General features: G+C 49.2%; 2 protein-coding genes and 1 long non-coding RNA gene across 8 annotated transcripts; 1 reads left to right on the top strand and 2 right to left on the bottom strand.

The window, feature by feature from the left end:
* Positions 1 to 15,894: 15,894 nt before the first annotated feature.
* MAPK9 (mitogen-activated protein kinase 9) lies at positions 15,895 to 60,307 on the bottom strand. Of its 6 annotated transcripts, none has more exons than XM_058668861.1 (12): positions 60,082 to 60,304; positions 49,569 to 49,739; positions 43,084 to 43,213; positions 40,590 to 40,648; positions 38,729 to 38,867; positions 29,132 to 29,297; positions 28,205 to 28,276; positions 24,293 to 24,475; positions 23,106 to 23,230; positions 22,007 to 22,070; positions 21,006 to 21,077; positions 15,895 to 18,802 (listed from the first exon to the last, which is right to left on the bottom strand). In XM_058668861.1, the coding sequence occupies exons 2-12, from the start codon at positions 49,688 to 49,690 to the stop codon at positions 18,786 to 18,788; spliced, it is 1,149 nt and encodes a 382-aa protein (XP_058524844.1). In that variant the 5' UTR covers positions 49,691 to 49,739; positions 60,082 to 60,304; the 3' UTR covers positions 15,895 to 18,785. The 6 variants fall into 6 exon arrangements, with proteins under 6 accessions (XP_058524844.1, XP_058524842.1, XP_058524843.1 ...); XM_058668859.1 differs by having other exon boundaries at positions 15,895 to 18,797; positions 60,082 to 60,303; XM_058668860.1 differs by lacking the exon at positions 28,205 to 28,276 and adding an exon at positions 27,811 to 27,882 and having other exon boundaries at positions 60,082 to 60,302.
* LOC131481171 (uncharacterized) lies at positions 59,466 to 73,845 on the top strand. Its single transcript, XR_009246112.1, has 3 exons — positions 59,466 to 59,554; positions 71,068 to 71,241; positions 73,709 to 73,845. It is a non-coding gene; the product is annotated as an uncharacterized LOC131481171 (long non-coding RNA).
* On the bottom strand, positions 70,721 to 104,782 carry GFPT2 (glutamine-fructose-6-phosphate transaminase 2). Its single transcript, XM_004599023.4, has 19 exons — positions 104,576 to 104,782; positions 94,208 to 94,315; positions 92,381 to 92,479; positions 91,817 to 91,942; positions 88,668 to 88,726; positions 87,899 to 88,033; positions 85,459 to 85,520; positions 83,914 to 83,993; positions 83,344 to 83,461; positions 82,781 to 82,944; positions 81,353 to 81,448; positions 80,641 to 80,738; positions 79,790 to 79,910; positions 78,827 to 78,984; positions 78,527 to 78,641; positions 75,874 to 76,001; positions 73,802 to 73,969; positions 72,325 to 72,486; positions 70,721 to 71,095 (listed from the first exon to the last, which is right to left on the bottom strand). Exons 1-19 carry the CDS (start codon positions 104,580 to 104,582, stop codon positions 71,051 to 71,053), a joined length of 2,049 nt encoding a protein of 682 aa, XP_004599080.1. The 5' UTR covers positions 104,583 to 104,782; the 3' UTR covers positions 70,721 to 71,050.
* Positions 104,783 to 143,081: the final 38,299 nt, after the last annotated feature.

A 143,081-nucleotide genomic window follows, 5' to 3' on the forward strand; every position in this document is an offset into this window, starting at 1 on the left:
ATATAAGTCTCCATAACACAGTTACTATACTTCACCTTAATTGAAAAGCAACAATACAAAATCAACAACAGGAAGAAAAATACAAATCGACAATGCCATGAAGTTAAATAACATGCTACTAGATATGACAGTCTCCATTACACAGTTACTATGCATCCCCTTAAAAGAAAAGCCACAAAACAGAATCAATAAGAAGAAAAAAGAAATTAACAACAGCATGAAGTTAAATAACATGCTACTGAATGACTAATGTGTTGCCGAAGAAATGTAAAAGAAAATCAAGAACCTTCTTGAAGAAAATGATGCTACTGTGTGATCTATGAGTCAGTGACGAATTTAATCGGAAGAAAGTGTTTTGAAGAGATGAAACTAATAAAAAAAATATCAAAATCCATGAGATACAGTTTCTGCTGATCTTTGTTGGTAACATGTGTCTCCTGTAGGCAACAAATAGAGGGTTTTTTTTTTAAATCCAGTCTACACATCAATGATATTTGATTGATGAATTTAAGCCATTTACATTCAGGGTTAATATGAACAGGGTGGTAATTTGGTGGTAATTTGGTGGTAATTTGGTCCTGTCATTTCAGCAATGGGCTATTCATTGGTTTAGTCTTCTGTTGTCATTTTACTGGGATGTTCTTCACATTTGCCTTTGATTTTGTTGGGTGCTATTCCTCTTCTCTGTCAAGGGAACATCTTGAAGTATCATTTGTAGTGCAGGTTTGGAAGAGGCATATTCCTTTAACTTTTCTTTACTGTGGAAGAATCTTATTTCATTTTCAAAGACAAAGGAAAGTTTTTCTGGGCACATTATCCTGGGCCGACAATTGTTTTTCTTTTAGGACCTGGAATGTCATTCTATTCTTTTCTTGCCTGTAGAGTTTCCTGTGAGAGGTCTCCTGTGAGTTTAATTGGCATTCCTTTATATGTCAGTTGATTTTTTTTTCACGTGTACATTTAAGGATTTTTTTCCTTATGTTTGATTGAAGAGAGCTTGATGATCTTGTGTCTTGGTGAAGATCGCTTTTGGTCAAGCCTGTTGGGAGCTCTGTGCCCCTCCTGGTTGCTGTTTTCCAAGTCTTTCTCCAGATTAGGGAAATTTTCCCTTATTATTTCATTAAATACATTTGTAAACCCAGCTTCTCTTTCTGCACCTTCTGAGACTCAGTGCATTACACTGCTCCCACAAGAAAATAATACTGACTATGGCATTGTACCAATCAAAATAGGTCTATGTGGCCCTCATACCTAATGGTCAACAGGTTCTGGCAAGATTACCACCACCAACAACCTGGCTATATAGGACTCCTGGTGTCTCCCTAGTCCTGGAATCTGGTCCAACTGGAAGTGGGAGAAAGGTTGTGCAGACAACGGTGCAGCCTCAGCCCAGGGTATCACAGGAGGTGGAGAGTGGTCAGCCAGGAACTGGGGCTGTGGAGACCATGGTGGAACAATCCCAATAATGCCAAGCAGACCTGCCCCCAGCTCCAGTTTTTGCACATGCCAGTGTGTGCAGCAGACTGATCTGGTCCATCCCACATCCCATTTGATTCTTGTACATACCAATGGGTGCTGCAGCCTAGCTCAGGTGGGTGATCTCACTATCCAGCCCATACTTATGCCAGTGGGTGCTACTGCCTGGACCAGCGAGGCCTGCTTCCAGGCCTCAGTTCTCATACTCACTGGTAGAAGCTGCAGCCCAACAGAGGGGTGTCCACAATTTCCCTGCTAGCCCCACTCCCAGCCCCAGATCTTGCAGTTTCTAGGGATACTACAGTTAAGCTTGAGAGGCTGTCCCACAATCCCGAGACTTGCCAACTGATACTGTGGCAAAGCTGGAGCAGCCTGTACTTACCCTAGCTCATGGATGCACCAGTGGATATGGTTGCTCAGCCCAGCCTTACTCTCCCCCAAACCTAGCTCACATGCAGGCCAATGGTCTGCCCCCAAGTCCCAATTCTCATGCTTATCAGTGGGAGCAGTGACCCAGCAGGGGAGCCCCTGTAACCGCCCTCCTGGGCTTGTCCCATTCCCCAGGGTTCTTGTGTGTGCTGGTGGGTGCTGCTGCCCAGTCTGACATGGCCCACCTCACCCCAGCATTTGCCACCAGGTGCTTCAGCCTGGCTTGGCCTGGGTTGCTCCAAGTTCCAGCTCATGCTGGCAGGTGCTTCTGCCTAACTCAAGCCAGCCAGCCCCCAATTCTGGATCTAATGTGAACTGGCTGGTGTTGTGGTCCAACCCAGCCTATCTTGCACTCCATCATGGTTCTCACATCTGCCAGTGGGTGCTATGAACTGGTGCAGCCTGGTTGGACCCCAGTCCTGACCCACACATATGCCAGTGGATACTGTAACCTGGCCTGGTCTGGGCTGCTTCTAGCCTTGATTCTTGTGCTCTCCAGCAGGGACTACATCGTGACCAAGTTGTTCCCCAAGTTCCTCTATCAGGTTTTCTTCCAGTGGCAGCTCTCATGCATACCTGTGGGTTCTTAGCCCCACCTGGCTTGGCCTATCTCCTGTCATGCACTGGCAGGTGCTGTGGCCTTGCCCAACTGGCTCATATCCATTCAGGCTCTTATCAGTGGGTACTACAACCCAGTCCTACTTGGCCCACCCCAGACCTGGCTCTCATGTGGCTCACTGGGTGCCAATACCTAGCTTAGCCCTTCCTACACCCACCCTGGCTCTCAGGAGCACCATTGGGTGCTGCAGTGTAACCCAATCTGGCATACCCCAGATCCTGTCCACACTCAGGCTGAGGGAAGCTGCAACCTGTCCTGCCCAGTTTGCCATCCCCATTCTGGCTCTTGCACTCACCAGTGGGAACCACAGCCTTTAGCTCCCCAACCAGGCCCAATCCCAGATCCAGATCTCATACATGCAAGTGGGCACTAGACCCTTACCCAGCATAGTCTGTCCCCCGGTCTCAGCCTTTGTGTATGATGGTAGACATTGTGAGCTGGCCCACCCCACACCCAATTCTTGGATGGGCCTGTGAGTGCTCCAGCCTGGAGCAGCCTGAACAGTCCCCAGTCCCAGTGTCCGAGAGTGTCAGTGAGTTCCATGGTCATGTCTAGTTTGATCTGTCACCACATCCCAGCTCTTGAACAAACCGGTGAGTATTGCAGTCCTGCAGGGGTGAGCACACATATCCCTCACAAAATCTGCCCCTAGACTTGCATGCTGGTTAGTGTCATGGCTCATCCTCAGTTCTGACACTTACTGGTGGATACTGTGGTCTAGTGTTGGGAGCACTGCACGAGTGCCCTGCCCTAAAATAATGACTGGTTCAAGGCCAGGAGGCAGCAGGAAGACAGGAGGTCACAGGTGAGGCGGATCTGCCTCCTTTCCAGGGCCTGGCCAGTCAGGTAGCACCCAGTGGACCCACGGGAATGCAAGTGATGGGAGTGAGAGCTGAAATTGCTATGGCAATAAGTATAGTTATTGTTATTTTATAGGCTAGCCTTTTGCAATTTTTTGGAGCATAGAAAATGTAGCTGTTTTAGCTGCTTTTATAATTTTTAACTAGAAGAGGACTCGCAAGATGGCCGACATAGGAGGAAGACTGTGAGAGAGCTCACAGACAGAGAGGGCTAGAACGCGACAAAAGCGTAAGTGGAGCAGCATAGAACTACAGGGAGAAGAACGTGAAGTTCCCTGGACAGTATGGAGCCAAAAAAATCCACACAACTCAGAAGAGCAACCAGGGAAAAACAAAGCAAAGGACAGGGAAGACGACTTTCCGCTCCTGACCTGCTGAGTCACCTCTGAGTGCAGACGCTGAAAGCCGCCGACCCACCCAAAGACCGACCCGCAGACGCTGTGGCCGTGAGGACCGGCGGTGATTGGGACCCGCTGGCATCTGCTCACCCTGGTCACCAGGACTCGCCAGGACCTGCCCCGCTGCGGACACCAGGACCCTGAATCACCGGGACCCGCCGGCATCTGCCCACCCTGGTCGCCAACCCCCGGGACCTGCACCAGCCGCAGCCTCCAGGCTCCATCGCCACCCGCGGAGACCAGCCAAGGACGCAGCAGTCGGGAGACGCACTGGCGGCCAGGATTCCCACCAGAGGAAGAGGCAGACTGCAAGAACCTGAGGTTTGAGTGAGTTGGGTGGGGACAGTGGTGGGTTGGAGGCTTCGGGAGTTGACCCCCCAGGGGCACGGACAGAGCCTGAACACAATTGGTGCTCGTCTCCCCACCCCTCCCCCCCCCCAGACTCCAGCCTCTAGAGACACAGGGCGAGTGCCTTGAAACTGCCAAAACTGTGTCTGGGAGAAAGGCAAAAGGCACACTGGATACTCCCCTGTGCCTTTGCGGTCTGGCACTCAGCTGGGCTGTGCTATCCCACAGGAACCCAAGCACGCCTCTGGGCTGGGCAGTTCCCTGCTAGCGCCGGGGCGGTCGGTCCCCTGCAAGTGCTGGGGTGGGCGGGCCTGCGCAGGAGGCGTTTCCAGAGAGCACCTGGAACACCCCACGCCCTATAGTCCCTTGCTCCGAGCCCTGTGATCCAGTGCACAGGGGGCGCGCACAGAGAGTGCCTTCACTCCCCCACGCCCTGTGGTAGCATACCTGTAGGGGACGAGCTGAGAGTGTGCTTTGAATCCTCTGGGCCCTGGAAGTGGCGCCCTGAGGTCCAGTGTTCTGGAGACGCACCAAAAGTGCCTTGAAAATTCCCACACCCTGCTACTCCACGCCTGCAGACTCCGATCTCTACAGGATAGTGCTTGGAGACCCCTCAGCACACTGGTGCCTAGGTCTCTCAAAAAAGAAACACTAACACAATGGGAAGAAATACCAGAAAAGGTAATGATCCAGATGAGAGTGCCAACACCCTACCAATAAAGGATCGAAAGCCAATGTCTATTTCGGAGATGCGAGATGAAGACATAGAAGATCTACCAGATAAGGAATTCAAAAAAATAATGTTAAAATATGTCAGAGACAATGAGAAGAATTGGGAGGACTTCAAGGAATTCAAGAACCACATAGCCTCAGAAATACAACAAATGAAAAGTAAAATCCTTGACTTAGAGCACAAAATTGAGAGCCTAACCAACAGAACAAATACAGCAGAAGAGAGGATCTCTGAAACGGAAGACACACAAAACGAACACACCCAGTTCATGAAACAGCTGGAGACAAGTCTGAACAAAGCCAGTAAGACCATACAAGAAATGAAAGACAACCTCAGAAAATCAAATATTAGGATTATTGGCCTTCCTGAAGGAGCGGAAAAAGAATCAGGAATGCAAATGGTGCTCGACGAAATTATACAGGAAAACTTTCAAAACACTTGGAACATGAATCCAGCTCAAATCCAGGACGGTCAGAGGACTCCCAGCAGATATGACCCAAAGCGATCTTCACCCAAACATATGGTGCTCAAGTTCCACTCCAACGAAGACAAAGAAAGAATCCTGAGACAAGTACGAAGCAGAGAAAAGATCACATACCGGGGAAAACCAATCAGGATCACGGCTGACTTTTCTGAAGAGACCTTACAAGCAAGAAGAGAATGGACAAAGATCTTCCAAATCCTGAATCAGGACAACTGTCAACCAAGACTATTGTACCCAGCAAAGATCTCATTCGTATTTGAGAACGAAATCAAATACTTCCACAGCAAAGAGAAATTAGAAGAATATGCCAGCACAAAACCAGCTCTACAAAATCTCCTTAGAAATGCACTAATTCCAGAAAAAAAGGAGGTGAATCATAAGCAAAGATGGCAAACAGGAAGGTCTCCCCACTAAAGTCCACACAAGGAAGGGCAATAACACAGATATCAACACCCACAAAAACAAGTATGGCAAGGCAAAATCACAACCTCTCAATTTTAACTCTCAACACAAATGGCCTGAACTCACCAGTCAAAAGGCATAGATTAACAGAATGGATTATCAAACAGCACCCAACTATCTGTTGCCTACAAGAGACACATCTAACCAGAAGAGATTCGAAGAAGCTGAAAGTGAAAGGTTGGAAACAGATTTCATGCCAATGGACGAGAAAAAAAGGCTGGGGTAGCTGTCTTAATTTCAGATGATGTGGACTTCAATCTGACACACATCAAAAAGGACAGGGAAGGACATTATATATTGGTGAAGGGACTGATCCATCAGGAAGTAATTACCATTGTGAACATATATGCACCAAATTCAAACGCACCTAGCTACGTGAAGCAATTACTCACGGACTTAAGGGGAGACATAGATATGCACACAATAATAGTGGGTGATCTTAACACCCCACTAACAACTATAGACAGATCAACAAAACAAAAACTCAACAAAGAAACAACAGAACTCATACAAACAATAGAACAACTGGACTGGGTTGACATTTATAGAATTTTTTACCCTAAGGCCACATATTATACATTTTTTTCAGCAGTGCATGGCACCTTCTCCAGGATCGACCACATGATAGGACACAAAGCAAACCTAAATAACTTCAAAAAGATAGGAATCATACCATGTACCCTCTCAGACCACCACGGAATGAAGCTGGAAATCAGCAATTCAAAATGCCCCAGGAAATACAGAAACTCTTGGAGGCTGAACAATATGCTACTAAACGAACAATGGATCAGAGAAGAAATTAAAGATGAGATCAAAAAATTTATGGAAACCAATGAAAACTCTGACACAACATTCCAAAATTTGTGGGACACTGCCAAAGCAGTGCTACGGGGTAAATTCATCGCAATTGGAGCTCATGTCAAGGCCCAAGAGAGGCGCCAAATACAGGAACTAAACACACACCTCCAGGAACTGGAAAAACAACAGCAGAAGAGCCCCACACACAATAGGAAACAAGAAATCATCAAAACAAGGGAGGAAATCAACCAGATAGAAATAAAAAAAACCATACACAAAATCAATGAATCAAAAAGCTGGTTTTTTGAGAAGATAAACAAGATAGACACTCCACTGGCCCGACTGACAAAGAAAAAACAAGAGAAGGCAAGAATTACCAGCATCAAAGATGAAAAAGGCAACATAACAACAGACACCACATCCATTAAGGCCATAATTAGAAATTACTACAAAGCACTGTACTCCAACAAATCAGAAGATCACCAAGAAATGGAAAAGTTCTTAGACTTCTACCACTTGCCAAAACTTAGCCCAGAGGCAACAAACGACCTGAACAAACCCATAACTGAAGTAGAGATTGAATCAGTGATTAAAGACCTCCCAACAAGGAAAAGCCCAGGCCCAGATGGCTTCACTCCAGAATTCTACAAAACATTCCGAACAGAGCTGACCCCAATCCTCTACAAACTCTTCAAAACAATAGAAAAAGAGGCAACCCTTCCAAACTCATTCTATGAAGCCAACATTACCTTAATCCCAAAACCAGACAGAGAACTAACAGAGAAGGAAAACTACAGACCTATCTCTTTGATGAACATTGATGCTAAGATTCTCAACAAAATCCTAGCCAACAGAATTCAAAAACACATCAGACAGATCATTCATCCAGATCAAGTAGGATTCATCCCTGGAATGCAGGGATGGTTCAACATTCGAAAATCTATAAATGTGATACACCACATCCAAAAACTGAAAAACAAGAATCACATGATAGTATCAATAGATGCAGAAAAAGCTTTCGACAAAATCCAACACCACTTCCTACTTAAAACCCTAACCAAGGTAGGCATAGATGGAAAAATCCACAACATAATTAAAGCCATATATGAAAAACCCAACGCCAGCATCATACTGAATGGAGAAAAGCTGGAACCCTTCCCACTGAGATCTGGAACAAGACAGGGATGTCCACTTTCTCCACTACTATTCAACATAGTCCTAGAGGTACTCGCTGAGGCCATAAGACAAGAAAAAGAAATCAGAGGAATCCAAATGGGAAACGAAGAAGTCAAGCTCTCACTATACGCAGATGATATGATTCTTTATGTAGAAGAGCCAAGAGACTCAATACAGAGACTGCTAGAACTTGTGCGAGAGTTTGGTAGAGTGGCAGGGTACAAAATTAATGAACAAAAATCAACAGCCATAGTGTATGCGAACAGCCCCAAGATGGAAAAAGACTTAACCAGCAAGATACCATTCAAAATAACAGAGAAAAGTATGAAATATCTGGGAATAAATCTAACCAAAAATGTAGAAGACTTATTTGAAGAAAACTACAAACTGCTTAAAAAAGAAATTGAACAAGACCTCAAAAGATGGAGTAACATCCCATGCTCCTGGATAGGTAAAATCAATATCATTAAAATGTCTATACTGCCAAAAGCAATATATACATTCAACGCAATCCCAATCAAATTGCCCAAAACATTCTTCATGGAACTGGAAACAATGATCCAAAGGTTCATCTGGAAGCACAAAAAACCACGGATAGCTAGAACTATCCTGAAGAACAGGAAGTTAGCAGGGGGAATCACAGTTCCGGACCTCTGGACATACTATAGGGCAGTGGTTATCAAAACAGCGTGGTACTGGCACAAAGATAGAGAGGAAGATCAATGGAGCAGAATAGAAACGCCAGAAGGAAACCCACACAGATACAGCCAAATAATCTTTGACAAAAAGACAAACGACAACCCAGGCAAATGGGAAGGTCTGTTCAATAAATGCTGTTGGGACAACTGGTTGATAGCCTGCAGAAACAAAAAAATAGATCCACATCTCTCACCATACACTAAGATCAGATCTAAATGGATAACAGATCTAAACCTACATCCAGAAACCTTCAAACTTTTGGAAGAAAATGTTGGAAACACACTGGAACACTTAGGGGTAGGCCCTCACTTCCTAAAAAAGACTCCAGATGCAGTAGAAATCAAGACCAAAATAAACAATTGGGACCTCATCAAACTAAGAAGCTTCTGTACAGCTAGAGAAACAATCAACAAAGTAAAAAGGCAACCCACAGAATGGGAGAAGATCTTCGCACACGACATAGGTGATAGAGGGCTAATATCCAGAATATACAAAGAGCTACAAAACAACCAAAATGTCAAAACAAGCAACCCACTCAAGAAATGGGCACGGGAAATGGGCAGACACTTCACAAAGGAACAAACCCAAATGGCAAATAAACATATGAAAAAATGCTCAAGTTCCCTGGCAATAAGGGAAATCCAAATTAAAACATCAATGAGGTACCACCTAACGCCAGTAAGACTGGCCCACATGAATAAAAGCACCAACGACACTTGTTGGCGAGGTTGCGGGGAAAAGGGAACCCTACTCCACTGCTGGTGGGGCTGCAGGCTGGTACAGCCTCTATGGAAATCAGTATGGAGAATATTCAAACAACTCAAATTCAACATACCGTATGATCCAGCAATAGCACTCCTAGGAATATATCCAGAACACTTGTTCTATGAGAAACCAACATGCACTCCTATGTTCATAGCAGCACAATCAGTAATTGCAAAAACATGGAAACAACCAAAATGCCCATCAACAGAGGATTGGATAAGAAAGCTATGGTTCATCTACTCCATGGAATACTACTCAGCTATTAAAAAAAACAAACTGCAGTTCTTTGTGGCCAAATGGGCCAAACTGGAAACCATAATGCTAAGGGAAATGAGCCAATCCCAAAAGGTTAAATACCACATGTTTGCCTTAATTTAAGATGATATGATGTTATGTATAACATGTTATGTTTTGAATGTTATATGTTGTGTATAAACTAAAATTGAAGTATAGGTGAGGTGGTCACAGAAGGTGGCTGGGAACCCACATTTACTTTTAACATATTGGTTACTCATTACTATGTCAATTAATTCCATAATGATGTAAATTTTTGCTGATGGTATGTTGGAGCTTTCAATTGACTGGGATGATACTCTGCTGGCTCTGTCTTCAGACCAGAGAGGGTATACCTAAGAAGCCGTTGAACTTGACTGGACAATAAGATGCTGGACTCTATGTTTGGTATACGCTTGCAATGGGGGAATCTCAACTGAACTTGAGCTGTGGTTATGCAACAAGGTGGAGGAATCCACCATGGTGGGAGGGTTTGGGGAGGGGTGGGGAGAACCCAAGTATCTATGTAACTGTGTCACATAATACAATGTAATTACTGAAGTTAAATAATAAATAATTAAAAAAAAAAGAAAATCACTTCAAATCCAGTTGATTAGAAGAATAATATTTAGTAAATGTATTGCCTATTAAGCATCAAGAATAAGCCTCAACATTTAAAAACCATTTTTAATGTAAACTTATAGATTGTGTATCATTACTGTGTCAGAGTTGATTTTCTGTCGTAATATATTCAAATTCACATCAAATTAAGAAATGCTTCAAATTTTTAAATCAGCTAATTTGCACCCACGTGAAGAATCTTTGTTTTTGATGCTATTCTATAACCATGGTGCCCTATGTAATTGTAATAGTTTTCTAAGTTGTCACAGTAGCATGTGAACTCCAATTCACATACACATGCTTTGTGTATGTTTCCCTGTCTGCATCCACATGGTCAGATCCTTCTATCTTTTTGTGCCGACTCTGGTCTTTCTGAATCTGTGATGTGTACTTATTGTGGATTGATCACATCTTCAATGAATGTGAATTCTATCTAATAATAGCCTTTCCCTGAGAGAAGCCTAATGACTTGAATAATGATGTTTAGATTTCTTTCTTGACATTTCAAAGTTACAAAAAAGTAGATGTATTTTTTATTCAAAATCAATGCAGTAAAACTGGAAGTTTAATTAGCCAAAATTGTATTCAATACCTTATTTTGTAATTATAACCCAACTTATGTGCATGTAAATCAAGTTATGCTTTTGCCCCTCAATAAATGTTAAATGATAATGACAAGAAAAAAAATTTTTAACTAGAGGAATTAAGGATGCTTTTATTAAAGAAAAATGTTTTTGATTATTGTTTTATTTATGGGGTTGCAGGGTCTATAGTTGTAGAGGGACTTAATATTTGTAATTTTTGTTTTTAGATTTATATTTTTTCCCTTGTAAACTATTTCCCCATTGAATAATGGGCAAGTTGTAGAAATAGAAATGTGGTAGGAATGTACTACTGATTAGCAGGTAATCGCATGTGCCTTGGCCTTGGAGTCCTGGCTGCCGCTCCATGGCTACTGTTGAAGAATGAATAATGGCTTGCTTTGAAGAATATGAATACAGTGTTTTAAAGAATTATCTCTGGGGACACCTGCTTAGCCTTGAAGTGCGGACAGAGTGACCAAATGTCTGTACATGCCCCCTTAGTCTTGAAGTAAAAATAGAATAATTAGTTGCTTGTGCAAAAGCTTGTGAGGTTTTGAGTAAATAAAAAGGACAGCTTTTTCTTGGGCTGTTGTGAGAACGCACCAAGTGTCAGTGTCTGTGTCTTTCTTTATCGCTGACTCCACGCACCCTTCCCGAGCTCCGAACTCTCGGCTGGAGCTGGACTCCCGCAGTCTAGCACTGCCAGGTAGGCTCCCCAGCCCTAGCTTTCTTGCATGGCAGTGGGCAGTGGTTAGTTATGGTTGTGCTAACTAGCCCAGCTCAAGTTTACTGCAGGGTTGTGGGGTGCATTGGTCTGACGCAGAAAGATCCTGTAGTTCCTCTTTTCAAAACCTCTTGGCTGCAGCCCTCCCGCTTACCTGCAGGTACAGTGGTCTGGTTGGGGGAAGTCCCCTAGACATCATTCCTCACCTATGATGTACTCCCTCAGCAGACCTCCATCCCACATATTCCAAACCACCTTCCTTGAAAATCCACAGCCCCCATGCCTATGAGCACATGGTTTCCTTATCCCAGTCTGCCAGCAGGGTGGCATGCTGGCCTGGAGCCCTGCCTGCCCACCCAGGTCTTGAGCACATGCATGGGTCACAGATTCAGTTCAATGGTACACCGATCATGCCAGCCTGCCCTGCCCCTCCAACCTCCTGGGACCCAAGCGTGTGCTACTATCCAGCCCACACACATACTGGTGAGTGCCTTTCTGTCTAGTCACCCCGTCCCTGTCCTGGCTTTCATGCTCTCCAGTGGGAATTGGTATCCCAAGAGGAAGGTGCCCACTCCCACTCCCGGATTATGCACTCTCCAGGTGGTTCTGGAGTTTAATTTGACAGATTTAGCCTCCAGTGCCAGCCTCTTCAGCTGATGCCTTGACAAAGCCCAACCAACCCTCACTCATTCTGATTTTTGCTTGCACCAATTGGGACAATCAGCCCAACTTGGCTCTTCCCTGATCTAGCTCACATGAGGCCCACAGGTGTTGTAGCCCTGCCTGGTCCAATCTGCCCCCATCCCAACTCACGCTCTCCCGTGGGAGTGGTTGTCCAACAGGGAAGCCCACATTCCCCATGCTGGCTTTGTCCCCTCCCTCCCTGGTTCTCACGTGTGCTGTTTGGGCACTGCAACCACATCTGGTATGGCTCACCCCACCTTGGCATTTCATAATGTGCACTGGTTTGTGTCACAATTGAACCTGGTCCAACCCACACTCTAATCTGGTGCTCGGATTCGCCAGTGGGTGATGTGAACTGGTTCAGCCTGGTCTGCCCCAGACCTATGCCAAATGTATGCCAGTGGGTATCTTTCTCTGGCCTGGTCTGGCTTGCTCCCTATCATGGCTCTTGCACTCACCTGTAGGGACTTTTGGGGGCAAACTGCAGCCACAGCACGGCCTCCTGCCTGGTATCACCGGCTGGTTTTATGGAAGGGAAGGGGACAGTGAGGATGAGACAACAGCAGACCCACAGACACAGCTGGGCTTCGGCTGCATTCTGGCAGGAAGGCTCATGAGGCCGAGAACAGGAAGCAGCAGGAAGCCGGAACCAATGAGAGGGCTGCCTGGAGTCACAGCTTGCCAACTTCCATGCACATAGCTTCTTACCAAACAGGCCGACACAGTTTCGCTCAGTCTTGCGTCCCTGTTTGCCCACAAAGGCTATGGTGAGAATGAAGATGGGAAGCAAGGCTGCCAGACACCTCCTGCTCCTCTCAAGTGAAATAAAGGAGCTTGTGGAACCAGGGCTATGTGCAAGACTTCTTCCTTTCTCAACACCGACCAGAGGGTAGAGCAGAGAATGCTGCTGAAGGGCTCTTGTGGTCTCCAACTGATCCTCTCCAGGTCCTCACAGCAGACTAACACACCGCTGACTGGGTGGGCTACACTGGTTGAACAGATGCCAGCACGTGGCTGCTGGGCTTGTCCTGGGGCTGAGTGTGGCCATCCAGGCTTGACTGACTCATCAGTGTTTCAGAGTCCCCAGTGGGCACCGAGTGTTGGTGAAGGAGGACAAGGTGGGCACAAGTCACTGCATCTGCACCAGAGGTGTGGGTGGGCTTCAGGGTCAGTGTGACAGACAGGGTTGAAGAGCCCAGGCACCCCGGCAGGGGGTCAGCTAATGGAAGGCACACTGCTCATGCTGTATCTGGAACTCTCTGCTTCTGGGCCTGCTCACAATTGGTGTCCGAAGTGGTGTGGCTCTGGGACTTGTTGGAAGAGCTTGGGAGATGGAGGTAGAGAAAGGAGGATGTGGGGCTGACCTCCGTAATGTAATAAAAAGACCTCTAAAGATTTGTTTTTACTTTATCCACAAGACAGGCCTGGGTCCTGTGAGTATAGGTAGTGGGAGCCAGGTATCAGCTCAACTTGTAGAGTCAGAACAATAGTTCAGTGGGAAGGGAATCCTTTCAGGAAAACCAACTGAGCGGATGGGTGAGGGGCAGGTGATGTCTCCAGGTCAGGGGGCAGGAACTAGAGAGCTTCTCTGTCTACTCCCACTTCCTGTAGGTATAAACAAACTGGGCTTTACAGAGCACTGACGGACACTAAGGCAGGCTGGGCATTTGGGAAGGAGGGAGAACACATTTCTGGAGAATCAGCTATTTACTTTGGATCCAGCTGAAAGAGAATCCATTGCAAGGCTCGGCACAGCACTGCTTTGCACCAGAGATGCGTGCAGTTCTGTGTTTGCCGAAGTCCCCGCTGTCACCTGCAATCTGCCACACTTTGCATTCATGAAACAGGAGTGAGCGAGGGATGTGTTTCCTTGATACTAAGTCCTGTATTTTCTTCTTGACATTAAACAAGAGCTCCAACTGGCCTCATGTGTGTAGAATGAACAGCAAGGCATGGGACCTCCTGCAGGCTGCTGTCCCACCTCAGCACATGAAGCATCAAGATACTGCAGCTCACATCTGCTGGGGCCCAGAGTCCTCTCACGGGCTCTTCCTAGGGGAAGAGCATGCTGTCACCTAGCTTCTCAAAAGACGAAGAATGAGGTAGGCGAGAACTGTGTGGCAGACGGCCACTCAAATCTGACACTGGGCCAGAAAGTCTTCTCCCTGGGGCTGCAGCCTTCTCGCTATTGCACAGTGGGATTAGACAATGTGATTCCAAATTTCCCTTCCAACTCTGAGATGCCAAGGCCAGGAAACAAGTCACTCTCAATCACCATGCCTGTCAGCCTCCAGGCCTTGACAGCAGTGCAAGACTGGTTCTGAGGCACGTGCTACCAGATGCCAGCTGCAGGGACACATGGCTAACCACTGTTAGGTTGCTACTGATTTTGTTGCCAACAGGGGGCAGGTGTTGTGACAAACAGGGTAAGGCCATTGCCTGCATTGCTGGCCTCCCTATGGATGCTGGTCTGAGTTCTGGCTGCCCCATTTCTGATCCTGTCCCTTGCTACAGGCCTGGGAAAAGCAATCAAGCATGATCCAAGTACTTGGGAGTCCTGCATTCATGTGGGAGATCTAGAAGCAGCTGTTGGCTCCTGCCTTCAGTCAGGCCCACTTGTAGCTAATGCGGTCATTTGGGAGTGAATCAGTGCACAGAAACTCATTCTGTCTTTCCCTTTATCTCTCTTCAATTCTCCCTTTCAAACAAATAATCTTAAAAATAAGATCTTACTGTCAAAGGTAACCCTACACCTCATTCCCGTTAGCAGCCAGATTCTTTGAGACGATTTGACTACACAGTCCTTTTGAAATATGTGGATCTCACCCCACTTCGGCTGTACTTTACCATTTCAGTGAACCAATAAACTATATGTTACTGCTGTCCATCGTGCAATGAGAGGTGCTGCAGTGGCCAACATATGGCCTGGATGCTGAATGTCCACCAATGGTCTGAGGAGATGCGGCCTGGGAGGGGGCCCCAGGTCACTGAAGCGTGCCCTGGAAAGTGGTTCTCTAAGCTTGGGTTGGGCCCAGTTCTCATGCTGCTTCCTGGGTGGCCTGGGATCCTTTCTCTGTGCACATGTTGCCACTGCCATTTGCCACCCTCAGCAGACCATGGCGCTCCTCATTTTGGAACTGAGCCTCCAAGACCGTGATGAAGTTAACTGCCTCAGGTGCTTTGTCGTCCAAACTGAAATCTGACTAATATATGCACAGGGCTGATCAAAGAAATGGGGTCCAAATCAATAGCACTAACACTTCCCGTCTCTGAGGACCTGTTAAAACAGAACTGACACTCATCCCTCTGGAGTGAGGAGGCAGAGCCTTTGGGGGCCTGTCTGCAGCTGTGGTTTGAAGCACTGGACTTGCCCAAGTGCCCTGGGAGCAGAGGTCCAGCACACAGAGACACAGCACCCGCGACCGCTGCCAGGCTACCTGGCAGACGGCCCAAGGGGCTTCTCCTGGCTGACCCACAGGGAAAAACAACTACACGGGCACTCTGGGAATTCAGTTTTGTAATTCCTGGTTTTGGAGTCAAAATTTACTGCCACTACTGTTGGAAACTTAAAATTCAGGAATCTGCAGACTATTTTCATTGTGAGAACAGACATTTTTTTCCCTTTCAGTTTGAAAACATTGACTGATACTGGCTGAAATCCTAACCCTCTGAGACCTGCCCGTGGTCATGTGAAACATGTAATCAAACATGGTGAAACAGGAATAGAAACCATCACAGAAAAACACTAGACATCTTACGCATTTCTCTTTAAAATGTAGTCTGTATTATTTTCACCAATCAAAACACACAATATATTATAAAACATTAGGCAACGTTACTTCTGAGATATGCAGTCTGAAAGGTCACACCTGTATTTACTACCATGTGAAATACCAGAGGAGTTACATTAGAAGACACACTCATACATCATTATCATGACTGAACACAGCATGAAATCCGGACTTTAACAGGACTCCACTCTGCTTCACACGTGGATGTGGGCGTCAGCCGGTCCATGGAGAGCGCTTGCCTCTCAGCGCTGGGGCCCTGCGTGTCGTGTTCCCAGCAGGAGCGGAGCTTGGTCTCCACGGGCAGACCCAGAGCCCGGTCCACGTGGCACAGCCAGTACCTCCAGCCGTTCCACTCCGGCAGAGCTCCGTCCACTCTCCGGAACCAGGCATGGGGAGGCACTCCTTTCCTTCTGGACTGAAAATGAAGCCAACAAAAGAAAAAAAAAAAAAAAAACCTAGTCCAAATGCCAGGATAATAATAATAGATCACCTGGTTTATAAAAATACATGTCCAAAATAGTTACTTCCAGGGTTGTGTACAATATAAATTACAAAAATAAAATAGAAAAGATGAAAAAGTTGAGTCCATTTTCAGCTTTTTCTCCCACTTCAGCACTCGTAATGCACCAGGACCTTGGCAGGTCTCGGCTCAGAAGGGAGGACCCTGAAACTGGGTGAGGTATTTCTACGGAGCTCTGTGGCCTATCCCGGTGCGCTCTCTCTCACCTGACGGGAACCCCGCCTTGACCATCATGGTTCCACCCAGAGCAGCAGGGCCTGTGGGCGGGGGCGACCATACTCTGCTTCCCGGGGCCTTCCTGGTAGTGGGACCTGGAGGAGCTCACTGGCAGCCTATGGCAGCTGGCACGTCTTTAACACTCTCCCTTTTCTTTGTATCTCCTTTAAAAGACAGATTTAGTAAAGTTTTTTTTTTTTAAAAAAAGAATGCGAATTGGAGTGAAAGCCATTGTAAAGTGCTGACATACGGACAGTGGCACTTTTCTTACCTAGACCCTAGAAGGCTAAATAATCCTAAGCCATTGAACAGGTGTTTCTCCCTCAGTTCAATTCAGTATTTTGTCTTTGTACTTGCGAGTGTCTCAAAGACACCATAAAAACTAGTTATCACCATGCCATTTTTGTTCATCATGGGTTCCAGTTTCCAGTGACAAGACCAACCAAGAAGAGAACTGGTGTTGATACAATTATGTGTTTTAGACCCAGCATAAAGTTTCTTCCTCCTTAAGAATACATTCTCTAAGACACTGACCATATAGCTTCAAATAAGTGAATACAACATAATGAATCAGTAGCGGAGTAAGCTCGGGGGAGACACACCATGAGCACTGGCAGCGGACGGGATCACCCTGACTCCACTTCCGCAGTGACACTTTCTACTCGGGATTGCAGTGCATCTGGAAAACTCGACAAGTTGTCACGTCTGAAAGCATCAATTTCAGGTGAGCAGTTTTGAAATCAGAAAACATTCCACGCTAACCACTCCCCTGAGAGTTCCTCCTCACAGCCCTCTGAGGAACATTCTGGGACATTCACAGGTTTCCCTGCCAAAAGGCAGCAGCAGCAGCAGCAGCATGCAAAACTCCCAACTCGGCCCTGCCCCGCAACAGACCAAAGGGCTGTTCATCTAGCTTTTTCCAGCAAAGATGAAAACGCCCAGTAAGAATGCAGGGTTGGCAAAGGCAAAAGCCACCTGGTAAGCTCACCGACTCCACCCTGAGTGACGGAAGTGAACCACTCAGGCCAATCTCTGGCAAGTCAATGACCATAACAAATGTCAGCAATTGTTTTGCAACATTTTACTCTAACATCAGGCCATGGATTCAGGAATTTGCCCCGTATTGAGATAGGCGTCATATGCTTCATAAAGAAGATGAAGTTATAGGTAGCATTTTAAATTAATAGCAAGTCCAGAAAGACCAAGAAAAAAGAAGTAAGGCAGGCAGGACGTCAAAGGTAAATATGCGGTAAGCAGCACCAAAGGAGACAGAACTTGATCATGCATGAAAGCTGGCCATACAGTCACCCTAGGCTGGACAACATGAAGACCGTGTGGCCAGCAAGTATCCTGGCTCTAGCAGCAAGACATCTCAGCCCAAAGCATCACAATCTAAGAAATGCTGTGTGTTTTGTTTATTAAATAGATTCCATTATAATATTTCTGAAATACAAAAGATAGAATAAATCATACCATAAAGTAGGGTAAAATAAGGTAATATGGTACCCAATTAATATGCACAAACTTATGTTTCTTCTCTGGATAGACACCCAACTATTTAAGATCAAGAGATAATTCTAGAAATAGTACTACCTGGCAGATTATTTGGCAATTAGATACTGATTTCCAAAGTGCTAGACGGGCAGGTCACGCAGGCATTTGTCATCACATGCACAGAAGACCCAACAGTTATGGAGGAATGCCACCACTGTTACTTACACCTTTAAAAAAAGAGTCAGCTAGTCTAATTGCTCACCTGAAATGATTCTGAACAAAATTTCTAAAACTGTGGCTTGTACTTTCTTCTTCAGACATGATCTGCTTCATTTTATAATCTAAGCAGGCAATCCTAGGAGAACTGAGTAGGGGCAAGACATTGTGTTTCTTACATGCAGAACATGGAGTTTTCCTATTTGGTTCCATCAACCCCCAAGCATCTGGGGCCCCGGAAGCGAGAGTCCCTTCACTGATGACAAGTATAACATTCCAGCTTATCATCGACAACCTTCCAGGGGTCCTGTCGAGGCATCGAGACTGCTGTCTGTGTCTGAGGCCAGTGTCTGTTCGGTGGACATGGATGAGATGTCATTGATAGATGATGACTGGGAAGGAGTGGCGTTGCTACTTACTGCTGCATCTGTGCTAAGAAAACCAAACAGAATAAAATCTGAGGCACGACATTGCTGCAGGTCCAGGTGAACAGGCTTACAGCCTTCCCTGGCTCTGTCCTTCAGCAGTTCCCAACCAAACTATTATCACAAACAACAAGTTAGCCAATCATACATTCTGAACTTTGCCCGGAGTCTTTCTTGAGGCCCAGGATCCCAAATACTCCCGATTCTTTTCCTTTTCTTGCCAGTGGTTAAACACATACACACACGAGGTTTTCAAAGAGTTCACTGAAAATATTTATCTGGGTCTCAAGGCTTTTTGGGTCATCCTCTACTATTTTCCCAGGCCAAAAGCAGAGAGCTGCATAAAAAGTAGAGCATCCAGGTCGGTGCCTCTATGGGATCCCTGCGCATGCAAGGTGAGAACTTGAGCTATTAGGCTACCATGCCTGGCCCTAAATAAATCTTTTTTAAAAATCCATGTATAAATTTAAAAAAATTTAAAAAAAGACTTATTTACTTATTTGAAAGAGAATTATAGAGAGGGCGAGATAGAAATGGCCACTGGTTTACACCCTAAACGGTTGTAATGGCCACGGCTGGGTCAGGCCAAAGCCAGGAGACAGGAACTTCTTTTGTGTCTTCCATGTGGGTAGGAGGGGTCCAAACACTTGGGCCATCTTTTGCTGTTTTTCCCAGGTCATTAGCAGGAAGCTGGACAGAAAGTGGAACAGCCGGAACTCAAACTAGTACCCATGGGGCATTCTAGCACTGCAGCCAGCAGCTTTACTCACTATACCACAATGTTGACCCCTGGATTTAAAAAAAGTGCACCAAAATAGACTTCTCTTGATTAGATTTTCTGTGAACTCTTTAACTTACCCTTGCAGGTACTCATGTATTATCAACCTTTAAACAAATCTGCTGGTTTCAAATTGACATTAAAAGGAAGCTGCTGTGTTTATCTTAAAAATTGCAAAAGCTTAGGCCTGGAACAGGAATCAAGTGTTGTCACAAATTTCAATTAGACCATTAGTTTTGTTCTAAGGAAAAAAATGCACCAACAATCAAAGGAAACATAAAAATATTTTATAGGTGCCATTATTGTGGTGTAGTGGGCGAACTCGCCACCTGTGGAACTGGCATCCCACATGGGAGCCCGTTCCAGTCCTGGCTGCTCTGCCTCTGAGCCAGCTCCCTGCTACGGCATCCGGGCAAGCTGCGGAGGATGCCTCAAGCACATGGGCCTCTGTAGCCTCGTGGGATACCTGGATGAGGCTTCTGGCTCCTGGCTTTGACCTGGTTCAGGCTTGGCAGTTGCAACCTTCTGGGGAGTGAACCAGGGAATATAAGATCTCTGTCTCTCTCCCTCTCTCAAATAAATGAATCTTTCAAAACACCTTCTGCCATAAAAACTGCATACAAGAAAAAAAAAATCAGTGATGTTTTACACAAATATTTCATGAATCCAGAAAACACATACTTTAACTTTTTAAAGCCAACAAAGCCATCTTATTTCCTACTATCCATATTTCAGTTTGGTCTCAGCAACAACAAAGCATCTAGGCTCCCAGAGCTGTGATAAGGTAACAACAAACACATAAATTTGTGCTGTAGTTTTATAATCTCTAGATACATGTCATGTTGAATATAATATTTAAGAAAAAGAAGAGAATTCTACAGTTGGTACCGTGTGTGGAATGTGTACTGTGAGGTGTATGTGGGGTGTGTGTGTGGGGGATGTATGTGTTGTATGTGTGTGGTGTGTATGGGTGTAATTTTAAGAGGGAGTGATAAAATACATAGAATTGAAGAGTTTCACTTCAGAAACAGGTAAGAAAATACAGATACTGGTAATGTCACTAACAGCGGTCTCAGACACCACAGAAATCATTAGGCTTCTACCACATAAAGAATTATATGTACTCTTTTCTAAAAAGAGAGCCAACCTCCATTTTACTTAGACTTGCATTTTTTTTTTAACTGGATGGGACCAGGACAAGGGGTTGTTCATGTTGCAATGCAGTTGGCATCAGTGGTGGCAACGGCTCAGTGCCTGGCACGTCAGCAACACTGTCAACACCACCACTGGGACAAGCCACAGGGGAGACTTTCACACAAAGGGCCCCCAAGGCGAAGTCGGCCATGTCAGCACGTGACCCAGGACTGCCATGTGGATACGCTGAGGGGCAAAGCAGGCACTACATCATCCAGTGATCAGAGCAATCACCAACCTGAAGGCTGATCTTTCACAACACCATTCTTGCTTCTCTCTTCCCAATCCATGACTTCTTTGTAAATGAGCTCTTCAAACAGAAATGCAGGTAGAAACGTGCCGTTAGAGCCTCTGCTCTGCAAACAGCTTCAAATGGACCGGCCCCACCCCAAGGGCTCAGAGTGACTGCTTTCAGTGGTGAGAGACAGCAGACTCAGTGGTAGGGTCTACTCAGTCTGAAACATCCACTCACAGCCAGCCAAAGATGCGGAGGGTGGGTGCACAGGTGGGCAGGTGGTTGGGTCAGGGCAGGGAAGGAGACAAGAGTGGTTCCAACAGACATGACTCTGTATATCAGTCGTTGCTTGGCTTTCACTTTCATTTTTTTCAATGTTCTTTGGTAAGAACTGTAAGCTACCAAGGAAGCTATCAGGAGTTTCTAAAATACTAGGATTTGTGAACTGACATTAGCATACTGCAAGCATGTCCTCAGGCCTAGGTGTGTGGCTGTAGGCACTGCCTAGCCATGAGTGCACACGCAGGAAGCTGGCTTTATTTGCAGGGCACCATTAGTGCTTTCAAGAGCTGGTCTGAATGGAAACCTGTCAGCTGGCCTCCTCACTGATGGTTCGGCTGCTTGTAGTGTATTAATCTTGCCTGATAACAATACCTATTTGCATTTTTTTTTATTCTGAAACTTTCCCCAAACTAGAATGGTAACATTCTGTGCAGAGTTCACATGAGCCACAGTCACACTCGCCATGTCAGCTTACAAACTGGAGTTCTCTTCACAACTCTAACACACTATCAGGTAAGTGTGACACCATTAACTGAGTTTAGTTTACAAAGTAAAGGTAGATGAGGCAGCCTGCACCTTTCACAGATGGAATAAGCAGTAACGAGGTCATGTGCACTCCTCTCTCACCCTCACTCACTTCCGTGTGGTAACGAGTAGACCGGCGGGATCCTGCCCTTCCCAAAGGGAAATGCCCCAGGGGGCAGAACATGTTGGGGTTTTACCTTTCCACTCCTCAATGGCATGTTCTCTTTCCTCCAGCTGGGCATCATAGATCTGAGGTGGTGGCTAAAAAGGAGATTACAGGTAAAGTCAGCTGTTCAGAATGCTGAGGTATTAGCAAGAGGCAAAACACTTGGAAAACTGCTCTATGGTACAGGTTTCTTTTCATTAATAAATGATTCATTAAAAGCTCTGAAAGTGTGATACTGTATCAGTTTCAGGATCAAAATAATTAAGGAAGAATGCAGCCCAAGTTGAGCTATTAAAAATAATTCCTCTTGATGATCACAGGACCTCAGACACTGGTCTTGGCGCGCAGGTTTCTCCTCCCCTTACACCATCCTCTTCTGGCCTAATGTCCCTGTGCTGGGAATTCTGGGAGAGGAAGCTGTCCCTTGGATCTTTCCTCCTGGTAGAACTCTCAAGTCTAATACTCAGCTTACAAACAGACTGTCCCCCAAATCTGCTCATAAACCAGATTCTTTTCCTACAAACAATTTTAAAATGGTGCTGAAATCCATGGGTCATGCTTGACAGCATGCAGTTAGTTAAGATTGCTGAAGGGTTGTACTTCACTGACAACTAACAGTCACCCAGGCTAGTGCTGCCATGGACAATACACATGAGCACTAGGCTTATGGAACTGACCCAGCAGGGGAAATGGGGACATGGTTAGCCATGTGACCCCCAGCAAATGACTCAGCCTTCCTGAAGAGGATATAACTTGAGGCCACACACAGGGTTGGGCACAGGAAAGATGCTGAACAAAGGACAGCATTGGTCAACTCTTCACAGCACCTGTGATGGCTCTTCCATGTGGTACACTGCCTGGTGATACGGTGGTTGTCTGAGTTTGTGTTCCTGTGTGCCTCCTTCAACAGCGCACCGCCCAACAACCCTTTTTCAGAACACAGCCCTGTTGCTAAGCGCCCTGCATCAGAATTAGGGGGTCAGATGCCCACATGAATGAAGGCAATTCTGGCCCCACAGAAGAATGTTCTTACTCTGATGAGACTTGTCCCTCTATGGTCATTCCGAATCAAGAGGTGGAAGACTGCAGGGAGTAAGAGGCCTGCATGCCCTCCCCAAGTCAACACTCACCGCTTCAGCCTCGGCAGGGTCGTACCAAACAGTGATGTACGGGTGGCGCAAAGCCTCGTCCACAGAGATCCGCTTGTCGGGGTCAATCACTAACATTTTCGATAATAGATCTCGTGCTTGACTCGCTAGGGTGCAAACAAAGAAGAGCACACAGTGAAGAAATCAACGTGACTGCACACTCAGAACAGACACGTTAACTCTGGAGACACAGGACAGGCTCAGGATCGACCCGCCCTAAACCTTAAGGAAAATCCACGCAGCTATTGGGCTTTCAAACGTGTTTTTATGCCTCTGACGGTGTAAGGGGAGGAGAAACCTGCGCCCCAAGACCAGTCTGCAGGGAGGCTGAGAAACCATGGCAGGGAGTGTGGCAGAGCTCAGGTGACACTACCATGGGTGTGGGCTCGAAGTGTGAGATTAGAACAGACTTTTAAAACCACGCATGAAACTCATATTCCCACAAGATATACACTTCACCAGATGTGTCTGCTTGGCCTAGCTCTGTGCAATGTTAATAATACATAAAAATTTACATAAAAATAATAAATAATACGTAAAATAACACACAATAATACATAAAATAAAACATAAAAAATTTAGATGTAAAATTTAGATATAAAATAAAATTTAGATATAAAAATTAGATTAAAAATTTAGATATAAAATATAAAAAATACAAGTTCAATAACTAAAACATAGGCTCCCCCAGGTTTTGGCAATTAAAATTCACAACTTGCATGGGCGAGGGAAAGCTGGCCGCTTCTCTGATTAAGGCACTGTTTACTTTGCTGTGGATGAAAACAAACCTGCTTTTCCTGACATGGACATTTCACTGAAGGGCATTAGCGGACAGGGAAGGCCTTTTCACCGAACAACCATTACAGAGTCTGACCCTACAATCTTGATTCCAATTTTCTTTGTACTTGAAAGCGCTGTGGGTTTCCCGTGCTGTGATGGGTGGCTGCAGGAGCTTTCAGATGGGTGTGAACACTGAGGACAACTCTGCCAGGCTGGCAGCCGTCTCTGCACAGTGCCTCACGTGCCCGGTTTCCAGCCCACATGTGACTCTCTTCTGGGGTGTCATCTTATTTCACCTCCCAACCTTCACTTTTGGAATGGACACGCATGTACACGTGAAAGCTTTTCCTGGATTTCACATGCAAGTTTAAGAAAAAGAGGTATCTTACTTTTTATTTTGTCTCGTTCTGATTCTGATGGGAATATCCAGTCTGGAAAGAGTTCTTCAAACTTGATTCCAGGGTACTTTGGTCTGTTCTCCACGTAATTCCTCACAGTGGGCTGAAGCTTCTTCATGAACTCTGCGGATGGCGTTCCCAGCTGCTCAATCACCTTGTTCCACTGATCAATATCTACGAGGTCTCGTCAGGAAAATACAACTGAAATGCTTCACATTCATGTTACACCAAGCAGTACTATCTGAAGGAGTGCTTACATTACATTTACATCAGCAAGGAACTAACAGGGCCACCCCACTGGGTCAGCAGAAGCACTTGGAATGGTGTTCAAATAAGGCTTGTTTCTAGGTTAAATTATTTGACAATCCATCTATGCTATATATTCTTTGACACATTAGCATCATAGTTTGGTGAATCGGCACCATGCTGTCTATATACCTTTCCATTCTAGTTCAAAATAAACTTATAACTAAGAGTCCCTAAAGCAGAAATAAGTAAACACTTGACACTGAGATCAGTTTCTGGAATTTCTTTGAGGAAGACCTCAGCTCTCTGAAGCGGAGAACTCAGAAGCGAAGGAGAGAATCTCACTGATACCCTCAGCTGACAGCTGGGGCTGGCCTCGGTCCCGCGTGGACAGTGAGGACAGCTGCAGGGCCAGCTCTGGCCTTGGGGAGTCCTCTGCCACATTCCTCCCTGTACCTGGCTGGGACAGAGCAAGCTGAGCTCTGAGAAGCCACTCCGTTTTACTTGGCTTTGACCCGCCACACCCTCTGCGGGCACAGCCTGGGCAGCCTGTCTACTTCCTTTCAAACTGCAGACTCAGCTACACACTGAGCATTCACAAGGAACACAGCGAGTTAGTGTGCCAAGAGGTCAGCTTCCCTACGTGTACTATATAGATCTCGGCAGCAGTGCCTCTTTCACAGGGCGCCTGCAAAGCTTGGGATGGCCAGAATTGTGACCAAGGAAAGTGATGCTGAAACTAAGCTACCAGAGCAAGCGTGTGAACAGCAGTTAAAAAGTGACAGTGGTCTGTCTTAGAAATGAGCTCATGCTGCAGCGAGGTAGGTGGCCCAGGTGGGCTCAGGTGCCTGACCTCTGCTGTTCCTGAATGGTGGGCTTCCAGGCTGTGCTGGGAATGGGCTCCAGGCATCCCCATCACTGGTGGATCCTCCTTTTTTTCAGACACGTTACTGGATCAGAGGCATGCCTTCCTTCTGTCCTGTGGAAGCTAGTCTGCACCTTTCCCTCTCTCCTTAGCCGTTCCACACCTCTTCCCCATTCAGTCCCGGGGATCGCTCAGACCTGCACTGCGGAGCGGGCTGGGTGCAGCTCACCCTCCCACCTCTCAGGCACACCCTCGGCTCCTGCTCGCTATCACTACGCTCTTTATCCCTCGAGAGTTGTCTAGATTCCGATCTCTCTAGTTCTGTCTTAAACATGTTCTTCTCAGGCTTTCTCCCTGACTCCAGGAACCCCGGGCCCATCTGGCTCACCAGAGCCATGGTCACATCCAGTGCTCACTTCCTGAGTGCTGGTTGGTTGATTCTCGGTGCTCCCCTCCTCTGTCTGCAGGCACTGGCTGCCAGCCTCATGGCTTCAAGGCTATCGGCAGACTGATGACCCCACACTTCTCTCTTTACCTCTGACTATCTCTTGAATTCCACACTTGAGTTTTCTAACAGAAATCTCAAAATCCCAGTGGACTCCGAGGGCTGCCCTCCTCACCAGCAAGCCTGCAGCTGGGTGTGGCTCCCACATCCGCACCACCTCAAAACAGGGTGAGGCTTGGTCAGGTTAGGAGGCTAACGATGGCAGCTGAACGAGTGTCTGCTGGACTAATGAAGACCAGGACGCAGGAGGGGAAGGACACTTGGACGAGCCTGGTGGACCTTCTGAGTATGCACAGACCCCACTGCTGTGTCATGCCAGGGCTCTGCTCTGTAAGAAACCCAAAGTTTCAAGCAGCGCTGGACTCCTCAGAATGTGTGCTGCCACCAGGGCGAAGTGTCCATGCTGGGGCACAGAAAACTGGAAGTAAGCCTTTGAGAATACATGGCTTCATTTCCGCGCGTTTCAACATGTATTTGAAAATTGTGAAATTTTCTTTAGAAAACAGGGTGGCTCTCTATGTGAGTTTTGAGAATAACATTTGGTAATTTTGTATAAAACGCATTATTTACTGATGATGTATTAAATGTGAAGGAGAAATTTCAGATTACTGATATGTACCAAAAAGTATGTATATTCTCCACTTTTGTACTTATTGAACATTCCTTAATTACTAAAATAAAAAGGGTATAAAGTGAGGAAGAATTAAGACAAACTAAGGAAGTTCAGTTTTAAATTACTAGCCTACTATAACTTTTCCCTTTTTAAACTGAGTTTACTTGATTTTTATTACAAAACAAATACTTATGAAAAATTTCTAGAAAATGTAATAGTACAAAACAAAATGCTATATTTATCTTCACATGTAATCTATGAGTAGGATATGGAAAATAAAAAATAAATGTAATGTCAGCAATAAAAATTTTTCATTCCAAGTTTGTGCTGTGAAGAATTCGTAAGAAAATGACCCTTAGAAAGTGATGAAAATCACTTTCAAGAAGTATATGTAAGCACTGACTACAGAGCTTGCCTTGTGTTCAAAGCAGCCCTACCTGCCAGGAGAAGTGCTACTTCAGCTTTCAGAGTGAAACACAGAATCAAAACCAACAGAAACATGACGTGGTCAGAACACAGGTGGGAAAAGGGCGGGGAGAGACGCATGCGAGGGAAGGATGCTGGACATGCAAGAAGGATGCCTGGACGAGGAGAAGGGGCTCTCATGGCCACTGTGCCGTCTGTTTTCCCTCACTCATCACGAACATGCCTTGCTGGCCGCAGTATGAGCTAGTGTTTGCCGCTTGTACTGATTTACCTTTCCCAGAGTGTCACAACTAATATTTCTATGAAGTGTCAGCAGGATAACAAACAAGTGAACTTAACACACTGTTTCTCCCCAAATTCCCATTTTAAGCTTTTCTTTCAGGTCTTAGGTGGTGTATTTCAGTTCTTACATTAGGGCAAAACCTTTTAATATGTACTGACAACTAAAAAATAGCCTGTTAAATGAAATCACGCAAGCATATTAGCTCACTAGATAACACCTCTCCTGGTTAAACAAGTGAAATGAACTAAATGAAACAGCATTTTCATTTTTAAGTATATGAATGTACATATCAGTGAATAATTTATTTTGCATAAATTTCTAGCTAGTTTAAAAATAAAATTAGGATATAACATAATTGGCTTGATGTAACTCTAAATCCAGTAAAATCATCACAGGTAGTCAAGTCAAAAAGAAAAAGCAAAGTGAAACCACTTGTTTTGTGACACTAATTTAACAACATGCAGTCTGGAAGACGACATTTTTCTTTGGCGCACTCCTGTAAGCAGGTGAGACCACGCTGCCACTGTCACCTACACAAAGCATGGCCGGGCCAGGGTCCCGGGAAGGATACGATCAGTGCCTTGGAAAATCACACAACCTTTCACCAGCTCTCCCATGATGCAACCCACTGACCAGATATCAACTGAAAATAAAATGAAATGATAAAATTAAGATGGGCCATGGACAAAAACAAAGGTGAGGACGAGGAATTCTACCAGTGCACTAGACACACAGAAATGGGAAATCAACTGCTAGCTAAGGGTGAACTCTTCACACAATACGAATGATTGCTGACCTCTATTTTAGCCTTCAGTTTGCAGCAATCTGGGGTTTTAGTGTCAAAGATTCCAATACTTTACGGCTTAAAAAAAACTAAAACAAAAACCAGAAACAAGAGGTGCCTGTGAACACAAAGCCTTGAGGGCCAGGAGCCCCCCGCCCAGGCTCCCTCCCGTGAAGGATACAGTCTCTTCCTGGGAACAGGACTTTATGGAGGACCATTTCTGCCATGATGCACCCGACAGACCAGATGTCCACTACCAAACACCAGGTGGTTACAAACCAGCGAGAGAGCCCGGCACCGCTTTCCTCCAAACCCCCTCCCAGGCAAGTTCCCTAGGGAGCTTTGATGACAGGTGGGCAATGTTTGGTGGGGCTAGTGTGCAAGTCTGGGCTTGGAGAAGCTGTGCCTGTGGCATACCCACTTTTCCTGTGGGGTCTTAGCAGCACAGGCAGAGCTATGGAGAGGCCCCTGCCGGAGGAGGTGAGTGAGAATGAACTGGGCACCCGATCCTCTCATCAACCAGAGCACCTACACGCACTGACAGCGAAACTCACTTCCACCGACCTGGCAAAACTTACAATCTGTTTTCTTTCTTTTCCTTTCTTTCCCCCCTCCCCCACCAAACTTGTTCAAGTTTCAAAGAGCTCTGATACTACCAGAACAAGCTCAGTTTTGATGTTAAGAAAGCACCAGATTTTTACCTTAGAGAATGTGCTGCTTTATTCAAGTTCAAAACATCAATGAGATCAGTGGTGCTGGGGCTGAGGACAGCGAGCACCCTTACGGGAGATGCCCAGGGACAGCGGAAGGCCCCAGCCCTGGCCCTCCTTTGGACACGCTGACCTCAGCTGCATGCCCAGCATCTGCACACATTTCTAGCAGCAGTTACACTAGTTAAGAAGTTTGAAAGTAATTTCAACAGTGATTTTTTTTTTTTAAATAAATGCCCTTATCCACCATCAATCTAAAATAAATGATTTCTCATCTATGGACTACGAAAACATATAGAACAGGGTACCCATATGTTTTACACAGTTCCAAGGAAAAACTGTTGGCAATCTAGTGCTATTTTTAAACATCAGCCTTTGATGGCCCCTTCTGTACCTACCATTCTCTTTGTAGCCCATACCCAGGATGACTTCAGGTGCCCGATAGTACCGTGTTACCACGTAGGGGGTCATCATGAAGTTGGTGCATGCTGTCCGGGCCAGGCCGAAGTCAAGGATCTTAAGGGTGCAGTCTGATTTCACTACAATGTTGCTAGGCTTCAAGTCCTAGGATAGAAAGGGTTTAAACGAATAGAGTGAACTTCACATTGCGTGGGTTGGTGAAGTCAGTGCCTACTGAAGTGAGTGAATGCAGAGAGAAGGGCAGAATTACACTCAGGTTTGGTAATGATTTGGGAAAATTCTCTTGAACTGGAACTCATCAAAATCAGGCTCAGAAGGTCCAGAGTTCCCCTCCTGTGGAATCCTCCAGAGAACTGCACAATCCAGCCAGGGGTCTCCCAGGCAGTGCTGTCTGGCCCTGGCATCCACCCCCCACCACTCCACCCTCCCAGCCTAGTTTGCCTTCAGTTCCTCCAACACAATTCCACAAATCCTCACACTCACTCCTAGGCCAGGGCAGCATGGACCAGTAGAAACAATGCTAACCTTATGTGTATAACCTAGATTTTCTAGCAGTCACGTAGAAAAGAGTAAACAGAATTAGATGAAACTAAATTTAATAATTAACTCTATTTAACTCAATATATCCATCGCATTATCATATTAAAGTGTAAGCAACACTGAATAATCAATCTCTGGTTGCTCCATAAAGTCCATTCTGTACTTGACAACTATGGCTTCAGCCCATGTGCTCCAACAGTCCCTCATGGCCATCACTCCAGAGAGCACAAGCCCAGAATTTGTTGGCCTCCCTGTACTCTGAAAATGTTTCCTTGGAATGAACCTTTCCACCACCCTCCACTGACATCAAGTGCCTAACACATTGTGCAAGGGCCTTCCTTCATGTCAAATTCCACATTCCAGAACCTTCCTCAGCCCATAGGAGGTTGACTTTTGTGTGAGAACTACAAATTGAGCTACAACTGTTTTCTAGACAATCCATATCTATTCTTCCTCAGATGCATTTCTGCAACATTAAATGGCAAATCACTGCCACATGGAAGCACATAGGGAACTTTTAAATGTGAAGTTTCATGTTTCATAAAGCTGTTAAGCACCTGAGTCCTAGACATCCCAGCTGCCGGGCCACAGGCCAGGCCACAAACAGACCATAGACAGGCCTCAGGCTTCAGACAGGCTGCAGACAGGCCACAGGCCTCAGACAGGCCACAGACGGGCCGCAGACAGGCCATAAACGGGCCAGATGGGCTGCAGACAGGCTGTAGGCCTTAGACAGGTCTCAGACAGGCCGCAGACAGGCCACAGACAGGCCACAGACAGGCCTGACAGGCCACAGAGAGGCCTCAGATAGGCCACAGACAGGCCACAGAGAGGCCTCAGATAGACCACAGATAGGCCACAGACAGTCCTGACAGGCCACAGAGAGGCCTCAGATAGGCCTCAGACAGGCCTCAGGCCACAGACAGGCCTGACAGACCACAGACAGGCCTGACAGACAGACCACAGACAGGTTGGAGACAGGCCTGGCAGACCACAGACAGGCTTCCGACAGGTTAGATAGGCAGTCTCAGAAAGTCAGCCTCAGACAGGCCTCAGAGAGGCGGCAGACACGTAGCCTCAGACAGGCTGGAGACAGGCAATAGACACGCAGCAGACAGGCCTCAAAAACGAGGACAGCTGTGGGGTTGCTATCAGGATTAGCAGAAGGTGACTTAAAAATGTGCAGCCACAATGATGTCTCAAAAACAGTTTATTCAGCATAATGTTTAAAAGTATAGCAAAGCCTGGTGTTGTGATACAATGGGTTAAATTTCTGCCTGAAATTCTGGTATCTCATATGAGAGCCCGTTCAAATCCCCACTGCTCTGCTCACACACCCGGTAAGGCAGTAGTAGATAGCCCAACAGCTTGGGCCCCTGTCTCTCACATGGGAGACCCAGACAGAGCTCCTGGTTCCTGGCTTCAGCCTGGGCTGCTGTGGCCATCTGGCGAGGGAAATCAGCACTTGAAAGCTCTCCCCCATCTCCCTCTGCACTCTCCACCTACCACTCCCTTTCTCAGACTCTGATCTTCAAGTGAATGAGTAAATCATTTTAAAACAACAAACAAAAATGCAACAGAAATCCTTGCCAGGTGCCAGGAGAAGACCTCTCTTGGCCATCCCAGTCCTCTCAGGGCATGTACCCCTTGGTATCCATGGGAGGATTCCAGGATCCCTCATGGGTACCAGTCTGTGGATGCTCAATTCCTTATACAAAAAAAGGTGTGATATTTGCATAGAAAACACACACAACCTTTTGCATGCTTTAAGTCACCTCTACATGACACACACTACCTAACATAGTGTAAGTGCTTTGCAAATAGTTGCCATACTGTAATGTGCAGGGGGAAAGTGCAAAAGGAAAAAGTGTATACCTGTTCAGAACATTTCAAAAAAATCTTTAGTACAAGCCTGCAGAGGTAGGGATGGCAGTTCTTCACCACAGCAGCACCCAAGAGCCAACCTGGGCTAGCACCAGCAGCACAGCTGCAGGACGGCAAAGGTGATTGCAGCAGGGCCAGTACAACTATGGAAACTATCTCAGTGGCTTGACCTGAGCCAAACAGAAATCACACCCACCTCAAGATACTGCCACTTGTCAAGACACTGTTCTCATGGCCTGATATTGTTGAAACAACACACTTTACTGCCATCTTTTGGAAAGCAGTGATAAAACTCGGGCCTGAATGTCTGCAGCTGGGGTTCTGGATGAGTCAATGCCCATATCATGTCTGATGCCTGCCAATTCAACGAGCATTAGAGGCCACAGGGACTCCTGCGAGCGTTCCACACCCATGGACTCTGCCCAGCCTCTGCAGTACAACTTTCCTGAACTCAATGAACCTTCAGAATCAACAAGGCAGGGTCAAGGCAGTTCTCCTCAAAACTTGAAAGCCATCAGGAACCAGAAAAGCAGGACACACCCACAAACACACATGCCCAAGCTTCATGGTTTAGGCTTGATCCACAGAACATGGTTGCAAGGGCATGGTGTTCCCAGGAGCAGCCAACAATGCCACCATTACACACCTGTGATCAAAACCAGACAGGAGCACATGGTGACAGGTGTTTGCTGTCTGAACTGCCCAGGCTCTTCCCCTACAGGAACCTTCTGCTGCTCTCCCCAGAACTCTCTCACCTCTCAAGCCAAGCACATTTGTGCTGCCCTGTACAGCTAAGTGCACACTGGGGTGACTCCTGGTGAGTACCAGACTCAGCCCCTCCAAAAGGAGGTTTGGGCTACACAGCCTGCCTTGGCAGTGGCTAAGCACAGCTGCATGCCAGGGGACCCAAGCTTACTCTGCTAAGCCCACCTTCTAGGCCTCTGCTAGGGAAGGCAAGGCCATGGGAACCATGGCAGAGCTGCCTCCTCAGCCCTGGGGAGCAGCAGAGCTGAGGGGAATAGGGACTGGGGAGGTCACAGAGGTGCACCCTGTGATCCCCTGCTACTGAACAGAAGGGACAGAGGGTTCTATGGCAGCTTTTGAATGCATCACCCTGTTCATGCCACGGCCCCTCCTCCCATGGTGACTTGGCCGTGACTGAGCAGACAGGAGACAGAGCCCCATGACAGGACTAGGGAACTCAGCTGTTCCCCTTCCCTCCCCTTCCCCCAAGGGCTGGATCTGTGCTGCCCTGATGGAATTCCTACCCTTCTGACTTGCTCCTCCTTTTTCCTAGCAGGCTTCTCCAGGAAACCCCTCCCTGTCTGGTCCACAGTGGCTAATGTCTTAAGCGGCAAGCCCATGCAATGAGGGATGGAAGGCAACAGAGACATTAACGACTTGGAGCAAAGCTGGGAATTCCAACTGTGCTGGCCCACAACAGCCAGGAAGGTCCAGGAAGCAGACCACAGGTGGCTGTAGGAGGTGGTGGCTGTAGAAGGCAGCCAGCAAAACACAGAGACACCTCCCAGAGCCCCACCTCCACCCCAGGAATGGAGCCTCTGCTTGTTTCCAGATCTGGAGGGTCAGATACAAGATCAGCACAGACACAGGGGAGAGCATGGCCGAGACCCCACCTAAGACAGGACTGGGGAGTAGAAGTCTGTGTTCTACCACATGAGAATCCCAGCAACCCCATTCTCCCCCGAGCCCTCATCCTGTCCCTGGAGCAAGACTTCCAGGACATCTGTGGCCTCTGTGGTCTCTGTGGCTCTGTCCATGCTCTGTCCACACCCAGCACCACCAGTGTCTTTGTTTGTTTGCTTGCTTATATATCAGAGCTCAACTTTATTTTTCTATAATTCTGAGGGCTACCTGGACCTGTTTTGGGTGGAACCTGTAGGATGCCACATTGTTGCAGTTCACTGAGTCAGAAATGAGTTCACTCCCAGCTCAGTGCATGTGCAGTCCTGCCCTATAGCCCTTGCCTCCTTAAACAAAATGGCGCCCGAAGCAGCTCTAGGAGGCAGACCCAGTTGTGAAATCTACCCTGTTTCCCACACTGCCCATCTGGGTCCTGCCGTTCTGTCTCTGCTCCTGGTCAAATCAAACAGACCAGCAGGACAAGCAGTTCTTTGTCTGGGTTCACCTCCTGAGCTCACAGTGAACGACCCTTCCCACCTGGTTGCTGGTGGAGTTTCAGCTGCCAGTGGAGTTCAGATCACCACCTGCTGAATGCTGCTGGTATATTAGTCATTGCAACACCACACCATTGTGTCCGCTGCTTTCCTGTGTCTGTCAGTCTCCAGGTACCCCTCTGTTGTTGTTCTGTCCTCTTCTATTTCCTGGAATGTGCCCTCTTTGCTTCACATTGGCTAATGTTTCTCTGTCCATTTAAACATATCCTTACCCTATTCGGCCATCTTAATTCTCTATGCCAGTGTCTTTCAATGCTGCCAGTTCACACACCATTAACCACACACATCATGCACACAGGTGTGGGGAAGGCCTTGCATAGGACTGAGAATGAAACCCAGGGGAGAGAAAATCAACACAAGGTGTAACAAAACTTTTGGAAAAACAGATGATCTCTGCATGACGCCCATGCACCTGGGCAGCAACACACAAGACGGAGTGCATGGGAGTGGCAGACTGAAGAACAGAGCTGAGGCAGAGAACATTCCCAGAGTTCCACCATATGTGCCTGCAAACTCCATGTCCCCAGTTATCAGGGCCAGCGATGAAAACAGTTGTCCACATAAAAGCACAGCACTGCCACAGTTCATACTTCAGAGGACAAATCACAACCAAACTGACACAGGACATACACGAAGACTTAGTAAGCAACAAGACAGCAGTGGAAAGCTCCGGAGCCTACAGGATACCTAGCCACAGGTGCTCTCTGTTCACTGTGACTTTGAACTCACAGTTCTGAATCCAAACTGTTATTTATGTGAGAGGGAAGAACAAAGTTTCAGGCACCTGTAGCCTCTGTTTTTCAGGAAACTGTTCAAAGATGGGCTCCACCAAAACAGGGAGCCATGTGAGTGAAAGAGACATAGGACAGTTAGGATGTGGGAATATGGCAAGTGGGGGGGAGAGGTGAGGGGTCCCTGGGGACATGTGGTGTCAAGAGGTCCAGGATGACATCTGCGTCTGGCACGGGGGTGGCCCGGGCAGCCAGGAGCTGGCCTGTGCAGCCAGGAGCAGGGTGGAGGCTCCAGGGGAGATATGCTGAGGAGAGATCTGGGCTCCTGCAGACGCCTGGGGTCAGAGGAGCAGCAAAGAATGCAGAAAAACACTCCCCTAGCTCAACCCACACAGGAACTCCAAAGAGAAATGCATTATCTGCAGGACAAGTCAGGAAAGGAGAAAGTCATATAAACCAGGCATACATACACATCTCAGCTGTGCAGGACAGCTCCAGGGCCAGTGAGGATAGAAGGTACCAGCGTCAGGCGACTGTGCTGGGTGTAGGGCCCAGGGGAAAGGTGCCATGTGCTGAAGATCTGCAACTGCATCTTACGCCCAACACTCAGAACATGTGGGCAAAGAGACCTTAAGATACAGGGGATGAAGTAGGGATCTGTTCTTTACAGACATGTGCAGTTGTGTCTGTTCCTTGTTGAAGATAAAAATCAACGCATCCAGCAAGTTACACAAAGGCTATGCACAGAATGCTCTGAAAAGCATGTGAGTTAAAAGAGCACCTATGGCAGGTCCAAACAGACCAGAGCAGTGTCACTGCAGAGCAGGGGAGGGCGAGACAGATGCCCCTCAACGCAGTCATGGCCACCCACAGCTGGTGATGCAGAACCACAGTCCTCTCCTTTCTTCTGTCAATTACATAAACTAAGGAATTGTGGGACTGTAGGTGAAACTTAACAAGCAAAACTGAAAGCGTGTATCTCAGTAGGCACGACAGTGCTGACAAGGGAGACAACTGGTCCACACACAATGGTTTGTGCATGATTTACACATTATAATGGGTACGTCTGGGTCCCTCTCCTTGGGACCTGGGCAGGGCTTGGTGGAGAAGGCAGGCCCTCCCCTGCATGCACCTGTGCACTGCTGAGACTTGGTACTCTGAGTGTGTATCATGCTCACAAGCAAACACGAAAACAGTCAAAGCCTGCCAGAGCTCGACAGGTACGGCAAGCAGGAGGGAACAACACAGAGGTGCGCAATGAAATCATTATCTCATGTCCCCAGGGTTTCCTAAGCACAGCACTAAGCAAATTCAACATTTCTTTGGGCCCTATTCACCTGCTGTGGTAGATGTCAAATACAGTCCCCGGGGCTGTAGTGGTCAGTCCCCATTAGGTATGCTCAGGGGATCAGTTCCAGGGTCTTCCTCCCCCCCCCCCCGCCCCTAAGAAAGCTCAAGCCCTCACAAACAACGATGCGGCAGTAGGCATCTGGCACAGCAATCAAGGCACCCATATCCCATATGACAGAGTTCCTGGTGTCAATTCAGGGCTTCGCTTCTGATTTCACCTTCATGCTCATGTACATCCTGGGAGGCCAGGTACACGGAAAGCGCCTACCAGTACAGGAGACCCAAATAAAATTCCAGGCTTCAGGCTTTGGCCTACCTCAGCCCTGACTGCTGTCGGCATGCAGGAGGGAGCTGGCAGATAGAGCTCTCTGTCTCATCTCTGCTTTCCAAATACATAAATAAAATAGTAAAGAAGTATGTAATCTTCCCTGTACTTTAAATATTGGACACACCATACATGCTATGTAAATAGCTTGCTACACTGTATGTTTTTTGCTTTTTAAATATTTCCCACTAGAGGCTGGTTGAGTCTACGGATGGCAACCCATTAAGTAAGGAAACTGACTAGGTCCCACAGAAAACGCCTGTGTGTGATGCAGTTCTTACAAGGCCCCCAGGAGCAGAGACACACGGTTCTCCAATCTCTGGGTGCAAGAGGAAAAAAAAAGTGAGGCATATTGCTAAATGTGCCTTCTAAAATTAGTGAGGCCTAAGAATGAGGGAAATTATACTGAAGCCTAAAAATTAACAATTGCATTTTAGAGATATTAAGATTGCCTTAAGTTATGCAAAGGTCTGTAAAATTTTCAACAACAGAAGTAGAATGGCATGTTAGGAAATCTTCATGCTAAATAAGCTTAGTGTTACAAACAATTTGTAGAGAATTTGCTTATGCAACATGCTGTTCTAAATGACCACTGGGTGGCAGCAAAGGCTGTATTTGGTCACAAACCCAACGCTGAATCAGCCTGCCAGGTCTCAGCACAGACAGGCCTGCCCTGGAGTTGGCCTTGGCCAGGGACCTGCGCTCACATGCAGTGGTGTGGGTGCTGCCCATTGTGGGAGGCCTCTGTCCACGGGCTGCGATGAATTGCACCTTTCCTGACACAAGCAGATCAGAAGGTATTAACGCTACTATCACAGCAAACAACTGCTCACTCCCAGCCTCCTTGTCTTGGCGACACTGTCTTCTTCCCCACAGAGATTTTAGTCCAGAAAAGAAGTACTTCTTACTGTTAGAACTTAAACTCTAAAAACAGTCTGGACTCTATGCTTGGTATATGTTTGCAATGAAAGAATCTCATGTGAACTTGAACTTGGGTAATGCAACAAGATGGAGGAATCCACCATGGGGGGAGGGTTTGGGGAGGGGTGGGGGGAATGCCAGTGCCTATAAAACTGTTTCACATAATGCAATGTAATTAATTAATTAAAAAACCCAGTCTTTCAACAAGATCAGTATACTAACAACCTAGGGATTGCTAAGAGTATCTGTGATAAAATGCTGATATTCTCCTCTGGTCTCACTCAACATTTTAACGGATTTTTTTTTTAAGATTTATTTATTTTTATTACAAAGTCAGATGTACAGAGAGGAGGAGAGGCAGAGAGGAAGATCTTCCATCCAATGATTCACTTCCCAAGTGACTGCAATGGTAGAAGCTGAACCGACCTGAAACCAGGAGCCAGGAACTTCTTCCAGGTCTCCCACGCGGGTGCAGGGTCCCAAGGCTTTGGGCCATCCTTGACTGCTTTCCCAGGCCACAAACAGGGAGCCTGATGGGAAGTGGGGCTGCCGGGATTAGAACCAGTGCCCATATGGGATCCTGGCACGTTCAAGGTGAGGACTTTAGCTGCTAGGCCACCGCGCCAGGCCCTTAACTGATTTTTTAAAAAAATATTCTATCATGAAGTTCTGCTTGCCCACTGGTTCCAGTCAGCCAGCTCAGAGGATCACCTCACTCCCTGGGTTTTAACGGCCACCTCCTGCCATTCAAATTCCAGGCTCAGGCAGTGCGGCGACTCTCCTGGAACTGCTCCAGATGCTGACTGTGTCCAGACAGCCGGCTCCCTCAGGGAGGTGGGGGTGGGCGTCCTCATGATTCCAGAAACTCATGATGCAGTATAATTTAAGAGTTCTCAGGAAACTGCACTGCTTGAGATTCAACCTCTGATTTTCTCCCAACCCAAATCTAAATTTCTTGCCAGTTAAAAATGAAACTTCAGGGGCAAGGTCTAGCTGTTAACTCTAGTTAAGAGAGCTTCATCCTACGCTGTAGAACCTGGCTTCAGTTCCTGGCTCTGGCTCCACAGCTGCTCCGAGTGTAGACCCAGGAGGCAGCAGTGATGGCTTCCATACCTGAGCTGCCATTAGAACTGGATTCAGCAACTGTTTCCAGCTTGGGCCTGGCCGGCCTCCACCCTGGTCATGATGGGTATTTGAAAAGTGAATCAGTAGATGGGTGCTCCATTTCTATCTATCTCAAGTAAATGTTTTGTTTTGTTTTGTTTTAATGGGATTTCAAACATGACAAAATATTAGTAGGAAGTAAATTTGGTTTAAATGGTACTTGAGAGCTCTGTCACATTCTTTTAATTTTTCTACATTTGAAGTTCAAAATGGAAAGTTAACAAGCAAGAAGTTAACTATCTAACGCTAAGCAGACAGCAAGAGCTGAACAACTCATCCCAGCACCTGAGGAGCCGGCACAGGCCTGCAAACCAGGCGCCCACAACCAGCTTCTAATCAGAATATTTCGAAGCACAGTAGGGTCCCCTTGTTGACTGGATTTTCAGCACTGACACATTTTTAAGAAAACATTATATCCTTTTGTATCTAAAGGATTATGAAACCAAAGGATCTTGAATTTACCCTGTGAATGATCCCAGCAGAGTGCAGATGCTTGATGCCACAAAGCATCTGGTAAAGAAGGTAGGACATTCTCTCATGGTCCAACTCCATGTGAATCACCTGACATAAGTTAGCATCCATTAATTCCATCACCAGATACCTGCAGAACAAGGAAACACTCAGCTGTGAACCGCAAAATTCCCAGAATGTTTTACAAAACAACAATATCTTACAATCACTGCACTGGGAAAAAGATAACTTTAGTTTCTCTAGATTTATACAAGGCATCTGGAAAAGAAACAAATTTGCAACAGAACTTTGTGAAATTTTCCCCAAGAACATACAATGAGCTAACTTACCCAAGGTCTTGCAAGCTAAAAACAACTTTGATATCATGGTAAACAGGGTATCCCACACTCAAGCTGTCCTTCCTAGATTGCTCTGCTGTTGGACCATTCACAGCAGCGCACAGACCGTGCTGTTCCAAGGGGCTCCTGGTAATAAATGCACTGCTCTGCAGAGGATGGTAACAGGCAGAATGTGCAGCCGTGGGGGACTGTGAAACATGTGGGGAATCTCCATGCCATCATTCAATGTTACTGTGAAACTACAAAACTACTCTAAAAAACTGAAGTCTGATCTTTACAGAACATAAATCAGCAAAAGACAATTTCTGACCTCATTTCCTCACCAGCCATCACCCCATTTTCTAGCTCCCTTTGAAGGCAAAACTCCCCAGATGTGTCGGGACTCAACACCTCAAGCCTTGCTTCCTATTTCTTCTGAATCCCACTTGCTCAGGCTGCGCTCCCACACTGCTGAACTCTCCTCTTCGAGGATGCCTTCCACAGGGGCTTCTCAGCTGCAATCACCCTGTGAGCTGCTTCCTTTCCATGGATCTGTATGTACCAACTGATTCCAGCTCTCTGCGGAGCCCTCACATGCTTCCATATTGAAACATGCAGCCTGGCTCCCGACTCCCACTGGCCCAGCCTGACTTTTACTCTGTGCGCTCCTGGAGCCTGAACCTCTGTCTTGATTGTGTTTGTTGCCTGTCTCCCCCACATTTCTAGCAGATTCTAACAGGGAGTCTGCAATTCTTAAAATCAAAGGGATGCTTGCCTGTGTTGGCCAGCACCATGGTCAATCCAAGAATGGGAGGCGTTTTACTGGTTGGATATACCAATAAACTGAAGGTGAAAGTTTACTGTATTTTGTCTCACAGTCAGTGAGGCAACTCCATGGAAGACTCTGGGAACATATTACTCAAGGATATCATTTCAAATAATTCCTGTGAAAGCATGAAGGTCACCATCTTGGCTCTCAGGGCCCAGAGAAAGGATCCCTGCTACTCTGGAGAATTATTTCCAGTGAAGCGGATAATCCTCTGTTACTCCTTTGGTTAGATCTTCCTGCTGCGCTAATCAAAATACATGAGAAAAATTAAAGACCACTTCTGCTTATGGTTTGGAAGGTCACGGCCCCAAGTCAGGGACCCACTGGCTCAGGCAGCACTGAGCCAGGGAGCAGCCACCAGGCCCCTCTCACAGAGGCTATACCCCAACAACCTAGTGTGATTTGCTTCCTGTCTACTGTCCCACCTTCAGACCCCGTGATGTGATTAAGTTCCATCTTTTACTCACTTACAGACGGTTCAGAAGGTCAAGATTTTAACATATGAACGTTGGGAAGACATTCAAATTATTTTTGAAGCTGTAACACCCTCAAGGTACAAATAACTATAAATATCCAATTTTTAAAGTATTTCCTTCACAAAGAAAAGTGTCTATAATTAAAATGTACTGTCACCTACAGTTCCTTCTTTTTTTCTAAATTTGGTGTCTTTGATGCATAGTGCATTACTGAATAAAGTGGTACTTACACATCTTGAAATTCTTCTAGAGTTTTTTGTGGTGTAAATACATTTAACAAACTAATTATCTGAAATGAGAAGATTAATTATATCTCAGTATGTCAGATGACTCTGCTTGATTATAAAAAATTAAGCTTAGCATTAGAAAGTATTAAAGCTGGGAAAACAAAGTAGAACTCAGTGTTTCCTTTTATGATTTTTATTGCTTTTACCAAAACATTTTCTTACATACCTTTTGAAAAAAATTATACATCAACTGAAAACATTTTCATTCAAAGTACTTTTAATCAAATCACTTGTGTATATATCTAGCAATTTAGATTACTATTGCTGAATTCAAACATGGGAATACTTCAAAAAGTTCATGGAACATAGAAATTAAAGATTCTATTTTGGTATAAAATTTTTGAAATCCACGCATCTTTTCATAAACTTCATTTTATATAAATTTTATGAAGACCCTCTATTACGCAAGGAATTCAATATTTTCTTTGCAGCAAAATCAACTTGTCTTTTAATTCCAGTTTCCATCAATTTTCCGAAGTGGTCTTCTGGGAGACATTATGGGTTGAAAATGATCAGCCATATGTCAATTCAGAAGACCTAAATACTATGTGCAAACTCCCACAACTTCTGAATTACAAAGACTAAGCTTAAATGTCTCATAACTTCATAGATTTACTTAGAGAGGGCAACAGAGCTGGCCCCAGCACAGGCTCCATCTGGCTGCTGACAATGAGTTCACGCTCCTAAGCAAACACACACACCCTCAGCCTGTTCAACTGACGAAGGGAAAGACCAACATTGAGTATGCTCTGTGACCAGCTGCTCACAGCAAAAAAACCCCACAAAACTACCTTCACACCGCAGTCGCCGTCCCAAGACAAACTCAAAACAGAACAAAGATTCAAATCTAAAGCATTAAGCTACAGAATATTGACTACGGATAAACATGAACACTATCCTAATAAATAAAAGCCTCTTCTAGCCATGGCAGGAAATCAAAGAGATTTTACATTAAACAAAACTAAAAATCACCTTTTCAAAAAACAGTGTGGCAGAAACTACATACATAATGTGCAATGGGAAAAAAAAGAGGCGTCTTGAGTTTTAAAATCTAAAATCTGTAAATGATTAAGAATGAGACTGACAAAAGAAAAATGGACAAAAGCTATGAAAAGCAAATTCTCAATAAATTACTACTAAACGTCTGGAAAGAAATCAACCTTACAAATATCATTTGCCATCTATCAGGTTGGTAAAAATTTTTGAAAAATCTATAATACGTAGTACAAGGGAATTTTTTATGAAGGAGAGTCTCAGATACTCTTAATGGAAGTGTGAGATGGACAGCTTTCCTTAAGTCACTTTGTCAGCATATATTAAAACCAGCCGGGCGCGTGCCCGCTGACCCAGCAATCTTGGGACAAGTGTGAATTTCTGTACTGTTCATTACAGTATTAGCCAGAACAGAGACAAAATGAAAAAATCTACTGAACAGCAGATGATTTAATAGCCAGTCATGGGCATGCTATGCTGCTACCTACAACTGCTTCTCTGTGATGACCAGAGCACAGGCGTACAGCAGACATCCTCCAGTGCCACGGGCAGGACACTGCTACTGAGCTCACTGACACCACTGCAGGCGAGCCTAAGAACATCACCAACACGGCCATGCCAGTGATGCGTGGGTGGTGGGTTCTGAGATTTTTTTCTTTCTTGTTTATATGGCCTGAGTGTTTGAAAAAAATAATCATGTCTTCTTGAAACTTGAAAAAAAATTGAGAAATAAGTAAAATGTTAAAACCAATTCAAACCACAGACTCAAAATAAGCAACCTTAGTTTTGTATTTAATGTCCCTTTTACCAGGACGATTCAGCAGAAAGGTAAAAACAAAGGGAATGGGTTTAGTGTAACCTCAAATCTGTTTTTCTCTTCCTAAAAGGGATCCCATGGGTTGACCTCGAGAGTCCCTTCCAGATTCGACGTTTCATGGTCTCAACCCCAATGATGCTCACAGACACCAGCAGGGACATGTAGGATGCTCTGCTAGGGCTTCAATCCCAAGAACATATTGCTTCTCTTAAAATTCAACGCTTTGATTTCTGTGGAGATGCACAATACAGCAATCCATAATGCCACACCAAAAAAGAATGTGTATTTATAACTGAAATGTCTGTAAGGAAAAGAGCTACTGAACAATATTCTCACACACACAAAAAAAAGTTGCTCCTGCTCCTATGAAGAGAACCAGAGAGTGAACTCCAAATGCATACAGGATGAACTGGTCTCTCCTTCAGCCGAGTGACCTGGACTCCTGTGTGGATCACGACGCCTCGGTAACGCCCACTGTGCCAAGGTCAACGAAGACTTCCATCAGTAAAACAATCGTTTTACTAGTCATTTCATGATCAGTTTGCCCTGCGTCTGAATTCAGACTATCTCCAAACAGATCTGAAAACTGTTATCACCAACAACATCAAAGCATGCAGAGGAACTTACGTTTTTATGATTGACACACTTTAACAGGACAAGTTCTCGGTAAGCTCTCTTTGCATGGGTTTGATTCTGAAAAGGACGGCTTAGTTTCTTGACTGCAACATTTATCCCAAGAACTGTATCGAAAGCAGCACTACAAATTAGGAAACAGAATAAGCAACCTATTAGAATGGTCCTGGAGAAAACAGAAATGCATAATGTACATTCAGTGAATGTTTTCTCAAGCACAAGGGGTTCTCCTCAAGGTACCTCTACAGGTACAGAGTGTGGAACTGGCTGAGTAAGACTATGGGACAGGCTAAGTCCTTGCAGAGGCAAGGACCCTGGTGCTGCACCGCAGCTCCTGCGCACAGGGAGCTTTAACACATTTAACTCCCACCCTGTTAGCTGAGATTAGCATTTCTGAGCTAGGTAATCTCAAACAAAGCATGTAAGGCTGGTCAAGACAGAAAATCTTCAGTTTAAACATGTCCATAAATTGAATAAACAAAGTCTTCATCATCACAGATTAGAGATAAAAATGCATTTTGAAATACCATAGCTGAGGGAATGCTGGGATCTCGTTCATGAGACGATAACCCTGGGTCTGACAGTGTTTTCCCAGTCAAAAAGGTTTCAAGACTAAAAGCCAGAATCTCAGCCCGTGATAAGTCCTCGTGATACCAAACGCCCAAGGTAAGCAGTGGTTATCTGTAAAATCCCTGAAGCAACAAGAGAATCCAAAGCTGGGTTTTGGGGTCTCTCAATCCCTTCTGGATGGGTGCTCACTTTCCTCCAGGAAACAGACAGGAAAACCTGCCCAGCCGGATCGCATGCTTCGTCTGTTCCTCGGGGGTTCACAGCGGCTGAAGGCCACCTCCGAATCTATGGGCCATTTAAAACCAGGTCAGTTCATTAACACTGACATCACTCAGGTTCTTTTAGTAAACTTTTTTTTTTTGTTTGGCCAAACAATGTCAAGCTGAATCCAAGCTGTCTTGGAGCTGAAGACAGTCTACTGGATCATGTCTTAGAATGATTTAATTCAGTTCGAATACTGTCTGCAGGTATGCACACATTCATGTCGATCCACATGCCTGTACTCAAATGATTTAAAAAGCCCTGCACAGAGAAGCCTATTTGTGAGCTCAGCCACTTGTTAACTTCCAGGTACTTATGCTCACAGCCTTGCGTTTCTCAGTGAGGACTGCAGTCAAAAATGATGCATTAAATTCTGGAAAACTGTCAAGATTTCAAGTGTTCTTACTACAAAGAAAAAGTGCCAAACAACACATTGGTTAATTAGCTTAGTTTAGCAGTTCCACACTGTTCACATATATGTAACGCTTACTTGTCAACTTAAAAGTAAAATGTGGGTCCACAATGAGCCAGGCAGACCGATGATTCAGTATCTGAGTATCCGACTTCCCATGCCCACAGTCAATGCCAAGAGCACAGCCTTGACTTAATCAGTGTGTGGGTTCCTGGGGTCACTTCCTAATGCCAAAGAATCAACAGTTTTTGCTTTACTTAGTTTCTTCCTTTATCGACTTCAGAAGTTAGCTGCTTACTCCCAAATATGGAAAGTGAGGAATAAGCCACTTAAAATTCTCAACACCTCTCAATTTTCTGTTCTCACATTCTTTAGCTTTTCTTCACAGTGTTGAACAGCATGCCTAAAGCTTCTCTTTGCATCAGTATTCAGAGGAAGCCTCCCCAGCAGCAAACCAAGACTCTTCCTGCCACCCTTCAGCTCTCAACCCTCTCCCTTTTCCTCTACATCTCTGTCTCAAATAGTCAAGTCTGAGAACCCATTTACTTTGTATTTATCATTCGGTCTTTTGTGTTTCTTTTTTCAGGGATTTGAGACAGAGAAAGCATGTACGTGAGAGAGACAGCGAGCACACACACATCACTGCCTTCACTATTTGCAACACTGGGGTGCCTTGCCCACGCCACACAGCCTGCGTTGCCACTCTCCTGAGAGGAGACTACCACCAGCAGCAACAGCAAATGGAATCTCTTTGATTCATTCTAGCATCGCTCAACATCACGTCTTTTAGAAAGAAAAAAAAAAACCACTTATTTATTTCTTTGATTTGAAAAGTCATAGTTACAGACAGAGGGACAGAAACACAGATCTTCCATCTACTGGTCCACTCCCCAAATAGCCATAACAGCCAGAGCTGAGCTAGGCCGAAGTCCAAATCCAGAAGTTTCACTGGGGTCTCCCATGTTAGTGGCAAGGGTCCAAGCATGAGAGCTATCCTCTAGCAGACCTTTTCCCTGGGGCTCTCCAGGCCCACGACACAGCTGTTACCTGGGATTCTTCCCACTGGCCCTGGCTTCATGTGAACATGTCCTGCTATTATTCTCCTGGACAGTAGGGGTACATTCTCCAGGAATCCCTTCAGAAAAAGTTGGAAGCTTCTATTCTCACCATAAACGGACAGTTTGTCTTGTGGGGGGAAAGGCCCTGCCCCACTGAGCACGGGTCCAGTGCAAGACATGCTTGACTTTCATTTCAGCCCTCAGCTCCAGGCCTGATCACGCAGAGCCAAAGCCCTCTCCCACTCTCAAATAACCACTGGTGCACCTTACACACTATGCTCAGAAGATCGCTTCTGACTTTCATGATAACCCCTTTCTTTCTTTTTCCAACCAATATGCATCCTTGGCTTCCCATAGCTAATTTTTGCCTGGTTTCTGAGATTCCCTGTATCTGGTGTCTTTTGCTAGACACTATGAGAGGTACCCACTGTTGTTGCATGAGGCTGCGTGATTCTTCTCATATCATGACTGTAATGGTTCTTTGCACAGATACTGATTGGCATTTTGGTTGCTTTTAGTGTTTAGGTGATTATGAAAATCACTGTCATAAATGTTCTACCAGCTCTATGTCCCCAGGCAGGTAGGTTCTCATGAATACACAGCTCGTACCAGGAACCCACGCATTCTATTTTACTAGGTGTCCAACTGTTCCAAACTGGTTCATTCCGTTTCTAAGTTCACCAGCAGTGCTTATGGAGGCCACATCCTTCTAAGGGCCATGTCACATCCTTACCAACACTTACCAGCCACCGAGAGTGGTTTCACATCCTTACTAACACTTGACATTGTCAAGCTGAGCTTTCAACCACTGTACTACACACACGTCTACAGTTCATTGTGGTGTTAGTCTTTATTTCCTTAAAGAATAATGACACTGGGCCCGGCGGCATGGCCTGGCGGCTAAAGGTCCTCGCCTTGAACGCACCGGGATCCCAGGTGGGCGCCGGTTCTAATCCCGGCAGCTCCACTTCCCATCCAGCTCCCTGCTTGTGGCCTGGGAAGGCAGTCAAGGACGGCCCAAAGCTTTGGGACCCTGCACCCGCGTGGGAGACCCGGAAGAGGTTCCTGGTTCCCGGCTTCGGATCGGTGCAGCACTGGCCGTTGCGGCTCACTTGGGGAGTGAATCATCGGAAGGAAGATCTTCCTCTCTGTCTCTCCTCCTCTCTGTATATCTGACTCTGTAATAAAATAAACAAATCTTTAAAAAAAAAAAAGAATAATGACATTGAGCACCTCCTCTTATGTCCACTCGCTATGTGCATCCTCTTTTGTGATGAAGTACTTTCTATTTGGTAGTGAGTCTTTATCTGACTGGAGTTCTTCACATATGTTGCATAAATGTGTAAATCAATTAATTTTTAATTTATGGAATTATTTAGTTGAAAGCAGAATCACAGAGAGATAGAGAAACCCTCCATCTGCTGGCTCATCCCTGCAAATGGCTGAAACAGTCAGGTCTGGGTCAGGCAAAAGTCAGAAGCCACACACTGTACCTGGATCTTCACCATGGGTGGCAGGGATTGAAATACTTGGGTCATCACCTACGGACTTCCCAGGGGCATCAGCAGCAAGCTGGATCCAAAGTAGAGCAGCCAGGTTTGAACTGGCATGCTGAGATGCCAGCACCGAAAGAGGCAGCTTAACTCGCTGTGCCACAACTCTGGCTACTATATAAGTTGTATGCTTGGTCTTTTGTTTCTTCATGATAGTCTTTTATAATTTTAAATAAATAGGCAACCTTACTCTTAAGATAATGGTATCACTCTATTACGATGAATATCTTTTCTATCCTGTTTAAAGTCCTTCCTTACCTCCCAAATCATAAAGTCCTCTATACTATCTTCAACTGGTTTTCTCTACACATTTGGAGCAGGTTAGCTGAGACTGCTTTGTGTATAAAATGTGGAACTGGGTCCGATTTCACCTTTTCCCATGTGAATGCTCCCCCACCACTCTGTAAGGCTACTATGGCTCGGATATGAGTTAGGAGCCCTGAAGGGCCCATGTGTTAAAGGTTTGGTCCCTCAAGCGACATTGCTGGAAAGTGTTGCAACCTTTATGAGCGCGACCCAGTAGCCATTCCTTAGCTGACTGGGTATGTATGCCAAGGGGTGACCTCCCAAGATCTCAGGAAAGGGTTGTTAAAGCAAGCCCGCACTGAGTTTACCCAGCCCTCCCTGCGTGATTCTTCCCTTGTACAACCTCTGCCCCGCCATGTACTGCCTCGCAGGAACCAAACCAGCAAGGGCTGCCTGGTCTCAGACCTGAACTGCCACAACTGTGAAATGACTCTATCGTTTATCTTTACAAAGCTAGTAGCCTCAGGCTTTCCGCTGCAGTTACAAAAAACTAACTATCTAAAATCATAAGCTCATCCCAAGTATGTGGTTGTGTGTGTGGCTTTTCTGGATTGCACCAGTTTGCTGCCTCTCCCTGCACCCACACACATCTTTATTAGCAAGGTTTGGATAATTCTTCACATCTGGGAGATGGCAGTATTATTGCGCTTACTACAACCCCAAGAGCATCAATGGTGATTTTAAAGCATGACAATAATCAAAAGAACTTTCAATCAAATTAACTGTAAAATAGCAATATTTTAATAAGAAATTATATAAAAGCCCTATTTTGTTATCAAAATAGTATCTAGTCCATTACTGAGTTTATTTTTGGGAAAGTAAGTTATTTTATTTTATTTGTAAATGGCAATGTGCCATTATCAGATTATTTTCCAATCCTACAGGTGGACACAGAGAGGAAAAAAAGCTAATTTCACTTTTACTTTCTCAATTAGAAATCTGAGAGAGTATCATAAAGCCAAATATCAGTTATAATTATTAAAATTGACCTTAACATAATAATTGTCTTGAGATAAATACAGTTGAGAACCTTCAAATGGGTATTTCATGAGTATTTATTTACTTACTATTACCATGATTGTAAAAAAAGCTTAGGTCAGAGTCTGGTCACACCAAAAGTCCTGGGCAAGCCTTCTGCAGAATAAGCAATGAGGTCCCAGAAGTGGGCTTTGGTTCTAGACCTACCCCAAATTCCCATGAGACAGAAGAGGTTAGAGACATTTCCTAGTTTGAACCAGCCATGGACTTTAAAAGCTCCTCTTCACACAATGGCTTTGAGTACTCACACAACATGCTTTCGCTGACAAGTGGGCACCACCACTGTTTTAGATACAAACCAGCTGTTCCCTCCACACAGCCCATCTTTCTCTTCTTTTAGCTCCAGGGCCTTTACCCACTTGAGATGAAGAGGTACCTGTTCCCTGATCAGCATCTCTACAGCAGACACCAACTGAAGTCACTGACGAAGGTGGCCTAAGCTCAATATCCCCATGGAAAAATATAAACTCCCCTATCAACACACCCAAGTTCTCCTTCACCCTCAGTCCTGCTGCCCACCAGCTACGAACAGCACATGTCAAGATTCATCATCATCCTCTTTCAGAGGCAAAGGTAAGAGGGATAAAAAGCTTAGAGGCATGTCGGTAACTGTAGTCTAGAAAAGACATGAAAACTTTACCAATAGCTGGCCAGCGACGTTGCGGCAGCTGGCTGTCTTACCATGCAAGTTACAAAGGCTCAGGGTCAGAGTAACGGCTCTGACGTCTGGGCTGGACACATGGCTGAAGTGAGACACCAGGGAGAGTTGGCCAGCCTAACCCCTCACACGACATCCCTTCCTGGCTAATTCATGGAGTGATAATGTCACTGACTGGCCTCATCCTAACAATGAACGGCAAAGGCACTGCAATGCTGGCGCCTAGAAATGAACAGGAGTGATTGGGAATAAAAGGGGAGAGGTGACTATGACGAAGAAATGAAATAAAACTCTGAATTTCTGTTATAACTTTGTTATAACTCTGTTATACCTATTACTCAGAAATCATAATGGCAAGCAGGAATGAAAAGAAAATAAAGAGACAAAGAAATAGACAAAGCAAAACTGTATCCTATTTAAATTTATGCAACCTTCTAAGAATGTGAGAAGAATGTGAGTTGTCTCCTATATAATCTGACTACTTTTAACTAGAACAAGAGGCCAATTCAATGTAGCTTATAAGCCTGTATCAGAGCTTTTTTTTTTTAATCATCAGTGTTTCTAAATTCTGATACAGTTTTATGAAAAAACTCAATGCATGCTATTAAACAGGCTGCACTTACCAAACAATTCCTTGAGCTCCAGAACCAATTGGTTTCAACTGCTGGTAACGTTTTAGGACAGTGAAGGTTGAGTCTGCCACTTGCACGCTATAAAACTGACCGTCACATTTACTGTCACTCATGATGTAGTGTCATGCAGTGTTCCCAAGTGCTGGCACCGTTGTCAGGTTCCTTAAACAAGAAATGAGACGAATACACAGTCTTATGAAATTATACATACATCCCGCACTTAACAGTCTGGAACTTATTAGCACATGAGACAGTGTGCTCATAAGTGGATAAAAGTTCAGTTCGGCCATGTTCTGACCTTGAAGAAAACACACAAAAACATGCAGAGATGTTTCACCAGTACACGGCCATTGTAAACAGGAGGAGTTTCGAGGCCTTGCAAGATTAGAAAATAATCTCTACATTTTATCATAATCCTGATAGTGGCAGGGTGAACCTTAGCAGTTTTACTGCATGTGGGCCTACTTCCTGCGTGGTGTCTGGACCAAAGATGGGGCATTGTTTCTATAACGAGCACCAAGAAGCAAATGGACATGCCTTCTACTGCATCCAGATCTTTCCCAAGTGATAAACCAGAGAGCATGCATCACCGGCCACAATGACAGGCCTCCAGAGCACGGGTGATACTGGTGTGCTGTGCACATCCGTGGACGTGCACCTGTCTCAGAGAAGGACCAGAGCCGGCAGAGAAGTGCAGTCAGCATGGGCACTGTGACGCTTATCCACCTATGCACAAACTGGGGGCCTCCAAAGAGGCATTTCTGTGCTTTAGGCAGGAGCACAATTTCATACAGAAAAGAAGCAGAAAGGAACAGGGGGTCAGCTACACTTCCTTGGTTTCCTGGCTTTTGCCTGATAACCTTTATTTAACTTTGGGTCTGTTAAAAAATATTAAAAAGAATAAAACCATGTAGGCAATTGTTCTATGCTGTAAAAACACAAAATCTATACTTTATTTTACAAGTCCATCAAACCCCTTCCTTTTTCCTATTGTCTATATAATGTGTACTTAATGAATCATAGTGGTGATTTCTATTTAAATTCCATGCTGTCGAGTACTTCTCTTAAACATGAAGGTAAACTGATTTAATAAGCAGCCTCAATAAAAATTTCAAGTCAAAATAATAACTGTTCCAAGTAATCACTGCTGCTTGCTCTGTCACTGTGCTCAGGTAAGTGGCTGAACTGCAAGCTGTACTCAGCCAGCAGCCACTGGAGCCTCTGGCCAGGGTGTGCCTCTAGGGATGTCACACCCACTAGATGCTGGCCAGTGTGACTGCTCACCCAAGCTTATCACTCCTGTTCCTCTGGAGCAGCTGATGCCTGCCCCTCCAGGCCACCCTGTCCTGAAGGAGACTCAGGGCTGCCCAAGGCCAGCAGGGGACTGCCCCTCCAGGCCACCCTGTCCTGAAGGGGACTCAGGGCTGCCCAAGGCCAGCAGGGGACTGCCCCTCCAGGCCACCCTGTCCTGAAGGGGACTCAGGGCTGCCCGAGGCCAGCAGGGGACTGCCCCTCCAGGCCACCCTGTCCTGAAGGGGACTCAGGGCTGCCCGAGGCCAGCAGGGGACTGCCCCTCCAGGCCACCCTGTCCTGAAGGAGACTCAGGGCTGCCCAAGGCCAGCAGGGGACTGCCCCTCCAGGCCACCCTGTCCTGAAGGGGACTCAGGGCTGCCTGAGGCCAGCAGGGGACTGCCCCGCCAGGCCACCCTGTCCTCAACAGGACTCAGCAGCTCTAGCACAAGCAGGTCTGTCTTGCTCATCACATGGCAAGGACACAGACTTGAGCATGCAACAATCTCTGCCAATCTGATTTGTACTACAGCATTTAATGACTCCCACAACACTGCCCATGGAACTGACACCTGAAGAAACAACCTTTCTGAAATGTTATGAATGTAAACAAATGTCATATATTTCATATATAGCTTTTAAGATCATGATTCTTCCAACCCTACACTTCTACCTTTCCTCCTCCTTCCTTATTTTTTTTAATTTTTACAATGATACACTTTCAGTATATTTTATAATCACACACTTAATCCTGCACTAAATAAAAATTCAACAAGCAGTAAGTAGGAAACCCACTGGAACAGCCTTCGCTACAGATCCACTCACTGTCAGAGACTGAAACAGTTCAACTCGACGTGCCTGACGCACTTGTCCCTCAAAGTGGTAAAAGGTAAGGAGCCATGAACAGCTAGGAGCCAACCGTGAAGTGACAGATAAAGCACCACGTGGGGAGAAGTGCAAGGACCAAGCATTTCATGTGTACTATAACCTGACTTATAATCGGGGAAGGGCCACAAGTAACACGTAAACGGAGGAGGCAGCATCCATCCTGCTCTGCTGGAGATGCACAGTAGAGGCGCAGGCCTCAAACTGCTTGTGTAGCTAGTCTGGGGTTCCACCGGATGCAAGAGCGACAGGATTGGACACATTTAGCCACAAGGCACAGGGCAGGCACCCACAGCAACCAATACCACAGGACAGTTGCTCCTTCGCCAGCTATAAATATGGTACCTGCTGCAGACAGGGTCCATGCCAGAAGCCTGGGCCTGCCCTGGTAGCATTTTCAAAGCCCAGGCAGTGGGCACACTCAGGAAGAGCCATGAAACAAGTATGGTCCAAATCCCAGGTGCAGGACAAGAAACTGCATGGACAGAGACGTGGAGGCGCATCCTGACTGCAATGAGTCATATGAGATCTGCTGCAGCCAGATGGTGGGGCAGTAAGCCACAGTAGAAAAAAGGAGGCCAGATCTCCATAGGCTGTGGAGGTCATCAAAGCGCCAGAGGCACACGATCAGCTAGCTTTTCACACATGGTTCTGGGGAGGTTGAGATGGAACAGATTAGAGAGGCCAGGACTGAAAAGAAGGCCCACGTGATAATCGCAGGAGGGTGACAGGCGAGAAAGGAATGAAAAGCACGGATTCAAAGCAGGATGCGTGTGACCTGCTGGACTGGAGGTGAAGACGATGAGGCTGCAAGAGGCAGGCAGCACAGGCCGTGGGCTTCCACTGGCTTTGGCTAGTGTGTCCCACGCACACTGCTGACGACCTCCACAATCTGTTCCTTCCTTGCTCGCTTCAGTGACAGAAGCCTCCTGTCCCTGCGGGATATGAGTCTGGCAGCCATCCTGGTAGCCAGGTACAGCCAGATGACCAATTCTGGCCAACAGGAAGAGCAAGACGATGGGGGCAACATTTGGGTCAGTTTCTAGAAAAAGCTACCTGCGCTCCCATCTACTGATCCTCTGGCTGTCAGCTGCCCACCAGCTCATTCCTGAATGACCTGGGGGTACAGAGCTGCCCCCATGCTTGGACTAACACCTGTCAACTTCAACCTTCAGAGCAACGCTGGACTCCACCACAGCTGCTAGCAACTTAACTCTGACCTGTCGACAGGCCACCTGCTGTGAATTTCACAGGCACATCCAATCACACTGGCTTTTGAGAACACACTGGCTTTTTTTTCACCTCAAGACTTAAAATAATTTCAAAATTACGTTGCCCTTATTAGAGTAAAAAAAGTCAAATAAGAGGGAATGTGTCAAAGCCACCCTTCCTACTCAGTTTAGGTTTCATCACAACAGATCAGAGGACCTCGTGGCTGCCTAGGAAAGCATGGGGGCCCGGCATGATGGCCTAGCACCAGGATCTCATACGGGCACAGGTTCTAATCCCGGAAGCTCCACTTCCCATTCAGTTCCCTGTTTGTGGCTTGGGAGAGCAGTAGAGGACGGCCCAAAGCCTTGGGCTCCTGAGTGGAAGACCTGGAGGAAGTTCCTGGCTCCTGGCTTCAGATCAGCGCAGCACCGGCCATTGCAGTCACTTGGGGAGTGAATCATCGGACAGAAGATCTTCCTCTGCCTCTCCTCCTCTCCGTATATCTGACTTTGCAATGAAAATAAATAAATCGATTGTTTTTAAAAAACAAAGCATGGGATGCAGTCCTGGATAAATAAACTCAGTCAGGGTTATTGTCAAAACAAATCAACCAGGGCTGGAAAAGCAAACATGCTTACAAACCGGCAAGTCTGAGCATTCTTCACACACAACTGCGTTGGTAACACAAGGCACTGCCTGCCTCCACTGCCCTCACAGGTTGGTGCTCCAGCCCCACCACTTGGTCCTGGTCAGTGCCCACTGGCCTGTACTACACCACAGCTTTGGCAGGTCTCCTCCCCCTAGGTCAAGAGCTCCCCAAAAGCATGAAGGCAAAGGTGTGAACAAGGGCAGGGAGAGAACAGTATAGAAGGAGGCTTCTTGGGGGAGGCGAGTCTGGAGCTCAAGGCATGAGGAAGCAAGTGCTTTCACACAGGCTGGCAAGAACTATGAACTGCTAAAACACACTGGGGAAGGAAGGAAAGCAACAGCTAACGAAACTTTAAATACACAGGAGTCCTTGCCTGAAAACTACAAATCTACAAATGGATCTCAGAAGCACATGTCACGCACCTGCAAGGATGTCCACGCAAGGATGCTTATAGTACTTCTCTTAACAGGCCAAAACTGTACCAATCAAGCACATATCTTGGGTCAGCTGATAAGATGATGGTTGGCAATATAAATGTGCTAAAGTCATTAAATAAAGTGCAGAAATCCCGCACGCTCATCTTGGAGGGTATTTGAGATGCATAAAAGAGAGAAGGCAAGTTGTGAAACAGTGTATACAACAATTCCAGTTTACCTAAAAAATACCCACACAGCCTATGTTAGGAAGCCCAGAGAAACAGCAGGAAACGAGAAACTTTCACTCTTTCCATTGTCACTTTCTGTTTCATTTTTTAAAGCTATACATGTATTTCATATTCAAAAAAACAAAACGAAACAAAAGGACTAAAAGGTGTTCTTGAAAGCTGCTGGACTACAGTTATTAATGAAAGCTGCAGACTGCCCATTCTAACCAGCTGTACGGAGGCAGCCTTGGCGATGGGCCAGGCCCAGAGGCCACATCTACAGACACTCCTGTAACTACTTGGGAGGGGGGCTACTATCTCCACTCTGCAAAGGAGGACACAGACACTTGGAGACAGGGAAGTCATGCACATTCCCAGCACGGCCCAGATGTGAGCGAAGGGCGTCTGACCACAAGATCCATGCTTCCCTCCTATCTAGCTGTATTCAGGAGGTGAAGGCGTGTGTCTGAGAGCCAGGCAGCAGCAAGAGGGACTCAGGCCTTCACATTTCATCTCTGGCTTCCTCCTACCGAAACATCGCTGCCTCTGACACAGGTGGCTGTCACAGCAGCCCTCAGAACACCGGGTACACACAGCACTGAATTAACCCAAGAACTGATGGTAAATGCTGAATTTCAGAATCAGTACTTGCTGCTCAAAATTTTAATTTAATTGTTCCACTGTCCTACTTTAGTTCTTATGAAAAATAGCTCAGCACAACTTACCATCTTTTTGACAGTCTTTATAAAGCCTCTTAGGACCATCCCTTGGAACAGCAGTCCTTAAAGCCACAGCAGTTTTTGCAAGGCAGAAAATCGAGTAGCATTTGGTTATAGCCTCACCCATTGCTTACTCTAAGGATCCAGTGCAATTCCGCCCTCCAGCCCTGCTTACAGGAACCTGCCTTCTTGTTATGACCCTCTGGTCTTCCTCTCCACACTCCACAGGTGGGAAGCAGAGGTGCTTTCCTAGCAATGACTGTATAAATGACCACTGTACTCTAGAATGGGAGTTACATAACTGTCACAGCAGCTCCGTAATAGGCCCTTCAGTGGGTCAATGCACAGCCATACCAAGGGAAACTGCCACCCATACACACACACACACCTCAAGGGCAATCAACAGCCCTGTTTCTGCAGATTCACCCAATGGCGGATCAAAACAGAGCTGAACAGTGTACTGAACACGGACAGAATTTTCTTGTCATCATTCTATTTATACGACACACTGTATTGCGTATTCCACATCATCTGGAGATGAGCTGAAGTATACCAGTATGAGACGCAGGTTCTAGCAAATGCTACATCAGTTTGTATAGGAGGCCTGAGCATCTGTGGATTTTAGAATCTGTGGATTTTAGCATCTGCGGTGGGGAGAAGGAGGAGCAGGGAGCAGTGCCTAGAACCAACCCCCTGGGGATATTGAAGAACGGTTGTATTTAAGTGAAAAAAGCACATCTCAAAGTTGCATACTGGATAGTTCCATGTATCCAATACTCTTGAAATGACAAAATTAAAACATACAGAAGAGATGAGTGGTTGTCAGGGGTTGAGCATGGTGAGGGCATAGAGATGGAGGGGCTACCAAGGAGTGGCACAAAGGAGATCTCTGAGAACAGTTCTGTGTCTTGCTTATGGTGGTCACATGAATCCCTGCAGCTGATGGCAGTAAGCTGTACACATGTTGCACCACAGCCAACTTCCTGCTGTCTGATATCCACTACTGTGAGGTAATTATGCAACCAGGGTGAAAACTGGGCAAAGGGCACCTGGAACTTCTCTGTACTGTCTTTGCAACTTCTCACGAATCTCTACTTCGAGATGGAGAATTTTAAACAGAGAAAGATTTGCTAAAAATATGTAATGCTCACACCATTCTCCAGATTCCTTTAGGACGGTTGGAATCCTTATCAGCACAGCATGGGTGATGGTGGGCCCTCTGATCCACTCTTAGACAATGCTAACCACCTGGGAGCAGCAGATATGCCTAGCTGCGGGACACCTGCGGGCCTCTGCCCAAGCTGCTCCATCTGCTTGACAGGACTGCTCATCCGTCTCTCCTTCATAACCTTCATTATCCCTCCAAATCTAGTTCAAGCACCTGCCACTCTTGCACTTCCCTCCATAGCCTTACCCTTTTGGCAACCTGTCCCCTTCCCTCCCCTGAGTGGTACTTTTGCTTTGGTTTGTTGTTTTTGTACTACTGGTATAAGTTTGCTTCTACTCTGTGACCCTAGTCACTGTTTGTTCAAAGATAAAATTATGAAGGAAAATCAATGTGTTTGGGCAGCATGAGGCAGAAGTTAAAATTAGGATTCAAGAGTCAGATCCCCCTGTGAACGTGCTACTGAATTCAGTGAGCAAACGCTGGTGACTGTGAAGTGGGATGGACATGAATCTCTGGCCACCTCCAAAGAAAAGAGTGTAGCTCACTTCAGGACATGCCTGGGCACAGCCATACACCCTGAATCTGACCAAGCCTCCAACAGATTCAACTACTTACTTCCAAAAAACACAGAGAAACAAGTTAAACTGCAGAGACACAAACTGGTATAATTTCAGCTACAGAACAGCTGATTCAACAAATCAATTACAAAAAATAGAAACAGGGGAATTTAGATGACAAGAACACTTACGGGACTGGTGTGCAGTAGCAAGTAGAGCTGCTGTAACATGGCATCCCATACTGGTGCTGATTCAAATCCCAGCTGCTCCACTTCCCCCGGTCCAGCTTATTAACAGTGTGGGAAAAGCAGCAGAGGGTGGCCCAAGTGGTGGGGTCCCTTGTCATCCTTGTGGAAAACCCCAAGGAATCTCCTGGCTTCAGCCTGGCCCAGTGCTGGCCCTTGCAGCCATCTGGGAAGGGAACCAGCAGATGGAAGACCTTGTCTCTCCCTCTAGCTCTGTAACTCTGACACGCAAATAAACAAATATTTAAAAAATTAAGACACCTACAAGATTTATCAACCAGTCCCAACACAAGCAATAACATGGATCCACTGTCAATCCACTACAGAAACCACAAAATACATAGGACATTCTAAAATTGTAATACTAAAACTGGCTATTTCATGATATTAAAAATCACTGATTTCTGAATTTAAATGGGTAAGGTTTTTTTCCTTCAGATTTATTTACTTGCAAGTCAGAATTGCAGACAGAGGGGACAGGAGATACAGATGGGTCACCTGCTGGTACTCTTCAGATGGTTCAAACAGCCAGGCGTGGGCCAGGCCGAACTCAGGAGTATCATCCAGATCTCCCATGTGGATGCCAGGGGTCCAAGCACTTGAACCACCTTCTGCTGCTTTCCCAGGCCATGAGCAGAGAGCTGGACGGGAACTAGAACAGCTGGAACAAGAACTGGAACCCATATGGGGTGCTGGTGTCTCAGGCAAGGGTTTTACTCTCCATGTCGCAGTGCTGGCTGCAGTCTGAATCTCTTAGCAACATGCAAGTATACAATGAAAAATTCACGGGTGATATAACACTGAAGATTTATTTGAAAGTAATATGGGTGGTATGTGTGTCCAATGAAGCCTAATGAGCCAGAGTTTGTAACACCGGAAGCTGGACACTGCTCTATTAGAAAGTCCCTATCTCAGTTAAGAGACGGATGTTAGAAATTGTTCACATAATCACAAAAGGCCAAGTACAAATGATTAAGAATTAATGATTAAGGATATATACGTAAAATGGCATCTGCTTACTAAGTGTGAGGTAAATATTTACACCAAAAATGGTTGCCCAAAAGCCAAATCAGCAGTCTTTTTAAAAAAAAAAATCTGTTTTTTATATCACCTGAGACATCACAAACGCAGCTAGCTGCTCGCCATCAATTGCTCTGTCTGGTACCTTTTTTAATGCAGAAACCTTTCTTTTTTTTTTTTTTCCGGTAGAAAAACAAAAACTCGAGTGTATTCTTTATCATTTATTTAGGGGGACCAAACAAAAATATTATGTTCTTTCAGTAAATTAAAGTACCAGGGCCCTGAAAATTAAAACCTCAGGAAAATCAAAACTTTCCAGAGAAGAGTATGTCCAAATAGGTTTACTTTAGCTCCACAGACTGCTTTTGAAAGGAACAAAAAAAGGTAGGGTAAACAGAGTAAAACATGAAGCAGCATGGGCAGTGTTGCTTGAGAACAAATTAGAAGCTGGCAGACAGCGCTCAGGCCTGAGGGCCTGGGCTGAGTGTCCCCCCTGGAGGCCGCCACTGGAGCCTGGGTACAGGCAGCGCTGCTCCTCCCTGGCAAGCAGCGAGCCTTCCCTGGCCCCAGGCTACCACTCTTCCCCAGGCTCAGGGAGGCCTGTATCACAGGCCCACAGCCAGTATTTAGCAATCAGGAGGAGTCCGGGCTCCTCTCAGAAACAACCGTGCTCTTTCTCAAGAGCCCCACATTCCATGCTAACACACCTGGCGCGTGGCTGACTCCAACTCCACTCTTGGTCAAGTTCCTTTCCTCACGCTGCCTTTCACACTTCCCCCTGCCTGGCAAGCTCCATCGGGACGTGCCATGGCACAGCCCCTCCCTCCATCCCGCATCGTTCACTGTCCAGGAACAGTGTGTCCAGGCATTTTCTTGGGGGGCTCTTGGGCCCTCTGCAGGGAGCGGAAGTTTGAAGGGACCCTGTGGGTCTCTCCCAGGAGAAACACGACCTAGATAACAAGAATTCAGTGGATGGCTCCTGAACTTACTAAGAGGTCATCAGAGCCAAACCATTATGAAAACGTAAGATTAGATACCATAGCTTGTTCTGATGATGACCAAATAAAGAGGCCAAGGCCGTTAAGATGTTCTACACAACCAGAACAGGCTGACAAGTTTCCCACGGTACTTGGAAGTCACAAAAGGAACAGGTGAAGCAGACACAAAAGGCAGGTACATTCCTTGCTTCATTCATTCATTCATTCATTCATTCATTCACTGAGCTGAGACTCAAATACTTCCTGTGTGCTTTCCACAAGCATGAGCAGACACCAAGGGACACATCACACAATTACGTTTCCAGAAAGCTACAGGCCAGTGTGTGCATGAGTGTGTGTGTGTGTGTTGGGGGGAGTGGCAGAAAACAAGGGCAAATACACAGCTTCAACCAAGAGCTAGAAAGAACATAAAACAAGGAAACAGAATGACCCCTAAAGAGGGAGGCCAGGAAGGAGCGGACAAGGTAAACAGGAGAGGTAGCAGGTGCAAAGTCCAGGGCACACGGATTCCGCCAAGTTCCTGGCTGGCAAGCGCCTGAGTGGGACGCGAGAGCAGGGAGCGCACGGGATAAGAGTTGTTGTGGTGGGCAGGTGAGCAGGGCCTGCTCTGTCTGGCCGGGCACTGGAGCGGGCAGTGACGAGGCTCAGGACCGGTGGGAGGGGGCTTGCCAACCAGGGACGGGATCTGGCCCAATTTCCCACAAATGCGCAGGGACGCGCGCGCCCGCCTGCCAACAGCCCAGTGCTTCAGCGCAGACGCGGCCCCACTTCCCCGAGGGGCGGCCAGCGCCTCCGTCCCAGGCCGCGGGGACCAAGCCTCGGGCTTCTGAGCACCGGGGCCATAGCGCGGCGGTGACGGCGGAGCGCACGGATCCCGAGGGGCCAAGCTGGGGACAGGGCCCCGTGGCCCCACGCCGCGCGCACGGTCGGGGGGCGGCGATTGCGGCAGTCCAGGGCAGGGGCGGCGGCCGCCGCCACCGCCGACTTCCCACAGCTCTGGCCGCTCGCGCACCCGGACCGGCGGCTCCGTGCCCACCCCGCACCCCGCGCCCCTCCGCCGCTCCTCCGCGGCGCCGACCCCAGCACCCCGCCAGGCCTAGCCAGCCCGCCGGGCTCACCTCGCCTCCCAGCCGCCGCGCCGCAAGGGCGAGGGCGGGCCGGAGGACTGGCGGCGCTGCACGCTGGCCACTCCCGACGCTGCGGCCCCGGCCCGCCTGGCCGCCCCGCGCCGCTGCCACCGCCGCAGTGGGTGTGAGGGGCGCGGGGCGCTGCGACCCTTCCGGTCGGCTCCTTTCCCCTCAGCCGCCGCCGCCGCGGCGCCCGGCCTGACCGATCGGCGAGTCAGCCAATGAGCGCGCGGAGAGCCGGGCGGGAGCGGCCAATCGCGCTACGGGGCGGGCCGCTGTCGGCAGCCTCGGGCGGGGCCAGGCCGACGTCTGCGGGGTCCGGCTGGCGGGGCCGGCGGAGGCTGGACATGCGGGCTCGGTGCAGATCGCCCGGGCGATACCGTCCGCCTAGGGCGCGGAACGGGCAAGGCCGAAGCCCGGCGTCCCAGCACCGCGGCTCGACCGTTGGGGCCGCGTTTTTGGGGTGCGGCCAAAAAGCAGGTGGCAAGGTGCAAAGAGAAGACCATGCGGATGCCAGGGTGTTCCAGGCGGACAGGGACGGCAGGCAGTGTGCTTGTTGGCAATGGTCAAGCCGTTGACCCAGAGGCCTAGTGGGGCACCCCAGTACCCAGCACAGCTGAAATAAGGGGGGGCGGGACACAGACTGAGGAAAGGAGGGGGGCGTTGGACTTGGGGCGCTGCAAGAGTTGGGACAGTGACTGACGGATGCTGAGTGCCAGGAGAACGTGCAATCCGCCGGTGGGGCAGGGGAGAAGTTGACTTGTGTCACCCAGGTGCCAAAGGTGCTAAAAAGGCTGGGCTAGGCTTCCTAAGAGGGGTTGGGTAGGGAGCCTGATGCAGCCGTGGTGGCCTCCCATGACCACCAGAGGGAGTTTTGTAAAGTTGGATATTGGGATTGTAGCTCCTGAAGGTGGCCGGCATTGAAATGGGGCCCACCTGGTGGATGGACACATGTCCTGGGCTGGGAAGTGGTGGTGTCCATATGCACTGGGTTTTAGCACTCACCCCTGGAGCCGACACGTAACCCAAGTCTCCTGTGTGTGTATACACAGGCTTTCTGTATCACAGAAAAGAGTTTTCTGTAAGGGCTGTGGTTGACCCTTGGTTTGTGGAGTATGGTGGCCACTTTTGAAAACTGAGCTGGTGTGACAGGATGGGGAAGGCTGCTGGCCTCTGCATGGGCAGGGCATCAAGACTGGTGATGCCAGACAGCAAGTGAGAAGTGAACCAGCAGGACCTGCGCTTGCATGTTAGTGACAACGGTCCCTGATGCCAGCTGGGGACAGGCAGAGCAGAAGGACTGCTGGACGTGTGCAGGTACTGGACAGAGGGGCACTTGGGTCCAAGGGCTGCAAAGCAAGGAGCCATGTGCCTCATGTTCAGTAACCCGCAAGTCACCTGAGGGGCCTGAGCTTGAGGGCCGATCGGCACTGCTGCCTGCTGGCACAAGGGCTCACTTACCACCACTGAGTCTTGTCTAACCCAGTATTATTTTGTTTTCTTTTAACCATGTTACTTGGTTATACCCTGGTTTCTCTCAGAATAAATTTTTGGACTTTTACTATTTAAAAAAAAATTGCTTGGTCACTCTGTTTTCTTTTAAAAATTGACTTAGTTTCCAACAGGTAAAAATCGGAAAGTTTTGCTTTGAAAAAAAAAAAGTCTCAGTTGTTGACTTCTCTTGAGATCTGCATCTCCAAGAAGTAGTCTCCTGGAGCTGAGTGACAGCTGTACCTGCAGGCAAGACCCCCAGTTGAGCTCCGCACCCCACCTGCCGCAGCTTTGTCAGTCTCTTGTCTGCTGATCTTAAGGGCATAGCCTAGCTGTGAAAGTCAGGGGCTGCTTAGGAAGTGATGAGAGTCAATGTTTTTTTGTTTGTTTGTTTGTTTGTTTTCAGAAAGATGCATGAAAGGGCCTGCAGTGTTTGGGCGTGGGGCATTTGGGGAGCTTTGTATTGTAAAGACACTCATGAGAGAAGTTGGGCATCAAGAGGAAGGAAGTGATTTTAAAACTGTTTCAATACTTCAGGGAAAAGATGGATCCCTATCATGGGCAGCTCCCACCACACACCTGCTGGGAGAGCTGTGCTACATATAGATGACATATAGATGACGGTGGGGTATACGAGGCCCCTCCTGTAGTGCTGGTGGGGAAAGCAAGTGGCAGGATTCAGCATACGCCCTCTGCCGTCAGCCAGCAGTGCCTCTCCTGGGTGCTTCTCCAAGCACCTGTCCACACATATGAATGCTGGTGGCAACTTTATTCAGGACAGGCAAGAATGGGAGAGAACCCATGTGTCCACAGTCAGTGAGTGGAGGAGTTTCCTGGAGCAGCCACGCTGTGGGGCATTGGCTGGCTACAGACAGCGCTGCAAGCACAGAATTTGACTGGTAGTTGCCAGTGATGAAGTGGAGGAAAAAGGGATGGCTACAAGGGGTGATGAGGGAGGTTTGGGGCTGGGAATAGAGTCTATACTTCCATTATGGTGGTGGTCATTTGGCTGTGTATTCATCAGTCACCTAAAAAGGGTGACTTGTAAGTGGATATCAGTCAGGCTGCAGTAAATCTGATACAGAGAAAAAAAAAAAAAGGAGGTGGCTGTATGGTGTAGCAGATGAAGCTAACACTTGGGATGCTCATATCTCATGTGGAGTGCTGGGTTTGAGTCCCAGCAGCTTCTACTTCTGATCTAGCTTCCTGTTAACGCATCGTGCCATTATGGTGGCTCAAGCGCTTGTGCCCCTTCCACACATGTGGGAGACCCGGATGGAGTCCTGATTCATGGTCTCAACCTGGCCTAGCCCTGGCTGTTGTGGGCATTTAGGGAGCAAGCCAGCAGATGAAGAGAGACAAAATGGCCTCAGCTTTCTCTGTTTGTCTTTCAAGTAGTTGAAAATAAACAAAATATTTAAAAATACAAACACACACACACACACACACACACACACACACCCACAACTAAGTTACAGAATTGTCAGGTCTTAGTGAGGGAGGACCAGCTCCTGGCTTGACTTTTGCAGTGGAACCCTCTGCCCTTGGCTTTGTCACCCTGCTTACGCCAAGAGAAGCCCTTTCTAGCCTGCATCCCAGCTGCCTTCAGCTCAGTAGCCCCTGGCTTTGTTCAGGGACCTACGCTCGCCTCTCTGAGGCCCTCTGGCTCTGTCCCTGCCCCATCTCTCAGCTCCAATCACCGCTCGCTGTCCTCATTAGCCTTTTCTAAGGCCAGGGGTGGGTTTTCTGTCAGCATCAGGCTATTTATGCCACTACCAGGCCAGTGGCTTCCCATGGTTTCAGTCTGGCCCACCCTTGACCAGCCTGGATTCCAGTCTGCCCCTCCACTTAGCATTGTGCCCTGAGTGATGAGTCCATTCCCTCCTGTGAGCCTCAGCTGTGTGGGGAGCAGCATGGGACCCCTCCAGGACTTGGCAGGTTCCAAGAGCAAGGATAGAAGCAGAGTGCTGAACAGAGTCTGTGCGTGCCGGGAGGGTGCGGACTGTGCTAGCCACTGTCCCTGCTCCCCTGGCCCACCTCTGTCCCATTTCTCCAACACCTGCCAGGACCAGAAATGCACTAGGGCTGTAAGTCAGGCCTGTTCCAGAAGCTGTCCTGCCCTTACACCAGGTCCTGCTGTGTCTGCCCCCTGGGAGAAGGCAGGGTGGAGCTAGCCTTGAGCTTCAGGCCTTGGCAGCAGCTGCCACATTGCCTTGGGCTGTTTCCTGCTGCCATACAGACACTGCAGACTGAGTACATGAGAACCAACAGAAACTTGTTTGACTCTGCTCTGGAGGTTAAATTCTGAGGTAAAAGGGTCCCCTTCTGCCTGGCTGCTAGGTCCTCCCCAGTGGAGGGCCTCAGATGGTACATGTACAAGGAGAAAGGGGACAAATTCGTCCTTCTGATAGGAACTCACTGCCATGGTGATGGCATCAGAGCCCTGCTGACCTACCACCCTTGGAGGGCTCCTAGCACTGTGGCAGGGTGGAGCCAGTCTCTCGCACATGAACTTGGGGCATTTGACCTGCAGCAGCCTCCTGCTCCTTGTGGTCCGCCTCCCTCCGGTGTTATATTTGGCTCTTGCTTCCTTTAAGGGGCAGAGGATGGTCCTCCGTCCCTAAGACCAAAAACCCACAGTGGAGGACTATGGTGGTCTCTTGGGCACTGAGACTCGCGGGAGGACATGGTGGGGAAAAGGGCAGGATCAGCCAGGAGAGGTGTTTAGCCCGTGGCTTTTCCTCTGTCGGTGATAAGAAGGGACTTTGAAGCTGGGGCCCAGCTGAGGATTCAGGTGCGGAGTGAAAACAGGGCTCTGTGGGAGCTGGGAGTCTGAACCCCAAGGGCCCTCAACCTTCTTCCTCCAGGGTCTCGAGAGCCCTGGCCACCAGGCCCTTTCTCCGAGACATGGCATTAGAAAGATCTCTTCTGTAAGTGTGATCCCTACAAGAGGCAAGGCCTGATACCATCATCCTTTCTCCTTGTGGCACCCTCCTGCCATATGCTCAGAATGCAGTCAGTCCACCTGGAGTTCAGGCCGATTGTGTGACAGGGGAAACATTGTGGGAGATCACCCCTGGATCTCTGCCTGCCTAGACCATGTGGGAGGCAATAGGCACACGGCACACTGTGTCCCCAGGACAGCCCCTGACCGGAATCTCAGCTAATGAAGACCCCAGTATGGCCTGTTCATTGGGCATGCAGCAAGAGCAATGGGCTGCACCCCAGTCTCTCTTCTCTGTCTCTTTAGTGAACTGTGCTGGACTTCCTTGGCAAACAACTCTAGGAAAACAAATGTTAAATTCATCCTGCTTTTCAGCAGATAAGGAGTTTGTCCTGAGACACAGCTCCCTGTGCTACCTGACCTCCTGTGCTACCTAACTTTATTAGAGGGTCCAGAGAGATAGACTTATCTATTAGCCAGTCACAATGTCATTGTTGGGCGAAAGTACTGTTGGGACCGGCCTTCTGCATGCCCCCTTCTCTTGTATAAGCTTGTGACTTCTCTCAGATAAGTGGACATCCCTCCCCACCAGTTTGTCTGCAGTGTTTCTGCTCCATAGGGGCACTGTAGCCTCACCCCCTGATGGTCTCGGGGATTGCTGAACAGAAGACCCCCAAGAAAGCATGAACTGATGGGAAACTGCAGCCTGTCTGAAGGAGACAGGGACTGTGTAGAGAGGGAAATTTCAAAAGGAAAAGCCACATTCTTGAAGCAAGGACCTCTGATAGAAAGATCTGGCATGAGCAGCTCTGTGCCTGTAGTCGGCTGGGCTGTCCTGAGGCAGTGACATCTGGCAGCATCAAGTACTCCCAGAGCCCTTGGCTCCTAATGCTGCCCCCTGACATCCTTGCAAATAAGGCTGATCCTAGGGCCAGGGCATGTTGAAGTGCGAGCAAGGCTGCCACACACACGCAGGGGCCAATATGGCCTGTGCTGTGGCACAGAGGGTTAAACCACTGCCTGTGATGCCAGTATCCTGTGTGAGTCCTGATTCAAGTCCCATGTACTCCCCTTTCTTCTCAGGTCCCTCCTAATGCACCTAGGAAAACAGCAGAGGATGGCTTAAATGCTTGTGCCCCTAGACTTCAGTGGGAGACCTGCATGCGATTCCAGGCTCCTGACTTTGGCTTGGTCAAGCCCTGACCATTGAGGCCATTTGAGGAGTGAACCAACAGGTGCATTTCTCTCTCTCTCTCTCTCTCTCTCTCTCTCTCTCTCTCTCTCTCTTTCTCTCTCTCTCTCCCTCCCTCCATCCATCCCTCCCTCCCTTCCTCTTTCTCTCTCTCTCTGACTTTGCCTCTCAATAAACTCTATAAACACACACACACACACACAGAGTGATGGGGACATGTTAAGAGACACGTTAGAGCCAACTGAGAGTCCTGAGAATTCCCAATGGTCATAGCTGGGGCTTTTTGAGCAACAAAATAGCATAAGTAGGGTTGTATGGTTGTGACTTAAAGTGTTAGATAACACTCATGAGTTCAGACTATTGGGAATAAGTTATTTAATAAATATAAATAAATAAATAGGGAAGAGTAGGTGAACGTGCGCAGAACTCACAGGTTCTGTAGAGACGCCCCTCTAGGAGCAGGCTGAAGTGGGGGAGGGAGGTGGCAGATCTTCCTTTGAGAAGATGGAGATGAGGCACTAGCAGACCCGTGCCCACTGTGGGGACCTCCATTACACATTGTCCATCAGAGGTCAAAGTCACCATTCAATGAGGCCATGTTGATGCCATGGACCCTGAATGTGAAGTTGTGAGAATGGTTCTTCCGTTTGAGGTCTTTCTCCCCCCAAAACCCCTAACCTCCTCTAACCACAAGGAAAGCACCAGACAAACCCCATTGAGGGACATTCTATAAAGTACCTTACTGGTATTTTTCAAAATGGTCACAGCAAGCCTGAAGAGTGGTCATAGCCAGGAGAAACCTAAGCAGATGTGTAAGGTGGTCTGCAAATAGAAAAGGGACCCCAGGGGCCAGCATCATGTTGCAGAGAGCTGAGCAGTGGCCGCAATGCCAGCATCCCTTAGCTGGGTGCTGGCATGAGTCCTGACTGCTCTGCTCTGACCCAGCTCTCTGCTACTGAAGAGAAAGTAATGGAAAATGACCCAAGTACTTGAGGGCTTGCCAGCCATGTGGGACACCAGGTGGAGCCCAGGGTCCCTGGCTTTGCCATGGACCAGCTGTGGCCTTTTGAGGAGTGAACCAGCCAGTGAAAGATCTCTTTTTCTGTCTCTCATTGTGTGTGTGTGTGTGTGTCTGTCGCTCTTTCCATTAAATACATAAATATTTTAAAAAGGAAAAGGGACATCAGATAAAAAAGTATGGGTAGAGATATTAGTTCAATAACAGTATGCTAAAACATATAGGTTTATGTATTCAGAGTAAAAACGATGTCTCAGAAATTAAATCATGTTAACAGAAATCATGTTAGTGGTAGACAAGTTCAGAGAGAAAACGGAAGAAATTCTCCAACTGTTGGAGCAAAAGGACCACAGGGTGGACAAGAGAATGGTGAAAATCAGTAACTTCAGCCTCTGATCCAGAGGCGCTTCAGAGGGACAGAGAGGGATGTGTACATATTCTGCAGGACAGCTTCCCTGTTGGCAACGCCCGCATCGCCGTGTACCCAGAGCAGAGCGGAGGGACTAGGGTTACAAAAAGACAACACAAGAGACAACACAAGACAACACGCAGTGGGTCATTCTTGTAGAGAGAATGCCATTTATTTGGGGTTAGCCTGCCTCTTTTATAGTCTTCCTAGTTCTCCCAGTATTATCCCAATGCTCAAGCAACTCCTAAGCTCCCCCAAGGGCATCTTAAAAAAGGGGAAGCAGGGAAGAGGAACTTGCATTCAAGCCAGGGGCTAAATGTATCAGGCCAAGATTGCCCATCCTGTTACCCCTTAGAAACAAGCTAAGCTGTGGAGTTAACCCTTGGGAGACCGGGGCCTACACTTCCCTGCACTGAGGACGTGAGTTAGCCGATGGCTCAGCATGCAAGGAAGGAGCCTGGGAGGTTTCAGAGCTCGAGCAAAAGGAAGAAACGATCGTTGGCAAAGACACACTCACGTGACTCTGGATTCCCCCACAGCAGTCGTGGAGGGCAGCTTTGAAACTCCCAAGGCCACGCATGTGCTCTGATCTAGCATTCCGTACCTTGATAGCATCAGCTCAGGGTGAGTGAGAGCGCATCATTTCCAGGCTTGCAAGGCCTCAAAAAATCCCTCCTTCTGTGGTCTGATGTTTGTGTCTCCTGAAACATCCTCTCCCCAACTGTGACAGTGTTGGGATGTGGGATTTTAGGTGCTTAGGGTGTGAGGGCAGCCCTTTACGCTCTTCCACAAGGGTACCAGGAGAGATGGACATGGTGAGAAGCCTGCCATGTGTGGCCTGGGAAGCAGTCCTCCCCTGACATCACACTGTAGCTCCCAGGCTCCAGCCACCAAGAAACAGATTTTGGCTTTGTGTAAGCTCTCTGGTTAATGGTGCTGCAGCTCCCTGGCTCTAGCCACCAAGGAGCAGATTTCTGCTTTCTGTAAGCTCTCTGGTTAGTGGTGCTGACACTTATCATAGAACACTTCCTGTCCTGGTCTATTTCCTGTTGCTGTGACTGAATACCACAGATTAGATAACTTGCAAGAAGAAGTGTATGGGGCTAAGTTCAAGATCACTTGGCTGCCACTGGTGAGGTTCTTCTTGCTGGTAGGGCCCATAGGTGAGGCCCAGGGCAGGTGGGGGGGCACTACATGGCTTCACCCAGGCCTCTACTCCTCTTACAAAGATACTGTCCCATTGGGTTGGGGTCCCACTATGTACCTCCTTTAACTTTGATCACTATCCAAAGGCCTCACCTCCAAATACTACACGTGGGACAGGTTTCTGCTCTCAAGGTGGGCTTTTTTTCTGAGTGGTCAACATCAGTGTCCTGTAGCACATTATCTAGGTTTGACACCTGGCTCTTGCTCCAGATTCCAGCTTCCTGCTAACATCCATCTGCAGAAGTAGCAGTGCTGGCTCAAGTATTTGGGTTCCGGCCACCCCCATGTGATGCCTGGATTAAATCTCCAGCTACCCCAGCTTTGGCCTCAACTCAGCCTGGGTCAGTGTTGGACCTTATAGAATGAACTAGTATACTGGTGCTCTTTTTTTTTTTTTTTTAAGAATTACTTATTTTTATTGAAAAGTCAGATATACAGAGAGGAGGAAGACAGAGAGGAAGATCTTCCGTCTGATGATTCACTCCCCAAGTGGCCACAACAGCTGGAGCTGAGTCAGTCTCAAGCTAGGAGCCCAGAGTCTCTTCCGGGTCTCCCATGCAGCATAGGGTCTCAAAACTCTGGGCCATCTTTAAGCGCTTCCCCAGACCACAAGCAGGGAGCTGGATGGGAAGCAGGGCTGTCGGGACATGAACCAGCACCCATATGGGATCTTGACAGACGCAAAGCGAGCACTTTAGCCACTAGGCTATTGCATCAGGCTCTGGGAACTCCTTTTCTGTGCCTCTGTCTCCATTTCTGCCTCTCCAATAATTTCTAGAAAATATCTACCCTCTTTGCACTTTACTATTGGGATAAATTTCAGTGAGTTTGTAGAGCATGTTCATAGCACAGTACCTCCCAAGATCCTTTCTCAGGAAGGACATGAGCCAGCAAAATAGAAAAGGACACATTTCACAAGGAACAGAAGTGACCAGGGCATCCCCTGGAGGCTGATGAGGAATGGTCCCATGGGGACTACTCCACCAGATGTGGAGGTGGCTGGACCTCAGGTCATCTCCCAGAGCCCACGTCCCTTGGGCCAGAGTGCCAGGGAGAGCCCAGGCCTGTCCTGTGCTGATGAGGGGCTCTCTCCCCTGCTCTGTGGATGACTCACAGCTTCCAGCTCCTGCAGAGCCACAAGTCAGCCACTGGGTGTTGGAAGCACAAGGTACAGGACCGCCTCCTCCCTCTGGCCGTATTTCAGCTGCACACCCAGTACTCGGGGCTCACCTTAGCCCTGCCAGATGCTCACCTGCTCTCAGCCCTGTGCTTCCCAAGACTCTCATGATGTTGAAGTGGCCCCATCAACTCCCAGAGAAGTTGACACAGGACCATGCCCTAGAGACTGCTCCCCTCCAGGAGCTGCCCTCTCCTTTATCACACCCTCTATCCTGTGGAATGCTCCTCATTTTCTTTCTGGAGCACACAGGTCATATGGAATTGATAAAGCCAGTGGCCACTCATCATCTTAGCCTGTTCTGCGTTACTGTAGCAGATTACTGGAGACTGGCTAACTTTATAGAGAAAAGAAGCTGTCTAGCGTTGTTCTGGAGGTGTAATGTTGAGGGCCACATGTGATGGTGACTGCCATACCAGTCAAGTAGCAAAGCAGCACAGCCTTCACATACAAGAGTCGGAGACTGCACACAGAAATCCGTGTGGGTGTGTGCCTTCTCTCCCTCTCCTTATAAAGCCACCAGTGTTCAGCTTTCCTCCTAAACACCCCAGAGCCCTACCTCACACCACTGGAGTCAGACTGAAGCTTCTTCCCTCTTATGTATTTAACCCTGGGGATAGAATTTCACCACAGGAACTCTTGGGGAGCCCCTTCAACTGTAGCCCACGCAAGCGGAGTGGCTCCTGCCACACACAGCTGAGCTCCTATCCAGTCCTCAACATCCACAGCACACAGGGAGTGTGAGAATAACAGAACCCAATACACAAGACACACACACAAAATTGCACTGTCTTTTTTTGTCTTAAAATTGCATAGTACTTTGATTGTGCACGCTTTTAAAGAGAGCAAGGAAGTGGGAATGGGATAACTCAGGCTGTTTTATATGGGTGGGGTGTAGGGCTGGGCTTCAAAGGAGTGAGGATCAGATTGAACATAAGTTGGAGAGCTGGACTGTGGCTGAAAAGAAAATGCTGGAGGGAGCTGCGATTCAACCTGTACAGGCAGCATGGAGGGGCCTTGCTGATGTCAGCACTGGATGCAGCCCAGGCAGGAAGGGAAATCCAAGTCCAGAGGGCCAATGCTTTGTGCTCAGTTTTGAGTTGAGTGCCCCACCAGGGGTGAGCCCCGAGAGATGCATGCAGGGTGTCACCATGGCTACAGAACGCCACATACTAGAAAAATAACTTAAAGGCTATACAATCACCATTATAAATATTTTGTCTCTTAAAACTAACTAGTGTAAGTTTAAAAAGGTTCACAGTTACTCTAAAGAGAGCTGCATCTCTATTGCACAGTAGTGGAAAAGTCTGTCCTGTCCCCTTCTCCACCAGCGTCGGCAGGACACAGAGGGACAGGATTTGCTATAAGCAAAGCACTTGGGTACAAGGCACATTGAAGCCCGAGATCTGCCGGAACGCTGGGGGCGGGAAGTGCGCCCACTTCTCCCCCATGGGACTGCCCTGCCGTCGGGAGCAGGTTTGAACTGGACAACAGGCGGCAGTGGTCTCATCCAGGTCTCATTCTCATTCAACTGTCACAGATTTGGCCAGATTCCTGGGGAAGTCGACCTGCGGGAAAGGAAAGGTTGCTGTGAGGATCACCATGTTCCGGATCACCACCACGAGGTCTGCAGCAGGTGCACCCTCCTCACTCCAATGCTCTCCCAACTAGAAAAGGTTTAATTCCACCCATCAGCAGCTTCCAACCTAAAATTGTAAGGAAACTTCTATTTCTTTGCACAATGAATCATGTCTTCATACACAATGCTGGTGAAATTGCAAATGAGGTTTTTTCTGGAACATAACTTGCTAATGTTAAAGTCTGAGAATATTGAATTTTTTGGTAGACTAAGAACAAAGCTTAAATGTGACACACAAGGACCTTTACTGCAGTGTTTTTTGTTTTTTTTTTTTAAAGACTTATGTTACTTGAAAATCAGTTACAGAGAGATGGGGGTAGAGAGACAGAGAGAGATGTTCTATCCTCTGGCCCACTCCCCAAATAGCCACAATGGCCAGAGCTGGGTCTATAGCCGGGAGCTAGGAGCTTCCTCAGTCTCTCATCTGGGTGCAAGGGACCAAGGCCTTAGACCATCCTCTGCTGACTTCCAGGCCACTAGCATGGAGCTGGATCAAAAATTAGGCAGCCAAGACTAAAACTGGCACCATATGGGATGCTGGCACCTTAGATGGAGGATTAGCTTGCTACCCCATTGTGCCAGCCCTGGCAGCATTTTGTGTGAAGGCAAAAATTGAAAACAATGCAAATAATAGAAAAGGCTGACTAAGTAACTGTTAGGAAAACTGTTCAAGATTGTTCTGGCATATTATGCGATGATTAATGTAAATGGGGTCAGTGTTGTGGTATAGCAGGTGCAGCTGTCACCTGAGACACTGGCATCCCATAGGGGTATTGGTTCATGTTCTAGATGCTCAACTAGGTGGGTACAAGGTGGGAGACATGGATTGAGTTCCTAGGTCCAGTCAATGTTGGCACTGGGGGAATGGACCAGTGAATGGAGTGCTTTGTCTTTTCACCTCTCCCAATAAATAGATAGATAGATAGATAGATAGATAGATAGATAGATAGATAGATAAACTAATAAACCACCTAACTAACTCATCTCAGTGAATTCTGCCTTCCACTAGCATGGCCTCCTAGCTGTAATGGAGAAACCTCAACTAAAGCTTAATAAAGGAACTTTAAATGAAGTGACCTCTGTGATTGATCACTGAGATCAGTATTTTACGAAGAGAAGGGGCCCTCTGTGCTGGTTGAGGGGAGTGTGGAGACGTACGTCATATCCTCGGAGGACAGCCAGGTGGAAGGACAGCAGCTGCAGTGGGATCACGCTGAGGATGCCCTGGAGGCAGTCCACTGTGTGGGGCAGCTCGATGGTCTTGTATGCAAACTTGGAGCTTTCTGTGTCGTTCTTGCAGCACAGGATGATGGGACGGCCCTAAGGCAGAGCAAAGCAGCATTGTGACCCAGATGCCAACCTGCCTACACGGCGGAGGATGTGGAATCAACATGACCCCAAGGGGCACAGTGACTGTGAGTGTGCAGGACCAGATAAGGGGCAATGTGTCTGACGTGTTTCTTCCCATTCACCAGTCCTGTGACATCACTCGATGCCCGGCTGTTCCATGGCTTCCTGTGTGTCTTACAGAGGGCAGGGTTGACCCACTCCTAATTCTGCTGGGACTGGCAGCAAGTGAGGGAAAACACCCTGCAACACCAGCAAACCAACAGAGGTGGGTTTCAGATTGGTGCCTCAAGGACAATAAAAGGTGTGAGAAACCTATCCAAAGATGTCACATCTGGCGGAGACGTGAGTGAGCAGGTACCACTCTGAAACTTTGTTGGCAGGATGATCCAAGGCAGAGGCAGGCATGGCTGGGAAACAGAGGGCATATGGCGGTGCCTAGAGCCCTAGAGACAGCAGGAAGGGTCTCCTTGAGGCAGGCTGGTGGGCTGCTGTGGTCTGTGGGGAGCTGTGAGGAGAGCTCAGCAGGGGAGTGACATGGCTCTGTTTTGCATGGTGCCCCTTACTCTTGTGTTGGGGTCATCTGTTTGTCCTCACCCTCCTCTGAGTTCATGACCTGTCCCATGGGGGAACAGCAGGGCTCTGCCCTCCTGCTCTGGGCAGCTGCTGACAAAGCTTCTGGGTCCCAGATGGGCCTCAGTCCTCAGACTTTCCCACACGATCCAGGTGCCCCTGTCACTCACAGTGGCTCCCCTGGGCAACACCTGAGGTTACATGAAGGAGGTGACTCAGAGAGGCCAGATACAGGCTCAGGATGGGGCTGACCAGGCGAGGAAGAAAAGCTGCTGGACAAGAAGGCTAGGCTTTGAAGCTGCTAAGGTCAGACTGCTGGAGATGGAGCTCAGTCCCATGGCAGGTGGTCAGTCAATCATGCCTACTTAACAAAGCCCTGGCAGAAACACTGCGTGCTGAGGCTGGAAGCTCTGGCCAGCATCCTGGTGAAACACTCTTTGTGATTGGGCAGGCAGGAGCCAGGGGTGACCTGGGGCTCCCACACCTGGGTTATTCTTTGGGCTGGGTCTGATCGTATGCTTTATACTAAGACCACGATAGTAAATAAAGGCCCTCTGTATGTATAGACTTCACAACTGTCCCAAAATAAAATCGTTTCATTGCGTTTTTCTGTTGTTTTCAGGAGTCCTAACTGTCGTTCTAGACATGAGTGAAGCTGCGGATCATGGGTCCTGTGGAAGGCAGCAAGGGTCCCAGCCCAGCAGAGCACGCTCACCTGGCGAGCTGTGACCTGCTGCAGTGCGTTCTGGCACTTGGCGAAGCACGGATCCTTCATGATGAGCATGATGACAGGCATCTGCTTGTCAATCAGTGCCAGGGGCCCATGCTTCAGCTCCCCGGCCAGGATGCCTTCCGAGTGCATGTAGGTTATCTCTTTGATTTTCTGGGGGAACAAGAGGTGGGGTCAGTGTCACCTTGGGCAGATGGAGAGGAGGCGGGGAGAGGGATACATGGAGTGGCTTGTAGCACTGAGGGTCAGACGGGGACCAATCCAGAGCCCAGTGCACTAGCCCAGCCCTGCAGCTCCATGCCCAGCACCAGCCCAGTCCTGCTGCCTCCATCCCCACTGCCAGCCACATGGCCTCTCCTCAGTTATCCCTTACAATGACACCATTATCTTCTGCCTAGCCAGGCCATTATCAAGCATTTCACTAATCACATCCCCAGTCTGAGGCCCTGGAGCAAGTATCTCCTAAGGCTGCTGTGGCTGACCTGGAAGAAAAATCACACTCCATGGGCTGTCAGTGGAGTTTCTTCTATGTTCAGTCACTTCTGAAGCTAGGTCACTGGACCGGTCAGTGTTCACTGGGGCCGGGGAAATGCTGGCGCGCTGTTCCCCGAGGGATCACACAGAGGGGCCACTGACCAGTGCCCGCAGCAGCCTCCACACATCTTTCTTATGGCAGAATGTGCGTCTTTCACCAGCATGCTCAGACACTGCAGCTGAGCCCCGCCTTGGTGCAGAGCTCTTGGGACTGACACCCCACCCCCCCAGGGCTTGCTCATCTGCTTTCCTGGCACATCATTATTAAAGTTTTTGGACTTTTCAAAGGGTCAAGTTCTTTTTCGTGATAATCACCGACTGACAGTTGGCAAAATCCTGGGTAGCTTCACGATGGGGACTGGACACCAAAACTAAAGAGGCAGGGTTAAATCGTTGGGGCTTACAGCCACACCCACCATTCTCCAAAAGGAAGATGGGCTGAGCTCGCCTTCAATGGCCAATGATGCAAACAAACATGCCTATGAAATGTGGCTTAGAGATGTGGCCCAGGAGAGCTAAATCTTGAGGGTTCTGGAGAGTGATGTACCCAGAGAAGGCACAGGGGCCCCTCATGCCTTCTCCTAACACCTTGCCCCAAATATCCCCTACTCTGCTGTTCATCTGTATCCTCCATAAAACCCTTGGTAACAGGCAAGTCAATGCAAGAAGCACCAAACGTGGAGGCTGGAGCTCACTGGGCTCAGGCAGGAAATGTGGCAATGGTGGGGAAGGTGCTGAGGACTCCCTGCCTCACCTGGGGGAGGGGGAGCAGGCTGGGGTATGCACGCTGGCCTTGTCCCCACTGTCTCCCCTTCACTGTGACTGAGTGGCCTCACCCAGCCACAAGCCGACAGAAAGCCCAGGGCAGATTTACTCGGACTCCACAGAGCTCTCTGGCCACTCTCCTGGCAGCATGTTGCTCCTGCTCTACTAGCTTTTAGTTACACTGGTGTGGCTCTCCACTGCCTTGGGTGGGGCAGACGGGGTTGGCAAAGCAGGAAGACCCCTGTTTGAAAGACAGGGCCTTCAAGTTTCACCCTGCAGGATCGCAGGGTGGGGGAAAAGAGCACAACTGTCACCCTGCCATTCCAGTCTGCCTTTGTCCCTCACACGGGTGTGCAGGTACTGTCTGTGGTCTCGAGCATGGCTCTCCACCTTCGGGAGATCTGGGGCACAGAATGTGGATGCTCACTGCTGGGCCCCCAGAAGGTTCTCCTGAGCAGTGATGGTACCTGAGGGCTTGCATGCCTTGGGACATCCACCCATACATGTCCCCCGCTGGATTGGGCGATGCCTGGAAACAGGCACCTACTTCACCTTTCTCTGCATCCCAAGAGGCAGAACAGCCTGACTACAGGATCAGTGACCAAAGGCTCCCCGAGCCCAGGGTCCACTCTCCTTTCGGCTGGTTTCTCAGGATGCCTCCTATGCCTGCTCTCATGGTGCTTGGTGAGGCGGGGGCTGGGGGGAGGCTCTGCTTCATGGGTAATGGGCAGGGGCGGGGTGGGAAGAGGGGCGCTCACCAAGGCTCCTTCCAGGCAAGTGGCGTAGTTGTAGCCTCGCCCCATCACCAGCAGTGACCTCTGTGTGTATAGCTCCAGGGCCAGATCATGGATCTTCTCATCCAGAGACAGCACTTCCTTGATCAGCTCTGAGTCATGCACAGAGCAGAGGTGGAAAGTAAGGAGCTGACATTATATGGTGCGGCAGGTGAAGCTGCTGTCCTAATGCTGGTATCCCATTATGGGAACTGGTTTAAGTCCTAACTGCTCTACTTTCAACCCAGCCCCCCCCCACCCCCCACCCCCCCCCGGTAATTAACTGGGAAACCAGTGGAAGATGGCCCAGGTCCTTGGGCCCCTACCACCCTGAGTGAGATCTGGATGGAATTCCAGGCTCCTGGTTTAGTCTTGGCTCAGCTCTGGCCACTGCACCCATTTGGGGAGTGAATAAGCTGCCGGAAAATCTCTCTCCCTGCTTTTTAAGTAAATAAAAGAAACCTCTAAATCTAGATAAATAAATAAGGTGCTGGCATTATGACATACAAGGTTCAGCATCAGCTTATGATGCTGGCAGCCCAAATAGGTGCCAGTTTGAGTCCCAGCTGCTCCACTTCTGTGCCTGGGAAGCAGCAGAAGACGGACAATGTGCTTGGGTCCCTATACCAAGTGAGAGATCCGAGCATCTTGGGGCTCCTGGCTTCAACCTGGCCAAGCAGCGGCCAGAGCAGCTATCTGGGGAGTGAGTCAGCAGATGGAATATCTCTTTCTCCTCCTTTCTCTAATACTCTGTCTTTCAAGTAAGTAAAAATAAATCTTAAAGAAATAATATTAATAAAATGGTGTATCAGACAAAAGTTTTTAAAATACTGTAATGCTTCAGTATCTGTTTTGTTTGTCTTTCATTTTATTTGAAAGGTAGACAGAGATCTTCCATCTGCTGATCATTTCCCAAATGCCCCCCAATAGTCATGGCTGGGCCAGGTTGAAGCCAGCAGCTCTTGTCACTTGTGATGTCTGGGGACAAAGCCAGCAGGAAATGGTAGAAACTAGCAGTTCGTAGACTTTTGGACCTTAAGATTCCCTGACACTCTTTCAAATTATTCCAAATCCCTAAGTGCCCTATTGTGGTGGTGGTTTACATTTACCGGATTAGAAAACACTACGAGGAAATTTTAAAATCTTAAGTCACTGGAAGTAATAATAAACCCATTCTAATAATGTATCTTAAAAAATAGTGAGGGGCCTGGTGCGATTCTGTAGTGGCTAAAGTCCTTGCCTTGAATGTGCCAGGATCTCATATGGGCACCGGTTCTAATCCCGGCAGCTACCTTCTTGTGGCCATTTCCCATCCAGCTCCCTGCTTGTGGCCTGGGAAAGCAGCCGAGGACGGCCCAAAGCCTTGGGACCCTGAACCCGCATGGGAGACCTGGAAGAAGCTCCGGGCTCCTGGCTTCGGATTGACTCAGCTCTAGCCGTTGAGGCCGCTTGGGGAGTGAACCATCGGATGGAAGATATTCCTTTCTGTCTTTCCTCCTCTCTGTATAACTGCCTTTCCAATAAAAATAAAATCAATCTTTAAAAAATTAGTGAGAAGAGTGACATTGCAACATTTTACATTTTTGCACGTATCTGTTCTGCATCCAATCTGCTATACTTATTGCTGAAGTATAGGGACAAAACTCTGGCCTTGAAGAGATGCACAGTTGAAAATAGGAGGGGCATTTTAAAACAGCACAGTAATAATTTCAAATACTTCTCTTTGATATTAGGTCAAATTCAAGTTTTGGCAGTTTCATAAAAGGGTAACTGCAAAACTGGAGTGTAAAATCAATTAACTTCTATTTCGCTACTTTAAAATTCAACAGTCTATCTTGTACCTCAAGTTGATTGGTTCATTTTTTTGCATGACTTTGTCACACCAGGCACTGGAGAGAAAGCTATGCAAATGCTGCAAAAATGTTTCAGCAGAAAACATCACCATGATTTAATCAGAGAAATCTTTGAATACTGGGAAGTGGTCAAGTTCATGGCAGTAGATATACGGTCTCAAGTTTTGGCTGAAAGCTTGAAGTCTATCACTGGTGATAAAATACGCTCAGTTGTTTTACTTCAAGTGTCAGGTTAGCTCAAGCAATTTTAAAAAAAATCACTTATCGGCAAAGGAGAGAGGGAGGGAGAGAGAAAGGGAGAGAGAGTGTGAGCGCGCACATACTATCATCTGGTGCACTCCCTCAATGCCCCCAACAGTCGGGGCTTGGCTGGGGCCAAAGTCAGAAGCCAGAACTTAATCCAGGACTCTCACACGAGTGGCCATCACTGCTACCTCTCAGGGTCTGCATCAGTGGGAAGCTGGAGTCAGGAACTGAACTCCTGTGTGGGATCTCAGTATCTCAGCTACTAGACAAAGCCCTGCTCATTTCCCAGTGAAGGTAGGCCAAACCCCAGTCAGCCTGCCACTCACTCTGAGGTCACAAGGACAGGGAGGCAGCCATGGAGGGGAGAGGAGAAGGGGTCAGGGACTGCAAGGGCCCAGCGAGGAGAATGGGTCTCCACCTCGGCACAGACAGAGCGATTCTCTGTGTGCATTTAGGAGGCGGTGGAAGACTGTGGAAGAGAGTGAACAGGAACGGGCAATGAATTTGCAAACACAGAAAAGTTGACTTCAGAGACGCACCAGGCAAAGTTCTCAGGCCCCGGATAATCTCCTGTCTCCTGCCCTGGAGGGAAATTCGGTCTTCGGACATCATCAAACCAAACATCACCAGGGAGATGAACTGGCTCGTGTAGGCCTGTGGACCAGGAAGCAGTGGGCAGAGAAGGGAGGCACATGTCACACACAACATGAATTTAAAAACAGGGAAAACGGTAGCGATGCTGCAGGCAGAAGGGGTGTCATTGCAATCCCTGCCTCCACTCACAGGGAGCAGAGGCCTGGCCGCAGGCCCCCACACCAGCTCTCACCCCAGGCTCCCACCTTGGTGCTGGCCACGCCGATCTCTGGGCCTGCATTGATGTGGACGCCACAATCGGTCTCTCGTGAGATGGAGCTGCCCACGGTGTTGGTGATGCCCACGGTCAGGGCGCGACGGTCCTTACAGTAACGCAGTGCCAGGAGTGTGTCTGCAGTCTCACCTGCCATATGAGCAGGGGGGGGGAGGCTTTCCAGTGTGCGTTTACCAGGCTAAGCCCTGTCCTCTTGCCCCCAGCTCCTACATGGAACTTGCTGCTCCATTTCAGAAGTGCAAGAATGGTCCCCAAAGTGTGTTTGTCAGGTCTGGTTCAAAAAGAAACACTTCCGGTAGCCTCCCAATGTGAACTCAGACTATTTCTGTGGGACAGTCACTGAAGCAGGCCCATGCATAAGCCAGGAAGCCTCCCCATGTTCCTGGGGCTTCAAGGACTAGTGTGTCAGTCAGGCCGTAACGTGTTCACCTGCTGACACCCTGCCCCAAATGCCGAGTTAGTGCAAGGATGGCACAGGACATGCTAGGTTAGGGCACTGCCCTACACCTCACCAAGTAGGGCCTCTCCACACCTCACTATGCACAATAAACCTTTCCCCCACCAAAGTTATTCTCAACTTAGAATCTCAATATTTTTTTCCACTTGATTAAGTCTGGCAAACAATTAGTGTACATTAGTGAGTGGTCCCTGAAGTCCTAGACTTGGGAAGACAGGAGGAAGAAAAAGCTGTGGGGCATGGGAGAGGCCAGGGGAGCTGGGTCCCCAGCCTGACACCAGCTCTGTCTGACCTGGCTGTCCTCCCACTAAGATAGAACAGTGACTGATGGCTCAGGAGGCCAGGTGATCTGATGCTCAAGGAAGTGTGCTGCATGTGGTAGCGCACAGAGAACTCAACAGGCTGGAGGGCCACAAAGGCACATGGCAGAGAACCTTCAGGGAAATGAACACAAGCCTGGTTGCAGTGATCTCTTACCTGACTGACTGATGAAAAAGCAAACATCATCCCTGAACACAGGTGTGTTCCTGTCCAGGAAATCACTAGCGAGTTCAACCATCACGGGGAGCTCCGTTAGTTCCTCCAGAACTTGCCGCGTCTGAGGCCAACAAGAATGCAGACTCTTAGGTTTGTTATATGTTGTGTATAAACTAAAATTGAAATGTCAATGAGATGGTCACAGAAGGTGGTTAAGAACTCGCATTTACTTTTACCATATTGGTTACTCATTACTATGTCAATTAATTCCATAATGATGTAAATTTTTGCTGATGGTATGTTGGAGCTTTTAATTGACTGGGATGATACTCTGCTGGCTCTGTCTTCAGACCAGAGAGGGTATACCTAAGAAGCCGTTGAACTTGACTGGACAATAAGATGCTGGACTCTATGTTTGGTATATGCTTGCAATGGGGGAATCTCAACTGAACTTGAACTGTGGTTATGCAACAAGGTGGAGGAATCCACCATGGTGGGAGGGTTTGCGGAGGGGTGGGGAGAATCCAAGTACCTATGAAACTGTGTCACATAATACAATGTAATTAATGAATTAAAAAAAAAAAAAAAGAATGCAGACTCAAGTTAGTCACAGGTGCCACAAGGACTGGGGACATTGTGTGACAAGGCACCCTCCTGCCTGGGTGGTAAGAGGGCTGCATTAACCAACTGGTCACTTGTGGAAAACAGGGTTCAGTGGCAGTTCTCACAATGGCTCCTGGGAATGAGTGCAAAGGTTTTGCTAAAATGAGAAGGCCAAGACTACAAGAACAGTGAAGACCTGGGACTCATCCTAGGAGGCACTCTCAGAGGGTCCAGCATATTGCACTTACCGCCACAGCAGCGTGGTAGCTGGTGCCACAGCCAATCACAATGAGCCGTCGGCATCGTCGGATCTCCTTCAAGTGGTCCTTCAAGCCACCCAGGAGCACTGCAGGACACACAGCACGGCGTTAGTGCTGGGACATGGTATCTACACTATCACCTGAACAGGGCACAGCATAGCCTTAAGCAATGAGGTTAAGGGCTGGGTAGACAGGCGGATGGGTGACGGCACAAACATAGCAGCAAGCTCTGGTTCATAGCCTGCTCCCTGGGTCCTTGTGCGGCTGAAGGAGGATAAGTGTAGTAGTACTAAGCCAGCATTTATATATCAAAACCCCATACCTTTGCTCAATAACTTGGTTGGGTGGGTCTCAGTCCTCTCCCTGGGGGTGGGTTAGGAATCTTATCTGCTCTTCACTAGGGGTGCTATTAGGAATTTGTGGGAGGAATTTTCAGAGTCCCACACCCTTAAAAAGTCCTCCATCCAACTGGACATCCCAGACTGGAAGGAGAGGGCTCAGACCCATAAACACGCTACAGTGAAGGCAGCCTGGCTTCTCACTTCTTTTCTGATATGTCCACCCAGCTTATCAGGTATAATTCTTTTCACTAAACTTTACTTCTGCATGCACTGGCCCTCCTATGGCAATGCCTCTGTCATCGATGACACAACAAACTTACACAACTAGGAACAACAACCATCTCTTGCTTCAAGTTTACCTGTGTTGGCTTCAAAATTCACCCGACCTCTCATAGTATTGAAAACTGATTCCGGCTGTTCAAAGATCTCCTTCTGCATGAACGCACTGAAGTTACCTGGTCAATACCAAGAAATGGGTTAATTTCCATCTGGTGACATTTCAATCAGGAGTGGTGACATGTGACAAATTTGAAGGACATCTCCTGGGACTGTGCTGCCCGACACTTTGGGGACAAAACCGAGGGAAGCAGGTCAGGCCCTCTGATGTACACTGCAGACCCTGCAGCTTGAGGAAGGAGGATGTGAGCTGTTAGAATGAGAATGAGGCTGGTCTCACAGGCTTACGTCCAGTAGCGGGAATATAGAGGTTTACTATCCAAAGTCTCCTGTCTCCAAACTAGCCTACTTAGGGATATTCAAATCAAGCAAGCCCAAAGAAACAAGCAACTGTCTTTTAACAAACATGTTTATAAGCTTGTGTAACACACAGAATCCTTTTCAGTCAACATGTGGGTTTCCAGGGCTCTGCTCTAAATGGGACTTCAGCAATGTCAGAGACCATGACCTACAAGATGCTTGAGCCCCTGACCCAGATGCTGCATCTGAGACTTGAGACTTGAGGGCAGTGCTTGTAGCATACATGCAGTGCTGAGGCCACACATGGCCGGCATTTCCTGTCTTCTGCCTGCAACACAGCACTTATAAAGAGGGCCATGGAGCAAAGAGAGTGGGTGAGAAGATGGCCATTGTGGGTATGCGTGCTGGGGATAGGCCAGAGCAGACAAAAAAATCAGGGAAGGGCAGCTCCTTGCAGGATGACATCTAAGTGGGACCCCTTGGTCAAAGGAGCCAATCCCGTGGTAACAGTAGGTATAGGAGCCCCAGTTGGGCAGGCACTAGGCTGGTGGGGAGATAGCCAGGCTGCATGGGCAGGACATAGTACGCAAAGAGGTGCGTCTCATGGGGCCAAGTTGAGCATGGGTGGAGTTGGGTGAGCTTGGGGTCTGCGGCAGGGACTGGATTTTACTCTAGGGTCAAGGGAAACCATCGGAGGTCTTTGGGCACTAGAATGGTAACAGAACTTAAAAGTCCACTCAGGCTTTCCAGTGGGGCAGAGTTTGAAGGGGACCAGTGGGGGTGTAAGCACATAGACTCTCCATCTGGGATATGTATTCTGTAGACTTCATAATGGAGGGGAAATGATACCTGGGCCACAGGTATGGGTTCTAGGGAGTCAGATCATTATGACTTGGAAAGATCAAGCCCCCTGTGGATTTGCCAGATTCCTCATATGCCCTCAGTTCTGTGAACCACACCTGCCATGCCACCTATGGCCATGGCAGGCAGAAGGGCTGTGGTACCCACCATGGTGGAGAAGAACGCAGGGCCACCCCCTCACCAACAAGGGCCACAGTTTCTGCTCTACACAGACTCTTGACGACACCTGCCTTTCATAATCTGTTGTAATTCCATCTGCAAGGTCTGGATGGCTCGAGAGGGGTCATCACTGGCTGAGCGCTTGACCCGGTGAATAGAGAGTTTCCCATCAGCCACCGCTGCAATATCGTCATCCTCAAGGAAGATCACCCTGTTGGTGTGCTCTATGATGGCGCTGGACCAGGAAAGAAGAACACAGTTACAAGGTAGTGATTGTTTGCTGTCTCCAAACACGCAGTCCATGTCAGAGACATTTCAGAGAGTACAGTAACACCATCCCAAAAGCATTTAGCCCCCTTCTTCTCCACACTCCCTCCGCTCCCCTCCAAGATATTCTGAAGCCAGCCAGCCACAGAATCACTTCTTCTGTAAACAGCTCAGCTTCTACCCCTAAAAGATAAGGACTACTCTGTGCCTATTTCAACACCATTATCCTTTCTAAAATTAGAAATGAGCCATGGCTCTCGCTCCTTGCTGAGCCCTGAGAAGACAGCTCTAAGGGCAGCTGAAGGCGATACAGCAGTGTTTAGACTGATTCCGGGACCTCGGTCAAGAAGATCCCCAGGTGGCTCACCTGGCATCGGAAGCAAAGAAGAATTCCACAGCCTTGTCACCCACAGCGTGAAGGCAGGTGGAGCTGTCCAGCCTCCGGGTCCTGGCTTTGCAGGTGCTGTTCACGTTCTCAATAGTGCCTAGCAGAAGAAGCAGTGATTCAAATCCCAGCAACAGCCTGCTTTGCTTTGCATGTGGCCAGGAGCCCGTCTCCCTTTTGAATACATGTGGGGGAGACTGCCATTTTTAGTGCTAGCCGTGTCAGCCAAATCCTGTACAAGCTCCCCAAATAGCACAGTTGCCACTCCCTGTAAGAGCATTTGAAATGGCTGCAGCGTGAGCGCAATGCAAACAGAAACAAACCAAAGAAACTCTCACATCAGCACACACAGTTGCCGCTATACTGTGCTTTCCATTTTTGTACAGAGTCGAAAATATCCAAGATGAAATTTTAAAAAATGCAGCCAAGTTGAAGTTGCCTGATATTCTTTCAGATCCAGAATTATGGACCAGTGGGGCCACAGGGGCTGTGTCCTTGCCTCAGAGGGGAGCTGACTGGCAGACACCCATTCGAGTCCTCAGTGAGACTTACATGTCCTGTAGAGGATGGGGACCTGCTCGGTGGACAGTTTGTACTTGCTCCGCACCCCGATGAGCAGTGGGCTGCCCCTCCTGTAGGAAGATGGAGCAAGTCATCTGTGATTGAACACTCAGGACAGGACATTACCTGGCATTCCCGAAACAAGCCTTATCCTTGTGGCTGGGAACAGCTTTTTCACACCTGTGCGGGTAGACGCTGTAACCATGGGAGGATGCTCTTAAGGGCAGGAATGGCAGTCTAGCATGGGAATTCCAGATCACTAACAGCCTCATCAGATTTCCAGCCAACCTGGTGACCAGTCCCATCCCACTCAGGATCCCAGGGATAGGTACTCTTCCAATTCACACTTGTCTGCCTGGAGATGCCTTCTTGCCTAGCTCTGTCACTCCCTAGAGCTTGAGTGGCTAGATAGTTTGCCTTCTGAACTTGTGGACTCCATATCCAAGGATTAAACCAACAATAGATCAAAACACTTGGAAAAAACAAAGTTCAGAAATGAACAGAAAGCAAAACTTAGTTTGCTGTGCCTGGACATCTGAAATCCACATAAATGAAATGATGTGTATGCATTGGATTTATCACAACAATCTAGAGATGTCTTCAAATCTACAGGAGGGGTCAGGTGTTCGGCCCAGGGCTTCATGTCAGAGTACTTGGGTTACATTCTTGATTCTAGCTCCTCACTCTAACTTCCTGCTGACACAGCACTGATGCATCAAATCACTGGTCACTGGCATCCACATGGAAGACCTAGATTGAGTTCCTGGTTCTTAGCTTGGGCTCTGGTCCAGCCCTGGCCATTGTGGATGTGTTAGGAAGGAATCAGTTTGGATAAGAGTGCTCTCGCTCTCTTTCTCCAATAAGTAAATACTTTAAAGCATTCAGGAGGATGTGTACAGGTGCTGTGCAAACATTATGCCAACAAAGAGAAGGAACTAGAGCATCATTAGGTTTTTGCTGCTCCAGAACTGATCCCTCACAGATGCCAACGCATCCTCTGACTTGTGGGCTGCTTCAGCCCATTTCCAGGTGGATTCATTACTGCCCGAGTGACACCTCCTAGATGGAGTACAAGGTGGCCTTTGTCATAAAGGCAGGCTGCAGAGGGGCTCTAACTAAAGCCTCCTCTCCTAGGTCCCCCAGCCAGCAGCCTCCACACATCCTGAGAGAAACCCCCCCCCAGAAAGTGCTTCAGGGCACTTCTGGTTTACTACTGCTAGCAGTGTGTTTAGAACACTATTACATGAGTTCCAATGGCACATTGCCTCCAAAGTCTAATTCTTCACTATCCTTAAAAATAGAGCATGCAAACCAAATTTACAATGGGTGTGCATAGAAGAAAAATTCAATTTCCTGATCTCTCTTTAAACACAATTAGAGGCTCCCAGCCTCACTGACTGCACAGGTGCAGGTGTCCTTTAAGACAGCAAACAGCTTGCATGTGCTAGAGGCCACACCTCTCCCTATGCCTCAAGCTGAGTGGCTGCATCTTATTTATTTATTTGACACTGAAAATATCAGTGCATTGTGTCTCACCTCGTGGCAACGGCTTCTCCAGGGTAGTGAATACTCTTGAAAACCAGTGCAAATGCCCCTTCCTGAAAACACACAAGAGAGCCAAAGATCATTTCCTCTTGCTAGCCAAGCCAGTGGCCTGTACCAGAGGCTGCACTGCTTGGCCCCTCTGCTTTGCAGGCAGCCCTGGAATCAAGTTAGGGAGTGGATGCAGGAACAGCAGGTGCAGGATGATGATAAAGGATGGTAGGCATCATGATGAGGTACCAAAGATCAGGAATTGTGAGTTTCAGACTGAGCTACGTAAATCCCATCATCTCAGACCCACAAGGAACTTCGTCAGAGATCCAGCTCTGTGATGAGCTGGTGCAACCACAGGAAATGAGAATTGAGGGAGGATACTCCGCCTTGCGCCTCAGCACAGCACCTGCTCAGGTACCACAGGGCTAATCCATGAGCTGTGCTTTGCCTAACATGGAGCTGCGGGCTCTGCCTCTCAGCTGGGCAATGTCTTTAGCTTTCTTTGTGCCATCTGTGCATGGAGGTGAGAACGGTCCTATCTGTGTGACTTCTGGGGTGGCAATAAGCCAATGTTCAGAACAATGCCTGGTACACACAGAATCCAAGAGAAGCCAAAATGGTTTTCACTGTGATTCTTAAGGACCAGTTGTCATTATCTGTCTGTAACTCAACCTGCTGGCTGGTGCAAAGAAGCAGCTAGGATTTAGCTCTCCTAACTCCACACACCAAAGTAACATTTTTGGTGCAAAGATTTCCTCTGTATTCTCTCCATCTTGTGCTAATTCCCCATGTCCCTTGTAGATATCAGTTATGCACAGCCAGCTATAAATCCAAATTTTCATGTGAACCCCTCAAGCTATGGAACCCTGGCCTGCTATTCCAAACATGTCACGTCCAGGTTGCAACTCAGCTGCATAGCCTGGGGTTCTCATACTGCATGTCCTATTCCTCAAACATCCCGGAACGAGAGAGCTGCAGACAGACCCTGAGCAACTCACTGTCCTTGCTGCTTGGTAAACAAGGAAGGAGGAGGGAACACAAAAACATTTCCCAGACTCCACCCCTAAGAGCTCTGTGCTGCTTCTGGGAAGCCAAATGCTATTAAGGGGGAGGAACTTCCCAAATGGAAAAGATGTTCTGTGGTGCGGTACCAAATGGGTTGACTGTATTTAATATCAGACATTACACTGTACATTAAGAGCAGCCTGCCTTGCAGCCAATTAGGGATTGAAACTGTCTGGAAAAGAGGTTACATGGCTGCAGGCATGCACTATGCAGTCAGACCTAGCGTGGTGATGAGCACGCCCAGTCTCTGTTTTCTTGTCATTATCCGCATTTGCAGCTCCATACCTATTCACACAGCACTTGCATTGTATTCGGGACTATCAAAGATCTAGGGATGATCTAAAGTACACAGGAGGATGTGCAGTGCAGATGCTGCCCCATTACATATAAGGGACTGAGGCATTACAGGCTGTGGAGGCTATAGGGAGTGGGGCAGTGCTGAAACCAGTTCCCTAAAGAACAAATGTATGAAACGGGCTCCTATTTATATAGCCTCTAAATTTGGGATTCCCCCAATTGGAGGTCACTGGGTGAAGAGTTTGCAATAGTCTGACTTTACGACTCACCCCACAGTGACATACAGTAAACCTCGACATGGCGCCTACAGCAGCTGCTGAGCGGAATGTCCAGAATGCTCAGTCCTGAGCCCTGTTTCCAGGGGGACCTGTCCCACAGCTATGCTGCCGGGGAGGATGGGCTCTGGAACCTTACCCTCCTCCTCCTCTTCAATCCAAACTGGGTCTGTGTCTACCTCCTCCTCTGCCAAAGAGGAACCTGCCCTTAGGCAATCCCCTCTGCGCAGACTGCCCATTGGGTCCAGCCCTCTGGGCATCACCAGCTTGTTCTGTCTTGGACATCTCTTCAGCCTGTAGATGAGTTCTGATGTCTTGTGACACAAAACCACAAGCCTCTCCTGCCACTAAGCCTTGCACCCTTTCAAATACCTCATAAATCTGCACCTACCACCTCTTCGTCCTCTTGTTTCTAATTTCACTTAGCAGTGGTGGGCATAGCTTCGCTATGACCAATAATTGCTTTATCAGTGAAAGAGGAAAGACTATAATTGCATGTCTCCTACATCAGTTAAATTCATGTTGTATATGTAACCATGAGCACAACTCAACTGAACAGATGACAACATGAATTGCCAGGGCCACATTCACATGTGATGTTGGCAGATGGCAAAGCCAGTCAGAGGGGCACAGATGAAGTAAGGCACTTCTTATCTGACATGTGCAACCTAAAGCACAGAACGATGCTGCAGTTACAGGGACGCCACACCTTAAGACACTACAGATGAGCCACTTTTACTCTAAGTGCTTTGTGCGAAACTGCCCATTGAGTGCACTTTAAACAGATGGGACATGAAACTCACCAACTGCTGGATGACTCTCTCGACCAGTGTGGAGAACGTAATGTCCTCTGTTTCTCTGTTGTCAAACACGTATTTAATCAGCTTGGCGATGGTCTCCGTGTCTGTTTCTGACTCAAACTCGTATCCTTTGCTTTCCTGGAACATGTGGACAGACAGCGTGTCAGATAGTAGTCATTGTGCAATGATGGCTGGGCCAACTCCCTCTATTCCCTAATGATTTGACCTTGGAGTGACTCAAGGCAGGGCTGAGGGAAACCAAGAAGTGGTGAAAAGTGTTTGCCAGAATCACAGCCAAACACCTCTGAGTCATCCCAGAATTCCCTGAGATCATCCTGCCTCATGGCCTGTTCCGGCCATTAATCTGGACATTGCAAAATCACCACACTCAAAATGATAAAATATGTTGAGTCAAACCCACCCAGATTTCCACCAACACCGCACACCCTTCGCCACACCACAAGTTCACCGTCTGCCTTTCTACCCCATGTTCCACAGGCATGTGAGTCCACGTGCGCTGCCGTGTGGCTACTGGAACAAAACAAGCTTCCTGAGATTCTGATTTTGTGAGCCCCCAGCGGGCCCCAGTGGGGACCACAAGCACCCCGCTGGCTCCGTGTGGTGGCAGAGCTTGGGAGTGCTGAGGTGTGACAGCCTGGGTTTCACCCAGTTCCTGGGAGTGTTTCTGAGTGGGATGAGCTGTTTGGAAAGTGTCTGGGGAAAGCCAACACCAGGCAGCCAAGGTGTCTCCACCCAGAAGGAAGGCTCTTACCAGAAACTTCCGCAGATCTTTGTAATTTGTGATGATACCATTGTGGATGACAACAAATTCTGAAAAAAAAAAAAACCAATTTGAGGAAGATGCTAGTAAGAAATAAAGGTCAAGTTTAGGCAAAGAAAAATGAATGGAAGGCTTGACACTACTCCTGCAAAGAGCGCTGGTCCAGTTTGGTGTGCAGTGACTGGGGACTGAGGACTACAAATTTAAACCCAAGGAAATCCACCTTTCTGGTTCAGAAACATGCATCTCAATCAGACGGTGAAGTGAGCTCTTGTGCAGGGTCTACAATATTATCAAACAGGCATTAGTAGTTCTGTTATTTCAGGCATTCTCTTTAGTTTCTGGGCTCAAAGAGGTCACCAAGCCATGGTCTGCAGGTGTGTCTTTGCTGCAGGAGCACTGGACTGTAGTGACACTTGAGTCCTACCGTTTTGGTGAGTTTAGCATTGTTTCACTTTAAAATCCTGGAACTTCTTTCTAGCGGGAAGACCCAAACATTCTGGCATCTTTGGGCCACCCACAGCCCTGCATGGCCATGGGGATGTCTGTTGTGGCTTCTGTTGCCTTCCCCAGCACCAACCACGGCCCATCTACTGACAGACCCTGGGAGCACAGTGCGTATGTCTGCCTCAGTCACCACTGTGTTTTCCCAACAAGGAGCTGGGCAGTGAATTGGGGGAAGGGCCCCTCCCTTGCCCTCCCATCTGGATGGCAGAAGAGTCCTGATGTCCTTTGGTCATCGCACTGAGCTGTGTGAGATGGATGTTCTCTGCAAACACTGAACTTCAGCGATCCTTTGCATCATCAAGTTTCCCTTCAATTCCAGAATGACCTCTCCCATTGGATCTTTTAAAGCCTTTTCTGTTACTGCTTTTCTTTATTTTCATCACAACTTTCTATTTTATTGGGGAAAAAAAAATCCCACAAACTATTTATGAGAGCACTTAAAAAGACTCATGGGAACAACCAATGGGTGAGTTGATCAGGGACAGGCATTTGACTCAGCAGTTAGAATGCCAGTTGGACTGTCTGCACCCCACACGGGAACACCTGGGTTCAAGTTCGCCTCCGGATTCTTGCTCCAGTTTTCTGCTAATGCAGACCCTGGAAGGCAGCAGCACAGGCTTCCTGCCAAAGCAATAGGAGACAGGATTGAGTTCCCGGCTCCCGCTCAGCAACGGCTGTTCCGACCTATCTGGAAGTGAGCCAGCAGCTGGGGGCACTCTCTTTCTCATCCTCCCTCCTCCCTCTTTCTCTCACAAACCTTCTGTCTCTCAAATAAATTCTTAAAAGGTTTATTCTGGAGGCCCAATACAGTAGTCTAGCAGCTAAAGTCCTCACTTTGCATGTGCCTGGATCCCATATGGGCGCCGGTTCTAATCCCTGCAGTCCCACTTCCCATCCAGCTCCCTGCTTGTGGCCTGGGAAAACAGTCAAGAATGGTCCAGGGCCTTGGGACCCTAACACCTGTGTGGGAGACCCAGAGGAGACTCCTGGCTTTGAATCGGGGCAGCTCTGGTAGTTGTGACCACTTAGGGAGTGAATCATCAGATGGGGGATTTTTCTCTGTCTCTCCTCTTCTCTGTGTATCTGACTTTGCAATAAAAATAAATAAATCCTTTTTTAAAAAGTTTATTCTGGTGCAAAGTGGTCTGAAGTCCATGTAGAGGTTTTTCGTATACCCATTGCCTGAGCTTATTAAAGACTCATCATATGCAAGGCTCATGTTTTGCACCAAAATAAATGTCTTCCGATTTCATTTTTCATGAACCTTTGAGGTCATGCAAAAGTACCAGGGCAGCCCAGTTCCCAGAGGAATGCCAGCCGCAGCTCCTCTAACAGCACCGTAGCCTTGAGTTCTTATTTTCTTCACACATATTGCAACATTGCTCCTTAACACTATTTCCTTAACTCTGTCCTACTTTCTTTCATAAAGTATGTCATCTTCAGTCATTAATTTGCTTCCTGGAATCCATGTTTTCTCTGCAAAATCTCCTGTGTTGAGTTTCCCTCTGTGTGCGACTGCCAGGCACGACTTTGTTGAAAGGATGCTCTTGGGCTTTACTCAATACACTGTTGAAGACCCTTGCTAGATTTTGTGTATTAACATGTTGTTTTCAATTACTCATTCTGAGTCAGGGCAGGAGTTTCCAAGTTTGGGTGTGGATAGATCTCCTCAGAGTCTCCCTGTTCTGGGGACAGAGTCATTACACTTCATCTTATCACTTGCTGAGCAAGGGGCTGAGGCTGGAGCTGGCAACAGCTCAGGGTACAGTGCTTTCTGGGGCAGCGCTGCTGCTCCAGGGACCAGCTTCCCTCTGATTTGGGGTTGGGTCACATGAGCCTGCTGGATTGTCAACCCATGGACTGTGCTATCCTCCTCCTGGATACGGGGTACCTGTCTCAGGACACCCTATGCTTCAAGGCAAAAGTCAGACCCAAGGGACAATTCCTAGCAAAAATTTCACTACCTGAAGACCCTACCTATGTAGACACAGGTGCAGATCTGGTTCACAGATGCTGAGCAGGGAGAATGGGGCTCTCCTCCCCTTCCCAGTCAAGCCAAAGGGCCTGAGGGGTGGTTTGGAGGGAAGCTGCTGTACCCTGCACTTTCTGTGGGAGGTGTTGGCACCACTGACCTGTGCGGGAGAGGGACACTGTACAGGGACCTGAGGCTGCTTCCTGTGACCTGTTTTCCCTTAGACTTCCTGTATGGGACTTGTTGAGTATGCCAGCAACTGCCCATGGATATGGCCCTGGCAACTGCCAGGATGCATGTCATCTCCATTCTACTACGGGGCTTAGCAAGAACTTGCACCATGCTAGAATGTCTTAGAGTGAGGACTCCAGTTGATTCCACAAACTGTTTTCTCTGGCTTGGTGCTGTGGTGCAGCCGGTTAAGCCTCATCTTGAGACACCAGCATCCTACATCAGAGAGCCAGTTCTTCCCATCCATGTTTCTGCTAATGTATCTGGAACTCAGCTGGGTCTCTGCCATCCTATGGAACAGCTGGAGAGTGCTGGGCTCCTGTCTGCAGCCTGTCCCAGCTCTGGCTGTGGTGGTTATCTGGGGGTGAGCCAGCAGGGGTTCTGGCTGGGATGTAGGACTGAAAATGCAGAATGAGGCCATACTACATACCATTGCCTTTGTCTGAGCGCTGTGGGTGGCTGTTGACAGCGTTGGGGACCCCATGGGTAGCCCAGCGTGTGTGAGCAATGCCAAAATGCGTCTCAAACTCCACCTTCAAGTCCATGCTGTCTTGCTCTATGTAGAAGAAAAATCAATCAGATGCAGCCACAGAGGACTACTATGGTGGAAGCAGGGTCACTGCCACAGACCATGCACGGCTGGTCATGGTGTGTGTGTGTGTGTGTGTGTGTGTGGAGGGGAATTCTGCCAGACCCACTCATGCCACAGTTCTGAGAGTTATTGTGTGGCTGAGATCACTTCTTAACCAAAATAAGCCTACTGAAAAAAGAAAAAAGAGGTCCCACTTCTATCAATAGAAAGCAGCATCATTCGCCAAAGGAATTAAAATACAAACATTAATTACTGTGTCGTCTTTTTAAAAAACTTTCTCCAGATGCTACTGCCTAAAATAAACCACCCCACACTCTGAGCACGTCCTCCTCCTTCTCCAGAGCCCAGCCTGCAGGAGCCGTGTGCGTGCGTGGTCTCAGCGCCGGGGGCCTGTCCACTTACTGTATAGCTCCTCATCCAGGGCCTTGACCTTCCCCCTCTTCTTTACCAGCTGGATGTGTCTTTCTTTGGCTTCGTGATTGTTTCCATCAATCGCTACACCTGGAGTTTAAACGTTATTTTTTACAATGGCATTGAGGTCCCACCTCACACCCTTGATTAGCAGGTTCCACGCATTGGGAGGGGCCCCTGTGCTATTCATCTGTGGCAGGTGTCTCAGGTGTGCAGACCTGACACATCACAGCCACACACCTGACACACACACACATATGCAGTGAAGCAGCCTGCAGAGGGAGGGTGAGGCAGCTCACAGCTCCAGGAAGCATAGGGGCCTTGTACTGTAGCAGTGTGCACAGGACAAAGGTACCATGGGGGAGCTGGCAGACTCCTACTATCCGCCGGCACCATGGGCTTGGCCAACCTGCTGTCCATGGGTACCAGGGGTCTGGTCACCCTGCTGTCCGTGGGTACCAGGGGTCTGGTCACCCTGCTGTCCATGGGTACCAGGGGTCTGGTCACCCTGCTGTCCGTGGGCACCAGGGGTCTGGTCACCCTGCTGTCTGCTGGCACTGGAGACCTGGTCATCCTGCTGTTCCACATGTTGCTCACCAGTGCTGGGAGTAAAGCAAAGTCGACACTGTCACATGCACAGCGCCTTGCTGGGCAGACCGCCCTGAGACTCTGCTGCTGCCTTGCTTATTGTGCTGCACCCTAACCATTCGTATTTGTTCTAACTACAGACAACAAGTTTCCGGCACCCAGCCTGTGGGTGACACCCACATCTGGGCAAGCTGCATGACTAACCTATACTGCCATGTTGTCTGGGTGTGCTGTCTGGAGTGATCTGCCCTGGGATGAAACTGCCCTCGGATGCATTTCCAGAACGCACCACAATGGGCAGCCACCAGGATTGGATGTAGGTCTAGAGGCATGGCTGTGTGGGACACGTGGGCCTGGACCCAGGGTTGCAGCCTCTGTAGCGAGGTTCTAACGAGGTCCACAATGAGCAGGAAACTTCCTAGAAGAGTAGGGCGTATTCCCGTGCACACTGCTACAGTGCCAGGCCCCTATGCTTCCTGGAGCTGTGAGCTGCCTCACCCTCGCTCTGCAGGCTGCTTCACTGCATATGCACCTGCTTGGGATTGGAGGAGGAGCCTTAGAACAGCCATCCAGGGTGAAGGTGTGCAGCCACTTAGATAGTTAGAAGGGCCTGGAATTTGGATGTGCAAGGATAAAACTGTAGAAGTATGGAACCACGATTGGATAAAAATAAAACTGTGCAACCCTCAGACATGGAGCCCCTTTTATTAAAGTCACGTTTCTGAGGTGTGACAGACACACAGAATGCCATGCCTGTTCAGCTTGCTGGGCTTGGATGAAGATACAGGGCACCCGGAAGAACACTGTTGCAATTTACGCTGTGAGCCCAACCATCACTTCCAAGAGCTCCTCCTCCTGTCTTTCCAGGCAAGGCCACTACACAGCACAGCAATGGTAAGGTCAGGCACAACTGTCTCTAGAATTGCTTGCCCTGTATAACTGAAACTTGGTGCTCTTCGATAAACACCTTTCTGCTTCTCACTGGGTGGTACTTGTAGTATAGTTTTTCCCACTTTTTTCTGCCTTCCTATCATCTTCCACCAGAATTATTTTGGCTGCTTTTCTACAGTGTTATTTTCATATTGCACCAGAAAGTGGCCAGGTAGTACAAGCCCTACTGGGATGAATCCGGGGGTGAGGAGGGCTGCGAGGAGGGCTGGGGGGAGGACTGTGGGGAGGGCTGCAGAGAGGGTTGTGGAGCCCCTGCCCACAGGCCATTTGCCGCCCTACCTGCTGAGTCATAGCCCCTGTACTCCAGCCTCTGCAGGCCCTTGATGAGGGTTTCAAAAATCTCCTTCCTTGTCCGGGGAACTCTGTAGTTCATGTAGGCGAAGATTCCTGTTCAAAGAGAGGTGGGGGTGCAGACATGTTAAGGAAACACTTGTGGGCACATGACACATCTGTGGGGGCGAGACAGGGTGGCAGGTGTTGAGAACCTGGCTGCGCTGGATGTCTGTGTCTGGTATCACAGCGCCCGGGCACAGTTCTGACTCTGTCAGCTTCCTGCTGTGCACACTCTGTGAGGCAGCAAGTGGTTCAAGTACCTGGTCCCTGCCACCCTGATGGGAGCCCCAGATGGAGTCTCTTGTTCTTGGCTTTGGCCTGGCCCACTCCTGCTTACTGTGGGAATTTGCGAGGTGTGGGAGCGGGAGTTGTGAACCAGTGGAGGAAAGGTGTCATTCTTTCGCTCTGCATGAAAAATAAAGTAAAAATAAGGAAGTTAAAATTTTAAAACTAAAGAGCTTATGGAGCAGTCATTTAGCCTAGTGATTATGACCCAGCCAGGGTGTCTGTGTCCCACACTGGAGCACCTGGGTTCAAGCTCCGGCTCCAGATCCCGGCTGCTGCAGTTGCTGGTGGGCAGTAGTGATCATTCAAGCAGGTGTCATCCACAGAGGACTTCCTTCACTCCAAGTCCCCTGCCTGCCAGCACTCCAAGCCCTCCTCACCTGCATCCGGCATCCTCTCTCCCTGTAGTACCCGCCTACCTCAGAGCCCAGCTCCAAGCCCAGCTCCTGGTCCCTGCAAAAGTGCTCCCTACCTGGGACAACCTGATTCCCAGAGCCCAGCTCCATGTCCAGCTCTGTGTCCAGCTCCTAGACCCTGCAGAATTGCTCCCTGATCCCAGTCTTATGTCAGGAAACATTTACTTTCCCTGGCAGATATGGGCTTGTGTTCTTGTCTTTGCACAAGGTCCTGGACCCCTGCATGTGCACACAATGGAATGACTGTAAATCTGTAGCTAATGGAGGAAACAACAGAATGGAAGGTGATGGGGCTTCAGGCATATTCATATTGACTGTCCTGAAACAGAGCACCATAGAGAAGCAACGAAAACCTATTTCTTGTAGCTCCAAAGGCTGGGTAGTTCAAGATCAAGGGGCCAGCAGATTTGCATGTAGGCAGGCTTGCCTCCTCATCATCTCCAATTCCACCATATGGTATAGGAGATGAGGGCTGTCTTCTCTCTTTCTAAGGCTAACAGAAAAAAAAAGAGAGAGAGAGAGAGAGAGAAAGCTTTCATTCACTAGTTCACACCAAAAATTCTTACAATGGCCAGGGCTGGGGGGTGGGGAGGGTTGGGATGGGCAGTGCCAGGATCCAGAAGCCCAATCTGGGTCTCCCCCATGGGTGGCAGGAACCCAACTTCTTGAGCTGTTATCTGAAATCTCCCAGAATCTAGGCTGGTAGGAAGCTGGGGTGAGGAGTCAGAGCCAGGTCCCAAGTCCAGTGGCATAAGCAAATGCCAGGTCACTCATGCACTCCATCTTTCATCTTTACAAAGGCACTTCGTCTCCCTGATTTAGTCACTCCCCAAGAGATGAGCACTGTTTTTCAGGAATGAACCTCACAGGACCCCTTGCCTGTAGGTAACACTAGGCCACCTGTAACATCTGTGCCCACTGACATCACACTCAAGTCAGCAGGGCAGAGCTGAATGAATGATCAGACTTCAGTGACACCAATGTCATAGTAGCAGTAAATGAGATTCCTTAGCACAAAGATTTAATCAACACTCATTGACACACACTCAGTCCAGAAATCTGCCACCAAGTTAAATGGTATTCTGACTTCTATCCGGCATTCTCGCATACTGGGAGCTATTTGCGCACATGTATTAAGGTACAGAGTTTCTATATAAACACATGCACACTGTTATTTCTCAGCAGTGACAGTCAGTTCTCTTTCAAAAATGATTAAAAGGGCAATTTTGGCAGCAAGCTATTTTCATCTTCCTTACTGAGTCTGGGCCAGGTAAGAGGCATTGAGTCAAAGAGTTGTGTGTGTAGCTCGGGCCACAGCCCAGCGGGGCCAAGGAGCTCCCCACCCAGGAGGCCACCTGCTAAACATCTGTGGTGCCAGGAGCTCGAGCTTGCACTCTACACTTCAAACCAGAAAAACATTTGGCCATGCAGGGAGTCTTTTGTTACCTTAGTTTTTTTTTAAAAGATAGTTACCTTTTAATGTCAACATCAAAAAATATTTTTCCTGTATCCATATACTTTTATTTTACAATTTTTTTATTTTTCATAATTACATAGTTGATTAGGATGGAACGGATTGAGGGTTAGGGATAAATGGGTGAAATCATTATTTCCAAGTTTGCTATTTCTTTTTGTTGTTTCTGGGGGAAGGGGAGCGATAAAGAGAGAAACCACATCCAACTTCCCAAATGTCCCAGTACCCAGGGATGGGGAATCACCAACCAATATCCACCCAGGGTCCTGTCAGTTTCACTGCTCATTGGATGATGTAGCTCTCCCAATGTCCATTAGCTGACATGGTCAACCTCAAGTCTCCATTCATCCAGATATTTGCTGTCTTCGTTTGGCTGGGGTGCTTGTTGCAGGTGGGCACAGGAGCCCAGGCCAGGTAGCCTGAGCCCTGCTGGATCCCCCACCTCTGGGACTCAAGAATCCAGCACCCACTTCACAGACAGACCAAGAGACCCAGGCCAGGCGACCCAAGCCCTGTTGGATCTCCCACCCCTAGGGCTCATGAACCCAGCACCCACTTTGCAGGCAGGCCTCAGGACCCAGGCTAGGTGACCCAAGCCCCACTGGGTCCCCGCCCCCAGTGCTCATTAATCCGGCATCCACTGACCCCAGGTTAGTATGGCTTGCCTCACGTCAGCATCCACTATCACTGTTCTGGCACTAATGTGAACTGGCTGGTGTTGCAGCCTCACTTGGCTCCTCTTGCACCCTGTCCTGGTTCTCAGATCTGCCAGTGGGTATTACGAACTGGCCCACACTGGTCTGTCCCCAGACCTGACCCACATGTATGCTGGAGGGCGCTGTAACCTGACGTGGGTCATTTTGGCCCAGGTTGACTTTGTCCCCCTCCTGTCCTGGCAGGAACAGTGGTCTTGCTCAACTGACCCAAACCCATTCTGTTTTCTTCTGCTGGGTGCTTAAGCACAGCAATACCTGGTCCATGCCCAGACAGTTTTCATGGGTTCAGCAGGAGTCAAGACCTAGCCTAGCCCATTCTACATCCCTCCTGGCTCTCACAAGTACCAGTCAGTGCTGGAGTCAAGCCCATTCTGCCGGTCCCCAGACTCAGTCCACGTTCACGCCAGTGGAGGCTGTAGTGATGTCCAGTCCAGGCCACTGCCCCCAATCTGGCTCTCATCCTCACCAGCAGGAACCAAACCCAGTTTGGGCATCCTGTTAGCTCCCCAGGCAGGCCTGTTCTGATCTACAGTTCTTGGACATGCCAATGGAGAATGCAGTTCTGCTGGGGTGAGCCCACATCTCCCCAACAGATTTTGCTACTAGCCAACTCTCTCTGGAAGGTCCCAGATGGTTGATGGTCTTGTATTTTGGCCTGATGCTTAAAGGCGCTCCTGTTCCTGCTTCCAAACCACTTGGTCTGAGCCCCTCTGTTACATCCATGGAAGTTCCTCAGCAGCAATTCCACACTGGGCATGACCCATAGGTCATCAATTACCACCACCCATACAATCACCCTGAAAATCCATCCCTCTAAGCCCTAAGAGTGTGTCACTGGGAGGCCCAGGGGCCTACTTCCCCAAGGGAGCCACGTGGCCTGGCTGAACGCATCTGTGGTGGTCAAAAAGCTTTCAAGCTGGGGTAATCCCAAAGGCCCACAGAGTCTCCTTTCCCCCAGGGACCCATCTCACTTGGCTATCCGCATCTGTGCCGGTCAACATCAAAATTTTTATAGCTTTCCTCAGATATGTCATGTAGCATCTCTCCCTTAAAGGATGTGATTCTACGATTTTCCACATTTTCACAGAGCTATGCAGCCATCACCGTGGCCCATATTTAGGTAAAACTTTCACAATCCTAATTTTTCCACAAACCATTAGAAGGTTCTCTGAGGGTAGACAGTCAAATCCCAGTTAATAAAAAGACCACTTCCAGTCCCCAACTTCAGGTGACAGGTATACAAAGGGGGACATCACTCAACAGATCAGTGTTGGTGTCCGGGAACATCCTAAAATTACACATGCGCCTCCGCAAGAGGAGCTGACAGACACTACAGGTGACACAAATGCTCAGAAGAGCAAAAGATTTCAAATCTCCATTTTTAAAAGATTTACTTATTTTTATTTGAAGAGCAGAGTTACGGAGAGGGAAAGAGAGACAAACAGACATACACGCAGAAAGAGACAGAGACATCTTTCATCTGCTGGTTCATTCCCCAGATTGTTAAAATAGCCACAGCTGAGCTGATCCAAAGCCAGAAGCCAGGAGTTTCTTCCAAGGTTCCCATATGGATGCAGGGACCCAAGTATTTGGGTCACCCTCCACTGCTTTCCCAGTCCATAAGCAGGGACTTGGATGGGAAGTAGAGCAGCCAAGACTCAAATCAGTGCCCATGAGCGATGTGTTACCATAGGTGGAGGAGGCTTAGCCTACACCAGGGAGCCAGCTCCTAAATCTCCAACTGTCAAGCAAATACCTTGCATTCAAATGCATGTCTGGCACGTATTGCTGGTCCTGTCTGAGCCTCAGGCCCACATGAGTGCCTTGAGTGGAGCAGGATTGCCACTAGAACCATTGGTGGGCTGGACCCTTTAGAGGGTCCATTGCTTAGGACCACCCACTGTGTGTTCCTCACAGCCGGGAGGCCTGGGGACCCCCTGGGCACAGCCAGGTGATGATTGCAGTGGGCTGAGCTGGCAGAATATTTCAGGTCTTTGCATAAGAAAACATACATCTGGGTTTCAACATGAAAATCTCTTGCATTTATTCAGTACTTTCCTTCATTAATGAGGCACTCCGTGTTTGCAGCTCATCTCTCGGCACTCCATCGAACCGAAGTGAACAAAATAGCGTCTGCATTGTGCTCTTATTTCAGACACAGAGTAAACTGAAATGAAGCTGCTTTCCCAGGAATTCCTCCTGCTATTCATGTCAGATTGCTTTTGGACTCTCTCCCATCCATAAATACAAGAATCCGCATTTTAAACTATGGGACCAGTCATCAAACAGTTGGCCAGTAAGTGATAGTTTAAATTCACGCACCCTTTTCAGACGGCAATTTGGCAATTGTTCATAACTTTAAAATCTACACATCTGTTGACCATAGCTGATGCACTTCCAGAAGCACATTCAGCAGACATCTTTGACAAGAGACCTCTGTGCCTTTACGGGGACAGCTGCTCGGTGCTGTTCATGGTCCCCAAAGATTGGCCAGCAGGGACCAGGTAAGAGACAGGGTAGCAGGAGTACAGAGAAGGAAGTGAAGCTGTGCATTCTCTTGGAAAACAATGTAAATCATATCCTGTTTTCTGCCCAGGGCCCAGAACAGCCATCCCTACCTGGCTCCAACCTTGTGCCCCCACCTCTTCTGCCAATACTGCCATATAGCATATAGACCCTGGGTCCCGGTCACCCTCCGGGATCCCCCCAAATCAAATCCCATAGGACCCTCTGCCCTTCCATCCCAAATGAAAAAAAAACTATCTTGTTCTCCTGTTTCAACACCCCCCCATACCCCCTCCCATTTACTTTTTTCCATCCTTCTTTTTCAATAGCCGTCATTCTGTGCTAACTTCCTGCCATTCACTGGCCCCGCTTGCAAGGCAGGTAATAGTATTTTTAAGGGAACCAGGAGCAGGGCAGTAAAATGGCACCAGGTCCTGCTTGTCTTTCCACAGAGTCAAAAGGAAATCTCTGAATACACTGGTTGTCTCACTGAGGCCTACAAAATTGAGAAGTGGTTCCACTGGCAATGCTGGAATGACCAAGGGTGGTGGAGTGGAGTGGCCGTGGAAAACGCAGGTGTCTGCACTGGGTTCCTGCAGAGGCCACAGAGGACTGGGGTTAGAGGCCAGGGTAGGAGGTGCAGAAGGCCTGGAAGGGCAGACTTTAGTAGGTGTGTAAGCTCTTTGAAAGAAAAGGAGCAACCTCAGCACAGAGGGTCCCGGGTTCCTCCCATGGACAGGAGACATGCTGGCTTGGAACAGGGCTGTTGTACCTCCCCTGCTCAACCAGACACCCTCTGCTCACACCGCCACCTGGCACCCAGAGTTTGCACTTGGCTTCTCTGGGTCCCGCTCTTAAAACAGGAGGATAGGGTGAAAGAGAGGGAGTGAGACTGTGACGCATATCAGGGGCATCCTGCTGCACCTGAGAGGGACCTGTGGCTGCTGCCCTATTTCATCTTGAATCTGAGGTTCCTGGCACTCTTTGCATGGGACTGAGCCGTCACATGGTGACCAAATTTAAAAGCAAGGGCCTTAGAAGCTCAGGGCTCAGACAGTAAGCGACAGAAAATTATGGCAACCAGCTGGGCGGGTGCACTGGCCTTTTTATTCCATGAACCTAATGCAGATTAGGCCATGATGACTTCCAGTCTGCGAAGGTGAGAAGGACTATTCCCACAGAGATGAGAAGCAGAGGAGGTTCCTGGAGGCACCTCTATGGGCTCCACAGCCTAGTTCTTGCATACGGGCCCCTGAGGACCCCGTGGGCCTGGCCAAGGGCTCTCAGCGTCTGCCTGGCCCCTCTAGGGACAGCTTCATCCTGTCCAGGTAAAGCCACATACCCTTCTGGGACTCAGGATATAACAGCGGTCTGTGCTTCCTACAGCTCCACTTTGAACGAATAGTTCCTGGTGTCCTGGTCATTCCAGGATTTCATTAAGAACCAAGTAGTGATATGTACTCTCGATTTCATTAAGAGTTGTAAGAAAAAAAAAAAAATCCAAGCCTGGTGTCTTCTGACATTGGTTGTGAATTAAGCCTTTTTTTTTTCTTTTCAGGAAGAAACATCTCCTTTGAAGATTAAAAAGAGGCAGATGACTAAACTAGTGGATTGCCTTGACACCGAACTATCTTCAGAAACTGCAAACTCAAACTCATCTCTCACTATAAGCTACTTTGATGAAAACAAAACAATGCTATGATACAACTTCCAGGTGTCTGACCTTGGGAAACCTGAAAGATAAGGTTAAGGGAGGAGGAGGAGCCCCTGCAACTCTTCCATCTGGCAGTGCCCACCACAGTACTGTAGGAAGGGCCATTAAGCTTGGACTGCAAGCACCACACCCCAAAGCCAGCTGCACCCACATCTCCCAAGCTTCACACTGGGGCACCTCACATTGGTGTGGTGAGGGTGTCTGCGCTGCGGAAGCCGGCAAGGCAGAGAGCCTGCTGCCAACCTGAGTCAGCGCCTAACTGAGCAGAAGTCCAGTGAGGCCACAAGGGCTGGGGATGAACTGCCTCACCAGCCCCAGTGTGCACACAGAGATGCTGCCTCCCCCCTCCCAGGGGGCTAGGAGCTGCAGTGTTACAGACAGGAAGCAGGTAGCACACCTGATGGGGTTTGGATAATTGCCAGAATGGGGACAGTGAGCCCTCAAGAGAGAGGTAAGCTTCCTGCAGGCAGAGGAGAGACCCTCTGAAAGGGTTATTCTATGCACGCAGGTGGACTCCTATGTGTGTCCCTGGTCATCTCGGATCGTGGGGGGATACAAGCCATGCTTTCTCTCCCAACAGGACACTGAAGGAGTGGGTTTTTAACTGAGCCAGAACTCACTGTTGACTGCATTGGGGCCACTCTGAGAGGGCTGGGATTGGGAGACTTGGGTCTATGCAGAGGAGGAGGAGGGAGATTGACTATGATGCTTCCTATCAAGTCTTGAGTGTCTGGGGGGCTCACTGGTCTATCTGGAGAGCAGGCACCTGAAAGCAGGGTGAGTAACAGCCACCAAGGGTTCAGGTCCCAGTTCCTAGACTCTATAAATGCTATCTTATGTGGTGAAGGCCTTGGTAAGGATCTTGAGACCAACAGTTCTAAGTCTTTGTTAGAGGGTGGAAGAGGGAGACATGACACGGATGAGGAGGAGGGTGAGGGGACTACGGAGGCAGTGACTGGTGTGCAGGTCACATGCACCAGCCCAGCATGCTGGTTGTCCTCTCCTCTCAGTTGCTGGGGCTCACTCTCGATCCCAGGCCCCTGGGGGCCCCTCCTTCCTCCTGGAAAGCCAGCTCTCTGCTTTCTCTGAACTGGAGCTAACAGGTGACCCTGAGAAGTGAGGCAGTCATGAGGCTGCTGGGAGAACCGGGAAGCATGGGTCCATCGCCCTTTTGGGAAGAGAGGTTCCAGGGTGCTCATCCTTGGATTTGTTTCAGGATAAGCCCCAACTCCCAGCTACTTTCATTTGGTAACTCATCTTTTAAAACACGTATATCCTATGCCCCAAATGGAAAGCTGTCAGCCTGCCTGGCTTGTCCTTGTTCTGGGGAGGCAGAGACTCAACATCTTCCTGCCGTGGCAACTTTTACTGCTGGTCAGCGGTCAATCCCTCTGTAAACATCTACCAGTGGCTGCAAGAAGAAAAGTGGAGAAGCAAAGAAGGAAGGGACAGATGAAGGAAGAAAATATTGTAAGCTTTCCATGGGCAGAGTCAGCAGCATTTTTTTGCAGTTTTTGAAAACTTGAATGAATTCATTACAAAAGAGAGCATTGCACAGAAGGAAAACGTAGACCAATGATCTCCCATACACCCAAAGCGGGTGTCGATCCCAGCCTGCTGCTACCCAGAATGGCTTCCCATGGGCCAAAGGTGCTTGCGGAGCGTCAGACAGGTCTTAGACACAGTGGTGCCCAATGCAGACATTCTCCCGCTGTACTTGAAAAGGAAATTTGTTTGCAAGGCAGGAATGCCAGGGACTCCATGTCTAGCTGCACAGCCAGATCAACCTCGGGGAGGGGGGATGAATTCTAAGCTGGTCCCTGAGTGGGCACCCACTGAGGCCATACTGCTTGGGAGCCCCAGGTGTCCTTTGAGATCTTATGTCCCTGTCTACATACAACCGGGAATTAGTACCACAAGATGCCGGGACACAGGCTGGTTTACCCCCTAAAGCCCAACCTTTCCCCAGCTGACAACACATGTGCACCTCCCATTCCCTTTAAGGAAAGACCTGGGGCTTCTGAGTGTGGGCAGAGACAGAGCCCCTCACAGCTCAGGGAAACACTGGAGGAGCCAGGCACCGTGGGAAGCAGGGTGGCACATGGGGAGGTGCTGGGGATGGGGCTGGGGTGGGGTAGGAAGAGCCTCCTGGTTCAAGAGCACAAACCCAGGGGCCTCGAAGGCAACAGCCAGGGGTTGGGACCCTGAAGAGCCTGGAGACCCTCTGGCCACATCTGTCCCCAGAATGGCCCAAGGCAACCCTCCGTATCAGGAGCCCTGTGGGTTCAGGAATTTATTCAGTTGCTTGCTCGCAAGGGTGAGGCTGCACCTCAACGTCCTCCTCTGTCGGGGTGTTTCTGGGGCGGTGGGCAGCTGGCCTCTAGAACAAAGGCTGTATAGACCTCAGCCCGGGGCTCAGCACCACCAGCTCGCCCCACCCCGCAGCCCTGGGCAAAGTCAGAGAGAGGCCTTTCATAGCTTCAAAAGTTCCACCAGGGTCTCCAGCCACGGGAGGCTGGAATGGGTAACCAAATCCTACTCCAGGAAAAAAAAAAAAAAAAAACAGCACAGTGACCTTTTGTCCCAGCCTAAGTTCCCGGCGCTATCCCCGCCGGCCAGCGGAGGCGGCCAGGCCAAGAGGGAAGCAACTGCAGATGTGTGCCCCGGGACACCTCCGCGAAAGAGCAAGCAAGCGAGCCAGTGAGCACAGCCTGGAGGGACGGCGCGGGCCCTGGGCTCCTTGCTGCTCCCGCGTCTCACCCAAACCTCAAGCACAGCCCTTCGCCTCACCGGCGCTGCAGCACCGAACACATCCTCCCAAGGACACACATTCCTTCTGGGGTTACCCTACCACGCGCACCAGGCGGGGCGGGCTCTCGGGGGCGGTGGGCGCGGCGGGCTGAGGCGCCGGGATGCGTGAGCCTGCGGGTGGCTGCCTTTGTGGCCGACTGCGGAGTGGAAAGCGTCCTCCACTAGGCTCCAAACCCAGACCTCTGAGGGTGGGCGAGGCGGGGCGGGGTCCTCCCCTCTATGTCAGGGGGCCAAAGTCAGGGATCAGCTTCCCAAGTTCCTGAGACGTCCTTCACGCGGCGGCTGGGGAGCAGGTAGGCCGGGGCAGGGGGGTCGGGGGCTGAGCACACCCGTGCCCCCCATCCAGGTGACTCGTACTGGACTCCCAGGCCGCGACGCGGGCGCGGCACTTACCGCACATGGTGGCTGCTGCTCTGAGGTCCGCTCGCTCCTGACACTCCGGGATCTCCGTGCGCGCCTCGAGCCCCGCGGGTTCGAGCTCCCGCCACCGGCCCCCGGGCCCCTTATAGACCCGAGTATCCTGGGAGGGGTGGGGCCGGGGCGGGGCCTCCTCCCCTGGCTGCTCCCCATTGGCCTCCGGTTGTCGTGACAACGGCGGGGCCTGGGCCGCGGGAGTCAAGGAAGTGGGCGAGGGGCGGCGGCTCCTAGACGCGGGTCCAGGCTGGCGAGAGGGCGTGGGGCGGCGTCTGGCGTCGGGAATCTGCCATCGGGGAAGGGGAGCACACGGCCTGGATCCAGACACTGGCTAACCCCTTACTGAACCTTGGGGGTGAGGCTGATCACTCCATGCCTCAGTTTCCTCTGTAAAACGGGGTTCATAAAGGAATCTGCCTCCCAGGCGGGCGTGACGCTGTTCATGGGCTTCGGGTTTCAGAAATCTCTTTCGAGAACTGATTCGGTGGAAACCCTTCCCGAACACGGACTCCAGCAGGCGTAAAATTCCAGCCTCTAGAACCTCCAAGGAAACAGGGAACTCTTGCAGATGGCAAGTACGGTGCCAAAACTGGGCAATAGGGCAACGGCAGAAGCCAGCACCGGCACCTACCGCATGCCCAGATTTGGGGGCGGGCTCCCCAGCTGGGACCCAGGGGCCCCCATCCACCCGGAGCGCAGAGCTGCACACAGCTGCTCCGGCCAGGCCAGCAGCCAGCAAGTCACAGTCTACTCCGGGTGAGTCACCCGGGACAGCCAAGTGCTCCCGCCCTGCTTCCTTGCTGTCGCCTCCCTGCTGCGCCCAGGGCCCCCAGTCTCTCTAGGAGGGTCACGAGAACTGGCCCAACATTTCTGCACTTTTAAGCCATCTGATGGTTTTATTCCCTTAAAACAAACAAACAAACACACACTCCTCAAATTCTAAGCAGATCTTCCCCCCTGTAGTTAGACAAGAAAATGAGCTCTTGAATGTCTTGTGGAGACTGTTTCTCATTATCTCCAGCTCTCCAGGCCCCGGAAGGAGGTCTCCATGGATCCCTGAGGTTCTTCCTGAAAAAGGAGAGGGTTCTGGCAGAACTGTGGGCCTGGGAAACAGAGTCGAGTGTAGCGCCCCCTCACCTTACACTGCACAGTAATATTCATTTACTTGGTTTGTCATTCCTATATGGCCACTTTATGCTGGTCCTGGTGCAAGGGACTTGATGATGAATGGGAACCAATGCAGGCTGTAGCCTCCTGACACACAGAGGTAGGGAAGCAGGCCCTAACCCTGTGGACCATTCTGAGTGGACTGTGGGGAGGGGAAGGTGCCAGGTCACCGGATGAAGTTTAGGCTAGAGAAGGAAGAGCGAGGCAGGCAGTTGGCTCAGCTTCCACTGCTGGTCTGTGACAGGCTGGCACTTGCTGTCACTGAAGGGAACATGGGGAGCTCAGCAGGTTCGTTTGAATACCCCAAGACGCTGGCATCTCTGGGGCCATGGCGAGGTCCAAACCTGCCCTCCTGCCTCCACCCGCCTCAGGGCACTCAGAGTCCCACAGTGGGGAGACATGAAGGAATACTGTCATCGTTAGGGAGGGAACAGCCTCTTGAGAATCCACTCAGAGGTTGGAGGACTGAGTCAGGCCATGTCACTGCTAGAAGTCTCTGGTCATAGCACTGATTTCAGAGCTGAGCAGGTGTCCAGTGCCCAGCCCTTGCCATCCAGCCCAAGGACAGCAGAAAAGATGAGCTTACTCCTTGCTAGGTGGTGAAGCCTGACAGAGCATCATTTGCTTGACGATGCTGGGAGAATTTTGCTCATCATGGGGGGTGGGATGGGGAGAAGCCGACTGATTGTGGAATGATCTAGAGCAAAGTGAGTTCCTAGGAGGGGAAAGATGTGCATCGCTGAAGCTGCTGACAGGTCTAAAGTCAAGATCTATCCTTGGCCATATCAGGATTGGGGGCAAGTAAGCAGGCAGTTGGTGACCCCAGCCTGCAAGGTCCTGTTGATTGGAGGCAGCACCCCTTCCTTCCCTCTACTTTGCCTAGGACCAGTCCTGATGCAGCCCAGGAGACATCTGGAATTTGGTGAGAAGACTACCTGCCAAGGTTACCTGGTGGGGGACCGGCGTTGATGGCACAGTGGGTTAAGCTGCATCCCACATCAGCTCAAATATTCTGCTTGTGATCCAGCTTCCTGCTGATGCATCTGGGAAAACAGCAGGAGAACAGTCTGACGCTTGCCTTTCAAATAAATACATAAGCAAGTAAATCTTTTTTTTTTTTTTAACTTGCACAGCAAGGAGAGGGGGGGCTGAGCTGCATCAGGAAGCCCAGATGTGACTGCTTCCAGAAGAAGCCCTGCACCTGTGCTTAGAGCAGGATGAGCCTGGCCGGCTGGTGCTGCAACCCCAGAGGAAGTGGCTGGAGCTGACCCTACCCCCATGTGCCTGGTATCCATCACCCAGGATGATGTGCACAGCTGGCTCCAGCCCTACTTTTCAGGAGTGTTTGTGAGAATCTCAGCTGCAGCTGTGGCTCCTCCACCTGCCCACATAGCACACAAAACTCGCCATAGATGAGGGGTTGGCTCGTGGATCTGGCCTGTGTCAAACACCTTAGGGATCTAATCAGTCTAACATGCACAGCTGGGTAGAGTCCCTTGGCTGTCCTGGTGGACATGAAATGAGCCACTACCCATCCAGCCCTGTTCAATTATTTTCCCCTGTGACATTTTGTCAAGGGTCTGGGGAAGGTTGCAGGGTCCCTGCTGTACAGAGGGTGACCCTCTAACCCTGCGAGACATCCTGGACAAATTGTCATCAAAGCTTTCAGGACCCTACCTGGCTGAGTTCTGCTGGATTCCAGTTTTGCTGTGACCACAGGGAAGCCTAGTGTGATCATGTGTCTTTCTACGCCTCAGGATACAGCAATGCCAGGCAGAGTTGTGGTTGCCTAAAGACCCAGCCCAGTCTGGGGCCACAAAGTACAGGTGGTCCAGACACTGAGGGCAGCAGTGGGATTCTGCATTGGATCATTCCAGGGTAGGGTGTTCTGAAGTACCTGTGTGTGGTGCCCGCCAAGGGTAGCATGTGGGGCTTGAGAAGCCTAGGTCATTTCTAACCTCAGATTCCAGGAAAGGATCAGGAAGCAGCTGTAGTGACTGGCCAGGAAGCCGCACAGCCTACCCTGAACCCCTCTAAGGGTCTGAGAAAGCTTAGAGTAGGGAGGAATTCTGAGAGGCTGCTCTGGGGCCAAAGTTCCAGGATAGCTGGAAAGAAAGAGCTGGACCGGCCACTGAAGCAGGAATCCTTCCACTATGTGAGAGCCTGGGGAGGGGAGACCCATTAGGACCATTCAGAGGCTTGGTGGGGCATGCAAACAGCAGTCACAGAGGTCATGTTTGTGCCCGCAACAGGGCTCCAGTGATGGGCCTTGCTCCTGCTCCGTGGGATTTAGGCAGTCCCAAGATGTCGAGTGCAGGGTATGATCACAAGCCTCCTCTTGGGGTCCGGGGAGATCCCTGCTCATTTTATCTGCCTGAGCTCATGCATTCCTTCATGACTGTAGGCTAAATTTAAAAAAAAAAAATAGAGTAGTTTGCATGTTTATTTAACATGCTCATTTTAGTGAATACAAAATGGAAGAGGGATTTTTTTGTTTGTTTTTAAGATATATTTACTTATTTGAGAGACAGAATTCATAGAGAGGGAGGGAAAAGCAGATCTTGCATCTGCTGGTTCACTCCCCAAATCACTGCAGCCAGAGTTGGGTTGGTCTAAAGCTGCGAGCCAGGAGTTTATTCTGGGTCTCCCACATGTCTACAGAGACCCAAGCACTTGGGCCAACCTTTACTGCTTTCCCAGACCATCAGCAGGGAGCTGGATCAGAAGTGGAGCATCCGGGACAGGAACCAGTGCCCATATGGGATGCCTGTACCACACTTGGTGGCTACACCATGGTACCAGACCTTGGCAGGGGATATTTTTTTTTTTTTAAGATTTTATTATTATTGGAAAGCCAGATATACAGAGGAGGAGAGACAGATAGGAAGATCTTCCATCCGGTGTTTCACTCCCCAAGTGAGCCGCAACGGGCCGGTACGCGCCAGTCCGATGCCGGGAACCTAGAACCTCTTCCGGGTCTGCCACGCGGGTGCAGGATCCCAAAGCTTTGGGCCGTCCTCTCCTGCTTTCCCGGGCCACAAGCAGGGAGCTGGATGGGAAGTGGAGCTGCCGGGATTAGAACCGGCGCCCATATGGGATCCCGGGGCTTTCAAGGAGAGGACTTTAGCCACTAGGCTACGCCGCCGGGCCCGGCAGGGGATTTTTTTAAGGGTTAACTTCTGCCACCATTTTATGTTCTCTAAATGTTATTGTCTGTACTATAATCGTGATTTCAACAACAGCACTTGGGGCTGATTGTGCAGCCAGTGAAGCCTTAGTTTATCTCATATCAGAATGCTGGGTGGAGTCCTGGTTGCCTGGCTCCAGATCAGCTTCCCTGAGGTTTCCTGGGAGAACAGTGGAAGATTGGCCAAGTGCTTGGGCCTCTGCCATCTGCATGGGAGACCAAGATGGAGCTCCTGGCTCCCGACTCCTGGCTTCCACCTGGCTGTTGCAGTCATTTTGAAGGTGAACTAGTAGACAAAGGATCTCTCTCTCCCTCTGCTCTCTCTGGCTGTGCTCCCCTCCCCCACTGTATCTTTTTAATAAATCGACTTTTAGAACAAAAACATGGTCACATGCAAGCATTGTTTTGTAGCTGAAGTCAGACCTAGAAAGAAGTTGAAATTTGGCTCATTCAGTTCAAAGTTAGGATCTGGCCCAGATCACTGACACCTGGATGAACCCAGGGAAGATTGGCCATCATTTGCTCTTCTTGATGAGGAAAGGGTAGAGTCCTTGTGTCATGGGCTGGTGTCTGCTGTGGCCCCAAGCCCTGGCTGTGAGCAGCGGTGACTGGCAGTGACTGGCTGGCAGTGACTACTTTGGGCTATCCTGTGTGGTTCTCTGGCTGAACTAGGAGGGTAATGCTGAGGTCTGAATTCTTTCTGTGTGCTCTCAAAATTCCTCTGCTGAAATTTTTGCCCACAATGTGAAGGTACTTTGGGGTGTGTGTGACCCAGATATGAGGGAGAAGCCCTGCTGAAGGAGATGATTATAAAAGGGTTATAAAAGGGTTCCCGGACAGTGGCCTCTGCACTTCCACCATGAGAAGAGGCAATGTCTCTGGATTAGGAAGTAAGCCCTGGCCAACGCAGAGCCTCTGATGCCGTGATCCCGGATTCTGCAGTCCCTCGAGCTGTGTGTTGTTAAACAGCAGCCCCACTGACCTACGACAGCTGATGCTGGTAAGATGTGCCCTCCTGCTCCTGCAGGGCAGACAAGCCCATGCCATGCAAGGCTGCAAAGTGTCTCAGGGCGTCACGTTCACGTACCGCTAAAGTAAAGCATTGTTGTTTCTCTATCTTACATTGGACACATCCATGTGCCTGCCCTGTGCCGGGCTGGGGGATAGACAAAGAGGAGACCAATTCAGGGTGTGGCCGAATTAGGAATTCCACGGGCAGAAGGGGTGGGGTAAGGGCAAGGAAGGCAGAGAACAGTGTTGCAAAGGCCCAGGGGTGGGAAAATGTTGATCCTCTATACCTTGTCCCGTACCAAGTGACCCCTAGGGTCCAAGCAGGTTGCATGAATGTGGACAGTGAGTGGGAAGGGAGACAGGAAGGAGTACTGGAACTGTGGCAGCTGGGGTCCTGCACCCTGCTTAGGGTCCTTCCTGGTACCCACCCTCCCTCTTAAACAAACAAACAAACAAACAAACAAACAAACAAAAAACAAGGGCATGAGGCTGGCAGGGAGCAGAGGCTGGCCAGGGGAGTCTCTCCTGAATTATTCATGCTTTGTTGGTGTGTCTGTTTCTGAACAGACCTCCCCTGGAAGGCCAACACAGGGTCCTGGGGAGCTCTGGCCTGGACGGCTGCAGGGAGAAGGAGCCTCTCTCTTGGCTGGGGCACTCTCATGCTGGAGTCTGGGCAGAGAGCAAGGTGACCTGTGCTGGAAAACTGGGATGCTGACCCAGCAGAGTGGACACTGAGAGCTCTTTCAGTCAGAGTTGAGGCTTCCCAAGCCCTGTGTGGCTCTCTGTGGCATGCTCTTTAGCATGCACTATCCTTTAAAAATACAAAAGCCATTTTTGGGCTGCATGTGTAGGCCAGGAGGAGGGCTGGCCTTGAGGACTGTGGCTTGCTGACCCTGAATGGAAGAGAACTGACAATCCTGGTCCTGCTCACAGAGACAACAGTTGCCTGACAGTAAAATGTGGCTGGGTCTTCCCTATCCTGGCTCCTGGCTCCTGGCTGGAGGCCGGGCCTGTCTGCCTGGCCTAGTGGGCAGTTCCGTGGACTACTGGAGTTCTCCACATTCCTCTGGGCAGGCCAAGAGGGGCTCCTTGCAAGAAGCACTAATGTGCCTTCTGAGTCATCCCTTCCTGGCAGGCATAGAGAGTGGAGGTTTGGGACTATGAACTCTGCTGGTGTTCTCTCCATCACACAGCAATTGGGGTGGGCGCTTGCTGGACAGGGCGACAGAGGGCATCCCAGGGCCAGCACAGCCCCCTGGGTCACTGAACCACTCCCTGCCTTGCACATGACCATGTTTATTGAGACAGCTGAACCAGAGACCCTGCCAGGACCTGAGATGCCAGAAAGACAGCCTGTCTGGTACTTTCTGTCTGTGTAGGCAGTGATATTTTCTGGAGGTGGCAGTGGACAGAAAGGATATTTGTCCCTATCTCTTGGATTTACTCTGTGGCATCTCAGCCTGTTGGCTCCTCAGTCTGTTGCCTTGGCCTCCTGGCTGCTGGACTTACCTTGGACTGACACTCTGAGGACACTACACTCTAAACACAGGGGGTTGGCTCTGGGATGGGGGAGGCCCCTCCAGGCTGCTGTGCCCAGAGAGGGTCATCTCAGAGGTGTTTTGCTGGACTGTCAGGCAGAGAGGCTTCTTTCCCATGAAGCTATGAATTTATTAGAATATATGACTGGGGGTCTTTCTTGTAGAGTTTTAATTTGACCCCCAAGCAGAGGAAGTTCAAGAGTGGGGGATCTATGAAAGAAAGCAGTCATGTACCCTGGCCCAGCCTTTCCTGCAGTTACGCTGGTCAGAAACAGATCAGGCTCCCTTGGCTTACCTGTAAAGATTGATTCTCCAGGGAGCATGGTACTGTCTGCCCCTTGGCTGGGCCCTGGCTGGGCACTGGCTGCCCACTGACTGGGCACTGGAGGCACTCTGGCTGGGCTCTAGCTGCTCCTTGCTGGACATTGGCTGTCCTCTGGCTGGGCCCTGGCTGTTTCCTGGCTGGTCTTCCAGGCAGCTTGCCTGTTACTGAGGTCACACATATTGCATTGTGGGACATGCATCTTTCCTGTGTTCTTCTAAGACCCAGTCTCTTCAAAATTCCTCAAAGTCTCTCGTGGTGCTGGTAGCCCTACCACCTGTTTTATGTGATTTGTGTGCTGATGGTTGCAATACTCCGTATTCCCTGGAGAGCTGAGTGGAAATTTCAGTTCTGGGAGTTCCGGGTAACCAGAGCATAAGGACACCCTGGTACTTGCCTGACATTTGTCCTATCTCCTGTGCTTCAGTAATGACACTGTCAGCAGAATGGAGATCTCCCTCCAGCCTGGAATGTATACCAAGGGAACCTAAATACCTTTGGGAAGGTGAACACTGCTTGCCTGGACACCGAGTGGCCAGTAAAAGCCAACTTTGCTGCCTGCTGGTGTGGCAGCCTTTGCCTGCTGTCTGGAACAACCCAAACTGTCTGCACAGCTTTCTTCCCTTAGACATGGGAACCAGAGCACTCATGTTTTCACTTCTGTTCCTCAATGAAGTTATCTCTACAACACCTTCATAACCTTTGCCAGTAAGCGTACATACATATCTGTTTTTTGTAATTAAAAATTTTAAACATGAGGGATTAATTTTAAACATGAGGGATTTTCAAAATTGTTCTTAGAAAATGCACACTATGAAAAGCTGTGTGATCATCTCCCAGCACTCACAAAGGCTGAGACTGGGTAGTGGGCTATGATGGAAGGGCCCTAGCACTCATGTGACATGTGAGATGCGGGTCTGAGAGCAAGCCTGGTAGAATAACTTGGGGAAATTACCTACAAGGCTATAGCTCCCACTGGTGAACATGGGTGTTGGGGCAGAGTGTGGCCTGGACCAGGCAGGGCCCCACTTGTCAGTAGAGCTGGCTGGCAGGGGTGGTAAGGCCAGGCCAAATCATAGCACACACTGGTACGTATGGGCACCAGAACAGGATGCAGGCCATAATGGGCTAGGCTTCCGTGTTTGCTTATTTGTGTGAGAGCTGAGAGCAGACTGGCCAGAGCTAGGCTGCAGCGCCCATCAGAGAGAGAGTTGGGATTGGGGGCAGGCCAGGCTAGGCCAGGCTGCACCATTCAATGGTAAAGGCCAAGATGGGAGATGGCCCATGCCAGGCTGGTTCAGAGCCATCACCAGCACAGGCAAGATCTGTGGCTGGGAGCAAGCCTGGTCAGGAAGCTAAGGGGATGCCCACACTGGGCTGCAGTTCCTCCTGGTGAGTACAAGAGCTGGAATGGGAACAGCAAACTGGGCTGGACATAGCTGAAGTGTAACTTGGCATTGATGTAGACTGGGTATGGGGTGTGCCAGACTGGGCTAGGCTATAGCACTTATTGGTGTTCACAAGAACCAGAGTGGATGTAGGACAGGCTGGACTAGGTCTCAGCACCTGCTGAATCATGTGAGAGCCATGTCTGGAGGTGGGTCAAGCATGGCTGGGTTATAGCACCCACTGGTGAAAGCTGGAATGGGTGTGGGCTGGTCAGGCAAGGCTACAGTGCTTGCCAGTGAATGATGGGATAGGAAGTAAACCAAGTCAGGCTGGGCCAAGCACCCACTGGTATGCATGAGATGAGTGACTGGGAGTTGGCCTGATAAAGGAGTTTGGAGAACTCCTCTGTCAGGATGCAGTCCCTGCTGGGGAGCACATGAACTGAGTCTGAGAACAGCCCAGACCAGGCCAGGGTACAGTACCTGCCCAGTATACGTGTGGGTCAGGTCTGGGGGTGAGCACACATAGGCTGGGCCAGTTCATAGCACTCTGGCAGATGTGAGAACTAAGATGGGATGTAGGCCAGGCCAGATGAAGCCTCAACATGAGCTAGTTCACATTAGAACTGGGACTGAGGGCTTGCTGGACTGGGTTAGGCTATAGTACCTGCCAACATGAGATGAAATGGAGGGCAAGCTAGATCGAGTCAGTCTGCAGCACCTGCCAGTGAATGTTGAAATGAGATGGACCATGTCAGACGGGGCAGCAGCACCTAGCAGCACATGCAAGACTCTGGGGGGGGTGGGCCAAGCCCAGTAAGAGGGCTGTAGAAGCTCCTCTGCTGGGCCACTGCTCCAGTTGGTGAGCGTGAGAGCTGAGACTTGGGGCAGACCAGGCTGGGCAGGGCTACAAAGCCTGTTGGGCTGCATGTGAGCAGGGTTTTGGCGGGAGCAGGGGAGAGCCAGGCTAGGCCAAGTAATCGTGTGCACTGGTGCATGCATGAGCCAGAATAAGTGCAGGCTGCTCTGGCTTTGCCACAGCATCAGCTAGCAAGTCTTGGGAATGGGGGACAGTCCAATCAAGCTAGATTACAGTACCACCTGGAAATTTGGGGCTGGGAGTGGTCCTAGTAGGGAAAATGTAGGGACCCCTCTGATGGGTTGCAACCCCCACTGGTGAGCATGAGAATCAGGGCTGGGGGTGCTCCTAGCTGGACAGGCAGTAACACCTGTCAGCATAAGTGTGGGCTGGAGGGTGAGATCACCTGGGCTGAGCTGGCTGCAGCAACCATTAGCATGTACAAAACCTAATGGGATGTGGGACAGACCAGACCAGTCTGCTGTGCATTCCAGCATGCACAGGAACAAGGGCTACAGGTGGGTTGCTTCAACTAGGCTGCAGTTCTCATTGGTGTGTGTGAGGGCTGAAAATGTGATGGGCAGGGTTAGACTGGGCCACAACATCCACTGGTTTATGTGTTAGATGCAACTGAGGACAGAAGTGATGGGACAACTGCAACCACCATTTTCATCTTAATAAACCCTTGTGTGTAGACTGATGTGAGTGACAGCACCAGAACAGGAGATCTGGGGCCACTTCCGATGAGATTTCTTTAGGGATACCCCCAACTGGACAGCTGAACTAAAAACTCCAACCATGGAGTGAAAAATCACAGAATCTGTGGTCTGATCATGGAATGCATGTGTTAGAGCTGGACTTCCTTGGTTGCTGCAGCCTGTGCAGTGGACAGCGTGTCCAGATGCTGATGGGGGACATGACAACTCATTGAGGCCTGCAGAGGATGTCTACTACCACAGCAGAGGATGGATAGCAGAACAAATTGGACAACTCTCCCAACTAAGCTTTGACAGCAAGCATCTGGGTGGGTGGAGAATAAAAGTGGACTGTGTCAACCAATGGACCTTGGAAGGATTTCCTCAACCCTAAGGCAGTGAAATCAAGAGCACTCAGAACTATTGAACTACTTTAGCAGTCCTCTCAGAACACGCTCCACAATGGGGATCCTAGGATGACATCAAGTAGCTAACCCCCATCCCCAGGATGCTGTTAGGCTGCTGGGAGCATCCCTTTCCTCCTCACTACTCCCAGATACAGAAAGAAACAAATTAAAAGCAATTGTCTCATCCTTTTTCACTCATGCCTCAACCCCTCCCACCCTAATCAGTGCTTCACATGGGCACGCATCCTTCTGAACTACATAAACATCATCAAAAAGAAAATCAACCTATTTAAAAAAAAAAGAAAAGCCATGTGAACCTCACCCTACTTTTGCACCAAAGCAAGTATTGTTTCATTCCATTTTCCACGAACTTGCTGAAGGCTCCGCATACACCCAAGTAATCTGATGAACCCTCACATCTGTGTCACTCATAGCCAACCATGGTCAGCATTTGAGCAATCTGTGCACCACACAATGGCTCAATCAGCTAATCCTACCCCTGCATGTGCCAGGATCCTATATGTGTGCTGATTCATGTGCAGTTCTGCTCTTCCCATCCAGCTCCATACCTATGGCCTGGACAAGCAGCAGAGGATGACCCAAAGCCTTGGGACCCTGCACCCTTAAGGGAGACCCGGAAGAAGCTCCTGACTCCTGGCTTCAGATTGGCTCAGCTCTGCCTGTTGCAGTTACTTGGGGAGTGAACCAGTTGGAAGATCTTTGTCTCCATCTCTCCATCTCTCTATAAATCTGCCTTTCTGATAAAAATAAACCTTTGAAAAACTTGAACAATCTTGTCTCATCTACCCCTATAGTCCTTATCTCGTTGGCATTGCTGGAACAAATCTTGATGTAATTTGATTACTGATATTTCATTTTATGGATTTTCAAATGAAGACTCTTAGGATCACAGCACCAGTACCACACCAAACAAAATTAACAGTTGTACATCATACGGCCTGATACTGACTCCATATTCAAATATAGTGTCTCATGGGTATCTTTTCACAGTTTGTGGGTTAACTCAGACACAAAGAACATTTACTGTGGCCAAACAGGATGTCTTTAAGATTTTCAAAACACAGACTCCATAAAGATGTTCACTACTTCTGCTTTGTCATTTGCTGTCCCCAACTTGGGATGGTCTGACAGCAGCAAATATTTCTCTTCCAGGTAAAGCCTAGGTCCCTGGGTCTGCATGAACACCTGCTTCCTGCCCAGCTCATGAGTAGATCCTGAGACTGTGCTGGAAAGCACCCAGATGTGAAGCCAGAGACAAACATGGTTGCCAGTGCCAGCTAGGGCAGCTGCAGGGGTGGTGTGAGCTTAGCCTGAAGCTGGCTGTCTAGGGTGGTGCCTGGGTTCCCTGTAGCCTCAAGCCAGGCCTTTGCCCATCATCCCATATAATGGCTAGAGTAAGCACTGCCCAAGGTATGAAAACATAAACAGCTAGTATAAACATCAAAAATAAACAGCATCTAATGGGCGAATGGTCGCAAGAACAGAAACTACCCATGGGGACTTGCCGGTCACCCAGATCAAAATGTCCAGCAGTGAAGAAGCTACCCATGGGTGGGACCTGGGATAAGAGTAGGCTGTCCAGGCAACTGCAGGGATCTTAATCAACGTCTGTGAGCAGAAGCGAGTGTAGGGTGTTTGTACTGAAAAGCCCTTTGGGGTGGTAGGTGGCTGGGCTAGTAGACTCAGTGCAGGGTGGGAGGAAACATGCATGATGGGGCTTGAGGAAGGGCAGAGACATTAGCTCTGGGACCTTGGAGGTAGCGCGAAGGCAGAGATACCTGGCCTAGCCCACCATGTGAGCAACTCAGGGCACCAGGAGAACCATGTGCTGGTACTGTAACATGAGAAGATAGCAGGCAGGAGCCAGCACAGTGGCACAGTAGACTAACCTTCTGCCTGTGGCTCCACATTTCATATGGGTGCTGCTGGCTCGTGTTCTGGCCACTCAGCTTCCTAGTCCAGCTATCTCCTAACGGCCTAGGAAAGCAACAGAAGGTGGCTCAAGTCCTTGGGCCCCTTTACCCACATGGAAGATCCAGAAGAAACTTCTGGCTCCCAGCTTCTAGACATTATGTCATTTGCAGAGTGAATCAGTGGATGGAAGGTCTGTGCCTCTCATGCTGTCTCTCTGTAACTCTTTCAAGTTCAAATAAAAATAAATCTTTAAAAGAGAGAGAGACATCAGGTAGAGGGGTCACCTGGGCCTTGCTGGGCATGAGTCTGAGGCCAACACAGGGAAGGTGCAGGAAACCTGGGTGCCTGGAAGGCAGCGGGAGGAGTGACAGGCCAAGCAAGCTGCAGCAGGAGGCTGCAGCAAGCTGCAGTGGCTTCTGGGTCCACTCTTGATGGCTGGACTTTCCAGGGGCTTGGAGGCGGTGCAAAGAAAGTCAAGCTTTCAGTGAGTTTTGAGAGCAGAGGGGAAGGGCACTCTGTCAACCGCAGAGCCTGAGTGGCTGCTCCGAGGACAGCAGGCAGTCATGCTGGGGTGGGACCAGAGCAGGCTCAAGGGCTGCAGCCAGGAGCAGTGGGCCCTGGGAGTGGAGAACACACTGCCTCCTGGTGCCCAGGACCCGAGCTCCAGCAGCTCTGGCCGAGTTCATGGGTGGGGGCTCCATCAAGGGGAAGGCAGCCTGGCCAGGACACTGCCCAAGGACAGGCACAGAGTCCCATTTGTGGGCACCACCTGGAGCCTTAATTATTTTCTTTTAGCAGCACAGCTGGGAAATAGATGACTTCAGCCCCAAGGACGGGTGTCACCCCTCCCAGGGTTGCCCTGTGGCCGGCAGATGAAGATGAGCTGTGTGTTCTGAGGCTGTTGGGAGTGACTGCGTCAGAGCAGGGTGGGGCTGCGGGACCCGAGGTGTTCTGCACCCAGTGGGAGAAGGGCCTGAAAGGCTTGGCGCCTGGTGTTCTGGCCCAGGAACCTGCTGTGTCATGCTCTGCACTTCCTCACGGCCCTGCTAACTCCTAGTTGCTTCCAGAGGTGTCCAGAACACTCTGAGTGTGCTCTTTATGAACAAGGGGCAAATTCCAGGGTGGGGAAGAGGCAAGGAGAACTCAACCTGTATGCACAATTCCTTAAGAGCAGAGTGGGTGAGGTCACTGCTCCTGCTCTTCCTGGGGGCCCTAAGGGGACACCTCCACTCTGCTCACAGCTCTCTCTGGGAAGAACCAGGCTACATGCCCAGGGCCTCACTCACTGACCATGTTGGAGGGAGGTGCTGGCAGTGGAGTCCGTGTTGCATGGGGATCTAAGCAATGGGTTGGGCCCTGGCATTCAGGCGGCTTATCTGTGTCTCACTAACTGCACAGTCTCCTTCCTCCTCTGTTGCCTGCTGAGAATATGCAAAGCTGGCGCCCAGGCCACAAAGCCATGGCCTAGAAGCTCTTCCTGCAATAAGCAAGAGTCTCTGCTGAACTCCTAGATGCAGACTTCGTAGCCTGTGCCCTGGGTGGTCTCCTGGCAGCCAGGCAGTTCACTCTGGCAGTCCTGTGCCACTCCCAAACTCCCCTTTCCTGAGCCTCTGGGAGGACTTCAGCTGTCTCCCAGGTGACATGGGAACATTAGCTGAGCTCAGGGATTGCTAAGAAACATTCACAAAACTGCAGGAGAGATTCAAACGTTTCAGAAAGTAGAAACTGCAAGAACACCACTCTGATAGGAGCAAGAGTTTGAAAAATCTCCTTGAAGAAGAAAAGCAAAATCTTTTGAAATAACGCTATCTAGCAGAAGAGTGCATTAGAACCAAAGTTATGCAAAAATGTGCCCATCAGAACCGGCGGGGGCGGGGGGGCATACAAGGCGGTATTCAGATATACGCTTGTAGCCTTACAAATGTCTCTTTCGAAATCCTAGTAGGGCTTTTTTCCTGCTAGTTTGCTCACTGATACATCTCATTGGCCTAGAACCAAGAAAACAGGTGCTGGGAGAAGGGCAGAAAGGTCAGAAGAGAGGAGGAAGCTACTGGAAACTTAAAGGTGGGAAATCTTGGGGCCAGACTAGAAAAGGGGCAATGTGGCTGATAGCAGCTGCATCATATGGACAAAGAACAAGAGTTTCTTGCCAGATGTGGGACCTCCTGTGGAGGGCCATCATGTTACCTGCTGTGCTGAGGGGACAGGGAGAGGGAATGTGCCCCACTCCGCTCACACAGAGTGTGTGTGTGAGAGTGTGTGTGTGTGTAGTCTAAACCAATGCAGGCTAGACACAGGGCTCAAAATTAAAATTAAATTTTGCTCTAGAAAAAGTCTGTGAAGTCCCTACTGGATGGACCACTAGTAGGGAAACCACAGGCAGTTCCCCTAGTAACATTGGGAGCCACTACTGTTCCTGGGTTTGAGGAGAAAGGGGGGAGAGAAGCTTCTAGAACTGAGACTGAAAGGGCCTTGTGGACATTATGTGATGACAGTTGTGGGATGAAGCTGACCTTACAAGAATGAAGAGCCTAGCCAGGGGTTGAAGCATCCTTGTCTGGCAGGATGTGGTTTTCTTGGTTGGGTTGTGTAGGGAGTACCTCACTTAAGATGCAGTACAGTTCAACGTGGAGTTCCTTATGTCAAGCCTGTTAATTCATCAGCACCTGCTTGGCTGTCGGTGAGGCCCTCAGCTCATGGAGGCTGTTTCAGTGACCTGCTCTGGGTGGAGTCACATAGTGCTCCTCCATCTGTGTGTGACTTCATCCACATGGCTGCAGATGGAAGGGTTTTCTCTTTTAAGGAAAGCTCAAGAGGAGACTCTACTAAGGTGTGGGAAGGGGTAGGACAGCCCTGGGGGAGAGTGCAAGGCCTCTTCTGCAGGGCTGGAACAGTGGGCACGACCAGAGACCAGGGAAAGCAGGGCCCTTGTAGTAGAGGCACATAGGCAGCCTCGGGTGATCCTGCCAGGAGGGGACAAGGGGAATAAGCACCCAGAATGTCAGCCCCTCTCAGAGGGAAGCTGGAAACCTCCCCACAGATGGGACTCAGAGTGGTTCTCCAGGGCTGAGTGGAGTCACCAATCCTGCTTGATGTTGCAGGCAGACAGGGAGGGCATGGCCTCCAAGGCAGTGGCAGTGGTCATCAGAACACAAGAATTGTGTTGTTTGCCTTGAATTGATGCTCACAGCTACCTTCTATTTAGGGGAAATGAATCTAGCTTTATATTTAACAAAAGAGATGCAATATTGCACATTAAAACAAGGTTATGTAAATGAAAGCAGGGAGGCCTTATTTTTTAATTTTTTTTTTTTTTAACAAATCCAAGTGGTTGGATAAACATGGCAGATGCTGCTCAGGACAGGCCTGTTGGACTCGATGGGGGGCACAGTGGCTGTGTCTTCCCCAAGCTCTAATGCTCCCCAAAGCAGTGAGCTGCCTGCTGTGGCCATAACAGTCACTGTAAAGCAGGTGACTCAGCACGGGACACATCTCTTCTCTTGGTCCTAGGGGTCAGAAACCCAATGTACAGCACTGCGCTCCCTCCGTTGGGATGGGACATCTTTTCTCATGCTCTCGCTCTGAGCATCCCGCAGCCCGTGACTGTGACACCTGCATCTGTGCCTCTGTCTCATGTGGCATCTTTTCTTCTTGTCTCCCTCCTCTGCCTGTTTCTTGTAAGGATGGATGTTTGATTTTAGGACTGGCAGGATGAACCCCAGGCTCTTATCACCAGTTCCTTTCCTCATTACACCTGTAGGGAATCTCTTTCCAAACAAGGTCACTTTCACAGATTCAGATGGACCGCTGGTTTACAGAGAGTGGCTTCATCTACTTTCTGTAGCTATCGCTATGGCTGGCATCGTGCATCAGGAAATAAAGGGCTATTGGACTCAGGACTCTGAAGTCTGAGAAACTGAAGACAGAGAAGCTGCTTTTGCTGTGGTCCGTGTTGGGTCATGATGTGGGGGAGGCATCACTGTCTAGGCAGATGTTCCAGCTTAGGTCTCCTCTCCTGGCAAAGGCCCTGTCACTTCCTGTGGGAGATCGCCCCTGGATCTCTGCCTGTTTTGCCTATGTGGGAGGTCATGAAAACACAGCACACTGTGTCCCTGGGGGAGCCCCCGGGGCAACGGTCTTGGCACACTGAGACCTCAACCTGACCTGATCACTGGCTGTACAGGCAATGGTGGTGGGCTGCACCCCAGTCTCTCTGTCCTTGGATGAGCTGTGCTGGGACTTCCTTGATAAGCAATGATGGGAAGTCAGGCGTGGTCTGCATTACCTGCCAGTTTAGTGTTGTACATGACTCACAGCCTCGTGTGGTGAATGTGACCTGAGGCATACCTGTCAGCCCCGTGTGTTGTAAGTGACTGCTATATGCCTCGAGAGTCCAGAGAGATGGACCTGCCTTCTAGCCAATTACAGTGTCATTGTTGGGTGGGAGGGCTGTCAGGAGATGCCCTCCTGCTTTTCCTCTTTCTTATTTAGTGGTTCTTGCAGCTCAGAAATGCTGTTGCTTCACCCCCTTGTCACTTTAGGAAACTCTCAAGAGCTTTGGAGTACAGCTGCATCTTTATAGCCTCTCAACTTACACCTTAATTTAACCTTGATCTCTGCACCATGATCACATCTCCAACACTGCCAAAGGATGAAGTTTCCAATCTCTTAACACCTCCAAGTGCGGATCAAATGTCAAGATGAGGGTCGGCATTGTAATGTATAGGTCAAGGTGCCACTTGCAACACTGGCATCCCATATGGACAGCAGTTCAAGTCCCAGCTGCTCCACTTCCAATCCAGCTCCCTGCTAATGCTTCTGAAAAAGCAGCAGAATGTAACACAGGTGCTTGGCCTTCTGTACCCACGTGGGAGACCTGGACTCCTAGCTGTTGGCTTTCACCTGGCTCTGCTCCAGCCATTGTAGCCATTTGGTGAATGAGCCAGTGGAGAGAAGATCTCTTCCTCTCTTTTTGTGAATAAGCCTTTAAAGAAGGGAGAACTGTCAAGATGAGTTTTGGTGGTGATGATCTCACCAAGGCAGGGGTCTTCATTTAACTGCCATGTACTCCCCACACACAGCCTCAGACTTTCAGATCTCTGCCCAGTGCCTTCTCCCACCACTGAACCACAAGGAGGGAACAGGCCAGTCCCTTCCCTCTACCTTTTTTCAAACAACCCATTCTCAGGGAACAGCTTTCTCTTTGCAACCAGCACCCTTCTAACACCCTTCTGACCACCACCTCACTGTCGCCCTCTAGAATATGCTTTATCTCTGAAACATGTGCTACCTTGCAACATCATCACACTGGAGACCACACCTTCCACAGCAGTAAGAAAGGGCAGATGACCTGTTCTTGCATTTAAGTACCAGAATAGTTTCTTTGCATGCTTTTAAGTCAGACTGTAAATAATCCAATCAAAGACTTAACTTTTCACATTTACATAAAAAAGAAAATACCTATATATTTATTGAATAGAGAGCGAGAACACTCCCATTTGTTGGCTCACTCCTGATGTGCCTGTAACAGCCAGGGGCTGCGTCAGGCCAAGGCCAGGAACCCGGGACTAATCCGGCATGGGTGGCAAGGACCCAGGCAGGTAAGCCAGAGCATCTGCTACTTTCCAGGGTGCACATTAGCAGCAAGTTGAAATCAGAGTAGAGCCAGGCTCAAGCCCCATCACTCTGGACCAGGACGTGGATGTCTCAACTGACTCCATCACCACTGGACCAGGGACCTCTATTGAGACTTACCTTTTTAAATGTCTTTCCTGTTTTGTATTTTTTAAATGAAGCTGTGACTCCTTGCAATTAATGAAAGCAACACAGTAGGACTTGAGCAGGTCACTTAGTAAGGCCCTTTGCCACTGCTTCCCTCCGTGTCCCTGTCTGCAGGGCACTGCCAGAAGCCAGAGCTCCCAGAACCCTAAGGCCCTTAGTGTTATGTATGGGAGGCAGCCTGAAGCCAGCCTCCCCAACCACACAAGGGTGAACACAGAGACTGGTCCCTGAAATGGAAATGGTCCCTGGCTGAGAGCTCTCTGCTCTTCCCTTCCCATCTGTGAAGTTCTCAGCTGGGCCAAGCCCCTCCCTTCCAGCCCTTACCCTTCTCCTGGAAGAAGAAAAGGGACTTTGTTCAAGCACATTGGAGCACCTGCATCCTATGCCCATGGACTTGAACAGGAAGGCACCGGAAAGGCCTTCCTCTGGGGAGTGGGAGAAAGGAGCTGCCAAGAACACTCAGGGACTTGGGCCAGCACCTTGAGGGCAGCTGGCTGAGAGTGGGACTTCCTGTGGAGTCCAGGCATCTACTTCCTCCTGCTGGGCTGGCCTTCCCCTGCTGTCTGCAGAAGCACATTCAGGCCACTAAGCCCTCCTTATCTTTGATTTTATTTTATTGTTAAAGCTTTATATCTTTACTAAGGGAAGACTTACAGAGAGAATGAGAAACAGAGAAAGATCTTCTGTCTGCTAGTTTACTCCCCAAGTCAGAGCTGGGCTGATCCAAGGCCGGGAACCAGGAGCTTCTTCTGGGTCTCCCACGCGGATATAGGCTCCCAAGGCTTTGGGCCGTCCTTTACTGCTTTCTCAGGCCAAGAGTACGGAGCTGGATGGGAAGTGGCAAAGCCAGCACACGAACATTCACCCACATGGGATTCCAGTGGATTCAAGGTGAGGATTTAGCCACTGGGACACCTAGCCTAGCCCCTTCCTATCCTTTTGTCCCAGGATCTGGGGAGCCTGAGGCCAGAGGGCTCAGGAAGCAGCAGTCCCCAGCTTGTGACTTTGCACAGGGGTCTTTTCTCAACCATGGCTTTCCATCTGTGAAATGGGCCAACAATAGCCACGGCCTGGCTTGGAAGTCCTTAGCAGAAGCAGAGGCTGCTGCCATTTGCACCCAGTTAGGAAGGCAAACAGAACGGGGGCAGGAGTTTCAAAGGGTTCCCAGGGCTTGCCTCAAGCAAGAGCCAGGCAAGGTGGGGCATGAGACTGAGAGGGAAGGCAGGAAGCTAAATTCATGCAGATGATGGGAGAGGGGGATGGTGAAAGAGGGGGATGATGGGAGAGGCAGGAAGTAACCCAATAGGGACCAGTGTGGAGGTGGGAAGGCATCTGTGATGAAGGAGCCTGAAGTCACCCGGAGCTGGACAAGGTCACTGTCCCCATCATAGATGAGGACACTGAGGCTCAGACAGGTTAAGGGCATCCAGGAGGGTCTCAGAAAGGCCAGCAGCACCCTGGGCTGCCCCCACTGAAGCCCCTCTGGGTGTCCCTTACACTATCTGGTCCTCCTTGTCCCTCTATTTGAGGACACAGAGCTGTGACCAAGGTGACCCAGGGCTCCCGCGTCACAGCTGTCTCTCCATTGGCCTCTGCTGGGCCTGGGCAACTCCCTTCCCCCACCGCACAGATGTGAGCATCTGTCCCAGCATCTGCTCCCTCTCTCAGCTCCCTACCCTCACTCTCACATCGCCTATCCCTCCCACATTCCCAGCTGGTGCCTTCCCAGGGCCAGGACTGGGGACTCCTTCAGGCCCCTTTCTCTGGCTCTGGTTGGGTTCCCTGCTGGGTGCAGACAACAGAGGCCCACTGTCCGTTAATGATTTCCAGACACAGCCTGAGGCCCAGTTGAGTGGCCAAGCAAGCACGGCCAGCAGGCGTTAAGGGAGGGGACCTCCAGTGAGGGGGGACAGGGCCTGCATGGGTGAAGGGAAATAGGGTCTACATGGGTGAAGGGAGACAGGGCCTCTGGGGAGGGAGATGCTGTGTTCGAGCTGCATGGCCAGGATGTACTATTTCCTGAGAAGGACCTGAAGACACGCTCTGAAGCTGCAGGGCAGTGCCTGGGTTCTCTAGAGTGCCCTGTCACGCTGACTCTGTCCATCACTCACTGCTCCTGGGGACAAACGCTGCACTTGGCCGCTGCCTGGCAGCTGAGTCCCTGAACCCACCTTGTGCCTGGCTCCCCCTGCCTTTGCTTGGACTATCCCTCCTGGGTGAGGGGGGACTCCCTTACTCACCTTCCAAGGCCTCTTCTGGGGCACCCTGTGTCTGGAATAGCTTTAGACTGCCAGGACCTGCTGGCTATGGTGCCTTTTGCTACTGCTTCTGCCAACCAGGGCTTCTGCAGGTGCAGTTTGGCCTCAGGTGGGGGAAGGGTGGGGTGGGATGTGTGTTGGGGGGTGTTGTGAATGGCACTCTGATTCCTTGAATCGCCTGAGGGGATTGCTCCCCAGAGAAACCAACATGACTTTTGTCCAAGAAAAGTGCTAAGAAGACTTGAGGGTGTCAGAGCCCTTGTGATTAGAGGAGACCTTTACACAGATTCATTGGTGTGCAGCCTTCCTCTGTCTAGTGGGTCTCAGGGGTGAAAACCCACGAGCCCAGAACTGTAGCAGCTGTCTTATAAACACGAGAGCAGAGCTTGAAGGGCCCGGAGCCATAAGGAAGCATGGAGAGGGAAGAATTGGGTCCTTGGACTTTTCAGTGCATAGTTGAATGTATTCCCTTTGCTATTTCTGTCAGTTTGTACATTTAAAGGTTCCCCTTGGAGAGGACCTTGCCTTCCCAGGCCAGGAGCTGAATGTGGTCTACAGTGGAATGGGAAGAATGGGGCAGTGTCTGGGAGAGTGGGATCTGAGGTGAAGGAAGACTGTTGAACATTGGATGCAAGACACAGGAGACTAGAACAGCTCGTGCGGTCAGCCTGAGTTTCCTGGGCTCACCGGCTCTGCCTGCAGACGGCCAAGGTCAGGGCCTTCTGTCACGCCAGCCTCTCTGACATGAGGTTGGGCTTTGCAGAGCTGGATTCACTGGTTTTGGCTCGAGGCCTAGCCGACCTGGATCTCAGCACGAGGAGACTGGGTCTTGAATGGAAAACATCTGCAATCTTTAGGTCCCTGGAAGGCTTGTTCTCCAGTATCCAGGGGGACCTTGCAGAGATGTTCAGGTGTCCTGAGCCAACACAGCTAATGTCACAAGTATCCTCGTGTGGGCTGTGTGGTTAGACTGAAGGCCCTCAACTCCCCTGCAACTCCTCTTACTTGTTCTTGGGGCTAGTCTGCAGCAGAGCACCGTGGCTATGGTTGGCAAGCTGGCTTCCTAGTTGGGAATTACATTCGGGAACTGTTGATGGCTTCAAGCAGACGGGAATGCCGGGATATCTTGTGCTCACGCAGTCTGGGTCGTGCCAACCACAGCCGGGTCCTCCCCTCCCACCTTCCTACTGCACCCTTCTAAGCGTGCAACACCCATCTTGAAGGTTGCAAGGATGGTTGCTGAGCCTTTGGCCATCACGTCTAGGGTATAGACTGAAATAGAAAGGCAAGAAAGATAAGCAATAAAAATTAAAACAAAACAAAACAAAACTAGGCTTTAAAAAAAGATTTATTCATTTTTATTTGAAAGTCAAATATACAGAGAAGAGGAGAGACAAGAGAGGAAGATCTTATGTCCATTGATTCACTCCCCAAGTGACCACAATGGCCAGAGCTGCATTGATCCAAAGCCAGGAGTTTCTTCCAGGTCTCCCATGCAGGTGCAGGGTCCCAAGGCTTTGGGCCATCTTCAACTGCTTTCCTAGGCCACAAGCAGGGAGCTGGATGGGAAGTGGGGCTGCCGGGACATGAACCAGTGCCCATATTGAATCCAGGTGCATGCAAGGTGGGACTTTAGCCACTAGGCTATGGCGCCGGGGCCAGGTTGATAAATTTTTTTTTTTTTTAGTAATTTATTGGAGAGGCTGAGATATAGCTCTCTGTGTTTGTTGGGAATGCCTCTAATGCCAGCAATGGCTAGTGCTGGGCCAAGGTCAACACTGGGAACCAGGAATACAATCCAGGTCTCCCATGTGGGTGCTATCACTTGACATACTACTGCTACCTCCCTGGGTACGCAGGGGTAGGAAGCTAGAAATCAAACCCAGGGATTCCAGTGTGAATGCAGGCACTCTAACCACTAGGCTAAACACCCATTCCTGATGAGAGGATTTAAGGTAGCTGAAATACATTTTTTTTTTTGAGTTAATGTTTTATGTCAAAAAGCTAGAGATGAAAATAGCAACAACAAAAAATGCATTCACAGAAACTACAGAATCTTAGGGAAGCAAGCATTTAAGCCTAACGCCTAGGATACCTGTGTCCCATATTGGAGTGCCTGGATTGGATTCCAGTTCTGGCTCCTGACTCCAGCTCCCTGCTGCTGCAGATCCTCAGAGGCAGTGATCATAGTTTAAATACTAGTGTTCCTGCCACCGTGTGTGAGATCTGGATGGTACCCAGACTCCTGGCATTAGTCCTGGCCACCATGTGTATTGGAGGAGTATGCCCTCTCTCCAATAAATAGTGAGCTTTCAAATTGCTTATTTAAAATACTAGGAATAATTTTAAAAGAAATATCAGAAACTACAATACATGAGAAATCTGTGAGGCTGAGTGGAAGCAGTCAAAATAGAAGTTGAGCAGGTGGAGAAAAAAATACATTTTTCGATGGAAAATGTAATATCATAGACACATTGTTTTCCTCAAATTCGAATTTAGATGCTATGCACTTTGGATTTTGGTGAGTACGAGGAGAGAGGTGGAGAGGAAATGGGAATCAGGACAGAGTGATTTATAATTTCACAGCAATGGGGATGTGTGGGGTGCAGCTGTTATGCTGCCGACACTCCATATCAGAGCACCAGTTTGAGTCAGAGACGTTTTGCTTCTGTGAGCCGGGAAGCTCGCACTTGGGAAGGCAGTGGAGGATGGCTCAACTACTTGAGCCCCTTCACCCACAGGGGAGACCTGGAAAAAGCTCCTGGCTTTTGGCTTCATCCTGGCTTAGCCCAGGCTGTTGCTGTCGTATGGAGGGTGAACCAACCAATGGAAGATCTCTCTTATTCTGTCACTGTGCCTTTTGATAATAACAATCAACAAATCAAAGAAATTCTATAACAAAGCAAGTATGTGAGGAAATTATTATAGTAAAACTGGGGACATGGACTTGAATTGTCTCAACGCAAAGCTGCATGAATTCACAGTGTGTGTTTTATTGTCTGGCACAGCAGGTGTGGTCTTCCTGTGGGCATCCAGAGCTATTAAGACCCACAGGTCCTTACAGGGCCACCTTCCAGATCTGTTCCTGGCAGACTGGGAGGCCCTGCCTGAGTCAGGAAAGCTGTCAGGAGTTGCCAGGAGAACCCCAGTGGCATTAGCCAAGGAACTGACATTTGGGTGTCTCCCACACACAGGGGTTCCCCTGCCAGAAGGAACACTGCTGAAGCCGTAGAAGAGAGACCCAAGATGGTTGAGCAGAGATGGCCATCCTCAAGTAAGCTGCTCTGGGATGGGATGAGAACTAAACAAGGACCATGTTTCCAGGGAAATTCCTAGGCAAAAAGTGGGAAAAAAACCAAAAACAAACAACAACAACAGCAAAAGCAAAACAAAAGACTCTGGACAAGAAGTGAGAAGACAGAGCCACAGCAGCAGTCGGCGGAGTCCTGCTGCCAGCTGCCGGTTGTGTGCCACTGTCCTACCACCTCAAGGTGCACCTACCACCTCATGGGAAGAAGATACTGCAGTCTGAAAGGGAATCCCAGTTGGCCGCTGGCTGTTCCTCTGGGGAGCTGGCTGGGGTTTGAGCAGCCAGCGGGGTCATGCTGCCAACTCTGCCGGCTGCTGGCTTTGTGCCTCTGTCTTACCAGCTCACAGCAGGAAGACACCACCGTCTGAGAGGGAATCCCAGTCAGCTGCTGACTTTTCCTCTCTCCTGGAGAGCTGGCTGGGGTCTGAGCAGGGATGCCACACTGCTTTCATTTCCTCCCTGCCTTGTGCAGAGCACCACGCTGCAATGAAAAGCCGCTCAGCACCTCCCTACCGCTGTGTGATACAGCGGGACCCCCCCTCAGGCCCTGCTATTACAGTCTTACTGGTGCGATGTAACACTGATCCTGCCGGCATCAGTGAGACAGGGTGTTGCGTGGGGGCAGAGGGACAGATCTCCTGCGTCCTATAGCTGCAGGAGTTCGGGGGCGTTCATCCCAGAGCTATCTCCGTGGAGTCCACCTGAGCCTGTGTTAGTTTCTGGGGGCTAATACCAGAAAGAGCCCACAAAAGCTCTGCTTCCCACCCCACCCCCAGCAGTTCTGGGCAGTGACACCACAGTACCCTGCAACACCAGCACTGGTGATTATTCCAAATGTCTTGGTGCCACTGCAATTTACCTAGTGGACATAGGGAAGAACTACCTGCTTTCTGTCTCTTGGAACTCATATCTTCCACAGTAAAACCTCCTGTATACCTGAAAGTCACTCTGTAGGACTGCAGCAGGATTCAGTTCATGTGCCCTACTCCTAGGACTAGGGCTGTTGGGGTTTTAAACCACCACACCAGTGGGACTCTCCTTGCAGGGCCCTAGGAAGGGTCTATCCGTATCGCACACTGATGCAGTAGTGCTATAAGCTGTGCCATCAGTCAGTCACCCTCATCTCCTTCAGCACCAAGAGCAAGGCCTTGGCTATCACATTCACCAAGGAAACTAACATTGAACTCTATGTGAGCACTCCCTATCTTAAAGCCACACGCTGTCCCTACTAGCTCCATCAGAATGGATCACTATCTCATTTATAGACATAGATGACACTGGTTAAGACAAAAGGAATCGCTCAGAAACTACACTCCCGGGCTCTCCTAGAAAGCCAAAGCGGCCAACCTGCTGAGACCTGCGCTTCAGCTAAGCCTTGGATTCTTTTACACTAAAACTTGCTCCGTAAAGAATTGCGTATGCCAGATGGAAAACCGTCAGCGTAGGGACATAGAGGACATGAAGAGGCAACGGAGCATGATGTCTGCAGAACCAGATCCTGAGCTGAAGGCAACCTGTGACCTGACACACACAGAATACAAAGTAAGAACTGTAAGGAAATTTGGTGAGATTCCAGAGAATACAGAGTCAAGAAATGAGGAAATTGATGAGTGTCATGAACGCATATTTCACTGAAGAGACAGAACCCGTTTAGAAGAACCAAATAGAAATGTTGGACATAAAATTTCAATCAGTGAATAAAAAACATGATTGAGAGCTGTAACAGTAGACTAGACTAAGTGGAGGAAACCATTTCTAACATTGGGGACAAGGCTTTTGAAATAATGCAATTCTAAAAGTAAAGAGAAAAAAAATGAGGAAAATCTACTAAAATACTAGCTTTCTTCCCTCTCCTCCAGGTCCCCGGAGTAGAAAGAAAACAGAGGGGGGAGGGAGGCGGCCGACCCGTTTCCCACTGCAAGGACCCACTGGAGTTCATGCGTCCAGCCCATGGGTGGTGGTCCTACAGAGGGGGCGGTCACCGCAGCTGGAGTGAAGAGGTGAGGTAGAAGAAGGGGCTGCTGCCTCACCTCTGGGTGCATCCTTTGTGCCAGCGGGTCCATTGGCTGTAATCACACATCAGTTATCATTGGTCTACACACGTCTTAGCTTCCGCTGGTTGCTGTGACAAATGACCACAGTCTCAACAACCTGAAGTAGAAATGTGTTCCCTCATATCTGATTCCTTCTGGAAGCCCCAAGGAAGCCCCTCAGGAGCCTGCCAGGGCCCCTCTCTCCCGACTTCTATCGCCCTCAGCAGTCCTTCCTTTGATCTCTTTGTGTCTTCTTATCTAACATTGGATTTCGGGCTCTATAGTTTACGATCAGTCAGGACAATCTCATCGGAAGACCTTTACCTTAGTTACATCTGCAGAATTTCCTGTTTTAACTGATGCCACGTTTTGAGAGTTTAGCAGATGCATCACTTGGGGGACACGTGTCAAACCTCTACAGAACCATAGAGGGCATGCAAATCACCCATGGCAAAGCGTTGCACCTGCTCAGGTCAGGACTGTGTTGGGCTTGGAAATGGGCAGTGCTTATTTCCTAGATTCCAGGGTAGAGCACCTGCTCAGTTAGGGTGATGGAGATGTTATGTACGCTCCTTTTGAAATCTGGATGGAGAAATGTACACAACAGTTGAGACAGAGAGAGAGAGAGAGAGAGGGAGAGAGAGAGAGAAAGGTGATAGTCGCCATTAGAAAGAGGCCAAGGGCCTGGCATAATAGCCTAGAGGCTAAAGTCCTCACCTGGCATGAGCCGGGATCCCATATGGGTGCTGGTTTATGTCACAGTGGACCTGCTTCCCATCTAGCTCCCTGCTTGTGGCCTGGGAAAGAGGTCGAGGACAGCCCAAAGCCTTGGGACCCTGCACCCGCGTGGGAGACCTGGAAGAAGCTTCTGGCTCCTGCCTTCAGACGAGTTCAGCTCCAGCCATTGTAGCCACACTCCCATTGTGGCAATGAACCAGCAGACGGAAGATCTCTCTCTCTCTCTCTCTCTCTCTCTCTCTCTCTCTCTCTCTCTCTCTCTCCTTTTCTCTGTAAACTTGACTTTCCAATAAAAATAGATAAATCTTGAAAGAGAGAGAGAGAGAGAGACCAAAAAAGTATAAAATACCATAAAATTTTTAGTGAGTGACAGATGCAAGCTTTAAGCTGGAAAACATTGCAGAAGAGAATTGATAAAACTCTAGGTGGTATACCAAGCTCCTGGATTGGAGACCAGTGGCTGTTAAGATGTCAGCTCTTGAAATTATGCTACGGGTTCAACGCCATTCTTCAGAAACCTAGCTGGATTTTTTTGTTTGTTTGCTAGCTTGTTAGTTTTTTTTGTTTCAAGACAACAGATTGATTTCAAAGCTTATATAGAAATACCAAGATCCCAGATAAACTTGAGGAAGGGCAAATTTAGAGGATTTATACTTCCTGGGATTGTTTACTGTAGAGCTGCAGGGGGCAGGACACTGTTACCAGGGAGAGGGGACCAATGGAGAGTCAATAGATACACGTGCCAGCACGGGATTTTCAGCAATGGGAAAGGAAGATGTTGTCAGCAAATTGAAAGAAGCAACTAGAAACCCACAGAAAATAGTGTAAGTGGAATCCCTCCCTTTCAGTGTAGAAAGCCATGGAAAATAATGCATACGGGGCCCGGCACGATAGCATAGTGGTTAAGGTCCTCGCCTTGAATGCGCTGGGATCCCATAAGGGCGCCGGTTCTAATCCCGGCAGCCCCACTTCCTATCCAGCTCCCTGCCTGTGGCCTGGGAAAGCAGTCGAGGATGGCCCAAAGCTTTGGAGCCCTGCACCTGTGTGGGAGACCCAGAAGAGGCTCCTGGCTTCGGATCAGCTCAGCTCTAGCCATTGTGGGAGTGAGTCATTATATGGAAGATCTTCCTCTCTCCTCTCTGTACATCCGCCTTTCCAATAAAAATAAATAAATTTTTTAAAAGATTTATTTACTTTTTTTATTACAAAGTCAGATATACAGAGAGGAGGAGAGACAGAGAGGAAGATCTTATTTACTGTTTCACTTCCCCGATGGCTGCGCTGGGCCAGGCAGAGCCAGGAGCCAGGAACTCCATGCAAGTCTTCCATATGTGTAGCAGGGGCCCAAGTACTTGGGCCACTATCTGCTGCTTACCAACCATGTTAACCAGCAGCTAGACAGGACAGCAACCAGGACTCAAACTGGCATTTGGACATGTGGGCATTGCAAGTGACAGCTTAACCCACCGTGCCACAACGCTGGCCCCTGTTTTACAGTTTATTGAGAAGTTAAACAAACAGCTCCTCTCTGCTCAGCAGTCTTACTCTAGGTGCTCACAATGCAGCCAGAAGTTGATAGGAATGGTAGAGGGAAGTCTGCACAGCATAACTCAGATTCTGTGAAGGCGATAGAAACAGCAGTTAACTCTGGGAGAGATGCGGGTGTGGAGAGGCTGAGTGAGGGGACAAGGGAGCCTCCCGAGGGTGGGGGATGTTCTTTATGTTGCTCTGGGTGGGGACTCCCTGGGGGCAGACATAGGTAAAGTTTACTACCTATTTTATTGCATGTACGCAGTGTCTCAGCAAGTGAAACAAACAAAGCAAGAAGCAGAGAGCAGTTCCACACATCCTGTATGCTATCTTCACAAGATCCTAATTTGCCTTCTATGGCCTGACCTCGTCACTGACCCTGGCACACAGAAGAACTGAGGTGTGAGGACGTGTGTCGGGCTTCTGGTCGGGAATCACAAACAGGCTGTGATGGGGTGTGTGTGTGTGTGTGTGTGTGTGTGTGTGTGTGTGTGAGATAAGTGATGGGCATGTGTGTGCACATGTATACATCCTAGAACCGTATACTCATCTTTCTGTGACTAAAACAGGCCCTCCCTACTCTGCGGTGTCTATAACTTATAGGGGTTTTGAGAGCATTTGCGGGAATGAAGTGGAACTGGGGCTTCCTTGTTCCCCCTCCTCCCTTGTGCTGACCCCTGTCCCGCACACCCGCTGGCCTGCATCTAGGCTCACAGTGCCCCACCCGCCACTAGCCTCCATACTCTGGCACTGCTTGCTTGGAATCGCTTTATGGGGCCTCTGATGAGTCAAGGCCAGATGGAACTCCCGGGGGTCGAACTTGCCTCTTGCTGTGCCTTTGGTTGTTTGCTTCCAGAAGCTCCTGTAGGTGGGCTCTCCAGAGTGCGACCCCACCCTATAGAGAGGTTGCATGGCAGCTGGGGCATCCATAGCCATGTTGTGTCAGATTTGATCTAGACAGCTGCTGGGAAGGTTCCTCACCCCGAGGACACCCCAGGAGGGAGGGTTCCTCATCCTGAGGCTCGTGATCACAAACTGCAAATAAACAGCTCTGACATAGGTCACAGCTGAGACAGGCAATGAGAGAGCCATATGTGATGCCAGAGTTGAGGTCAGAGGCTGGCTGGGCAGGGAAGGTGCCGGCCCAGCAGGGAGCAAATGACGAGTGTTACAAGCAAGCATGACTTCATGCTTGTCCCCACATACACCCCTCTGAGCTCAGGGAGACCCCTCCCATCCCCTGGGCCTCATTCATGGCCCTGATGCCTTTGGGGCTGTATGCCCCTCAAGGTAGGCCCATGGCTTGCTCATGGACCACAGACATGCCGACTGCTCTGAAGGAGAAGTCAGCCTGCCCCGAGCATCGTGGGGAAAAAGCAGTACACCCTTCTGAGAGTCAGGCTTTGGCCTGGAGACTAGATCACAGATCTCAGATCCTGGTGGAGGGAGTATTTCACCAAAGTACAGGGTAGCCATCTGGCAGGGTGCCTAGCAGACCAGGGTTTCCGCTGCTTATGGAGCAGAGGAAAGTTTTGGAAGGAGGAAGCTGTGCCTCTCAGGAGCTTGTCAAAGGGACGTTAGAATGATAGGGACTCTAGGCAGGAGGGGCAAGAAGTTGAGGGGAAGGTCAGGTGCAGGGACCGCAGGACAGTGCCTTGGGCCGTGCTGCCCCAGCTGCCCCTCCTTCTTCCTTTTCTTGTCCCAAAGGGACACCGGAAATCAAAGTCTGTGCAGATGAGTACTCCCAGTCCACTGCCACAGTGATTCAGGGTGATGGGGAGGCCCCACCCCACAAGCTTCCCTTCCCAGCCCCAGTTTTGAAAGTGAGGAAGGCCTTCCTGCTGTCAGCTCCTGCCACAGACATCCGCATGCCAGGTGCTCCTCGGAGCTCCCACCACCCATCACTGCTTGCCTGGCTGCAGGCCCCAGGCCATGCTACTGCCTGCTGTCACCTCTTAGCTGCCTGGTTCAGGCTTACAAGTGGGGCTCAGGTTCCCCACATGGGCATGAAGGGAGGGAGGTGAGAACAGGGCAGTGTGAGCCCCTCTCTGAGCCTCTGCCATCACGTTCCTCCACATGTCCCCTCACTCCGCTCACGCCCACAGCAGGTGTGGGGAGAGTAAACTCCCTCAAGCCAAGACGGGACTGACACCTGCTCAGAACCACAGCTGGGGCATGACCTGCCTTGCCTGAAGCAAGAGCAGCTCTGTCCTACCCTGTGGGCAGTATCACCCAGCAGCCAGCATCGCAGTCACAGACACACTTGACACAGGATGTGACTGGCTGTGAGCTGCCAGAGTATGGTGATGGTCACGTGCTGAGGCAGACCTACTTACTTGGCTGCAGCCCGGACACAAGCACTGCCTGTAAGGAGTTATTCGAATATCCCTCCCTGGACCCAGCGCCATTTCTTCTTCCTCACAGCTCATGAAATTCGCTCTAGTCCAGCCATCCACCAATCAGATGTAACCTGGCATTCCACCTGAATCCCACCACCCCCCCCCCACCCCCGATCTTCCAGCCCCTTCCCCAACCCCGCCCACTTACCAATCATCCCTAGGCATTCACCTGCAGGCACCAATCCCCAGGGGGCCTGCCCTCAATCCCTCCCAATCCCCACCCCCTACACCTGGCAGACAAAAAGGCCCCCCCCCCCAGGTGCGGCTCGCGCGCGCGCGCGCGCGCGCGCGCGCTCTCTCTCTCTCTCTCTCTCTCTCTCTTCCTCTTCTTCTTTGCTCTCCCCTCTTCCTCCGGCCTCCCTTCCCCCCTCCCCTTCCCCTCCACCCTGTTCCTGCCCCGCTGGAATAAACCTCCTAAGATACCTCGTTGTGTCTGGTGCTTTCAGCTCACGGTAAAGAACCAGGTTGCAGGAATTAGCTGCGCGTAATAATATCGTAATATCATATGTAATAATATCATAATATCCTATGAACTAGAACTCTATCATTGTTTTAAATAACTAACACTGCCCCCACAGGAAATGACCCAAGACACATTGCAGTGGTTTGAAGGCCCCCATGGGAAACCCTGCTGAGACTGAATCCACATCGCATTGCAAGGTGCTAAGCGGTGAGGGGATGGTTCCATATGCTCAGGAATACAAACTGCCAGCAGCAGCAGCCACACTGGGGAGGGGAGGGAGGAGCAGAGAACACAGCCTTGGAGGGCCTCCTGTGAGCTGCTGGCTTCACTTCTGGGTCACTGCAGGTCTCTGGGCCTCTGTAGACTTCTCTGTAAATGACATACAATGGTTTTGGTGCAAAGCAGAAGACGCACACAGCTGCTGGCTGAGATTCACATCATCTGGTCCGCATGGCCAGCATTTCAACAATGAAGGTGTTTATCTGAACTCGGCATTTTCAGGGTCTATGGTCTGTTCACAGGTGACCTGCAGTCTCACTATCCGTAAGGGGCTGGAACCAGGCAGCAGCCAACCTGATTGGCCAGGCTTCTCTCTCCCATTGACCACAGTCCTGGCCAGCAGCTGTGCCTGGGCCTTGCCTTTCGCAGTGCTGGCCATTGTAGTGATACTGGCCACAGGGTCAGACAGAGCCGCTATTGCTTCAGGCAAGGCAGGTCACGCCCCAGCTGTACAGCCACAAGTGTTCACCTCTCTGCGCTTGGCAGGATTGTTCCATGCAAGCACCAAGGTGGCTGATGTGTCTGGTTTCGTTGTGGAGCCCCAAGTCCTAGCTGTTCCATGGGGCCTAAGAATTCAGCATCCTGAGCCCACCTCAGTAGGGGATGGAGTGGGCAGCCTGGGTCTGGCAGTTCTTTACCCCGTGTGTTTTCTTTTCTTTCTTTTTTTTTTTAAAGATTTATTTATTTTATTACAAAGTCAGATATACAGAGGAGGAGAGACAGAGAGGAAGATCTTCCATATAATGACTCACTCCCCAAGTGAGCCGCAACGGGCCGATGCGTGCCGATCTGAAGCCAGGAACCAGGAACCTCCTCCGGGTCTCCCACGCAGGTGCAGGGTCCCAATGCATTGGGCCATCCTCGACTGCTTTCCCAGGCCACAAGCAGGGAGCTGGATGGGAAGTGGAGCTGCCGGGATTAGAACCGGCGCCCATATGGGATCCCGGGGCGTTCAAGGCGAGGACTTTAGCCGCTAGGCCATGCCGCTGCCCCCCCCCCACGTGTTTTCCTTCCTGTGTGCTTCCATTCTGTGCCCTGTTGTGAGATAAAGCAATGGCTATAATCCAGTGCTGAGCTGTGTGAGCTCCACGCCATTCAACGCAAGGGTGGTCTTCAGACTCCAAAGCAACAGTTGGGACAAGTTCTACGAGGCATCTGCCCATGCCTGGTGCCTGAAGTAGGCCTTGGCAATGCTGTGCCACCCCTGATGTCATCCTCCCCTCAGGCCAGCAGTGGGCTTTGTGCCTTTTGCTCCTTAAATGACTTTGGCGTTCGTTCCCAAGCCTCTCCAAAGCCAACCTCCTTTCACAACATCCCTGACTGGGGCTTGGCCCTGTCCCTGGGGTGGGGAAGAGCCAGGGGGATGCAGGCCACTGCCGGGACCCTCCTCCCACTGCATTGCAGAGGTTGTGTCTCTGAGCACTGCCCTGTGGCTGATGTTAAAATGGTGTTGCCCTGTTTCAGAAGGGGTTCGTGTCACTGGGCTAGTTATAGGCTGGGTGGCTAGTGCTGAAACTGAGCCTTGGGAGGTGGAGCCGGCCTGAGCCTTGGGGAGAAAGGAGGCAATGTGGTCTGACAGTGAGTACTGTTGACTAATGAATGAATGGACCAAGGCTGCTACAGTTCCCAGAGCCCGGTCACAGCCAAGAGTGGACTGCAGCTAGGGACAGCACATACCCTGAACTAAGTCAGGTCACAGGGTGCAATTCAGACAGGTGAGCCCAAGGAAGCCCAGAGGGGACATGGTTAGCTCTGGAGTGGGCACAGGCAGGAAGCAGGCAGTATTTGATAGTCCTTGATAACTCACTTTGGAGAGGTGGGAGGAGTTGCCATTGGTAATGAAGCTGTCATGGCCTGGGGCAGCTGGCAGAGTGCTACTTGCCTCTTTGGCTATCTTCCCATTTTGCCATGTCCATGGGATGGTCCTGCCTGATGACTGCACTAGTCCACAAACATCTATGTCAATCTGGAAACATTGCTCACTTTTCTTTGTTATTCAAGCGACTCCTTGTTTTCCTGTTCTCCAGATCACCTCCCCTCTCCCTTTGATGTCCAAGTGACATAAACTGGGATGGCCTGTGTTGGGGTATTGCAGAGCATTCTTAGACATATCTTGCAACATCGGTGACTGTCAGTGACTCATGCCTCTCAGAATTGGCAGTCTTGGTGAACCTGTCCGTTAGCAGGTAAGCCAAGTTGGTGACTTGTTTCAACCAAGGGAGTTGAATCAAAGTTACTGCTGCATTCTCTCTCATGAGATTATATGCGCTCATGTCTGAGTTGAGCTACGCTCTGCTTTTCAGTAAATCCTGCTTTTCTTCTCATCTGTGAAGGGAAAAGACTTGCTGGGCCAGCTCTGGTTCTAGGCTGTAAGAACTCTTGAGGTGCCATGTCAGAAGTTAAGTGCAAGAAGTCCCACTCTCTGGTGATGGGGCAGGGGAAATCCCAGGGTCTATGGAACTGTGTCTTAGAATGATGGTAATAATTTAAAAATACTTCAAAATAAAATAAAATAAAATAGGAAATATTCTCTGTGGGTCCTGGCATGGTAGCCTAGTAGCTAAACCCCTTGCCTTGCATGTGCTAGAATTCCATGTGTTGGTTCATGTCCTGGCTGCTCCACTTCCCTGGGAGAAGTAGCCTGGGAGAGCTGTCAAGGACAACTCGAGGCCTTGGGATCCTGTGCCCATGTGGGATACCTGGCTGAAGTTCCTGGCTTTGGATCGGCTCCCCACGCTGATCGAGGGAGCTTGGGGGCAGCTGGGGGTGGCTGCAGCGGGCAGCTGGAGGGAGCTTGGGGGCAGCTGGGGGTGGCTGCAGAGGGCAGCTGGAGGGAGCTTGGGGGCAGCTGGGGGTGGCTGCAGGGGGCAGCTGGACCGGTTGGTGGGGGGGCGGCAGTCTTCTCACAGGTTTGTGTCTTCTCATTGCTTAGATTGCCTGGGTTTGATGGCCTGGGTTAGAGGGTTTTGTGATGGATGTATGCGAGGTCTGATCAGGTAAATACTTGTTACACATGCCTGAGAAAACACTCCCAGGTGATTCCCTTTGGTTGTTGCCGAAAAGTAGAAGTGTGATGATTCTATTTTAATTTGTATACCCTTTGCCCACATTTGTTTTCTCTTCCCAGAGAGATGTCCGTCCCAGCTCTCTGCCTGTGGGTCTGTACTGCCTCCCCAAGGAAGAGGTGAGCACATCTTTGATGTTGAACTCAGTTGCTTAACTTGCTTCAGTCAATGTAATATGAACAGAAGTGACTCACATCGCATCAAAGCAGAAGCGTTCAAACCATCATGTAGTATCCTTGCTTGAACCACTTCCTTGTGCGGCTGACTCTTCAGGCTGCATCCCAGAGCAGAGTGGGTAGAAGGGCGTCTGCAGGACCCTTCCTGCCAGAGATGGGAGCAAAGCATACGTACTTGCTGTCACAAGTCACTGAGACCTGGATGTGAGGGGCGGGGGGCGGCGTCACTTAACACCCAGGCCAACACCCCTTATCAGTATAGCTTGGGCCCATGAATGTCTGGGGACTGGGGAATGTTTGCTAATCTCTGATGAGCTATCTTGGGGATGGGACCTGGATCTAAACACATCCCCCTTGGCCATCCTTTTTATACAGTATTTTTAGTGCAGCTGTGTTTTGATTGCGACCTGTCACATGAGGCTGTACGTGGAGTTTTCCCCAGTCTTGGTGACAGGTCAACATTCACAGAATTAGAGTTTTTGAAGCATTCCCAATTTTGGGCTTTCTGATCAGGGATGCATAACATGTATCTGTTACTCCAAGGGTATCTAGCACATGAAAGTGACTCTTTAGAATAGGAACTGTGTTTGGAAAATATCATGATTGTCCTCATGAAACTTATTCGATAGCCCATAAAAGGTTGTAAGTTATTTGGGAATACTTATTTATCAATTTATTTACTTGTTTGAAAAGCAGAAGAGGAAAGACCAAGTTTTCCCATCCATTGTTTACTCCACAAATGTTCCCAACAGCTGGGGCTGGGTCAGGCCAAAGCCAGGAGCTGAAAACTCAACCTAGGCCTCCCCTGTGGGTGGCAGGTACCTGACGACTGGAGCCATCAGCCGTTGGGCATAGATAAACAAGAAGTTGGTACCAGAGTAGAGCAAGGATTCAAACCCAGGTACCCCAGTAATGGACACAGCACTGCATAGAGCATCTTAACCGTTGCATCCAGTTCCCAAGTTTGGGAATAATTTAAACAGAGTCAAAATCACTTGGTGCTTTCTGTCAAAATACTTAGAGAGTATCTGCTGGGGCCAATGCTTTGTTTTTTTTTTTTTTTTTTTTTTTTTTTTTTTTTTTTAAAGATTTATCCATTCTGTTACAGTCAGATATACAGAGAGAAGGAGAGACAGAGAGGAAGATCTTCCGTCCTATGATTCACTCCCCAAGTGAGCCGCAACGGGCCGGTGCGCGCCGATCCGATGCCGGGAACCTGGAACCTCTTCCGGGTCTCCCACGCGGGTCAGGGTCCCAAAGCATTGGGCCGTCCTTGACTGCTTTCCCAGGCCACAAGCAGGGAGCTGGATGGGAAGTGGAGCTGCTGGGATTAGAACCGGCACCCATATGGGATCCCGGGGCTTTTAAGGCGAGGACTTTAGCCACTAGGCCACGCCACCGGGCACCAATGCTTTGTTATAGTGAGTTAAACCTCTGCTGTGATGTGGGCTTCCCATTCAGGGACTGGTTGGGGTCCAGGCTGCTCCACTTCTAATCCACCTTCTTGCTAATGCTTCTGGGAAGACAGAAATAATGGCCCAAGTACTTGAGTCTTGGTCACTCCTATGGGAGATCCGAAGAGCCTGCGAGCCTCACAGTGAAGATGGTGAGGAGCCTGGCCAGATCTGTGGCTTCCTAACCTGGGCTGTGAAGGAGTCAGTGGCAAAATTCAAGATTTCAGGATTCATGTGTAACCACGGCACAACTAGCCTAGTCTGACAAACAGATGATCCAAACCCAAGTCAGAATAATTCGTCAGCTGCAAGGACTCTGGTTTGAAAAGCTACTTCCTTTCCTGCTGAAATTGCTAAGGTGAGAAGATGCCCACCCAGCCTTCACTGGACCTGTCGGCACTCCAGGTACTGGCCTCCCCTCTTGGGCAGACAGCAAGGTGAGGTAGAGCTAGTGAGAAGGAGGCTACCACGGAGGGGAGTCAAAACGAAAAGCAGAGCATTGCTTTAGACTCCAGAATCCAACCATACCCAAAATCACACTCAACTATTTAGTGTGAGGCTTTTTGAAGGTAGGAAATCACAACCGACTCAAGAATAAGATCAAATGAAATTCCAAGTGGTAGGCCTGAGCTGTCAGGTAGCTGTGCTTAGTAGAGGCAGGGTGCAGACATCTGCACATCTGGAACTGGCCAGAGGAGGGCCAGACAGCACTGGGAGCACCGGGGCTGGTCTGTAAAGGGGCCTAGGCCTGACCGAGAGGCAGGAAAGACTGGCCCTGGCCTTGAACCAAGCCCTGCGGTTTGCTGGGACACCCAGCATTGGCTGGCCCTGTGCTCCATCTGCCTAGGCCATTCTCGGGGAGCAGTCATGCTGCCAACCTCAGGCTCTGCAGGTTTGACAAAGAGCTCCAAGTCAGACTCATAGGATTCCAGTGAACGGCCACCAGGTGGCTTTAGCACTTGTGTCTGGGGGATCTTTCTGGGCTCCATTTTCAGTGCTGGTTCAGAAAACTGTCAGCAGCTTCTGCAGATCAGGAGCTAATTCCTTGCTGCTTCCCTCTCTTGTTCTTTCTGCTACATGAAGTGACCTTGAAGAGCCTGGAAGTTTTCTGCCCTTTGTGATCCTGCCTTGATGGCTTGGCTGGGGGCTGTGTGAATTCTAGGCCTGACACCCAGCAGGACACCTGGCAGGTCACGTAGGCAGACCACTCCTCAGGAAGGAGGTACCTGGTGTTTGATAAGATCCACCGCCCTATACTTTTTGAAAGTTGCTAGTTTCAAACCCACCAATAGAAGCCTGCTAGATCATGACTGTATAATTAATAGCCTGAAATGTATAAAAACTGGGGAGCTTGGGCTCTTGGGGGTCTTTCTTTTCTCTCGGGCTCTCTCTCTGGCTTGCGGGCTTGCTAGCCCTGCAGATCCTGCAGCGGCTGCCCCTCCCCCGCCTGGCCATGCTGGGCTGAGGGAGGTGGCTGGGAGACCTAGGTTAGTTTGAATAAACCACCTTTTTGCCTTAACACAGACTTCAGGCTTGATGATTATCTGGGGATTTCAGAAACCAGCACAACAACCTTGACCTGTGATCAGTGAGGCACAGTTAGTGACCCAGTTACTGCAACACTGGACTTGGGGTTCACCAGAGGCATGCCATCATCATGCTGTTGCTCCCCACCTCTGCGCACATGATAGGATCACACTTCCAGGTCTCCTTCTTGGGGTGGGGTTGGTGAGTCATGTGGCAGATTTACCACACTTTGTTGCTCATGCAAGATCTGCCAACACTGTTTCTGTCTCTCTAGCATGGTAACTAATGAATTGACTGGCAAGTACTGAAATGTCACTGCTCCTTCAGGTGGGGCCTAGAGAAAGCAACATGGTTGCTATAATTTAGGAAGAGTTTAGGGTGCTTGGTTGCTAAGGCATGACTTCATAGACACAGCTCCACGGGTCTCCCACAGGACTCCTCAGAGCAAAGCCTGCTGCTCCCCAGCCAGGGCCATCATCCCCCGCTGGGGGTCTGCCGGCTATCGTGGTCCTGGAGTTGACTTGCTCTGCACCTGTCTGGGGCTGAATGCAGGCTGAGAGCTGGGACAGGAGAACTTCCCATCTGTCCCCTTGGAGACTGTGTCTATCTCCTGCGTCTGCTGTAACGCTGCCACACACATGGCAGCTTCTCACTGAAACTGTGTTCTCCCACAGTTCCAGAGGAGGATCTGGTTTTCACCTGTCTAACTTCGGGAGGCTGTGGCTTCCAGGGCTTGTGGCCACATCACTCCAGCGTCTGTCTCACTTTCACATCATCCTCCCCTGCGTGTGTCTTGGAGGGGTACTTCCTACTGGACCTGGAGCCTGCCAGACCACCCAGGACAGCCTGTTCCTCTCCTCACCAGGAACATCGGTTTATCTACAAACACGCTTTTCTGAAGGAAGCCCATTGCATCAATGCGCAGGTTCCAGCCACCAGAATACACTCTGACTGTCCCCACTC

The sequence above is a fragment of the Ochotona princeps genome, chromosome 9 (genome assembly GCF_030435755.1).
Source record: "Ochotona princeps isolate mOchPri1 chromosome 9, mOchPri1.hap1, whole genome shotgun sequence".
In the NCBI taxonomy this organism is placed as follows: Eukaryota; Metazoa; Chordata; class Mammalia; order Lagomorpha; family Ochotonidae; genus Ochotona; species Ochotona princeps.

What these genes read in the sequence shown, in the direction of transcription:
- GFPT2 (XM_004599023.4), bottom strand. An exon ending in AAGATCTGCGGAAGTTTCTG is followed by an intron (nt 88,034 to 88,667) that starts GTAAGAGCCTTC and finishes CACATGTTCCAG; the next exon opens with GAAAGCAAAGGATACGAGTT. An exon ending in CTTTTTCATCAGTCAGTCAG is followed by an intron (nt 78,985 to 79,789) that starts GTAAGAGATCAC and finishes CTCATATGGCAG; the next exon opens with GTGAGACTGCAGACACACTC.
- MAPK9 (XM_058668859.1), bottom strand. Translation starts at nt 49,690, where the DNA reads ATGAGTGACAGTAAATGTGACGGTCAGTTTTATAGCGTGCAAGTGGCA. An exon ending in GGAGCTCAAGGAATTGTTTG is followed by an intron (nt 43,214 to 49,568) that starts GTAAGTGCAGCC and finishes CCTAATTTGTAG; the next exon opens with TGCTGCTTTCGATACAGTTC. An exon ending in TGCCATTGAGGAGTGGAAAG is followed by an intron (nt 21,078 to 22,006) that starts GTAAAACCCCAA and finishes TTCTGTTTGAAG; the next exon opens with AGCTCATTTACAAAGAAGTC.